This window comes from Tursiops truncatus, chromosome 1, assembly GCF_011762595.2.
Source record: "Tursiops truncatus isolate mTurTru1 chromosome 1, mTurTru1.mat.Y, whole genome shotgun sequence".
NCBI classification, from domain to species: Eukaryota; Metazoa; Chordata; class Mammalia; order Artiodactyla; family Delphinidae; genus Tursiops; species Tursiops truncatus.
In genome coordinates, this window is record NC_047034.1 from 33975546 (window position 1) to 34116543 (window position 140998).

The window sequence follows — 140998 nt, forward strand, 5'->3', positions numbered from 1 at the left end:
TGGGAAAAAGAGATTGCATTCCTTTCCTCTCTTCCATGTCTCAACCTCCTGCCATAAATACCCCTTCTTATTTAAAAGCTGCTTCACAGTTTGCAAAAAACTCTCACATACATTATTGTGTTCAAAAATGAAATACATTCTCATTTCTGAGCATAAAGCTGAGACTCATAAGATAGTTTACTTAAAGTGGGGGGAAGGGAAGGGGCGATGGGGCAGAACACCCGCTTTCTTCTGCTTGCATTCGCAGCTCTGAATGTAGGCATTGGTAGGTGTTTCAGGTCAAGCGTCAGAGGGGATCCGCGTCTTCCTCATTGAAGAGATGTCATAATGTGCAAAGTTAGAGCAAAAAAGCAGCGATGATAAGCATCCCAATTCGTCTCCTCCCCGCCAAATAAAATGAGTGGGTGGGGGGAACCCCGACAGAGTCCTTCCTGGAAGACTCACGCATCTGAGTGAGTTTTAGCAGATCCTCACGCATCTGCTAAAACCGCGTTCCATTGGCCAGCCGCCCCTAGTCTCTACTCCGCAGCCCGCTCTCTGCAATGCTAAAACACAGCAGCCTTGCCCTCCAGACCTCTCCTGGGGGATTGCACGATGCAACCAACCCTAAAAACGTGGCCGCGCGACGCCCCCCTCAGCCCTCCGGGCTTCCCATTGGCCCGTTGCCGTTGTCACTCCCTCCTTGCCTCGCCTTCCCCCTCCCGGGCCGAGGCACTGGGCGGGGTAGGTTGCGCGCTTGCCGCTGGCTCTGGCGGCGGTCGAGGCTTTGCAGCAGGCGGCGCGGAGGGCGGGGAGTGGGTCTAGAGCGCGCGCGCGGGGGAGGGGCGGGGCGCGGCGAGCTGCGGGCTGCGCTGCCGGCCAGTGTGGGGCGGGGGCTCGCGGCAGGGCTGGGGGCCGCAGTCGGCGCCGAGGGCTGCCGACGAGGACCTGCCCGGCCGGCCGCGCCATGCCTGCCGCGCCCAGCAGCCCGGCCCGCCGGGAGGGATGCGCTGTGCCGCCCAGCTCCCCTCCGCCCGGCCCTTGCCCTGAAGCAGAAAGTTTGGGGGCTGGGGGCTATCTCCTCCCGCTCCAATGACTGCCCAAGGACTCCTGCTGCCCAGCCTCGATTGTGATCTGTCTCCGCTCCCCAGGTCGTAATGAACTATTCCAAGCTGTAACCAAGGCTCCCCTCCTCTCCCCTCTCTCACCCTCCTTTAAAAAGGTTTATTTTTTTAATTCAAGAAATTGTGATCCGCCGACTCCCCTCCTCGTTAATCATTTAGACCCCGAGCCTCGTTTCTGAGTGTAAGAGGGGGTGCGGTCTCCCCCAAGAAGGCGCGCTGGAAGGACAGATTCCCCTTGCCGACCCACATACACCATGAAGAGGTGCAAATCGGACGAGCTGCAGCAACAACAGGGTGAGGAGGATGGAGCTGGGCTGGAAGATGCAGCTTGCCACCTGCCGGGCGCGGACCTCCGGCCTGGGGAGGCCACGGGTGCTAACTCCGCTGGCGGGCCAACTTTGGATGCGGGCGCTGCCGCGGCGCCCAACCCGGGTCCCCGAAGCAAGCCTCCCGATTTAAAGGTGAGCGCAGACCCTCCCCTTACGAGTCCAGCCGGCGACTTAGCTTTCCCCGCCCCACGCAGAAGTGCTTTAACAGGATAAAAGTGATGGGGAAGCCAGACAAAGGTCAGAGAGAATGAGCAGATGTTGGGCCAGACCCTGTGCTGGACGTCAGGTACCATTTGTGCCTCTTTCTTTCAGCTTATTTCGGGCCTCTGTGTTTGTTCCTCATTATTCAGCAGACGTTCTAGTGACTTACGCATCCAAGATTGTTTGAATAATGTGTGTGAAGTGCTATTCGCAGACAAAGGGCTGGAGAAATCCAAGATGCTAACTAAAAAGTTGACATCACTTTCCCTCCTGTAAAATGGCAGGGGAAGACAATGACAGCGTGGGAGCCCAAGCAAAAGACCGTTAGTTTCCTTTGCTGAATTAGTTTCCTCCTTTGGGGACCTTCCTGGAGTGAAGCTCAGTTTGTCCATCTGTGAAAGGGGAGTGTGGGTTTCTTGCCGTTAGGTGGAGCCAGAGGTTAAGCTAGTGCTTGGAGATCCCTGCCCGCTTGCTAAACCAACCCCAGCGTGGAGAACTGACAGGTGGCCGCTTAGTGCTTAGGCTGGCTTGGGGCCTCGGTTCAAGTTGCACACACGCAGAGCCGGCATTTAGAACCAGGATCCGAAAGAGGAGATTGCATGCAGCTGGGAGTCCTTTATTTTCCAGCCTGAGGTTGCCGAGACAATTATTGAGCTGTATTGGATGTCTCTATATTAATTAAAACAGCAGCTGTGATAAATAATGCACCTTTGCTGGAGCTGCCACAGGGACTGCAGGCTCAGGCTTCTCAAGCCAGCTCACCACAGTGGTGAGAGAGATGTCAGCCCAAGGAAGGAACTTAGATGCATCGGAGATTGATGCCTGGGGTCATTTTCTCCAGAGAGGGTGCAAGGTCTTAGCTAGGGGAGCAAAAGGACTCCGTCCGTTATGTTAAATAAAGCCTGTATCCTATGGCAGCAGCCACTAAGGAGCTCACCAGAATAAACCAATGACATTCCTCGTTTGGCCTGAGCGGCACAGAGTCAGGAAGTTTAGAGCGCAGGTGAGTGTGCTCTTACCTGTGTGTTACCTGTCTGTGTTTCTTGGGGAGGGGTGAGAACGTAACTGCTACCTCCATGTATGTACTTTAAAAATTTGTGGTAGTTATTGGAATGTGACCTCTGGTTTTGCTGCTGTCCTTTTCAGAGTTTTGGGGCTAGCCTTATGTCTAAGATGAGCTCCACTGGGTAGGCTGTGCGCAGGAAGTCCTTGGTACCTGGCACACCTGCCACTTCTGAGCCCACCCTGTGTGGTCAGGAGGTGTGGTTCCTGTTTTAACTGAGATGGTGAAGGAAAAGAGCTGCTCTTAATGCTGATGTGGGGAGGGGGCCAGCCTTCTGCTGCAGACTTCATCTTCATTCTGTGCCGATGCAGATGGGTCTGGCCAGCAAACCCTGATTCCTTGACCAGGTGGGATTCTCATGCTGAGTCCACGAGCAGCAGCCTTGGAAACTCCCCGACTCTTCAGCTCAGGCAGCACTGGAAACGGCCAGCTCCATTCATTCCCCCAGCTGCCTTCGTGAGGGAAGGTGGACTGGTTGTGGTATGGGGCTGCAGTGTCTTTGTCTCTGTAGATAAAGCTGCTTAAAGAAGCTCGTTCATCTCCACCCTCTTATACTCCCTCTCTTTTTCTCTCTTTTTTTTTTTTTGTGACACTCTCATTCTGGTTGGGGCAGACATAGCAACAACTCTACATTTGATGTTAAATGCTGACTTTCCCCGAACCAAAATTGTGATCAGGTGTGAGAAAAGATGTTGTCCTTCCAAGTTATCCTCCACCCCCACCAGAAAGCGTATCACCGAGGTGACCACTGCCATGTGGACCCAGGCTGGCAGCCCAGAGAAAACCTAGCTGCTGCCTGCTCAGTGGGAGCACAGGGAGACAATCAGGGCCTTTTCCTGTTTATCTCTGTCTGCTTTATCACGTGTTTACAGCGTAGGGACTTCAGAACCAGGCATGAACTTGGGGGCTGTCGCAATTTGATTTGCTCTGTGATCTCAGGCACATCACTCAACTTTTCTGAGCCTTTTTTCTGGGGGAAAGGGACCAGGAATATTGAAGTGTGTCCAAACTCGTTTACCAGTGCTGGCACAGTTTTCCAATGATGGAAAAATTCCATCTTCGGCTCTAGCACTGGGTAGAAGCTAACTTGTTTTAGATTTGATGGTGGTACCAAAACGGGGTAAGTTTGATTTTTAACACCCCCCCTGTCTCATACCTGTGTTTGGCCTGGAGCAACCAGCAGTTCTGGCTTGCTTTTGTTTTCATTTTAAACTTTGGAGATAGGAACTTTTGGTCCCTTAAGTCCCACTTCTGTTTTCTTGTGACAGCTCCAGGCATTGTGATGGATTAGGTGCAATGGAGGAAATCATCTTGAGAAAGGGGGAAAAAAAAAAAGGCTTTGTGTGAAGCACCTCCGAGGAAGTTGTGCAGAGGGAGAGGAGAGAATTTTGGTCTGAATGTGCGCTAGCTAGTGGCAGCCAGAGCTTTCAGGGACTCCCGTGGTCTCCCTCCATGGTCCTTCAGTGTTGTGGAGAACCGCACTGTAGATTTCTCCTATGGTGGCCCGGGATCTGTGATTATGGGGTGGGGAGGACCAGTGAAAAGAAGGAAAAATAATTAAGCAGCAATCTTAAAGGAGCACTCATAAAACTGTAACTGGATGCAGGTACTTTGGGGGCCTTCTCAGCTACTCCACACATTTGATGTGACCTTCAGGGGTGATCTCAGCAGACGCTCCTGCAACAGGAGCCCAACAATTCGGAGTCACATCCCCTGCCCGCTGTGGCTTGGATTCCTGTTGAACCACTTGAGTTCATGTCTTGATTCATTTGTGATCATTATCCAGTCCTTTGCTGCTGCCAGGTTCCTTGCTAGTTGGGAGGAGATGCTAGATTGCTGGTCACAGAGAGTGTCGGCTGACCAAAAGTACACCAAGATTTTCCGGCAAGTAAATGCAGTACCAGTGAGAGTGGGAGTGGGAGGGGCTCAGGGAAAAACTGCAGAAAGGGACACGAAGCACACGTTCCTGTTAAAAATACAGCATGTGGTAGATGTTGCTGAGGCCTGGGATGAGTGGCTCAGCACGAGAGTCAGCTGGCTCTGTCCTGATGCCTCTTAGAATCCCGAGGGCAGGGGAGGAAATCGCAGACCTCTCCATCTCTCCCCAGCCTTTCCTGAAAGGAAGGCTCTGGGTTTGCTGGCTGGAGGCCTTCCCCTAGACTTCCCCTGAGGTTCTCTTTCCCCTCACAAAAGCCCCTGCAAACAATTTCTCCAGGGATTTCTGAACCATACTAATATTTTTTCCTGGAAGAAGGGGGTGCTCTGAGTTGCACCATTCCAATCCTGGTTCGAAGTGCTTTTTATTTTTAATTTTTATGTATTTATTTTTGGCTGTGTCGGGTCTTTTTGCTGCACGCGGGCTTTCTCCAGTTGTGGTGAGCGGGGGCTACTCTTCGTTGCGGTGCGCGGGCTTCTCATTGAGGTGGCTCCTCTTGTTGCAGAGCACGGGCTCTAGTCACGCGGGCTTCAGTAGTTGTGGCACACAGGCTCAGTAGTTGTGGCTCTGGGGCTCTAGAGCGCAGGCTCAGTAGTTGTGGCGCACGGGCTTAGTTGCTCCGCGGCACGTGGGATCTTCCCGGACCAGGGCTCGAACCTGTGTTACCTGCATTGGCAGGCGGATTCTTAACTACTGCACCACCAGGGAAGCCCCTTGAAGTGCTTTTGACTCAGGACTCATTTGGGTTCTTTCATCCACACCATTCACTGGTCTTCCTGTCTGCTCAGAGTGAAGAGCGATTAGAAACCAAAGAGCTGAGGGAAAGTCGCAACTGAATCCTATATGATTCTCCTTGCTGGCTCGCAGCCTGTGCTGCTCACAGATGCGTCACCTGCGCCTGATGCCCCTTGTTTGTTCAGCGGTCCAATAGAGAGCCTGCCGGCAAGGGGTTCATGGGTTAACAGATACTGATGCCTTCAGCGGGGAAGGCATGTTTTAAATTGTAAAACACGACATCCATATAAAAGTGTCTGAAAACATATGTACCCCTTAAATAACAACAGCAAAACAGACACCCCGTCTACCTACCACCCAAATTAAGAGAGAGAACATTGACATTCCCAAGAAGCCTCTGCTTATTTTTATCTTCTTTTATTTATTTATTTTTAAGGCCCAGGGTTTTAGTAAAATTAATGGGCCTCAGCTTCTCCACTTTTTCAATGGAGAAGACAGGCGACTTCATGGGAATGCGGGCGGGATGGAGGGTTGTGTGTGCTCTGGGACCCTGAGGAAGGGTTCTGATGGTAGGGCAGGGCTCTATGTGGTCTTGCTGCATCATGAGGCCCCCAGCTCTCCTTCAGAAGTGATATGTTCAGGTGTGAAGATTCCCACAGCCTCAGGTGGGAGCAGGACCCCTGGGAGAGGTTTCATCAGGGGAGGTAGGATTGCGGTAGACCTAAGCACAAGGAAATGGGAAATCAGTCCTTTGGCAGCAGGCACTGCCTCTGCCTCCAGGCAAACAGGGTAAAGCACTTGCAAGAAAGTCATCCGTTGAAGCACATGTAAGTTTGAGGGTGCTTCGAGCATCACTGATGGAATCAGAAACATATGGGGTTCTTCAGAAGAGGTGCACTTAGAGCAAGTTGTAAAGGGTGGAGACGTTAATTACCAAAGAAGAGGAGAGCACTTTCTAAGTGGGGGAAGTGAAAGGGCACGTGCCAGGTCCCTTGTGAAGTCAGTGCCCTTTTTTGACTGGACAGCAGTTCCCCAGCCCTGTAAATAGTCAGGGACAGTGGAGGGTGGTGAAGAATGCAGAGGGTGCCTGTTTTTGTCCCACCTGGACCTAATGTGAGGCGGGCAGAGGGTCCTAAGGCCTGGGGTTGTCCCTCTCCTACCCCCTCTGCCATCAGGAATTTTCAGAGCAGCGCTGGATATGGGCTTGGGAGGAGGAATTGGTGGCCGACGGGAAAGCATGTGGTGAACGAAGCTGTCTGTTCTCCTGCCACATGTTGGGTTCTAGATGAATTCCCAGCTGCCCTTGTTCCAGTGGGAACTGTCGTGCAGCCTTGGCATTTACAGAATGTGCTGCTTTTCGTGTATTTAATTGTCTTAACTGCCAATCCCATTAACAAGAATCTCTCCGTCAACAGGAATTGAAACATTTGATAGGACCTGAATTTGGGGTTGAAGTTTTAAAAAAGTGTGGGTGTCAGGAGCTGGGGGAAAAATATCTCAGGTGGCTTCTCAGTGGTGGTCTTGGAGGCCAACTCAAAATTCATGCCTATTTTCATCTCTCCTCTAAGAAAGACATCTCGCTTTGAAATGCTCATGGATGAGGAGGGTGCATTCTTAGAATGAGGCCATACTAGACAGGGTCCACCTTTATCAGCCAAACACTTAAGCCTCTCTGCATGTTGAAAAGTTAAAACAAAACTGTTGAGGGATTGCAGTTATGTTTTGTGATTGTGTGAGAAAGACAATATTTGACTTTTCAAACCAAATGGCTAAAAGCTTCCTTATTCCAGCCAAGCTGGCTGAATGATGTCCACCTGGAAAACAAAGCTGGCTGTGAGAACATTAAGCCTTGACCTAAGCCATTTGTGAGGACAGTAAACACATTCAGGCTCCTGGGTCTGTGTTCATCTTTTTTTTTTTTTTTTTTTTTTTTGCGGTACGCGGGCCTCTCACTGTTGTGGCCTCTCCCGTTGCGGAGCACAGGCTCCGGACGCGCAGGCTCAGCGGCCATGGCTCACTGGCCCAGCCGCTCCGCGGCATGTGGGATCTTCCCGGACCGGGGCACGGACCCGTGTGCCCTGCATCGGCAGGCGGACTCTCAACCACTGCGCCACCAGGGAAGCCCTGTGTTCATCTTTTTCCAGGCAATTACTAAGATGATAGACTGAGACGAGGTTTTAACTGCAGCAGGAGGGATCTGGGTTAGACACAAAAAACTGTGTGAATGAGCATTTTAAATCTTTGGAAAAGATAGTTGTCTAAGGATTAAATCGCCTTTTTAAGATGGTCTTGTAGATGCACACAGTTTCCACTCAGAAAATAATTAAGTAGCAATGGCCATGTTTGTGTTAAGGTCTCTCCCCCTACTATTGGGGGCACAAAGATAATAGATGTTATAGCTCCTGCCCTCCATTTGCTCATGGAGGATTCCATCCAGAAGCAGGTGAAAAGTTGGATAACAGTTTGACAGAGCCGTGTCACAAGGCAAAACATGATTAATTGCGAGATGTGTGGTGCAGATGACGAGTTCAGAGCAGGAGTTCAGAGCAGGGTGGTGAGGTCACTTTAGACCAGCATGGCCAGACAGGGCTGTATGGGACGGGGGGCAGTGAACGGGGTGTAGGATAAGAGGCAGAGAGAGGGCACACCGCGAAGATACCTTTAATCAGAATCTTTTAGGACTTCCCTGGCGGTCCAGTGGTTAAGACTTCACCTTCCAGTGAGGTGGGTGTGGGTTCAATTCCTGGTTGGGGAGCTAAGATTCCCACATGCCTCGCGGCCAAAAAACCAAAACATAAAACGGAAGCAAGGGCTTCCCTGGTGGTGCAGTGGTTGAGAGTCCGCCTGCCGATGCAGGGGACACGGGTCCGTGCCCCGGTCCGGGAAGATCCCACATGCCGCGGAGCGGCTGGGCCCGTGAGCCATGGCCGCTGAGCCTGCGCGTCCGGAGCCTGTGCTCTGCAACGGGAGAGCCCACAGCAGTGAGAGGCCCGCGTACCGCAAAAAAAAACAAAAAAAAACGGAAGCAATACTGTAACAAATTCAATAAAGATTTAAAAAATGGTCCACATCAAAAAAAAATCATTAAAAAAAAAATCTTTTATGCTGATAAAAGTTGAGCCGATTCTGCCTTAAGATCTGCTGCATGAGGTCACCTTGCCTGACTTGCACTGGCTCAGGCAGAATTCTCTGAGCCTAAAGGAATGAGGAATTAAAATAAAATTGAGAATGGGGAAATCACTTGCCCCTGAGTTGAGATCTGTTTGTTTCATGTCAGCTGGGATGCTGGGGAAGAAAAAAATGCTTCCAAAAATCTTTCATCACTGTGTTTCTAAGAGAAACAGTTGCAGCCGCTCACTCTTCATCATTGTGGCCATCAGCGCCAAACCTGGGGTGGCAGTTCCTCTCCTGCTCCAACCCCAGGCTCCCCACCCAAGGCCTCCTAAGGGCAATTGAAGACTTCTGCAATCCACTTTGTATCTCCAGAGTAGGACTCTGTGGGTTTTTTTACAGCGATTAGCTCTCTAATGCTGGCCCTGTTTCCATAGAGACCCTATAAATAGAGGAACGTTGGCGACCTAGGCTTGCTAAGGCTCACGGTAACCCAATCACCCCCTGAACCCTCCCAGCCGGACCTGTGGTGGGGCAGAGGGAGTTTCAAACCCAGGCAGGAGGAGGGGATGTGCAGTCAGCGCTGTGGTCAGCTGCCAGGTGGGATAATTAACTCTAGGTTAGTGTCACTTTTAAAGATCCTTTCAGCTCTAATGGGAGTTGTTAAGAATACAGGGACTTGGAGGAATTAGAAGCTGCTTCTGGCTATTTTAAACCAGATGGTGCCAAAGTCACTGCACCCCGAAGCATTTTACTTTTGACCTCATGCAGCTGTGTTTGCAGCTTTTGGAGCAGACTTCCCCTTTGGGGGACCCACACCCAGGGAGGAAAGGGGATGAAGCCTAACTGTTCAGAGACCACAGCCTTCTCAGGAAGGATCTTTCGGAAACCATCTAGCCTACGCTTTCTTCCTGAGACGATGATAGCACTCCAAGGAGATGGCGTCCTTTCTGCCCTTTAAGATAGTTCAGGGAAAGACAGCAAGCTTCTGTCATTTACCTGCCCAGGTACAGGCACCTGGCCTCAGGATGCTCTCCATTCTGCCTTGCTTCTGGCCTCTGGGCAGTTCTGGGACAGCCCTTGCTTGTTCTCATGGATCAGGAGAGCTGTTTGTGTCTCATCTCTAGCTCTGAAACGTCTCAGCTCTCTTTTCCTAATAAATACATGGCTTCATTTGGCCACCAAAATGGTTTCTGGCAGCTGGGGAAAAGCAATAGTCAATGTGGAGAAGCAAGTGACATTTAGTAGCTGGAACCTGTTAGTCAGAGCAGGTGGTGCTTTCTGCCGCGTTGGTGGCTGAGTTCCCTCAAGCTAGTCACCATGGTTTTCCTCATTTCCAAAACTTGTGGCTGGTTATGTGTATGTGCTGGTTTCTTTTTCTTTCTTTCTTTCTTTTTTTTTTTTTTGAACACTTACTCACCGTGTTATGTCAAAACTCCTTAACTCTCTCCTCCCTGACACCCACATGCAGAAACAGCCCAGCCCATGTCTTATAAGTGAGGAAAAACCCCTGCATTTGGTGCCATCTCTCTCCCCCCATTATTCTTTGTCTTCTTTTTTGTTCTTTTCCCTCATCTCTACCATAGACTTTAGCAGACTCCTCAGCGCTGCTGGGGCAAAGGTCCTGGGGTCACCCTGGCTTTCCTTTACCTGCAGAACAGATGGGAAGGTGGGAAAGGAAAACCCACACTGGTTACAGGTCTTGCCCCAGTCCTACAATGTGGCACGGGAAGATTCACCGCTGCAGTTCAGGGGGCGGAACCCCCCATGGCCCAGGCATGTTTGTTTTGTTTTGATCCTGCCTGTGATGCTGTTCTGGGACACATGTAAATACTGTATCTGCTTTAGTCTCGGAATCAGTGTGTGAGCCAGTGAAGGTAGCTTAGACTAGAAGTTGGAGATTCTTCCGTGTGACTGGGATGAGCCCCTTAACTGTGCTGTGCTGCAGTTTCTTCATCTGCAAAATGAAGACACTGATGCTCTGTGACATCCTGCCTCCTGGGCTTAGGCTAGCGTCAGGTTAGAGTGACAGCACACATTGGAAAGCACTTTGAAAAATGCTGTTGTATGATAGTAAAAGTCATTTGACCAAGGATTTTAGGATTCAAAGCAGTATAGCAGACAGTGGTGGCTGCTGTCCCCAGCGCCTGCCCCCTTCTCCTGGGGCTCAGGGAGAGGAAATGCCTTGGGACTCCGGTGCCATCTTTTGAAGGGAACCCTGTATCTGAGTGGATGTGGAAGAGGGGCCTCAGTGTTGGAGAAGCTAGGCTAGGAGTGGTGGGGAGAGGAGAAAGAGGCTTGGAATAGAATATGCTAGAAAGACAATTTGGAATATGTAATGTGACCATTTAGCAGAAGTTGCTGGGCAAATGCCAGAGCCAGCTGGCCCCATCTACAGTGCCTGCAGGATGGTCTGCTATCAGCTTGGGCCCAACGAGGAGGAGGGTGTCCTGGCCTGTCCCTGGTCCAGAGGCGGCAGGATCCGGCCATTTCCGAGTCCGGCGGAGTGCACGCCTCAGTCCGGCCTGCCTTGGACGGGGTGGTTTTACCCTGAGCAGACTCTGCCTCAGGCTGGCCCCGAGGAGATGGTAGCTCCCATCGGGAGACCTGGCACTGTGAAACCTAGCATCTGCGGGGCTGCCCCGGGATTAACTTCTTGAGAAGGAGTAATGGTCACCTTAATTTCCTCACCTAAAAATGGAAATGTTGCTGCTGTTGCCTTTATTAGTTTCTGGGAAAATCAAGTGAGAGAATGCAGGAGAAAGAGCATATTGAAAACTGTAAACCGTTAGTTCACGGTGAGCTGTGATGATATAACTTATCTGGCCTGTAAAATGGGTTGTACAAGGGCCCCACCTACTTTGAGGATTGTGGGGCTACTCAAACGAGGTGAAAACGGAAAATCCTGCACTTTGACGTAATCCGCAATAGTGTGCATTGTTACTGACATCAGATGTAAGTGCAGCTTACATCGTATCAGTAGTGTCTGCACAAACCACGCTGAGGTGTAAAGTTAACAGTGAGAGTGGGGTCAGCTAATTCAGAAGAGCTGAGGATGGTTTTCTCCTTGGCGTCTGCATGGTTCAAGTTTTCTGCTCTGTAAGTTTGTTTCTAGAAAAAAAAGAAAAGCCAGTACTTGTAATTCTTTGCAAGGTTTCGTAGATGACCGAGGCTGCCTCCTGAGGTGATGAGTTGTTCCTTACAGATGAAGACATTGAACCCCATGTGGCTGGGTTCTGAGCTTCCCTCTCAGGAGTTACAGAGTGGGCGTTCTCACCTGGTCCTCAGAGTCCCACCCCTCCTCCTGTTGGCTCTGAGGCTTTCTGCCGAGGGTTCGGCTCCACCACATGAGCCGACCCCCTGACAGAAGCAGCTGTCTGGAGTTATCCCACACGCTGCCTCACCCTGGCCGGGTGGTTGGGCCGCCTCTCACTGAGCAGTGCTGCCTGGGGAGCAGGTGGAACATCTCAGCGGCAGAGCTAAGAGGTAAGGCTGGGGCCAGTGCAGCACTGGGCTCCAGAGCCCCTTTGGTTTGTTCCAGTCTGAGTGGAAAGACACTAAGACTATATTCTGATTGTCTTCTAAAGAAGTGGTCACGTTACCGACCGCACTACAAGGTATGCCCATTGAGGTAGTTTATTTACTTTTTTAACATTTACCAGTTTATTATACAGGATACAGATGAACAGCCAGAGGAAGAGGCACATACGGTGAGGTTTGGAAGGTCTTGAGTACAGGAGTTTCTCGGGCCCTTGGACTGCGATGTGTCACCCTCCTGGCATGTGGAAGTATTCACCAACTCAGAAGCTTCAGTAAAATTTATTTTACGGCTATGTCAGGAATGAGATTGGCTATAAATAAGAGGAAATTATTCTAGAGTTGTACAGATAAAGATAGACTTGTTTATTTCATGAACCAAGAATCCCAGCGTAGTCATTCACAGCTGGGTTGGTGATTCCATAAGGCCTTCAAGTTCCCAGGCCTGTTGTTGGGGACTTTACCATCTGTGTGTAGGTCTTCATCGTCGTGCCAGTTACTTGCAGTTGCAAGACGGCTGCTGCATCTCCAGGCATTGCCTCCACGTTCCAGATGGGAAAAGTAAAAAGGGCTAGTACCTTTATTAGGTAAGCAAAAGTTTCCCCAGAAACGCTCACCTTGCTTTTCATTGGCCCAAACTATGTCACGTGTCTACTCGTAGCTGCAAGGGGGTCTGATGAAGCAAGAATTTTTAGCATGGCACAATAAGGCCATGCAATTTGGTAAGAAAGAAAGGAGAATAGTTATTGGTAGGTCATTAGCAATATCTGCTACAATTGTATAACCTGATTGTATGACCCTGATTTTCCCAGTGAGTGTTGCAATGAGGCGTCTTTGGAAATGGATGCTTGGTGGGCCAAAAGAGCATCTGGAGGAAGGACCTAATTGGAAGGAGAAAGGGACTAGGGGATGGAGGGAGAATCAGTCCAGAGGGATAAGCCTCATGAGCCAAGTGCTGCCCGCATGTGCCACTGAGCCCCAGACTATAGGCACAAGGATATCATGACCAGTAATCCTGAACCGTGTGTGGATTTGGAATGTCCTGTGGGAAGCCATACAGGTACATTTCTTTGTGAATGAGAGGAATTGGTCTGGGTTGCCACCTTTCTGCAAGGTGACCTTTAAGGCATGACAGGACATTCATGGGGATCTTCCAGATTCACATGGCTGTAGGAGCTACACTCATATCCCAGGAAGGGACCCCTCACCTCTGCCCGCAACCGACTAGGCGTTCGAGAGCTTTCCACTCACCAGATTCTTCATCTTTCCTCCTTAAGAAAATCCAGCAGCTCTCAGAGGGCTCCATGTTTGGCCACGGCTTCAAGCACCTGTTCCACGGCCGCCGCCGGTCACGGGAGAGGGAACACCCGACGTCTCAGGATTCCCAGCAGCAGCATCAGCAGGGCATGTCCGACCATGACTCCCCGGATGAGAAGGAGCGCTCCCCGGAGATGCACCGCGTCTCCTATGCCATGTCCCTGCACGACCTGCCCGCCAGGCCCACTGCCTTCAACCGCGTGCTGCAGCAGATCCGCTCCCGGCCCTCCATCAAGCGGGGTGCTAGCCTGCACAGCAGCAGTGGGGGTGGCGGCAGCGGGGGCAGTAGCCGGCGCACCAAGAGCAGCTCCCTGGAGCCTCAGCGTGGCAGCCCCCACCTGCTGCGCAAGGCCCCCCAGGACAGCAGCCTGGCCGCCATCCTGCACCAGCACCAGTGCCGCCCCCGGTCTTCTTCCACCACTGACACGTCCCTGCTGCTGGCTGATGGTGGCAACCTCTTGGCCGAGGAGGCCGAGGGTCTCAGCGACAAGGTGAGGCGGGGCAAGAGGAGGGCCTTCCGGGTCGGGGCTACTCAGAGGCAGGAGCCACCTGCGCAGGGGCCTCTGGCCTTGAGGACCTGAGCTGGGGCCTGGCCTGGTGGGTGTGGACACACTGCCATCTGCAGAGCTGTGTGTCTCATTGAAGGAGCCAGAGATAGGACAAGCCAAAAGCAAGAGATGATCCCCAAAAGGCTGATTTTTGTTTGTTTGGGGATTTGTTTTTGAAAATTATCTTTTGCTCAGGCTGATAGTAATTTTGGTTTGTTTTCCTTAAACATGCTCTCAAGAGGTAATACATGCAGTGGTTGAGAGCACAGTCTAGCATCAACCCTGGCTCTGCCACTTACTGCCTGAGTCACTTAATTTTTTTGTACTTCAGTTTTCCCAGTTGGAGATGGGGATAATAATAGTAGAATTGCTCTAGGATTAAATGGGTTCATATATGTCAAATACTTGGAATGGAGCCTGGCGCAGTATGGTTTTTAATATTGTTACCAACCAAAGAAGTTAGAGGAGGAATCCATGAAGGGCTGTTTGGTAAGAAGAAAGTCTAGTTTGGTACTTTCTGAATCTCTATATTCATTCTTTTATTCATATAATAAGTATTGATATTTCTTGCCTACTTGTTATGTGCTATAAGAACGAATAAGCCGGAGGTACTGTTCTCACTGAATAGAGGGGAGACAGACTGGTGAATGGACAAGATAGGGTGATGAGGCTGTGTTGAGGATACGGGAGCTTGTTGGAAAAGACCTTCTAGAGGAAGCCATCGAGCTGAATCTTGAAGAAGGAGTATAATTTAGCCAGAGAATTGGGAGGGAGGGTGGGGGGAGGAACGGTGTAGTGTGTACAAAGGCAAGCGAGCTGATGCCAGGGACTACCCGGGGTTCATTGTCGTTGGAGCGTCCAGCACTTTTGGGGGCTGACAGGTAGGTAGAGGTTAGGTCACAAAAGGCCTTGCCATGTTGAGTCTGGGGTAGTGTGAAGTTATCAAAGGGTGTTAGGCAGGAAAATGGCAGGAGGAGGTCCCTTTGGGTCTTAGTGTAGACAGTAGGTTAGGAAGGGGGACAGGAATGGAGTCAAATAAACCGTTATTGGAGCTATTGCCGGAGTCTAGGCTTCAGCAGTGAGGATGGAAAGTCAGAGATAAATTCAAAAGACCTTTGGCAGTTCTCATCGATAGTATAGGCGAGAAAGTGGACATGGAAGACGAAGGAAGAGTAGAGGAGGACTCTAGTTTCCTGGCTTAGCAGCTTTAGGAATGGGGCATTCTTTAGTTGAGGAAACACAGAAGGAGCATGTTTTGGGAGCCAAGTGATGCATTCACTTTTGGACACGTTGAGTTGTAGGTGCCTTTGGGAGCTGTCCATCTAAAGAGCACCACCTGGCAGTGCCTTGGGGGAGAGGTCTGGGCTGGGGCGAGCACCCTGGGAGCCAGTACTGAGCTTGAAATCCTGGGTGCGATGAGACGGTCGAAGGACATGTGTCGAGGGGGCTGAGACCAAGGACAGAGACGACGTATAGGGGACAGAGTAGCCAGGTCTGCAGGAGTGAACCTGGAGAGAAATGATGCCGAAGTATAAGGAGAAAGGAGTTTAAAGAGGGAGGAAGTAAGTATTCAACAGAGTGAAATGCAGCAGGAGTGACAGGTCAGATCTGGATTGGGAAATGTACGTAGATAGTATCAAGCAGTGGGGGTCATTGATAACTGTGGCAAGTAACTAGTTTTAGTAGATTGAGGAGATGGCGGAAGTGGAGGGTCAGCTCTTCCGGGGAGGAGAAAGGAGGCCAATATTCGTTGAGGCAGTCTGGTTTTTGTTAGTTTTTAAAAGATGCGCAGGGAGGGCTACAGATCACTAGTAGGCCAGGAAAAGGGCTTTTGACTTTTTTCTCTAGTGAGATGAGAAGTCATTAGGTTTTGTACAGATGAGTGACACCCTTGAAGAAGACCGCTCGGGCTGCTGTTTGGAGACAAGGCTATGAGCCACAGCGTGAGCAGGGAGTCTGGCTAGAAGCTGCTGGAAGCCTCCAGGGGTGAGGTGGCAGTGGTTTGCTGCAGGGTGAGAGTGGAGGAAGTGGCTGGATTCTGGATTTGCTTCAGAGATCAAGCTACAAAGGTTCCTGATGGATGTGGGGCACAACAGAAGGGGAGCGGGCAGCGATGGCTCACAGGTTTTTGGCCTGTCAGCTGGAAAGAAGGAATTGCCGTTAACTGAGTTGGGGAAGACAGCACATGGACCAGATATCTGGAGGGGCTGTGGGGCAGCAATAAGAGCTAGTCTTTGGACACGTTACGTTTGAGTTGGTTGTTGAACATCCACACGGGGAGGCCAAATAAGCAGTCAGATGTTGGAGTCTGGAGTCTTGGGAAGAAACCCAGGCTGGAGGCAGACACTTGGGGGTTGTCAGCATGTAGAGAGTGTTTAAAACGATGGCACTGGACCATCTGCAAGCTTAGTTTTAACTACAGAGAAGTCTGTGCCAAGAGTGAGATCTGGATGTGTCGGCTAAAAGGGAAACGTGGCCTTGTGGAGGGAAGGGAGACCCAGAGGGACCCACAGGGTGAGCCAGTTGTTCAGCCCTTAATGAGCAAGTTTTTTTTTTTTGGCCGCATAGCCTGGCTTGTGGGGTGTTAGTTCCCCGACCAGGGATTGAATCCGGGCCACGGCAGTGAAAGGTGCCGAGCCCTAACCACTGGACTGCAGGGGATTCTCAGTGAGCAAGTATTTTGTTTGCAACAGCTGCCACGCCCACCTCTCACTGCTGAGTCAGCGGATACATTTTTAAAGTCAAATTTGTACAGTCCTGTCAAGCCAGGGTCTCTGGTCCTAGAGCTGTTTAGCGAGGAGGGAGAACGGGAACCTTGTAGTCCTGAGGCTGTGCGAGCGGGTGCGGGGTGGGCACTTTCGGAGGCTGGTGAGGGGTTGTTGATGTTTGCTGACTGGGAATGCAGGGTGGAGGGGGTGGGGAGCCCATCAGCTGGGGAGCTTCTCTGCAGGCTCCCGTTTGGTCTTTACGCCGCCCCCACGGTATCCAGGAGGTGACAGTGGCAGGGTTCTGTTCTTGTTGCTGGTGGAAGACAGGCCAGGAGACTTGGGTGAGCACACTGGGGGAAGGGTCCCTGGGTTCAGGCTGGGAATGGGGAAAATGGTTATTCCTATGACTGTTTTATATCCTTATTGAGAAATTTCATCTTTCCGAAGCTTTGTCATACATATACTCCCTGGTTACTCCTCATAACATCCCTGTGAAGTTGTCAGAGCAGGTACTGTTATCTCCATGTTACACATGAGCAGACTGAGGCCTATAGGAATCAGGAAGCTGCTTGCCTAAGGGCACCCAGCCAGTTCATGGCAGAGAGGAGACGAGACCCCATGTTTCTAGCATGTCCACAAGACCAGACTGAGATCTGAAGTCACTAAAACCGCCAGGGACCATTTTGTGCAATTTCCATCATGAGCGGGTTGCCTCAGCCCAAGGACGGTGGCTTTATCTCTTGGTTGCAATTTCCCCTTCAGTTATACATCCTTTCTGATCTGGCACTGTCCCCCCAGGGATGGCCGTGGCCCTGGGGGATGCTGAGAAGAGGGGGTGCCTCCATGTCCTGAGGAAGGGGGTCTTCCAGCCATCAGTAAACCTGCATGGTCAGCTGACTCCCCCAAACCCAGAGGCCGTTGGCTGGTGTGATAAGCTGGTGGTGGTTCCACCCTGGTCTCTGGGCATGAATAGAAGGGATTCTTCTCTCTCTAGTAAACATAGCCCCACATGCTCTCTGCAAGCTCCCTGGTGATTACTAACATCTATTTTTAATTCATAAGCCTCCCCCACTACCCACACCCCTTGCCATTGTTTAGAGCTTAGCAGCTGACTTTCAGACCAGAGCCGGCCCTATCAGGGGTTGAATTACTGAAACACCCGGGAGGCAGCTAAAGTTCCTTAGCTGTCCTGTGAGGCTCACCCCGGCCCCTCCCTAAGAAAGTAGGGGGCCTGGAGCCCCACGGAGAGCAGGGGTGCGGCAGAGGCACAGAGAAGCGTTCACAGTCCCAGGAAGCAGCTCAGTCTTAGTGATGTTGTTCGCCTGTCATTCGTTCCCTCCAGATCTACTTGGTTGTCTTCAAGGTTGTGTCTTAAATGATTCCCCTTTCAGAACAAAAACATTGTCATCTCAACCTCGCCATTCTGCTTTCTATTATTTGTGTGACACTGAGCAAGGTAACCACTCTCTGTCTTATGTCTATAAAGTGGAAAAATTAAGTCATCATTATTGGTGCCCTGGGGCATCGGCAGGTAAATAGAGAATGCAGGTGACATCTGGGTTCTCCATCTGTGTGTGGCCTTAAGCTCTGGAAATCTGGGCCCTGGAGTTTTCAGCAGGGACCACTGGTTATATGTACAGTGGCAGAGGAATTGGACCTCCTGGTTCCTCAGCAGATGAGTCTCACCCCTCTTCCCGGTCTGTCTTTTACTGAGCAGCAGTTCCTAGAAGACGTAGTGTACACTCAGGAAAATCTAGCAACTCTTCTGTCCTGCCTTGATAACCTGCTCCCAGACTTTCAGAGAGTGGATTAGCCCTTGCAGGGGTCAGAGGCTTGTTTTCCCTTTCTCCCACATTTGGCTTGGTCATTGATGCGCTCTCGGCCTTGTTCAAAAGCTCTCTCCAGCTGTCGCCGCGTTCAGAAGGCTTGTGCAAGGTGTTCCAGCTGGAGGGTCTTGGGAGAGGAAGAGTGCAGGAGTGCTGAGTTCACAGCCAGCTCTACCTGCCCGGCCCCTGACCTCGCCCTGGTCATCCTTCCCCGTCTGTGCAGTGTGGCTGGTCCCCAGAGGATGAGGAGCAGCGTGGGTTGGGGTGTTGGGACCCTGAAGCTCACAGAGGATGTCCAGAGCCTTAGGAGACCAGCACGGAATGCTCAGTGGCAGGAGGACTTTACCGACAGGCCAGCCTGCTGGCCCCTGGCTTCGAGGGTAGGCAGGGCCGGAGAGAGGACCAGGTGCTGAGGGGTGAGGGGGAGAGTGTGGAGATGATGCCACGATGGTCGCTTCCCCGTGGCCTCATGGAGGTGTTATCTCCAGGCCCCAGACGGGGAGACCAGGGATGTTCCGCTCATCACGTAAACCAGAGCAGACTCTGGACAGCCTGTCCTGTACACTCCCCCACTGGATTTCTCCAACAACAAGATTTCTCCTCTGCCCTAATAAATAAGGGGCATAAATAAGCACCCCTGTTTACTCTGAGGAATGGCAGGTGAGGGGCTGCCCTTAGCCCTAGGCTCTTGCCAAGAAGACAGGTCTTGGCAGGTGTCGAGGAGCCTGGTTTTTTTAATGTCTGGAAGCCTGCCGGTTCAGAGGTGGGTGGGGCCAGCTCTGCTGAGAGAGGTTTCCAAACAGGTTCCCTCGGCAGCTGGGGGAGGCTGGACCGTCCATCTGTGAGGCCTCCTGATGTGTCTGAGCTTGTTGCCCAGGTTCCGTGGGAGGCCGACGGGGCCCTGTCCGGCTGGCCCATTGGCCTGTCCACACAAACGCATCCACCTTTAGAGCTGCGTTACACTCTTTCCGTTCAGTCGCTCGTGTACATGCGCCGGTCCGTGCCAGCCTGGACTCACATCCAGTGGCTGGGGAGGACAGCTGCCTTCTCTGTACCCCTCTTCCACCCTCTCTCATCCCCTCTTCCCTTCTCTCTTCCTCTGTGTGGAAAGCCTCCTTAGGCAGAGGGGCAGCCAGCCCAGCGGCCTCAGGAGGGCCTCCTAAGGCAGTGCCCACGCTGCCAGCCGCCCACCAGGCCAAGGCAGGGCAGCTCTGTGCTTCGCCATGAGCTGCTGCTCCCTGTCTCAGTGATTAAAAGCCCCTGTTGCCCAGTATATCTGAGGTACCTGGTGAGTTAAGTTCTTCTTTTAGTCCGATTTGAGTTCCTCATGTTCAGGTGAAGCCCCATTGCTTTTTAGGGGTCCTGTCCAATCAGGAGAGGGGCCGAAGAAATGACTCTGCCCCTTACCTAAAGCTCTGACACCAGAGATCATGAACAGCAGAAGCCTCTTGACTTTAGAGCAGGGTTTTGGACTCAGTTGCCCCAGCAGGCAGCTGGCCTCTGGAACTAGCCTTTATTTGTCTTTTCCCTACTGACATCCATGACTTTCTTTCTAGATAGAAAGTACCCAGTGCTCTCCGGATTAGCTCTGGCTTCTGGGAGTACAAAATTCCCCTAGGTACAGGGGGTGAAGTTAGATACCGTCCAAGTTACCTATCAAGACCTGATGTCATGCCTTCTCTACCCACCTGACTCTAAGCACAACCCCGGGGGTGGGGGGTGTGTGTGAGATGCTACCAGCCCAGACACGGGTGGGAGACACCAGTCAGGCCCCCAGCCTTCCCGCCAGGAGCCTCAGCCCCCTCAGACACGCCCCGGTGGAAGGTGTGCTCAAGGTTTGGGTGATAACAGAGCTGATAAAAGCAGCAAGACGAGCTGTCTGTCATCCGTTCCAGATGACAAGGAGCCAGCGCTGGTGATGTGGGCATGGGTCCTGGCAGCTAGCACAGGTCTCCCCAGCCACCGGGCACATTCCTCCCTGGATTCACCACATCCCTGAGATGTGAAACGTGACCCTGGTCTCTTCTGGTGCCAGATGAGGCAATGGAAATACAGTATCACTTACCTGATCCCTGCTCTGCTTCTTCTTTCTTTTCACAGGCACAGTTTGGGCTTTCTCTATGCACCACAGGGCAGAGGACTCTGAAACAGGAGCAGTGATGAGTGCACACACCCCATTGCATTCCTTCTAGGCTCCTAGGGAACCGAGGGCTCCCCTGAACTGCAGTGAGGGCTGGAGGCAGTGAGCAAAGTTCCTGGGAACAGAAGCCTTCTCTGACCTCCCTTCTCTCTCCAGTGGCAGGCGCTGGGGTGTTGCAGGCAGCTTGTCTGACTGTTCTTTGCCTCCAGCCATCCCGCCGCCCCAGCTCCTGCGCCCACATCCTCCGCATCCTGAGTCTGGTGCCCCTGATTCTTTTGTCCCTTTGACCTTCCTCCAAGTCTGGATTTGGGGAGTGTGCTCACTTCAGGTACCCCACCACCGGGACCCCAGAGCTGGGCCAGTATCCATAGCTAGTGAATAATTCAGCATGATCCGCAGAAGCTAAATCAGATCCTAAGTGATACTGTGACCGGGAGGCCTCCTTTGGGTGGCCGGAAAGGCGAACCCTGCCCTGGAAAGAAAAGTGCTCTGTAATATTAACTTCATTATATAAGGTTTCTTTGCTGCCTGAGAAGGCAGCTTCAGACCCAAATATTATCTGGGTGCCATGCCTGTCTACTGGCTCCTCAAGGGTTCAGGGCATTGTGGACACCCCCAGGCCATGCCAACCATGGCCTTTGACGTGTCCCTTTGAGCCCACTGGCCAGCATGCTGCAGTTTGCAGACCGCTTTGCTTTCACATATATTTCTCATTGAATCACGTCAGCTCATGATGACCTCTGAGCCCTGAGTCAGCAGGACGCCCCAAGAGTTCTATGTTTCAGTCCTCTGCTTTTAGAAGGGAGTCATTCTAAATTATTCTTGGCAAATAGGGTGGGGCGGAGGGCGCTTTGCTTCCTAAAAACTGCCCAAAAAGGAGACACTCCTTCCTCTCTGGGTCACTTTCTCCCAGGCCTGTTCCCAGTGTCGCCTCCCCCAGGGAAATAGAGTGGCTATAGAAGGCATGGAAATTGTCCCTCTTTCCTACCCAGCTGGCACCAGATTTGATTTTCCTAAAAGGGACCTAGGTGTGGTCCTCTCCACTGCCCGGCGTCTGGCTCATGACCATGAACTCTGTAACAGGAGTGTCCATGGCATTAGACAGGGCGAGGACCCATGGGCGAAAGAGATGGCCTCCTCCCTCCCTGGAAGCAGCTGCAAGGTGGTGTGGTGTGTGCACGCCCCGCAGCGCTCTCTACTCTGGCCTTTCCTGTCTGCTTTTCCAGCTCATGTGGCCGAGCCTCTCCACATGCTCCTAGGAAATGCGCCCACCTTAGTTGCTCTAGTTCACCCTGAAGAAGGTGGCCCTTCCTCCTGTGTGTCCCCAGAGGGAAGCCGGGCTCTTTGGTGACATGAGTTTCTAAGAAAATGCACCAACTGGCTGGCTCTAAGAGTGAGTGTTAGGGGAGGGACCTCTGAGTACTGACCAGTTCCCAAACCCCCATTTCCAAGAGGTGAGCGTTGGGGCAGCTGCCAGCCTTTCATGGAGGAATCCTAACCGGGAGATTTTCACAGCACATTTGGAGCCTGAAATGTTTTGAAGACATCACCTTGTATTTGAAGCTACTAAATTTAGCTGCTCTTCAGCATTAGTCTTTGCTCCTGAAGCCTATGACTTCTCAGGTTTCCCACCCTTCAGTGTGTGTGTGTGTGTGTGTGTGTGTGTGTGTGTGTGTGTGTGTGTGTGTGTGTGTGCTTCCCCCCCCCGCCCCGCAGGAGAAAGAAAAATAAGATTTTTTTAAAGAATGTGTGTTGTGGGGGGTGGGTGTGGGGACCTGAAGAGTAATAACAATGGCAAAGGAAGAGACAAGAAAAAACTTAATATTTAAGAGTATTAAAGAAAGAAGGGGCACTGCATGAAAACGAGGGGAAGAGGAAGAAAAAACTAAATTAAGGGGAACCCGGGGAAAGAGAGGGCTGAAACCTGCTGGGCATGCAGAGGAGAGCCTGGCATACAGGACCTGGGCTTCCTTCAGGGTCCAGGCTTCCTTCCAGGGTCCCCTTCCAGGATGACGGGAGCCCGTCTGTCGCCCTGGACTCAGGGTAACTTGTGAGAGCGGAAAGAGTGTGGCTGGAGACGCCTGCCTTGGCTCAGCTGCCTGAGCCTGCGAAGGGCCAGCAACTGCCCTGTCCCCCTGCTCAGATGGAGCCTGTCTCTGCCAGGCCAAAGAGGAGGTGGCAGGGCAGCCAGGACTTGCCAGGAAGCACACTTGGTGGCGGTTACCCAGCAGCACTTCTCTTTGCACAAGGCCAGTTGCTCGGTGGCTAATGTCTTTCCATAGCCTGTCACTTTAGTGCAGCTGCAGCTCTTCCTGTGTCCACTGCCACTCTCAACTTTGCTCCGTATGTAGCTACTTTGTGGCTTTTTCTGTCCCAGGCGGAGTCTTCCAGGCACCTCCTAGAATAACTGTGGGTGTGTGTGTGTGTGTGTGTGTGTGTGTGTGTGTGTGTGTGTGTGTGTGTACATACGCATGTGAAGGAGCCTCAGGACTAGTCATTTCTTTCTCTTTTTAACATCTTTATTGGAGTATAAATGCTCTACAATGGTGTGTTAGTTTCTGCTTTATAACCAAGTGAATCAGCCATACATATACATATGTCCCCATATCTCCTCCCTCTTGCATCTCCCTCCCACCCTCCCTATCCCATCCCTCTAGGTTGTCAGAAAGCACCGAGCTGATCTCCCTGTGCTATGCGGCTGCTTCCCACTAGCTATCTATTTTACATTTGGTAGTGTATATATGGACATGCCACTCTCTCACCTCGTCCCAGCTTACCCTTCCCCCTCCCCGTGTCCTCAAGTCCATTCTCTATGTCTGCGTCTTTATTCCTGTCCTGCCCCTAGGTTCTTCAGAACCTTTTTTTTTTTTTTAGATTCCATATATATGTGTTAGCATACGGTATTTGTTTTTCTCTTTCTGTCTTACTTCACTCTTTATGACAGACTCTAGGTCCATCCACCTCACTACAAATAACTCAATTTCGTTTCTTTTTGTGGCTGAGTAATATTCCACTGTATATATGTACCACATCTTCTTTATCCATTCATCTGTCGATGGACACTTAGGTTGCTTCCATGTCCTGGCTATTGTAAATAGAACTGCAATGAACATAGGGATGCGTGTGTCTTTTTGAATTATGGTTTTCTCAGGGTATATGCCCAGGAGTGGGATTGCTAGGTCTTTAGTCATTTATTTCAATAAAACCTGTGATGTGTCAGGCATTTTTACTCATGTTCCCGTTTGATCCTCCCCTCCCTGCAGCCCTGGGAGATAAGGATCATATGTATGATTTTGCAGCTGAGCTGCAGAGAATCTCCAGGGCTCAGCTCACCCACCCTCTCCTCCAGCTCCGGATGCCACCGGTCTCATCCCTGAGGCCTTTTTCTCCAGACTGCTGCTTTGTGGGTGCTGCCGCCTCCTCTTGCAGTTGTGAAGAGGCGTGTACAGGGCCTGTGGAGGCTGCATTGCTAGCGAGTGGCGGGATGAGGAGTCACAGCAGGCCTTCTGACCCGAGCCCTCTGCCGTGTGCTGAAAGGTGTAACCTGCCCCCAGGGAGCGAGGTGTCTTCCTGCAACACACTCCTCTCCTGCCGGGGCTTTCCAAGCCCCCCCCTCTTCACGCACTCCTCCCAGTGCAGTGGTAGACACTGAGTCACAGAGCCTGTGCTCGCTCGACCAAGCTCCCATAGCAGGTATGGAGCTGAGACCCACACCCTGGTCATCACCTTTTCCACCACGTCATGGCACCTCGGGCTCCTGCTTCCCACCCCCAGGGCAGGAAACTCTGCATCCCTGGCAGATTTGGGAACGTTTCAGACATGTTAAGATGAGAACATACTCTGGAGGCAAAGGGACCTCTCTGCTGCTGGTTTGCCTGGCAGACATCACCCCGGTTCCTGTTCGTCCCTTTTCTCTCAGCAGACTAATGGTTCACCCTGAGCGCCACCCCACTTTTTCCTGCTCTTCGGTTATTGTGCTGATGGGTGAGTTGTCCCTGGAGGTGAGCTGAACCCTCCCATTAGGGAGACGCCAGATGCCACCTCAGGGTCATCTTGGTGGTGCAGTGAGGCCTCGAAGGAACCTCTTCGTGGTGCTTCTGAGCCTTCATGATCCTGGGCAGCTGGGGAGTGAGACCTTGTGAGGTGTCATGAGAGCCCCAGGGCTCGGCTTACTCAGCCGCCTCCTTGCCTCTGGGCTTCTGCTGCTACTGCCTTCTCCTTTTTCTCCTCCCCGCCCCCCGTTTTGCTTGTAAGAAAAGGTTACATATGTTAGCTTGGCGGAGCCTAGAAGGGGGTGGGGGGCAGAGGAAGGATGTCTTGAGTGTGAGAAGACCAGGCTGCCTCCGTGGCTACCCAGGACAGACTGCAGTAGCTGGACTGCCTTCCATCTCAGCTCCGTGGGATAGATCAGGCAGTCATCTACAGACGTCAATACCAGGAAGGGTCAGTCTTACGCTAGACACAGCGAAGGGCCAGGATATAGTTAAGATCTGATCCCTGCCTTCCTGGGATCATTAAGACTTAAGACTTGTTTATGCAAGAGGAACAGTGCACATGCCCAAAGCATGAAGAAAAAACTCAAGTGCCGTAGGCGGGAGGTCATCTACAGGTGTGGGAAGCTGCTGGAAGCGTCCCTGACCCCGCATGGCCCTGACTGCTTATGCTCGAGCCGGCCCCACAACTTGGGACCTCAGTGTTGTGCCCTTGCTAGGCCCCTGTCCTCACAGACCCCAAGTCATTGCCACCACAAATGTTTGTAAGGTTTCCATGAGCCTAGGGTGTGGGGACTTCTGCTCTTGGTGTTCTGGCTGAGGGCCCTGGCATTGGGCCCTAGAGATAGCACTGGGCCCTTATCTCCGTGCACCTTCTTGAATTTGGGCCGCCCCGTCAGCGTGATCCATGCCGATCCTTAATATTTAAGCCCCGAGTCTCTCACCAGGCTCAAGTGGGTGCAGAATCTGCGTCGTCTTTGGTGATTCTGCTGTGGGACGCTGCCCTTAGAGAGGCCCAGCAGATCCCTGAACTCTGCTGGCCACCCCGGCACCCTCCTTACAGCTTGCTCTCCGCAACTGTGGGTCTCTCGCCCCCTCTGCTGGCCGCTCACGGGATTTCTTGCTGGGACTGTCAAGATGAAGTCCAAGGAGGAAGAGACGGCTGTGAGTTTGTCATCCATGTTTTATCTTGGGTGTTTTTGCTGGGGTGGGGTGGAGGGGGGGGGGTGTGACGAATGGGAAGTAGAAGCTAGCGGGGAAGTAGCTGGCAGCGGTGTCCAGAGCAGAAAGTCGATTTCTAGGATCTCAGAGAAGAGGAAATCCCCTGGTGAGGCTGGCTACTGCCTGCTTCCTCCAGGCAATTATTGGAGTAGGGAGGAAGCCTTGGGAGTGATGGTGCCTTCAGCCTGTGGGCAGGGCAGCGGGGAAAGAGGCAGAAGACTGCAGGCTGAGCTGGCTGTGTTAGCATCTGCCAGAGAGTTCCCTCCAGGCTCCAGCCTTTTTGGCTTTGAAGAGCTTGCCTCCATCCTGGAAGCCTGGCTAGGAGGTCCACTTCTGTTCTGAGGCTGAAGAAGGGAGTTGATGGGACTGTGCCTGTTTGTGAGAGGGGCTTCTGACGGTGAGAGGCATTTGTGCGTGCATGAGGGGAGGGGAGAGGAGGAGAGGGGAGAGGAGGGGAGGGGCGGAGCATCCATCCGGTTGGGTGAAAGATGCAGGTGCACGTGTTGCCATGTGCTTCCCCAACCTGCCCCCAGGCAGGAGTTGCTATCTGTCACACCTGGATGTCCTCATGAACACTGGACTCATAGTGGCAACAGCTGGACTTGGGGATGGGCAGGGTGGAGGAGGGCACCCGCTTGGTGATCCTCCCTGTCTCCTCCCAGATGGGAAGGAGCAGCCGTGAGCCCCAGGGAGGGAGAAATCTCCCAGCGCAATCCGCCCCTAATCCCCAGGCTGGGCCTCAGACTGGAGATGGCGGCTGCAGAGCCTGGGAGCTCCGGCACACCTGCTCGCAGACCCCGGCTTTCCTTGGCAAGCCCAGCGCTGCCCAGGGACTGTGATCCCGGGGGCCTGGCACAGCCTGCAGAAAGCTGGGGCCTCAGGGCCCCTGGTACCCCAACACCAGCACGGCTTTGGGAAACGGTACCTACACAGGTGAGGCCCTGGTAGGGATGGGGGTGGGGTTGGGGGATGGAAGAAAGCCATTTCTGGAGTTTGTCAGGTGGGCTGTGCTCCCCTCCAGTCTCTTGGGTTGTGGCCCCCTCTCCTCTTCTCTCTCCATTATAGAGATGGGAGAAGGGAGGAGGGGTGAACACCAGGCCTCCAGGCTTAGGCTGACGGGTGCTGGCAGGGCCCTTGGGGTTGGGTGAGGGAGCCCTGGCACAGAAACCTACAGACGTCACAACGCGTGGGGCCAGAGGAGCTGACATGAAATTAAGCGGAAGGGGTGTTCCCCCTTGTGGCTGCCTCTGTCTACAGAGAAACAGTGACCGGGAGGGAGGAATGTGAAGGGCCAGTGAGCACCATCCCAGTAGGAGGGTCCAGAAGGAGCAAAGTGCTGGGTGCTTGGAGCTTTGGGAGAATTTGGAGGATTGAGAATACAGGAGGCGCCAAGGTGGGAGGGCAGCTCCGGGGTTCCAGCCAGGGTGTGGGTATGAGGAGGCAGAGGGAACAGCACAGCAGGGCATTTGTGTGGACAAAAGGGCATTGTTCTCAGCAGGGCAGGGAATGAGGCAGCTGAGCTGAGGATGTAGTTTTGACCAGAACCAAGGGGTGGACCTATCAGAAAGGACTGGAATCCGAGGGCTAGATGAGAGGAGTGTCGCTCTGCCAGGAAGAGTCACCCTTAGGCTCAGGGCGGGAGGAAGCACTTGCTGGCTGCAGGAGGAGGCTGATTGAAGCCTCCACCCAGTGCCCGGCTGCCTGGAGATCGTAGGTGCTGCATGAAAGGATGCAAGAGTGAGTTTCCTCATCTGTATGGACTCTGCACCCTGCAGTCCCTCGTAGCAGCGTAAAATTCCTTGTAAAGCCGCTGAGGGCACTCATGCAACGAGGAAGGGGCACTGCAGGAAGAGCCAGGTCCCTCACGCACCTGCCCTTGAATCCCTCGTGTGGCAGCTGGGGTCTCACTGCAGGAGTTTTTCACCTTACTCTTACCCAGTGAACAGCCCCAGGTGTATATATGTAATATATCCTCCTCCACGTGTACCCCTTTATCTAAGCATTTGCCTCCCTGCCCTCTGGAGAAAAGCCACGTGGGCTCCCAGGCACCAATGGAACCACTGGATGGGCTGGTGCCTTCCCCTCCCCCACCCCCTGCCCCTCCCCGCCCCTCCCCGCCCCTCCCGCACCTGGCTTGGGTTAGCTGTGATGATGCCTCAGAGCCGGGGTTGAGCGGCTTCATAGCACCTGCATTATCTGGGAGAATGGGAGCAGCCCCTGGCTGAGGACCAAGGGTTGGCGTAACCTTCCCAGTCTGCCCTGGCTGGAGCATCAGGTTGGTGTGGGAGATGTCAGGTTGCCTCCCTCCCAGCTTCATTGTAGGGTCACACTGCCTCTTTGAGCAGGGGGTGGGGTGTTTGCTGGCCATGGCTGTCCCTCTCCATCCTGGCCTGGGTTACCTCCCTTTCCCTAGAGGAAGGAGGGGAATCTGTGTGTTCTCCATCCTGAGAAGGGTGCTCAAATCAGAGTCACAGGGCGAGAAGTCAGCAGATGGAAGCATCTCTGCTGAGTCACCCAGGCTGACAGGCCTGTCACACTCACCTGCGGGGCTCTTAGTCACTGCAGCCCAGGAGCAGCACCCTGCGTGGACCTCAGCCCATCTGGTCAGACCCACAGACAAAGCAGGGTTGACACCCGACTCCATTGCTCTCCACCCTGGGAGGGGGCACACAGGCCACCTGACCCGGGATGACAGGGCCACCCTGCTCTCCTAAAGGGGGGCATAGGAGCCCCAAAGCTCTTTTCTTTGCTCTTTTTTTTTTTCCAAGAGTGACCTTAGTGTTGGCTTTCCAACCCCTGAGCAGGTAGCTAGGACAGGAATCATCTTCTATGCGGCTTGCTCTGGGGACCCTAACAGGAGAGCACTTTGTAAATGTAGGAGGAGGCTGCCTGTCCCTGGGGGAGGGGAGTCACAGGCTGGGGGCCATCTCCGGTCTCCTGGGAACCTGGGAGCGCAGGTGTGGAGCATGCATTCCTTGCAAGTGTAATTGTTGATATGGTCCATCTTGAAGCATGTTTATAATGTGTTTGTACTGTTGCTAGAGAAATAGACCCATGATTCACATCTCACAGTTTACATGGCTAGCGTCCTTCCCCTTTGCACTGAGGAGCTTCATGTAAGCTTGGATGCTTCTGTCCCAACAGTGTCTGCCTCAGGGACCCAGGCTGCCGGGCCAGTGTGTGAGAGGAAGACCCATGGCCCGTGTCTGGCCGGGTTAACATGGAGATGTGAGCTCAGGCCCCGGAGGAGGTGGGAGCCCTGTAACCTGGCAGAGCGCCTAATCCGGCTTCGCTCAGCTCTGCTGGAAGCGGGCAGGGAGAAGAGTCTGAGGGGCTGTGAAGCCTCGTGGAGGGGGTGCTCCCAGGGGTGTGTCTCTCCAGAGCAGGGAGACGAATAGGGAAGGTTGTGCCCCGGACACTTCTGACAGCGTCCCAGCTCTGGCTCTTCCAGAACATTCATCAGCACTTCTCGAACATCACTGTCTGTGTAGAACAGTGTCAGTGACCTCAGCCCTGGCTGGTGGGCACCCTGAGCAGGGAGCGTGACCTGGCCTCTGGGTTGCCTTGTGTGGATAGGGGTCATGGAAGAAGCATGGGCCACTCTCCACGGTTCTCCTCTTCTTAGAACTTGCCCCCCTGTGCACAGGGATTCTTCCTGGGGTCAGGTGCCTGCGGAGTGTCTGGCTCCTCTTAGGCAGGAGAGTGGGGTGAGGAGGCCATGGTGTTGGTGGCTAGGCATGGACAGAGGGCTGGGTGGCCTGGGCCATGTGAGGCTCTGTGACAGTTTCGAGAGAGGAACAGCAGTGCCTGTGTAGGCCACCCACTGCCGTGCTCCAGGCTGGGGCACCCTGGGAGTTCTCACCTGCTAGTGACCGGGAGTTCAGTGATCTGTATTGCTCCTCTTTTTAGTGAGTGAGTTAGAGCTGCTTCTTCCTTTTTTTTTGGGGGGGGTGCTGTGCTGAGCAGCGTGTGGGATCTTAGTTCCCCGATCAGGGATTGAACCTGTGCCCCATGCCTGCAGTGGAAGCACAGAGTCTTAACCACTGGACCGCCAGGGAAGTCTCAGCTAGAGCTTCTGCTGTATTAAAAATGTGCCCATAAGATGAAGGACTCAGATACCCTCCCGCAGACCCACTCTGTAATAGGACATGGGCTGGCCCTGCAACCTAGGCCAGCAGATTGAGGGCCCTGGCCTTCCACACCCAGGTTGTGCAACCATCACCTCTTTCTAGTTCCAGAACATCTTCATTATCCCTAAAGGAAACCTGTACCCATTAAGCAGTCACTCCCCATTGCTCCCTTCCCCAGCCCCTGGCAACCGCTAGTCTGCCTTCTGTCTCTATGAATTTAAGTATCCTGGACATTTCATATAAATGGAATTGTACAGTATGTGGCCTTTAGTATCTGTTTTCTTTTACTTAGTGTAGTGCTCTTGAGATTCATCCACATTGTAGCCTCTATCAGTACTTTATTCATTTTATAATCAAGTAAGATTCCATTGTGTGACTCTACCAATTTTGCTTACCCATTACCCAACGATCAGTGGACATTTGAGTTGTGTCCACCCTTTGGCTATTGTAAATAGTGTTGCTGTGAACATATGTGTACAAGTACTTGTTTAATACCCGCTTTCAATTCCTTGGGGCTGCACCTAGGGGTGAAATTGCTGGGTCATAAAGTAAATCCATGTTTAATTTTTTAAGGACCCTCCAAACTGTTTTCCACAGCAGCTGTGCCATCTTGCATTCCTGCCAGCAAAGGTGTGAAGCTTCTGATTTCCCCACATCCTCGTCAACACTTGTTATTTTCCTTTTTAAATTTTAGCCGTCCTAGTGGACGTGAAGTGTCGGTTGATTGTGATTTGTTTTTGAGCACCTGCCGTGTGCCCTGAGATTGTACTGTGACCGTTGCCTTCATGGTCTCATTTTATCCTCCTGACAATCCGTTGAGGTGGGTAGAAATACCCCCTTTTTCTAGATGAGAAAGCTGAGTCCCAGAAACGTTAATGACATATCTAAGGGCACACAGCTGGTAAGTGACAGAGCCAGGATTCTAAACCGGTGTTTGCTTCCACACTTAGTGCCCTTTCCATTGTCCTGCATGGGCCGTGTATCCTGTCTCATTGCGATTCTTCTTCTTCTCTTATTTTTTGTGAGCAAATCTCATTCTCCTCGTGCTCTGCTAGATTCATCCCTCTTAACAGCTTTCTCATCTTTTTTCTTCTAATGCTCTAATTTTCCTTCCTTTGTTAAAGCATAATCCCTCTTTGTACCTCTGCCTGTCTGTCTGCAGCCTCCTTGGCTCTTTTTTCCTGGTCACCCTGTCTCCCTTTCGTCCTGAAAGGGCGCTGCAGCCTTGGTGGGGGGGGTGAGCTTGGGAAGAGGAGGGAGCGGAGAACTCCCTGGGGGCAGGGACAAAGAGGCATGTTCTGTGACTGGAGCCAGCCAGAGGCTCCAGGCATTGTAGACCCAGTGGAGGGGCAGGAAGGAGCTGAGGTCCTGCCGCAGGAACCCCAGGCTTGAGTCTGGGCCCCAGGGCAGAGAAGAGGGGCGGGCGGTGGGGAAACGGGTGGGACCGCAGCCCACTTCAGCTCACCACCAGGCCCTGCTGATTTTCCTGGAGTGCCTGTTCTCTCATTCATGGGGATTTCACAGCCAGCTTCAGCTCTGCTTTTCTATTTGTAAGCCAGACAGCCACCAAATTGAGGGGTAAAAGGCTCTGAGCTGCCAGACTGGAGCCCGGACGGGCAGGGAATTTGCTCTTTCACACTCCCTTGTAGTCCAAAGCACTTTTGCTTTTCACAGCGAGTCCATGTCTCATTAGGTCCTCCGACACTCCTCCAAGTAGGTGGGACCGATGCTCTCCTCTTTATAAAGATGAGCCCGCGACCTAGCTGAGCATCAGGCAGTGAGGCCGCCAGATCCCAACTCATTTTCTGAATATTCTTTCTCCCACGCAGCGAGTGGAAGAGAGGGAAAGTGTTGAGTCTCTTTGGAAAGCACAGCGGCCTTATAAAGGGGTCAAGTTCTTTCATCTTAAAAGCTGTGTGTTGCATATAGAATTAAATTTTGCCTCATAGTATCAATGTTGAGCAAATTTTTTGGTATAACCTTTTAAATAAACTTCATTTCCTCCGCCACACACACAAAATGTTGTGCTGGCAGATGCAGACGGCACCGATGAGTGCCTCTGCCTGTGCTGTGCCGACGGCTCGCTGCACATCATCTTGTGTTACCCTCACCAAAGGCCTGAGAGGAGGTATGATGGTCCCCATTTTACAGGGGGGAATACTGAGGGTCAGGAAAATCGAGAGATGGGGTGTTTGCCGTCACTGCAGGAACAGCACAGGAAGAAGGGGTTTCACTGCACGATGCAGTTTGAAGTCAGATTGCTGCAACGAGTAGACCTTGGGACGGGTCATTAAGGGAGACTGTGGAATTGGCTCCTCTGATATACAAGGTCCTGAAGGTATCGGCACCCGGCAGAGGGCAAAGGGACATGCGGGGAGCCCCAAAGCACATGTCAGAGGAAAGTCCTGACTTCAGGAGGTATGGGAAGGGATGGGTTTTGTACCCAGCGTCCCCAGTGGAACGGGGACCTGAAAAGGCTGAAGAGGAAGCCCACAGAGGAGACACCCTCCTCTGGCTCCTGAGTTTGGCAGGGCTGTTGTTTTTAACAGCGTTTGCCAATCATTTTGCACCTCTGCAGAGATGGAGCCCAGTGGCTTCTGCCTGCAGTTGGCACGGGCTGCTTCCGGTGCGTGAGCTGCGAGCTGGGGTCACTTTCTTTGTGTTTAACCCCTTCCCCCATGTGCACCTCACCCTGCCCCCACCCCCACATACACAAAAATAGCGAATATCTGACCGGCCCAGGGTGTGCTGTGTGTAAAAATACAGGGGGTTGAGCCATTTCCTGCTGCTTCCGTTGTTGCGTGGAGATAAGACACTGGGACTCGGCTGTGGACAGCGGTCCTCCAACAGGCTGAGGCAGGTCTGGCCCTGGGAGAGTGGGGCTCCAGGCCCGCCTGCTTTCATCCGACCTTGCTTCCCATCTTTCCTATCTTCTGTGACCTTTCCTTCCCCTCTCTCCCTGCCCCCTATCCTCTCTCAGTCTCTCTGCTCCATTCTTTGTGCCACCCTGATGCACTCAGGAAGCCTGCCTGCCTGCGAGGAAAAGGCGCTGTCCTCTCCCTCCTGCACATTCACCTCCTTCCATGCTGGATGGCTGGTACCCCCAGGCCCCCAGCCTGGGCCCCGCTTCCCTGTGGGTTACTTCTGGGACTCGAGCCCTTGGGGACCCAGCCAGCAGGCAGGTGGGGGTGTGCTCCTCTCCCTGGCCTGGGAGACCGGGCAGGGCTGGGCACTCCCGCCATCATGAAGCGGAAGAGGTTGCTGACGACCCCAGGGAGCTGGAAGGTAAGGGCAGGGCTGTGAGAGGTGTCCGCTGAGGCAGGTGGCCCGCTGAGCTGCACTGGGGAAGCCCAGGTGGGGAGGGTGCAGGGAAGTGCTTCCTGTGCCTGCATGGGGCCCAAGTGTAGGCTCTGGTCAGCTCTGAGGGAGAGGCCTGCTCCAGGCAGGAGCCTTATGGAGGGCTGAGTCCAGAGGGACAGCGTGTCTCATCCCCAAGAAATAACCCCGTGACTGCAGTGAAGCCTCAGACCTGCTTGATCCATGTGATGGGGCAAAAAGAGTTCTGGGCTGCCAGTTCTGTCTTCCTGAAGCTGTTTGTCCCTGAGCAACTTGCTTGAACTCTCTGGGCCAAAGGAGGAGCAGGTCTGCCTAGACTGCATTTTAGGGTTGTTGTGGGGATTGGGTAAATAGCAGATGTGCAAGCCCTTCCTAAATGGCAGCTGTGAGGGAATACTGTTGTCATTGCCATTATCCTTTCGGACTCTTTCCTTAAAGTTTCCTGTTCATCCCGCATCTGTTTTCCAGGCAGTGAAAACCAAGTCCAGAGTTGTCCAGGGACACACGAGAGACCCCTGTGGGCCCCCTCCCTTGGTTTCCTGATTGACTTACGCTTCTTCTGCTTGCCTTCTTGCCCAGGTCGACAAGGGGGACCTCGCAGCCCTGAGCCTCCCTGGCGGCCCTGGCCACGGTGACGCCGATGGCCCCATCAGCCTGGATGTGCCGGACGGGGCCCCGGACCCCCAGCGGACCAAGGCCGCCATCGACCACCTGCACCAGAAGATCCTGAAGATCACAGAGCAGATCAAGATCGAGCAGGAGGCGCGGGACGACAACGTGGCAGAGTACCTGAAGCTGGCCAACAACGCTGACAAGCAGCAGGTGTCCCGCATCAAGCAGGTGTTCGAGAAGAAGAACCAGAAGTCGGCCCAGACCATCGCCCAGCTGCACAAGAAGCTGGAGCACTACCGCCGGCGCCTGAAGGAGATCGAGCAGAACGGGCCGTCGCGGCAGCCCAAGGATGTGCTGCGGGACATGCAGCAGGGCCTGAAGGACGTGGGCGCCAACATGCGCGCCGGCATCAGCGGCTTTGGGGGTGGCGTGGTGGAGGGCGTGAAGGGCAGCCTCTCCGGCCTCTCACAGGCCACCCACACCGCCGTGGTGTCCAAGCCCCGGGAGTTCGCCAGCCTCATCCGGAACAAGTTTGGCAGCGCTGACAACATCGCCCACCTGAAGGACCCTCTGGATGACGGGCCCCCCGAGGAGGCGGCCCGGGCGCTGAGCGGCAGTGCCACGCTCGTGTCCAGCCCCAAGTACGGCAGCGACGATGAGTGCTCCAGCGCTAGCGCCAGCTCGGCTGGGGCGGGCAGCAACTCGGGGGCCGGGCCCGCTGCGGCGCTGGGGAGCCCCAAGTCGAACATGCTGTACGGCGCCCCCGGAAACATGGATGCCGTGCTGGAAGAGCTGCGGGAGATCAAGGAGGGCCAGTCCCACCTGGAGGACTCGATGGAGGACCTGAAGGCTCAGCTGCAGAGGGACTACACCTACATGACCCAGTGCCTGCAGGAGGAGCGCTACAGGTGTGTGCCGCCCGGCCCGGCCCTGGGGAGAGGGGCCGAGCACCGGCTTGCAGACTTGGTGGTAGCAGCAGACGGGGGAGCATCTAGAAGGCTCCTGGGCTGCTGGAAGGGGCCAGGAAGAGGCTCCGAGTCCCCTTCCACCAGCTTCCAGGGCAGCTGGAAGTTAGGATTACGGGGCCTGTGGAAGGAAGGCTCTGCCCGTCTCAGGAGCTTTGAGCGTCCCTCCTTGATGATTACATGGTTGTTGTACAAAAGGAGAAACCGAGGCAGGAGCCAGCTACATGGCCTTTTATCTGGAGAGAGTCTGGCTAAGAGCGCTGACTCTGGAGCCAGGTTACCTGGGTTCAGATCCCAGCTCTACTCTTTACCCTTTACCTTGAACAAAGTTCTTAATACTCTTCGTACCCGGTGTCCTCATTTGTGAAGCGGGAATAACGTGAAGCCCTGTTCACAGGGTTTGTGAGGGTTGAGTCCAAACCTGTAAAGTCACCGTATGTAGGTGTCTGGCGTGGTCCATGTGATCGTTCAGCTGGGGCTCCCGAGTCAGCCTGTCCCCTCCTTCCCTTCTGTCGGCTCTGCTTTTGCTCTGCGCCTCTCGTGTGCCATTTGGCACCTGCTCCTTGGGAGTCTTCGGGATCTTTTCTTTAGTTAGCACCTTTTCTTCTTTATATATGGGAAGAAGGTTTGGAAAATTGAGGGGGAAACCTGCCTGAAAGCTAACTCCCCCCCCCCCGCCGCCCGCCATAGTAGTCATCTTCTATATTTTGTGCCTTCAGAGCAGGGATTGTGTCTCTATATCCCTGGGTCCCTGGTACCCAGGAGAGCCTGTTAGCCCAGGGCTTAAGGGTTGAGGTTGTTGAAGTTAGTCAATCCCTGACTCCTCCATTCATGAGCTCTGTGATCTCAGGCAAGTTCCTCAACCTCTCTATGCCTCAGTCTTCTCGTCTGTAAAATGGGGATGACACTAGGACTTATCTTGAAGGTTTGTGGAGGAGGATCCTATGGGATAATGTGGCGAAAGTGCCTAGCCCAGGGCCTGCATATAAGAAGTGCTGTGTACGTAGTAGCTTTCATTGTGGTTGCTGTTAAAATTGGACAGGGCTGGACACCTGGGGTGGGTTGAGTCATTGTTGAGAATGAGTGAAATTGATCCTGGGGAGAGACAAGGGGCTTGGGGAGCTGGGACTGGTGTCATACCTTCTCCCTCCGCCAGGTATGAGCGGCTGGAGGAGCAGCTCAACGACCTGACCGAGCTTCACCAGAATGAGATGACCAACCTGAAGCAGGAGCTGGCCAGCATGGAGGAGAAGGTGGCCTACCAGTCCTACGAAAGGGCCCGGGACATCCAGGTACAGCAGCCTCAAGAGGAATCCGGGAGTGGGCTGGTTCCGCCGCTTCCCCTTAATCAAGACTTCCACTTCCCACTGTCCTCCCCAGATAGTCATCATTAAAGGACTCGGGCCCCTAGCTGCAGCTGATCACTCTCTACCCTGCCTGGCCTTCGGAGGGGGCACCCTGTGCATTGTCACCTCCTCGGAGGGGCAGGTAGGGTTTAGGCTGGGGGTCTGCCCGCCCCGAGCTCCAATGCACCCACCCCTGTGTCCCTGCAGGAGGCTGTGGAGTCTTGCCTGACCCGGGTCACCAAGCTGGAGCTGCAGCAGCAACAGCAGCAGGTGGTGCAGCTGGAGGGCGTGGAGAACGCCAACGCACGGGCGCTGCTGGGCAAGTTCATCAACGTGATCCTGGCGCTCATGGCCGTGCTGCTGGTGTTCGTGTCCACTCTCGCCAACTTCATCACACCACTCATGAAGACCCGCCTGCGCATCACCAGCACTGCCCTCCTGGTCCTCGTCCTCTTCCTCCTCTGGAAGCACTGGGACTCCCTCACCTACCTCCTGCAGCACGTGCTACTGCCCAGCTGAGCGGCCGGCCTGTCCCGACCCCGTGCTCTCCCCAGCCCCCAGCTGGCCATGCTTCTCCGGGGGAACCCTGGGACTCCCGAGTCCTTGGACTTCATCATGTGTCCAGTTTGGCCTCCTGCCCAAACTGTCCATTCCGGCAACTTCTGCCCCCTTCTCTGTCCTTGCTTCTTCTGTCCAGTGCCTCCTCCCTGTTGGCCTGAAGGGAGCCGTCAGTGTAGCCCTGGCTGGAGGCGGTGGGGGCGTCGGTGGCCAAATGGAGCAGAGGACACCCGGATGGACTGTTCTGATTATTTACAGTCACACAAGTGCTCCTCCCAGCTGACGCAGATGCCATGGGTCAGGAAGGCCAATGAGAAGAGGGGCGGGAGAGGGCCATGCCTCGGCTTTCCTGGGGAAGAGCCCATGCTTCAGGCAGCTCCGGCTCCCTCTTTGTGGAGATGGTCAGAATGAAGGCAAGAGTTTCAGGAAGGAAGCTCCCCAGCTCACCCCTCCCTCCTCCAGAGCTGGGTTGAGGCTGGGTTCTGGGTTGGGCCCTTCTGGGATCTGAAGGATGCAGGCTCTGGAGGCCAGTTAGGTGTGGCTTTGGATTTGTGTGTTCCCTGTTATCCTTTCTGCCTGTCCCTGGATCTGCTCTTTTCAGGGAAAGAGGCCCCAGGGGTCCCAAGCTCTTAGGGTTCTGTTTATTTATTTATTTATTGGTTCCTTTGTCCCTTATTCCCCTGAGCTCCAGGGAGAGGTCCCACCCCCGCCCCCCTCTCCGGTCCTCTCTCTGAAGCCAGGGCTGCTGCTTGGCTGTCGGGCACTTCCATGCCATTTAGATCTGGAGCCTCCTGGCTGGGGGAAGTGGGGCAGAGCCGCCCAGCCCCACTCTCCCAAGCGGCGCCTCAGCCTCTTTTATATGTCTGTTTATTCCGTATGTGTGTATCTGTGTGGGGGAGGTTGTCCGTTGCTTTCTTTTTTTTAAGGCTCTGGAGTGTTGTGTATGGTTTCTCTTCACATCCCAGCCTCCCCAAGGGCACTTCCAAGAAGAGAGGGGATTTCTCAGAAAAGGAGAGAGAAATCCCCTGGAACAGGGGAGGGCAGTGCCTGCCAGCTGTTGTGGACCTTCCCGAGAAATAAATATCCTCTAAATTTTCAAACCATCCTGTCTAGCGTTGGTTGATTAGGCTGTTTCCATGGAAACCACCGAGTCTCTCCCAACACTCAAGCATTCTGGGTAACACAGACTGGGCCTCACCTATTGGCCTGTGGCCTTCATCCTCCAGGATCTGACATTGAACAAAGTGTCATCCACCCTTCCCATTTGCTTTCCACAGCCAAAGCTCTGGCCTGGGTGATAGGGAGGTGAGATGATGTCCACCCCATCCAGCCTCCCTGGAGTGCTTTCTAGGAGGAGGGAAATTGGGAGAGATTTCCTTAGTTTGGAGAACATAAGCAGCTGGAGGCCTCGATGACAGCAGTCATGCCCAGGTATGGCCACAGGAGGGCAGCAGAGTCCTTATTCAGCACTTTCTTAGGGTTCAGCTCCAAAGACTAGCATCTGTTGGCGTTAGCTTGGCCTTTCAATTCTGTCCAGCCAGAGCAGAGATCACCTGCCTTGAGCATAGAGGCCCTCAATGTCTGCTCTGTGACTGTATTTCCCACCTCTGACAGTTAAGGGCACCCACAGAAGGCACTGGATTCCCAGCAGGAACCCTGTGGGAGCTCAGTTGGCCCACCTGAGTCTCCCTACTGCGAGGAGATGCCCCCAGTTCGTGAAAGCAGGAGGGCTGTAGGGAAAGCACCTACCCCAGAGCCCTGGCCCATAATTAGCGCACCTGTGGCCAATTCCCATCTTTCTGGGCCTCAGTTTCTACATCTGTAATATGGATGGATGCAGTAGCTGCTAATTTCAAAGGGCTCTGACATTCTGTGGTTCTGTAGGTCTGAGAAGTCAATACACAGATACACAGATGTATCCGTGACCTTGGGCTTTAGGGGACTTAGGCGTCGGGGACTGTGCCCTTAACTGGATCAGAGAGGGTGCTGCGCTGGCGCTGGCAGGAGGGCAGCACTGATGGTTCATCTTCACCCTCTATAACCGGGTAGGAGTTTCACCAGGTGACCTTACAGGGCCTTCCAACAATGTCACTCCTGGGCCCTGCACCCCCCATTTCTTCCAACCACATGCACACCTCCCTTGGGGGCCATGGGCTCTGGGCCAGGAGCCCACATTCCTGGGCCCCAGGTGGAGGTGGCTGCTCCAGGCTGCAGACATTTCCCACATTCCTCCCCAAGGTCAGGTGCCTTCCCTGCATTGGTTCTTAAATGTCACTGCCAGCCACAGTCCACACTGAAAGGGAGGAGGGAAGAGGGAGGCTGGGGCGTGACATTCTCAGCTGATCCTGAGGCTGCAAAGTAAACAGCCCTAGGAGAGGGGAACATCAGCCCCACCTCCACCCCCACCCCCGGCTACAGAGCCATCTTCTGCATAAAAGGACGGAACAGGCAGACCCTATATTTGCCTCTTTGTGACAAGGGGCTTCTCGTTAAGCCCAGGCCCCGACTAGGAGTTGGGTTTCATTCCTCTGACAGTCACTGCCCTTCCTTGTTCATGTCTGAGCCTCTCTCCACTCTGTAAAAATGGGACAAATTGCTCCAATCTGGACCTGCCTGCCTCTCCCGCCAGGGGTCACAGGGTGAGACATTGAGTCAGGGTGGCCTCTGCAGGGGACCACCCTCCTTTAGACTGCAGGACCAACGGGCAGGCTTTCTCCCCGGGGGTCCGTCCTGCAGGTCCCAGCCCCACACCTGGGGTTCACAGGGCCCGGCCAGGCCAGCACCCTCCCGCAGCCTCAGTGGCCCAGGCTGGGGGCAGCTGAGAACTCATCTCTGCTTGGACTTGGTGCGGTAGTGCTCCAGCAGCACTTGGCGGGCAGCTGGCTGGCCTGGAGACGGCATATTTGCTGTGCCATGTTTGCTGTGCCCGTGCAGAGCTGGTGCTCCCTGCCAGCCTTGTGGAAACGGTGGCGCTGCAGCAGGTGCAGCCTGGGCCCACACCAAAGCCTTCTGACGGCACGGGGCAGAGGGCAGTGACCTGACCCCCGCCACTCCAGGTGACTCAAGGTGATTCTGGGGGGAAGGGGAGGGAAAGGAGGAAAGACCTGGGGCCACAGGGTGGGAGAGGAGGGGAGCTTTAGCCGGGACGCCTGGATGGATCCATGTGGCAGGCCCCCCGTCAGTGACGGCGCCCTTAAGTGAGGTCAAGTTTCCAATGTAAGAGCCTGGGCTTTGGAGCCTGCAGCTCTGGGCTCCAGTCCCAGCTCTGTCACCCACTTCAGACAAGGTTCCAGTCTCAGATTAGCCTCCTCCTCTGCCCATAGGAAAGCAAATGGCATCTGGCTCACAGGTTTGGGGTGCAGGAGAGAGCACATTCTGCGTGTCACACCTTAGCCTGGCGCCTAGAACCTAATAAGGGACTAACCAAGGCAAGTTATGACTCCTCCCCCTTCCTGAAGCCAAGGGGATGTTCAAGTGCAGAACTGCTCAGAGACGTCTAAGGCAGACCCTACAGAAACAAGCAAGGCTGAGGGCGACTGAGGAGGTCTTGGCCTCCAACTCCTGACGGCTCAGTAGAGGCCCTCACAGCTCCCCTTCCCTGTGAGCTGAGAGCCTGCTTATTCCAGACACCTTTCCTCTAGGACTTGCAGACAAAGCCGGCCCAGTCCCAGGGAGTCAGGCCCCAGCTTGAGACAGGACTGGATGAGGCCTGCCTGGCCCAGGCTGGCTGCCTCCACCCGGGTCCTGTGAGTATATCAGTGCTTGGGGCCCAGCCTCCTCCAGACCACGGGCCCAGGTGTGTGCTCAGGAATCGGCATCAGGAGGCCTAGGTTTGGGTGGAGGCTCAGCCACTCAGCGCTGGCTGTGGGGTTGCAGGCTCGCGTCTCCTCGTCGAGATAAGGATGCCTGGGCTGCCCAAGTGGCAGGGCATTCGTGAGGCTCAGAGGAGATGTCAGATATGGGTGCCTGCACCCCAGGTTCCCAGATCTCTCTCCCTAAGGGAGACAACTGTCAGGCTGCTGCTGGGCCATCTGGGGTCCCCACAGAGGGCTCTGAGCTGCTCGGGGCCAAGCCTGGGGCAGGGCTTGAGAGAGTGGCTGGCAGTGGCCCCTCAGGCTGAACGGTTGTAGCCAACCCCCCAGTGGAGCTGGAAGGAGGAGGCTCGGCCTCCACCAGACGTGCTGGGACAGAGGTGGAGAGGGAGGGAAGGCTGGGACTTGCCCCAGCACATCCAGACCTGTCAGCAGGACCTGAGTCACCCAGCTAGAAGGACAGTCTAGGCTGGTGACGGCGGTACTGCTTCCCACACTCGGGTCCTCCCAGAAGAGCCCTCCCTCCCCGGTAGCCGATCCAAAGTCTAGCTCAAGATGAGGGGCCCAGGGGTGCTAGATAGACCACCTTGGCCATGCCCCTGCCCCCAGGCAGCCACCCACCAAGTTGGCTCTGCTTCCAAAAGCACCCGGAGGAGATTCCACAAGCTCTGGGTGCCTGGACCCTGCTGCCCGCCCACCTCCCAGCCTAAAGGTCCTTTGGTTGCCTTACTCTGGTTGTTCTTGTAGGGATTTCAGCTCACTGAAGAGAAGACTAAAGTAAACCCTTTAGAAGGATCTGGGTCTCCAGCTGGTTTGGGCGCTCTGATCTCTGGGCTCCTGCAGGAAGGCTGAGTTCTCTCCGTACCACTCTCTTGGGTCCCTTTGTTCTTTTTCTACTTGAGCCCAGCCCCAAGCACCCAGAGTTGAGGTGGAGGTGAGGAGGAGAAGATTTCCCACAAAACTGGGCATTAAATAAACCCATGCAAGAGACAAGTCACCAGCACGGACCTGTTATATGTCTCTGGCTGGTCCCTTCTCCATCTTCTCAGTCAGGCAGGGCCACGCCAGGCCAAGGATGGGAAGACCTGAGCGACAGCAGCGTGGATGCCGAGGAAGAAGGGGCTGACCAGGGGTCCCGTTCCTTCCTCTCCATTTCCTTCTCTGCTGGTCTTGGAGCTCTCATCAAAGGTGGGCAGCCTGTGGTCCAGGTAGCCTGTAGCCCAAACCACTAGGCTTAGGTTCAATGAAATTCAAGAAATGCAGTTTTGAACACCTGCTCTGTGCCAGGCACGTAGACACAAAGAAAAGTAAGACATGGTCCGTGCCCTCATGGAGCTCACAGCCTAGCGGGGACACACACACACACACACACAGCCCTCTAACAGAGGCAGGAAGAGATAAAGTGCTGCAGCAGGGGACGGGGTGGGAAGTCCAGGGAGGAGAGCTCCACTCTGATAGGGACCTTTGGGGAGGCTTCTCAGAGCACTGAAGGACGGGCAACAGGCAAGAACGGAGAGTGTCCCAAGCAGATGGTTTTGGTCAGGTTCTGGGCGTGCAGGTGAGACAGAGGCATCGTTACATGGTTTGAAGGGATATGCGGTGTTTCAGGCATCAGTACTGCCCAGCCTACACCCCAGAGGGCAGGATACCTGGGGAAGGGGCTTCTAAGGCCACTCCAGTGAGAAAGAGAGGGAAGAGGGGAAGGGAACCCCCACTCCAGAACTTATGGGACTTGGGGGTTTCAGAGGGGTTGTTTGTGCTTGAAAGAGAAAGGGAAGGTGAGGGGAGTTTGGGGAGAGAAGGGAAAGGGTGAGCATTCTCCTCAGGAAGACCTGGGACCATCCGGAAGTCTAGGGACTTGGGGGCTAACACTCAACTACGCTGTGTGATACTGAGAAGGTCATGCAACCTCTCTGGGCCTTAGGGTCCCCACCTTCACACAAATGCAGAATTTAAGATGGAGAGATTGACGAGGCTAGTGAGTTTCTGGGAAATCCAGAAAGTATCTCTGTGAAGCGGACTCAAGTGCAGGCTCCCAGTGTGGTGGAGAGGCGGCTTGGTTTGGTGAGGTCTGTGAGCAGGAACGCACGCAGACAGAGGAGTCGGAACCGGTGTTCTAACCGTGGGGAGTCCTCCCTGCTGGATGCCCAGGTTGCAAGGAGGGCATCTGGAGGTGAGTCGGAGAGCAAGGTTGGCTCCAAAGGCTCTCCTGGCCTCCCTCTCACCTTCCCCCAGAAGCAGGGCAAAAGATGAGGGAATGCCAGGGTTCTCTTCTCCACTTGGCAGCGGTGAGATTAAAAGGGTGGTGGCTTCCAGGCACAGCTGTCATCTGCTCAGGTATGATTTTGAGGGTGTGGGGAGACCCCTCCTCCCTGGCCCAAAGTCCTGGCAATATCAATCCCTTTTCCTATCCAAGACCTCACAGCTAACAATGCTTTTTGTGTACATGGATTCATTTTATCTCCACCATAACCCTAGTGGGTGGCTAGAGAGGTGACATAAGACTCCGCTTACAGATAGCAAACCGAGTCTCAGAAAGATGAGGGGAACTTACTCATGGACACAGCCGGTGAATGGCTGCCCCAGGACAAACCCAGGCTTGCTGACAACGCCGCCGCAGCTGTAGCTGAAGCCTGACACCCACAGGTAGGCTAAGTGTTGCTTGTTACATGTACAAATGCAGGTGACCCTACGAGGGGTAAACCTTGAGCCATTCACACCTTAGTATGAATTCGTTTTTCCCATTGAACACTTTCTTTACTCTGCCAGAGAAAGAGAAGGTTACGGTTTGAGAGGTTGAAGAAGAAACATTTTCAAGGAGGCAGAAAGGGAAAAACAATTTTCTACAAATTCCATTGACTTTCTATTTTTTCCCAAGGCTGAGTCCTTTGAGCCACAGAGCTTAATACCAACCCCAGAGGGAAAAGCCTAGGGAGGATCCAAAGGAGCAATTTATTCATCTGTTCATCAAACCTACATGAACATCTGTTTTATGTAAGAGATGGAGGATACTGAGGTGAACTAGACAAACTCTCTCTCTTCGAACATCTCAAAATCTATCCAGGAAGACAGACATAAAAAAATGACAATGGAGCTTGGTAACTGCTAAAACGAAGTTATGATCTAAGAAAGAGAAGCTAGCTGCTGGAGGGGAGCTGGATTAGCAAAGTTCTCTTCCCTCCATGACACATCTTTCATCACACATTTTTCGCCCGTCCCAGCACCTCATAAGCCTGACAGCCAGACAGTCCTTTCTGTCACCTCACTTAAGTACCTCTTGCTCAGCAGTGCCCAGTACCCCTGGCCATGCCCAGTGATCCCAGCCTGTGACCTCAGCAGCTAGGTAAAGGGCCGTGAGGTCTTTATGGAATCTCTGGCCAAGACTCCCATTATACATATGAGGAAACTGAGGCCCAGATAGAGGCGGTGACTTTCTCGAGATTGCTACAGGGAGGCGGTGCTGAGCCTGGGCTCTCACCTGCAGATGTGCACATCACGACAAGCACACCTGGAGGGGTTTGACCGAGGAACCCCTGCGCTCTGTACAGGGTTGGAGAAGGAAGGTAAGGTGGCTGAGGGGGAGGCAGTAGAGGAAGGTAGAGGAAGCTCTGAAGCCGGGGAGGAAAGAGAGGGCAGGGAAGAGGGCACTCATCAGGAAGGGTTCAGATGGTGACAGGGCAGCACACTTTCTTCTAGAGGCCAGCATCAGGAGTTCCCTGGTGGCCTAGTGGTTAGGATTCCAGGCTTTCACTGCCGCAGCCCGGGTTCAGTCAATCCCTAGTCGGGGAACTGAGATCCTGAAAGCCGCGTGGCGCGGCCAAAATAAATAAATAAAGCCCGCACCATCATGCACGGTCTGTCTTATTGAACCCTCAAAGGCCAGGCCTACTTAAAATTAAATGTAAGTTAATTAAAATTCAATAAAATTAAAAATTCATTTCCTCGGCTGCACTAGCTACATTTCAGGAGCTACGTGTGGCTGGTGTCTGCTGTACTGGACGGCACAGACAGAACGCGTTTCCATCATGGCAGAAGTGCTGTTCTAGACACTTTACATGTATAATTTCATTTAAATAATATTTTCTGAGAGTGATTAATACATGTTTGTCGTAGAAAATTTGAGGGAACTTCAGTCACAGATGATACCCTCCACCCACTAGTAGCATTTGACATACATCTTTCTAGCCTTTATTTTTCCTTTACAAGAAAATTCAAATAATGCACAGTCGGTGTAAAAAATGCAAACAATATGGGGGCTGGAGAGTAAAAATGTTGTCCCTCCACAGGGGAAAGCGCTGTCAGCAGCTTGGCACGTGTTCCTCCTGAGTCTGAGTTTCCCTCAGCCCCACGGTCTCAGGAACACTGAGGGGCTTCTTTAACCACAGAATCTCTATTTCGCTGGCTCTGCCCTCATCCACCTTCGAGAAGACTTCCGGTCCCTCCCCTTCCACTAACCCGAAGTGCCACAGGCCCGGGACCCTCGCAGTGGCCTCTACTTTGGACCCAGAAGCCCCTCTCTCCTCTTCCCTCACCCAGCCCTGCTCCCTCATCAGGGCCTGGGGAAGGGGCGCTATATCCTGTTACTTCACCCCCGTCATTTCTCCCAGCCATCCTCCAAGGCCACGGCAGAATGGCAGAGTGGTCCAGAGCACGGGCCCTGGGATCAGACAGTCACAGGTTATGTCCCAGCTCTACCACTCATCAGGATTCCCGAGATCCTGCACGATGTATCTGAGCCTCAGTTTTCTCATCTGAACGTTGGAGATAATATCTGCCTCAAACTGTTTGCTGTGAGAGTTAAATGAGATAATAGATGTAACACAGTCTGCATTTCTAGATAATAATTATTGTCATTTTGCAGATGAGAAAACTGAGGCTCAGCGAGACCTAGGTACTTCTCAAGGTCCTGCTGGCAGGAGGTGGCAGGAACCAGGGTTCTAACCTATGCCTGTCTGGCTCCAAAGCCCACGTTGCTGACCCCACAGGGCCATCCCTTTCCTAACCTCGCTCCTACGCTCCAGAACACCTTCATATGGGTCGAAAAAAGCAAAGAAGCAAGGGAGGCAGCAGGAGAACTGTCAGGTGGCTCTAAACCTCAGACTTTTCCCAAGTCAGAGGCCTGCCGGGGCCAGGAGGGCAGCAGTCGCCTGCCACGCAGTCCCCCAGCTTCCCACTGCAGACTGGGCGTCCTGCTGCTTGTGTCTGCTCTCTGCAGGCCTCAGTTTCCCCATGTATATAACAACCCTGACAGTCTGTCATTTTGCACTTCTGTGACCTCCAACCCCGGAAGTCATCAGGGACCCAGAATTGACTGGAGGCAGGAGGCCAGCCCCGCCCCTCAGACCAGACCAGGCCCTGGTGAGGGGCTGACCCACAGTTACCTCACTCTCCCCAGGCTCCCCTGGGGCCCTGAGATGGGGCGCGGTGCTCGACAGGCCTGCTGGGTGAGGGCAGGTTTGGAAGGAGGTTTAGGAAGGGTGTGGCAGGGAGGGTGCGCCTGGCAGGCTCAGGTGAGGTCACTAGAGAGGGGGCACGCCTGCCAGCCTCCTCAGCTGTGCCAGACAGGGCCGGGCAGCTTCCGCCTCAGACCACGTCTCTGGGCTCCTCTGTGGGACCCCCATCCATCGTGAAGTGTGAGTGGAGGTGGACAAACTCCCCTCAACATCCATCCAAGGCCAGCTCACGGGACCTGCCCTGCTGGGTGGTGGGCCAGGAGGGCCCTGAGAGCTGTGAGGACAGGAGTGGGAAACCTGTGTGCAAGCTGTGTGCAAGACAGCAGGGGCCATGGAGGAAGGGGTTTGACCACAGTTGATCCAGGCAGGCAGAGAAGACTCCTTTGTGAAAGCAGGCAGAGGCCACAGGGGCCCAGATCTGGCTTGCTGTTCCCTGCCCTGCCCCTTTTCCCCTCTACAAGACGACACCCATTCTCCCTGAGTCCCAGGGGAGGAATGGTCATTGCCTCTTCTTCCTCTTCTTCTGGGATAGAGCTTAGAAGCTGCAATTTATTCCCTTCCAAAAGACCAAATATGCGGGGTAGTGGGGAGTTCCAGTCCATCCACTCCATGAAGCTCACTGTTAGAAAGTATTTCCTTTTACTAAGTTACTATCTGCCTCCCTATAGAATCCACTAGAGAGCATGTCAAGAATTTAATGTCCACTCCCAGTCTCCATCTACTCTGTAATTCTTTGCTCTGAGCCAAATACCCTCAGTTCTTTTAGTCATTCCTCCTAAGACTGGTTTCAAGACATTTTGACAGCTTGGCCTGTGTCCCCTGGAAATATTTCCATTTATCTGCATTCTTATAGTAACATGGTATCTAGAATGGGACTTGGCCTTCCAGTCCAAATCAGGCCAACATAGAGAATAGTACAGAGCAATCGCCTCCTAGACTTTGGCATGATATAGATCCCATGAGCTCTATTGTCCTGCTGGCCTGCATAGAACTTGGGCTCAGCAAACACCTCCTTGGCGATTTTGGACTCATGTGGCTGTTTAGACATGTCCTTGTTGGGTGGGTACACATAGGTCACTCAGCCTGCATGACTGTTGCCTCCAACGATTCGGAGCCCCCTCGGCCTTCCTGGGTCGGGGTTCCCTGGCAGATGACCCCCAGGGATGAAGCCCAAGGCTCAGGCAGTGGCTCTCAACAGGTCTTCACTTGTCCACTCTCTTGAGGGTCTGATGAAAAGCTCTGCATCATCTTCCCAGAAAATGTACCTTCTCAAAAAACCTACAAATGCCACCAGGACTCCCTGCAGAACATTGGGACCCCAGGTTAGGAATCCCCATGTGGAAGATGATGCCTGAAAAGTAAACTCTGAGACAGCCTCCCTGTTCTAACCATGGGGGGCTCTGGACTCCCACAAAGTAACAGCCTTTCACACCAGTGCTGTGCTTTACAGCTCACAATGTGTGTTCACACATATTGCCTCGGACAGACCCTAGAGTACAGATTATACTTGAACAACTAGGAGGTCAACGTCCACTGACTTGCCCAAGGTCACACAGCCAATCTGGGCAGAGCCAACACTCTCCTTCTCACATGGGGCCTCAGAGGAGCCAACACAGTCTGTCTGACGGTGGGGAAGGCACAACAGAGAAACGGCTGCACTTGGCTGCAGGGGAAATTGGTCCTGACCGCTCCTGACCGTGCCCAGCGGGCTCCTGCTGCAGCTCCAGAGAGACACACCCAGCCTACCCCCGTGCTGAGCTGTGCTTCTAACAGCCTCCCTCCTGGCACAGCAGTGAGGGGCCAAGCTACCAGGCTGCAGCTTGTGAGAGAGGAGAGACAAGGGCAGAAACCAGGCCTGGATCCTGAACCCCAGGAACCCGGGGGGCAGAGAAAGAGCCCCTGGACCTGCCTGTCCCTACAGAGCAGACACCTTACTTGGCAGGAGCATATCCGAGGATAGAATGGGGCTGGAGAGGGGTGGCGGTTGGGATATGGAGCACAACTGAGCGAATGAGGTTTACATACAGGCACCAGACTTGACTGTCTGAAGTCAGTGTTTAAGTTTTCAAGGAATTCTTGCTCCTTAAAAACCCCTCTACTTGACCCAGAAAACTCAGCCTGCAACACGCAGCTCACTCCCTCCATGAAGCTTTCCCCAGTGTCTTGTGTAATGACGGTGCCCCTAGCAGGCTGGAGCTCTGGACTCGACATCCCACCCTGGTCCCTGGCAATAGGGGCTCAATCCATGTTTGTTCAGTAAGCGCTAGACACCAGAAATGAGACTGTCTTTTGTCTCTACCTGTTCTGTTACTTCGAACCGGGTCCCAAACCTCCATGGTCAACGAAGGCCAGCCTGCCTCATACACACACTCGCCCACTTTAACTGGAAGCCAATAATGGCCTTTAGGAACCCTCTCAAGAAGCATCTAACAGGTTTTCCCAGGCTGGGATGGGCTGAGGGAGAAGGTTCAAGACAGAAAACTGTCATTTTTACGTCTTTCCCCAAACTGGGTTATTTTCCTTTGCTCCAAACAGCTGGCGGAGATGTGTGGGCAGAGAAAGGGTCTGGAACTTGGAGTGTCGCTCTGCAGGCATCTGGGTGGTTCTCCACCCTCAGCTGGTTTGCAGCCTGGGCTGGGGCTGGGGGTTGCTAAAGGGAGGGGCCTGGCTTGCAGTGGGTGGGTTGCTGCTCGGGCCTTTGATCATTAACCCTTATCAAAAAGAATTCATGAATTTGTGTTGGTTTTATGCCTCTGTCTCCTCCACCGGACTCTGGAGGGTGGGAACCACATTTATTCAATTCAGAATCCTCAGGGATGGGTACAATGCCAAGTATAGAGTAATGCTAAATACATGTTGAAGGCAAAAAAATAAAATAATTTTTTAAAAAAGCACCAAAACCTCCCTGCTAGTCTTATTTCTGGGGCACCCCTGCCTCTCTTAAAGGAAAGAGCTTCTTAGAGCTTCCCTGTGCTGATGGGAGGAGGGGCCTGTCACTGGCCTCCATTCTAGCTGGAGGTGTGGGCCCTTCTCCCCTGGGCTGCTCCTAAGACTAATTCTTTGTCTCTGTTATTTCTAGCCCCAAACGTGTGTCTTAGGTTTCCTGCCACCTGGCCTGACGGCCCAACCGCCCCAGCTATATCTCTGCACAGCCCCAACCAGACGTGGAGATTCACTCTGGCTTCCTGATAGCTCTCACCCCTATGGCAACCACAACTATTTTTAGCAGAGCTCAGGGGCAGCCGGATGACCTCACTGCCTCATGTTTTTGACATCCTTCAGAGACCTCAGCCCTCCCAACGTTGGGTTTCACTCTCCACTGCTTTTGCTAATCCTCCAGCTGCCTGGGTTTCTTGGAATGAGTCTTGGGCCCAGCTCAGGGAAGACCCTTTGTCCCCTCCCCACCTCCTGGCTGTAACCCCTAGCCCTAAGCATTTAGGGCCCTCAGAACTATTCGTTTTTCTCAAAGCTGTCAGAAATTCTCCATCCTTTCCTGGGTCAGAATCCCAACATCTGACTCAAGTTCTCAGTCTAACCTAAATCTTTCCCGCTGTCAGGGTTGCCAGATTCAGCAAATAAAAATACAGAATACCCAGTTAAATTTGAATTTCACATAAACAACAAATAATTTTTTAGTTCAGCATGTTTTAGGTAATATTACACTAAAAAATTATTCGTTGTATATGTGAAATTCAAATTTAACTGGGAATCCTGCATTTTATCTGGCAACCCTACCTGCTGTATTCCTTCTCAGTAGAGCAGCAGTTATTAAATGTTTTGGTCTCAGGAGCCCTTTATACTCTAAAAACTTATTGAGGACACTCAAAGAGCATTTATGTGGGTGAACTGGCGTTTATCATATTAGAAATTAAAACATAAATTAAAAAATATTTATTAATTTATTTTAAAATAAGTTTTAAAAAGTGACAGTAATAACTCATTACACATTTACATATATAAAACATTTTTACAAAAACTTGCTATATTTTCCAAAACAAACAAACAAAAAATAGTGAGAAGAGTGGCATTGTTCTACATGTTTTGCAAATGTTTTTAATATTTGGCTTAATGAAAAAGAGACAGATTCTTTTCTTTAAAATTAAAAAATTTAATGGTGGTAACAAAATACATAACATAAAATTTACCATCCGAACTGTTTTAAGTGTGTAGTTTGATTGTATTAAGTATGTTCACATTGCCGTGCAGAGTTGGATTCTTATGTCTCCTTCAGCATCCGGTCTGTTATAATATCACACACCATGAAGCTTCTGGAAAATTCCACTGTGCACTCATGAGAGAATGAAAGTAAAAAGGCAAATGATGTTTTCATATTATGATGAAAACAGTGTTGACCTTGTTTTCGTCTGAAAGGACTTGGGGAACCCCCAGGGGTCCCTGACCACGCTTTGAGAGCTGGTGCTCTAGAGCAACACCAGAGACTTCAGTGCTGACCGGTAGCAGCAGCCTTGCCCCTGACATTGATTTGGGGTGGGTGTATGACACACTGCACACATAATCTAATGTGACTCCAAGCTGGTTCTTATTTCCGAGATAGGTAGTGGGGGTGGGAGGAGGCTGAGGCCGGATCTCGTCTAGTGCCTTAGCAGGGATGGAAAAAATGGGTCTAGAAAGACTCGGACCCAAGGGCCCTAGGGGTGGCACACAAGTTATGAAGTGGACCAAGCTGACTCAGAGAGAGAGTTACAATTCTGCCTCATCTTGAGGCTCTGAGAGGCTCTAAAGAAGGCAAACTCCTCCAGGCAGCGAGAAAAGAATGGATGGGCTGCTGGGGACAGGGTCAAAGAACCAGTGTGCTCGCTGCCCCAACCGGCCCCAGCCATAGCTGGCAAGGAGGGAGCTAACCACCTTACTCCCCCGTCCCTCCCTGGTGTTCATCTGCTCGGTCTGACCCTCTCTCTCATTTCCTGCCACGGCTAGTGGTTGTGAGGAAGGACAGCTGGGCCCTCGCATTTCAACTGAGTGGACGCAAGTGAGACCCTGCCTTGGGGCCTAGACACCTGGAGACTTTAGTTAGTGGGGGGCTTATTCATTTACTGACCAATCTAGTGACAAAAGAGTGGGGACCCAAAACAGCCAGTGGTCCATCTCTCATCCACACAAGTGGTCCCATTACTACCAAGTCCAATAGAACATGAGCAGACTACACATGTTTTGTACCAGACATACGCCCTGAGCACACTCACCTCTGGGCTGTTCACGATCATCCTGTAGATGTTATTTTATAGCTTCAACTTTATTATATACAAATTCCTTGAGGGAGGGAACCATGCCTTTATTGCTTCCGTATTTTCCACAGCACCTAGAACAAAGTAAGGTCTCCATACACATTGATGGGTTTACTAGGGGAGGGCTTTTCACTGATTCAACTATCAGATTCCCATTTCTAAGGCGCTGGGCCAGGAGAGCAGGTGGAGGCCCTTTATTAAACACTTATTGAGTACCTTCTCCCACTCCTTAGTTTCTTCGGGGAGGTGTTGCTTACAAAGCACATTGATGAGTCATCCAGTTTAATCCTTGGGGAAACAGGACTGGTGTGAGTGTACTGTGAAAGGGGCTCTCTAAGTGACTGCCCTGTGTTCTGCCTAAAGGAGGAATGTGCTAAGCCAGGAGCTTGTCTCTGGGGCAACAAATACATGTGTGGGATGTCCTCCAGAGCTGTACGGGGGAAGCGCGTCCTGAGCACGGCCACCTGGTGCGTCCTGGCTGAGAGGCTGGTACTCCACGAAGACCCTTCATGGCCACAGCGTTCCCTGCCCAGCTCCTGTGCTGCCCGAGTAACCGTCCCACTGAGTCTCGGCTTCCCCTCGTGTGAAATGGCCAACAGACGGCGAACGTGCTCATCAGCAAACCCGAGTGTCTGGTGGGTTTCACAGCAGTTCTATTTTTCATTATAAATCAGCAAATTGGCATTCTGGCTGTGTCTGTTCGTCTCCTGGAGGTTTGTGAGTCTGCCCCCTAGTCTCCTGGGCCTGTTGCAAGCAAGGTTTCTGAGGAGCCACGGGAGGCCCAGACCCTGAATTGTGAAAGGATCTCAAGGGAGACCTGGCCACTGTGTGAGGTTCTGAGGAGGAGACAGCCAGCTCTCCCCAGGTGCCACCTGGTCGATGGCTTTTCCATTCACAGAGAACTGAGCACTGGGCTGGGAGGCAGAGCAAGCCAGGGGTCCCTTAATAGAGGGGGGGCTCCATGCCAGCGGCTGGTCTGCTACCAACCAGGGGCCCACCTGCTTGATGGGCACAGCCAAGGATCAGGAAGACACTGCAGGCCAGGCTGGAGGGTGATTCAGAATGCAGCCAGGGAACTTTAAAAGGTCACAGCACCCTTTCCCCGGGGTCTGGGTGAGGCATGTGGTCAGCCCTGCTGGGATAGCTGAGAGCCTGTGCTGTCCAGAGCCCGGGTCAGCACCGCCTGGAGCTGCATTCTCCTAGGAGGGGAAAGCAGTGAGGAGTAGGGAGGGGGTGGTGTTGGCTGGGCCCTCGTTTCCGCCCGGAAATGGGATTTTGGCCTCTTGGGCTGGGAAAATCCTGGCCGGCACTGTCTGTTTATCAGGGAAGCTGAGTCAGTCTCCTATCTCCTAAAAAACTGCTGTTTCTAGAATTTCATTGGTCAGTACCTCTCCCAACGCCTTCCTTTTCTCTGGGGAATTCCTTTGGGGGCGGGGGACAGTGGGGAGAAATTGGCTCTTTCCTAGAGACTGAGACCTGAAATCAGAGTTTTTGCCCATTTATGGACTTAAAGCCCCCCTCCCCAACCCTAGGATGACTCATTCTCCCAACATGACCTAAATGACCCCAGAGGGGAAAAGGTGAAATTGAGAAGGTGGGATTAGCTGGGGGAGAGGACTGGTGCCTGGAGTGAGGAGGGAAGAGCCTGAAAAGCATGGGGAATTCTTCCGAGAAACAATCAGTGATGGGAGCATTTTAGAGCCAAAAGGAGGCAGAATAAGAGTAAGAGAGGGAGAAAGAGAAAGAGGTTTGTATCCCAGAGAGAAGCTGTGTGCCCAGTGGCATAAAATTCCTCTAAAGGCAGCAGCTCTGTAGAGGCAAGTTAAGGCTCTCACCTGGAGTCAGTTCTCAAACTTCGGTGTCATCAGAACCAATCACCAGGCCTGTTAAAAATGCAGATCCCCAGGCCCCCTGTGGGCTGCGCTCAAGCTCCCCAGTGATCTGAAGCAGGAAGCTCTGAAACACAGGAAGAGAACTGGGAATCCGGGAGCCGGCTTCTTCTCTGGGGCCTGGGATGTACAAGGCAACTCCCATCCCCTCTGCCAGTGTCAGAGGCAGAGCCCTGGCCCAAGAGTGACATTTCCCATGTTCTTATAAAACCTGTAAAAGCCTTAGAAGATGCACAGCCGTAAAGTTTCAGAGCGGGAGGGTCTTGAGAAGTCTTTTAGTACAGCCCTCTCGTACAGGAAGACTCAGTTCTACAACGGACCGTTCCTCCCCAACCCGCCCCCCAGCCTTCTCCCAAGGATGGGAGAAGCCCCGTTGTCTTCCTCAGGAGGAGAAAGCCAGTGGCAAACAGGCAGAACTCCCTCCCCAGCTCAGCAACACCCACCTCCCCCGCTGTCAAGGCTGTCAAGCTTTCACCAACAACTGATCAGCTATACAAATAACTGCTTTCCTATTCAATAAAATCCTAGAACCTTTAGAACTCAGGGACTTCAGAGATCAACTAAGGTGATTTTCCACCCAAAGCGGAAATTCTTTCCTAGCAACAACTCCTAAATCTCTATCTCCAACTCACATCTCTTTCCCAAATTCCAGACTCCTTATACCTCTTATCGCCGCTGGAGGTCGAAGTGCTCCCTAGCTTCCCCCACCCCCCTCCACCTGCCACCTTTCCCACTCGAATAGTGGACGCAACATCCCTCCAGTCCTGCAGGCCACCCCCACCCCCTGGCTATTCTCAACAAGCAGCCAGAGGAATTAACAAAAAACATCCTTCGTCCGATTACACCATTCCTTTTGCTCAAAACCTCCCACTGGCTCCCCATTTCACTCAGAAAAAAACCATAACCTGTGTAATGGTTCACAAGGCCCTAGGTGCTCTACTGCTCGACCCCTGCTTCCTATCTTGACCCTCTCTCTGTTACTTTCTCCTTCACTCACTCTGTTCCAGCCTCAATGGCTCTTTTGTTTTAAAGTGCTATACAAAGGCAATTTTAATTTGCTGAAACAAACAAACAAAAAACCAAACAGAACGAACTTTTTCTTACTGCTACATCTACCATCTTAAAAGAGCGATACCCAGAATTTAAATAACCTATTTTCAGGTGTTACTTAAACAAAAGCATTTGTGTAAGTATTCTTGTAAGCAAAACCAGTGGCAAACAAAACCAGAGCCCAGACGCATAATTCTGGCTATGAATTTTAAATTAGGTTTTATTTTTCTGTCCTGAAAATTCTGTGTACTAAAACTTCATAGTATAATAGAAACAGACACATAAATCCATTGAGCCTCTGCATAAACGAACATTTTCAGACTTTACTCCTGATGCATTCTTCAAATTACCCGCAAAAAAACTAACTGCTTATAGAGAATGCTTTAGGCTATGCTGATGATTTAAAAACAAGCACACAACCAACATAAAAACAAAGCATCTTCCTCTTTTTCAGGAGAAACGTCTTATGTGAAGTTATCCTCTCGAAACATGTTTGGTGTCAATTCTGGGTGAACCAGGATGGCCACTTCCGTTCTCTCTCAATGATCCTCTTACCCTGATCTTGCTCGGAGGGTGTCTCCCCCAAGTACAGCACCATGATCTCCATGGTAGGAGCCTTGAAAGGGGCTCCCTCTTGCTTCCCTATCTGTCCTCTGATTTCCTCTGTCTCTTTACACACCTTCTCATAGCAATAGGCACAGAGGACGTGTTTCTGTTTCAGGTGACCGCATTCAGGACAAACGTCTATATTGTTCTTAACTTTAATAAGCTTATGAGGGTTTCTTCTCCTACACCTGTTAACTTCAATGCTGCGTCTGTCTTTGGGAGCTGCCATCCAAAAGATGCTCTCCAAAAAACTGGAAATCTCCTTCCTTCCATTGGTATCATTTGCTGGTTCTGTAAATATAGCTGGACCTTGGACCGCTAATGCTGGTCCCCATTGAGGACTGGGAAAGCCTGGCCAGCTCTGCCGCAGTTTCCGCTGCAGTTGCTCCCAACAGTTCCGGAGGAGTCCCTGGGCTGCGGGGCCACGGCGGAACCATTAGCATAGGCATGGCAGGTGCCGTGTTGCTCGCCCTAAAGCCTCAATGGCTGTTTTAGAACTAGCCTGACCTGCTCCCACTTAAGGCATTTCTATTGTCTGTTCCCTCCACCTGGAACACTGTTCCCTCAAATATCTATGTGGTTAGCACCTCCCTCCTTCAGGTCTTTGCACAAATGCCACCTTCTCGATGAGCCCTTCTCTGATCACCCCAATTTAAAACGTTATTCCCTGTCCCCTTCCCATTCTCCTCATATGCTTATGACCTGTTAATATACTATATAATTCACCTATTTATTATATCTATTGCGTTGTCTATCTTCCTCCACTAGAATGGAAACCCCGTAAGGGTAGAGATTTTTGTCCGTTTTGTATACAAATGTATCCCCCCAACCCCAGTCTCCTCTTAAAAACGCCCAGGCTCCTCAGCTCGCCCTTTGTCCTGGCTTCATCACAGTCCAGACATGCTCTGGCTGTCAGTGAGTCTCTGGATTCTGGCTTGCAGAGCTGAGCAGAAGCTCTAGTGGGATGTGGGCGCTGTGCCATGCAGGGGACTGTTGCATCGCCATTTCCCCTTCCCACCAGCCCATCAGAAGGTCCAAGGCAGCCTGACTGGGATGGGGTCTGGGGAGAAGGGAAGGGCTCCTCCTGACATGCCTGCTGTGGGGGTCTCCCCGCTCCGCGCAGAGGAGCCTCGGTACTACCCAGTGAGGGGGCTTCCACTCAGGGACAGCCTGGATGGACTTGCCCCAGGAAAGGGCTGAGGCTAAGGTGAGAATTCTGACCAAGACTTTCTTGCCTTGGTCTCTGAAGGCCCTTTCCTGTCTCCCCAAGTTGCCCCCGGTGGTTGTCTGGGTTATTCACATTCCAGAAGCACTGATGTGGCACTAAATATTCCTAGGGCTGCAGCCTTCCCCCCTGGGGCCCAGAGTCATCTCTTTGAGCCTGCTTTCTGGAATGCTTTTGGTATGAAACATCCTGGCAAGTGAGGGGAAGCATCCTGGCAAGTGAGGGGAAGGAAACTCCGTGCAAATGGAATCCCCCGAGCCTGGGTCTCTAGGGGCTGGAGTAATAGACATTCTCTTCCCACCCAGAGTCTCTTTCCCCAGCGGGCTTCTGCCACATCCATCCCCTCTCCTGCCCACCCCTCCCAGCCCCTGGCTTGGAAGAGGTTAAGCAAACAGACCTCAAAGAGGACAAAGATCTCAGGACCAAGTACCTTTGTGTCCCCTCCTCTTCCTAGAAATCCGCCCCACCAGCAGTGTTAGTAGGATGGGCTGCAGGGGCTTGGCGTCCCTTCTCTCCTCCTGTCCCGTCTCCCCACTCTAGCTTCTCCGTGTTCTCACTCACCCTCTATTTCCCAGCTCCCTTTTGGGGCTTTGGAGGTAAGGGGAAGGCATCTGGGGCAGAAGGAATTGCCATACTCCTTGTGCCTGGACAAGAGTGTGGCATGTAATAGTGTCTCAATAAGTATTTGTAGTTCCATTCACTGATATTCTCCCAACTCTCCAAACCCAATCTAGTTTAAATGAGCCCCCCCCACGTCGCCCACTCCGCTAAGATTTGGCATCCCTCAGACCTGGATTTGAGTTGAGTTTTCCCACCTGCTAACTAGGCAAGTTACTTTATGTTTTTGAGTCTCAATTTCTTCCTCTGTGACCCGAGAATGATAAAAATTTTGCCGAACTAACAAGGCTTTCCTGGGCATTACATAACATATCAAGTGTTTGATACATAAGCACTTAAAAAATGGTAGCCCTGTTACCTCCTAAGTTGCAATTCTTCTCTCTCATCATCCCAACTCCCCTTCTACATTCTCTGAACTAAAAATTTTTCTGTTGAATTTTACTTATTTTTATGCATGCTGGCTTGCTGTTCAGTGTGCAACCTCTCTGAGGTTAGGATCTTATGCGTTGCACCAGAAACAGAGCAATTACCTGTATCTTCCACGGAGCTAGCTTAGCACACAATAGGGCTTGATTCCTGAGTCAATGAATAAATGAAAACAGTTAACTCCACATCTGAACTCTATGCTTCTTGGGTAAAGACCCTCCCTTATATTTCTCCTGTGTCTACCCACAGTCTAGCCCAGAGCTCCAGCACTCAGTTGGACCTGCCTTGTTTTCAAGTGGTGGAGCCTCGGGGCTGGAAGAGCTTTGAAAAGTCTCCATGAAAAGGCTGGAGGTGGGAACCCCATCACCAGGAGACGTGGAGCCTTTTCAAAATTATCAGACTGAAATACCCCATCTGTAGCCTAAACGGTTTCTTGTTTACTCTCCCATCCTGATCCCATAGTTGCCTGGCCTCCCCACTTCTTCCCCAGACTCAGCAACTTTGCCAGCTCCCCAGATGCAGGGAGGGGGAGGGCAGTGCAGATGCTCCAAAGCGGCAGGCACCGAAGGCCGGCAGGAGGGCAGGTGTACGGGGAGCAGACTGTTTGGGGGCCTGCGAACACCAGAGCCGGGGGAGGTATGGGGGAGGGAGCCTGCTTGAAGCTGGAGCCAGCCGGCTGCCTGCCTGCACTTTGTCCTTATCCTCCCTTTCATCCTAGCCCTCAGAGCCTGGGAGTTTCTCAATGGAGCGGGAGTCCGGGGAATGCTCTGCAGGGGGTGGAGAGGGACGGCCAACGAGGGGGGCATTCCAAGCATTCTTTACTTCCTCTAAGAGTCAGGCGGTTGGGGGGTGGAGTGGGGAGCAGCTGCCTGCACTGGAGGGAAAGGGATTTCTTTGGAGGGAGAGAATAAAGGCGGTGGAGGTGCCTACAAGCAGCAGGGGACGGAGCTAGATGGGAGAGGGATGGGAGAGGAGGGGGAAGGGTGGGGGCAGGGCTGTATAATCTGCCAAACCCAGTTCTTTAGTGCTAAATGCAGGAGGAGCGAATTGGGACCCTTAGCCCAGGGCACCCTCCCCGCTGGGTGTTTACAAGGGCAGAACCGCTGATGGAGGTGTGACAGGGAGTCCTTTGGAGCTAAGAGCTCGGTTTTTGGTGTTTTGTTTTTATGAAGCAGGTTCTCTTTTTTCCATCTGTGAGAGTCCAAGGGAGTGTGTGTTAAGAGAAAACTCGAAGACCTGTGCCCCCACTTCCCCAAAGAGAACCACAGAAGCTATTTTCCAATCATCGTTCTGGTTTTTAATGGGGTGGCTCTTTCTAGCCACCACAGAAGGGAAGAGGGACCATCAGGTAGATAGAATCAGGGCGTGGAGTGAGGGAGCCAGAGACCCCTTCCAGACAGAGCGATGGGACATGTAGATTTATAAAAGGCCCCCGGCTTCCCCTTGATCAGTAGGGAATCATTGCAAAAATATCTCCCTGTACACAAAACTTAGATATCATAGTGCATTTCCCCAGAACATAGTATTCACATTATTGAAAACAGTAAGATTCACTATTTTAAAAATGCAGAGCTGAAAACATAAAAATAAATAAGAACATTCTAGGCCCTGAAAGCCCAGAGAAACAGACACATCCATTCTCAGTAGCAGGAGCAGCTTGGAGGCTAGAGAAGTTCAGAGTCTTTGAGGTCCAAGGTGGGGTCCAGGGGAAGCCGGGCCCCTTGAGATGATGTCCAGTAGCAGCCCGAGCCTTTTCAAGTCTTTTAGATTCATAGCAGCGACTCCAGGAGGCTTGGGCCAGGTTTGGAGGATGCGAAAGGGGAGAGAACCTTTGAGGAAACAGAGGCTGTGTTCCCTTACTGCTCAGATAAATAAGGAAGGGCACACTCTAGAAGACCACTCCCAGGACACCCCAGGCACATTAGGGGGGTGCCACACTCCAGTTTGAGTGGTTGGTGGAGATGGGAATGTGTATGTGAACTTCAAGAGTTTCCATCCCCACCTTGGCAGGAGGGCACCATGCACAAAACTTACTCTTTATAGGAGCTGGGCGCTGGGAGCACTCTTTCCAGCTCTCTGCGGCCCTACTATGTGTACAAGAAACAGGCAACCTGGACTCAGCCTTGGGCCTTCCTCTCTACTTCTCTACTCATTTCCCTTCTACTACCTTCTTGGTTCCATGCGGCTGAAGACATTGAACCCTCAGTACACTTCACTTGCCCACTTCCCACATCCAGCCCTCCCCAGGGCTCAATTGCAAACCATCCCAGCCTTCTGGGCTGGGATGCTGGTCCTGGGAGGCAGGGAAGAAGGCAGTTTCCCCTCAGGGTGCAGCCAGCTGCGTCTTAGAGCCAGCCGGGATGGGGCAACGCCCCCCACCTTCAGCTGAGCTTTGAGCAGACCCCCAGTGACTGTTGGTAGGCCTCTGTCACCTCCTGGCAGTCCATCAGGGAAAAGCAGCTGTCCCCCAGGGGGTCCTGCCGCCAGCACCTCAGGGACCTGCTTCCAGGGCCCTCTGAGGGGGGCTCCTCAAGCCCCACGAGGTTGTCCACAGACACACAGCCCCGCAGTGGGGGCTCAGGGAGCCGTTCGGGCAAGTCCAGCTGGTCAAAGGACTCAGAGGACAGGATGCTGTCCTCACTCACTGCCCCCGTGGGGCGGCTGGCCCGGGCTGGAGGGTGAGGTGGGGCCAGTTCATCCAAAGAACCAAAAGCGGTGTGGGCTGTGAGCTCCAGGGCTGCGTGGGAGAACTTGCTGTTGTGTTTGAGGATGCCCTTGCGATGGAGCAGCAGCCCTGAGGTTTGGGGGGGCGTGTGCCCCATGGCATCCCCACTTACAAACACGTCCCCTGCATCCAAGAGCTCCCCAGACTCACTGGGTTCAGGAGAGGAGTAGTAGCCGGATTCCCGCTGGCGAGACTTCTTGAGGATGCCCTTCTTGGGGAGCGGGGGGGCAGCCTGTCCTGGGCTCACAGGGACGGGGCCAAGCTCAGGGCCCTCCCTTGCCCCTTCCGAGGAGGTCGATGCCTTCTTCTTGAGAATGCTTTTCGGCAGCTTGAGGTTGCCCTTGCCAGGGCGAGGGGAGGCGTCAGCAGCTGGGTCCCCCTGGAGAGTCTGGGCCATGTCATTCTCTCTGCGGGACTTCTTGAGCGAATGCTGGCGCTCCAGGCCAGGGGCGAGACTCCCGCCTCCAGGCGCGTGCTGCTTGAAGAAGCTGCAGACCTTGGCCCCGTTCTCCAGGAGGGGGCGGGAGGACCGCCGGAGCCAGTCAGCCACGGAGGCCCGGCCAGAGTCGCCGCCGGTGCGCCTTCCCTCGTGCACAGCTTCCTGCTCCCCGACACGGGTGGCATAACCCCAGTTTACCCACCAATGACTGGCCACATCCTCCAGGGTGGCCCGGCGGGTAGGGTTCACCATTAATAGCCACCGGATCAGACCACAGGCATCTAAAAGAAGAAGGAGAAGGGTTTCAGATCCATAGGCATGAGCATGGGCACCCACAGTCCCCCTCACTGGCTTACCCCCATTTGTGCTAAGACACTGCTCACTCCTGTGTCAGATATGCCACTCCCATCTAGGGCTCCATACACGCTGCAGCCCGGGCCGGCCCCCCAGTCTCCAGCTTCCCTGGATTGACTGTCGGGTTTCCTCCTGCATCCCACCACCCCTCAGGACCACAGCCATGTTTATGTGTTAGTGTGTATCCTCCTTTGCTCCACTGACATGCAACCCTCTGAGGGTAGGGACTGTTCAAGAGTAAACCAAGGTCCTCACACCTTTCTTCTTGCCTTACACATCGTACGTGAAAGGACAAAAAGATTTCTAAGGACAAGGACAAAAGCAGTAGGAAATGAGACAATTGTAGCAAAGAGGATCTAAGCTAGACCTTAGGAAGCACTTTCCAAATATGATAAAGCTTGCCCATAAAGGAAGGAAGGAGCTATCCCTTCCTTCCTCAGAGGTCACAGACATAGGAGGCAAAGAGATGACAGCAGGAGTTGAGGTGGAAGGTACACTCCATCTACAGTGGGCTGCCCTCTTCACTTTACTGTCACTGTTTAATTGCTGCCTCAGGAATGAGCAAAGGACACCCAACACCTAGATGAGAACACCTACACCTCTCACTCACCAGAGGGTTTAGGCGGCTGCCGGTAGGCCCCATTGCTGATCTGTTTCACCAGCGTCTTATGGTCCTGCCCATCAAAGGGCATGGAGCCATGCACCAGGATGTACAGAAGAACACCAAGGGACCAGCTGTCCACCTGAGGGAGAGAGAGGATCAAGGACCTCCTCATGCCACAGGCTAGAGGGCTTCCAGCCTCACCTTCATTCAGTACCATGGGGAAAAGGGAGCCCATGTTGGAGAACCCAGAGCCCAGTGTATCTGAGGACCACCTCCTTCTAGTACCCAGGGGCAGAGAGGGTGACGCTGCAGAAGGGACTGAGGTTCATGGAGAGCTGCTGTCATCTGCCTCCCCTTGGGAGGAGCAGCCACAAACATAAGATCAGTGATGAGGTCATCCCTTCTGGGCCAGGAGTGCTGGCTGTGACAGACACCATCCCTCCAGGGAGGCTGGCTGGGGGCTGGGAAAGGAAATGGGAATGTGGAAGGTGAGGGGCACAGAACCAGACTGGGGGGCAGAAGACTCTTGTTCCAGTTTTGCCACTCCCGCTAGAGACCCGGCCATACACTACTTTGGTGGGGAAGTGAGTTTTGTGAGCTGAGAAAGGGAATAACTAGAAAAGTAGCACATCCCTCTCTCAGGATCTAAGCTGAGGCAGGCTGGCGGAGGAGTCCAGACACTTACCTCTGGGCCCGTGTAGGGCTTCCCGTTGACGATTTCGGGCGAGGCATAGAGGGGGCTCCCACAGAATGTCTGCAGGAACTTGCCTTGGTGGTAGAGGTTGGAGAGGCCAAAGTCAGCGATCTGCAGAATTGGGTCAAACACAGGCAGGGGTCACACCAAGGCCTGTGTTGTTCTATAGCTCCTGGTCTGCCCCCCGCCAGACCCCGGGGAAACCCAGGCCCTAGCGGCAGGAAAGGGTGCCCATGACCCCTACCCCATACCGGGCACCACCAACACAGCTCAGGCCCTAGAAGAAAGAGCCCTTTGGAGGTTGTGTCAATGAGGAAAGCGTAGGCAGAGGTGTCGGGGAGCTCCAGGGTCCTCACTGTTCCCCAGGCCCCTTTGCTCACGCTGTACTCTACTCCAGGGATGCTCTCTCTGCCTACACACATCCTCCTGACCCAGCAAGCACACCTCCTCCTGGAAGCCTTCCATTGCCCTGAGATCTCCTCCTCCCATGAAGCCCTACAATTTGCAGTGGCTCACGGTAGCCCCTGCTTGTCAGTTCCGTCTCCTCATACTGCCACATCAATATGCTTCCCATGCTGACCTCCTGCCCCCACCCCTCCTGCAACTCCTAGCACAGCTGTGACCCATGGGTGGGACTAATGGCCACTTACTGACTAAAGGAAGGGTCTACCAGTTGGAGGGGGACAGACAATGTCTTATGCCAATGCCATGAACCTCAGAAGCAAGCTACCCCATGACCTGGGCTTGGGCTGCCCTTCCCAGCAAAGAATGCATCTCTCTGCCCACACCCGGGCAGGAACGTGGTGGCGGGACTGGGGTCAGCCCAGTATAGCTGAGAATCAGTACTGAAGGAAGAACAAAGATTACGGTCATGGCTATAGCCCAGTAGAAGGGATCTTCTTACAGGACTTCCTGAGCCCTCTGACATTGAGGGTTTGAGGGGCCCCAAGCCCATCTTCTCATTCCTCAGAAAGGCCCTTCCGCCAGCTATCCTCAGACAAAGGCTGAGGCCAATGCCATTTTGCTCCCAACCTCTTCATCCCCAGCAGATGGTCACGTGTGCCCAGGGTGGGGAGAAGTTGTTTATGAACTCTGGCTCCTTCATTTATGGGTTTTATCGGCCTCCTATCAGGCAGTTACCAGTTGAAGCCTATAATGAGGCAGATGATTGGTGCAGATGGGAAAGTTCGTGCCTGCCTGGGTTGTGTGGATTTATTGGCTCTGGCTTCCCCCTTCCTGGTCAGCATCAAAGAGAGCCCCACCTACTCCGGGAACTGGTAAGGAAAATGAACTCAGTGCAACTGGTAAGGAAAATGAACTCAGTGCCAGGGCGCCTCAGGGCACAGGTCAGGGGCCACTGGGGAAAGGACTATGATCTGGGTTCGGGAAGATTCTGAGGAGGGTCCGACTGCAGAGTCAGAGCCCTTCCAGGTATCTGCAGGGGCCAGCCCTTGCCGTCTCCCCTTCCAGCCCCAAGACCCGAGTTTATCACATCGACCTGAACTTCTCAGGCCTAAATTTAACTACTTAGACACGGGAATTCAGCAGCTGCAGAAAGCAGGAAGCTGGCTCTGGAGTGCTTGCTGTGGTGAAAGGTGCTAAAGGGCTACCTAATTGCGGCAGATTAAAGTGCGCATGCGTGCGTGCATGTGCATGCGTGCAGGTGGGGAGAACTCAGGCCATGGCCTCTCCGTGCCAGTTCCAAGGCTGTGAGCAGAAGCCAACCTTAGATCTAGACTCCTTCAGCCTTGTGACGTCAAGAGCACTGGTCAGGGAGTCAGAAGACTCTGGTTCTAGCTGAGGCTCAGCCACTTGCTAGCCATGGGACCTCATGCAAATCACTGCTTATCATAAGGCCTCAGCTTTCAATCCATAGAATGAGGTACTGAAACGGATGATGGCTAAGGTCCTTATCAGCACCCACATAAGAGTCTGAGCTTTGCTCAGCTCCTTCTGGAACCCCCTAAGGGCTTAGAGGTGCTTGGCAAGGGACAGTGCAGACAGGCTGGGGAGGGGTAGGGAAGCAGCTTTAGACAAGAAGTGAGGCTCACCTTGATATTTTCATTGGCATCTAAGAGGATGTTCTCCAGCTTGAGATCCCGGTGGACAACCCTGTTCTGAAAGAGGGAGGGAGGAGGGTCAGGGGAAGGCCACCAGGGAGGGAAGGACATGAGGACCTGGTCTGGACAGTGAGGGAAACACAAAGGGGGCCGCGTGGGGGTGAGCACAGGTAGGCTGGGAGGCCCATCTTTACTGGTACGTACTACAACAAATCATGGTCCTTCCAACCCCAGCCAAGAGACTTGAAGCCAGAGACACCAACATTCCCCAGGCTGAGTCCAGAATTGAGTCTTGCCTCTTTCGATCTCCCTGTGTGATCCTGGACCAGTCATGGAATCTCTCTGGTGAAACCAGCCCCCGAGCACCAGGGACCACCCCCTCAGCACAGGGCTGAGGCAGGTGCCGCTCACCTGGTGGCAGTAGTGCACGGCGGAGACAATCTGCCGGAAGAAATGCCGGGCTTCGCGCTCGCTGAGCCGCTGCCGTTCACTGACGTAGTCATATAGGTCGCCCCGGCTGGCGTACTCCATGACGATCACGATCTTGCTGCTGTTCTCAAACACTGGGGCAGAGCAAGGCAGGAATGTCAGGCCCCTCCAGAGTGCACTGCTCCCCACTAGGGAACACGGATCACTCCCAGGCCCCCAAACCAGACAGGACCTCCCACCAGAGACATCTGCTAATGAGGCAGGACAGTGCCCTTTGATGCTCCCAACACCTTCCAGTAGCAACGAATTAAGGCCAAGGGAACTGGCTCACCCTCCCTTTCCTTGGAAGTTCAGGCTTCGGAGGATTCTTAACACTACCCTGCAAATTCTGAGACATCACTGGATGAGAATGAAAAACCAGGCTCTCTGGTTCAGTACTTTTTTGCCTCGTGACCCTGGGCAAATCTCTTCTAGATACATCAGTAAGAATGTAGGTTTGGGATTTGAATCCTGCCCCCATCATTTACTAGCTGGGTGACCACGGCAAGTTATTCAATCAGTGTGCCTCAGTTTCCTCATTTGAAGAGGGATAATGATAGCAACGTCACAGAGCTGGGGCGAGGAATAGATAAAAGTTAGTCACAGCTCTCAGGCTGGCGGAGCAAGCTGGTGTGGGCTCTGACATACAAGCAAGCACTCAACAGACTGTACCTACTGTTATATTTATTATCAGCATCCTCACGCATAAACTTGAAAAATAATGCCCATAATAATGCCTGACTTGAGGATCAGAAGAGGAATAAAGTATGAAAGTGCTTTGTAGACTGTAAAGTACCATGGAGAGCTGAGATATTGATCACCCTTAACATCTTTGACTTCCCGTCCAGAATATCCAGGCTGGGGCTTTGTACATAGAAATGATCAATAAATATTTGGTAATTAATTGACTGGCTGGGCTCCTGGCAGCCAGCCTACTCCAGCTGGCTCATCTCCATGTGAGGAAGGGGCCCTATTGCCACCTCAGGCCTTGTCTTGCCTCCTGGAAAAGTAGGGAATGGCTGGTTCACCAAACTGGCCCTTCAGCAGGGTGTGTGTCAAAACATGTGTCTGTGATATTGCATCTTTGTGTCAAACGAGTCCTATGAGTTTGGCTTGCTCAGCCAGCCCCAGAGAGATTACTGTCTAGCCTGTGAGAAGGAGCTAAGAGAGGAGGCTTCTCCCAAGAAGAGTCCCAGCTCCCAGGCAGTTGGATATATGGTCAGGAGGACTGTGCTTTTTCCTAGGGGAGCACAGTGGTCCAGAATGCTGGGGGGTGCCTAGCTGAGGCTCCACCCCTGTGGTTCTCCACATCTCTGCAGGATGTGTGCAAACTTTGTGCCGTAAAATTGGGGGTCAGGAGCCAGCCAGGGCACATTCTGGAGAGCAGCTATGTTAGAAGTCAGTTCCCAGGACTGCAGCCTTCCCCCCAGTCCATATCTCTTGAAGTCTGTGGATGGGGATGGATCTGGGGGAGGTCTACCAGATACACAGTAACTATGACACCCCAACATTTGCTGAATCTGAAGGTGCAGTATGTAGCAGCTACATCCTAAGCTTCAGAGCTCAGTTCCCAGACCTAGCTATAGATAATGGGTGTGGGGAAGAATTCTCACACACACACACACACACACAGCCCAATCACCAAGCTTAGCCTGGCTTAACCCACTCCTCCCTGGGGGAAATAAACAGAGAAACAATTAGCCTTCCAGCCACCTGCTAGGGCTCATGGGAAAGGCTCAGGCCACAGGGCCATGTCAGTGGCTCTGCCCTAAGTCTTCCTCTAAACAGAACTTAAGAGAGGAGACCTCTCTTTCTTCCTATCAGGAATATTCAGACTGAGGGCAAAGCCACAGGCTCCCTTTCCTCCTTCCTGCTGTTCCTGCCATTCCTCGCTTCCTGTCTAACTGATATTAGGTAAAGGCTGGAAGCAGACAGGTGTGTGTGGGATGCTGCTCCCCCTCTTTCCCTCATCACCCTCTCTTGCTCACTTTGTTGTCTGGGTCACAGGGAACAGGGCAGCTGGAGTGGAAAGCCAGCACCGATGTCAGAGCAAGAGGAGGCTTCAAGAGACGAGGAGAAGTAGAAGCCAGCCCCATGGCAGGAATGATTCAGAGGACAGGAGGTCTGGCTCCTGTATATGAAGAAAAACAGCACCCACACACCTGAGACGCGTGCAGGTCCCCGTATGTTTCAGCCTCCCCCAGATTGCTAAGGATCTCATTGGTCTGGGGAGACAGTGTTCCAGTACGGAAAACCTAAGAACAAAAATGCCTACAATCTGTGGAGTTCCTCCCATGAGAGGAGCACTTGGTGACATTTAATTTGAATTTTTTTTTTCGGCAGTGCCACAGGGCATGCGGGATCTTAGTTCCCTGACCAGGGATCAAACCCGTGCCCTCTGAGGTGGAAGCACAGAGTCCTAACCACTGGACCACCAGGGAATTCCCTGGTGACATTTAATTTGATCTTTGCAACAACCCTGTGATGTAGGTGGGATTATCCCATTTTACAAATGAGGAACTGAGGCCCAGAGACAAAATTAAATTAGTTGCCCAAAGTCATATAGCTGGGTTTCAAATCCAGCCTGTGTCTTTTTTACCTCTGTGTCATCTGTTCCAACTGGACACACACACACACGTACACACACACACACACACACACACACACACACAGCTTCAAATGCTCCACCTCTGTACCTTCGTGGATGGCAATGACGTGGGGGTGGTTGAGTGATGACATGATCTCAATCTCTCGCCGAATGTGCATCAGATCTTGCTCGTCTTTGATTTTGTCTTTCTGGATCAACTTGATGGCCACCTGGGAGCAGAGAATGCAGGAGAGTGAGGAGAAAGGTCTGGCAGGTAAAGGCATCCCTGAGGACACTCTGGGAGCCCTGACCCTGGTGATCTGCCTACAGCCGCTGCAAAGGCCACAGCGCGCACCCAGAGAAGCCTCTCCACCCTTCACTGGGGCGGGCGGCAGAGAGGCTGGAGGGAACCTTTTATGTTACGTATGCTTTACCACACACACAAAAATCACCCAAAAAAGTTATGAAAAAAATGCTAGTCTCTTCGGTCTAGGTAAGTAATGTCTCTCCCCCAGCAACAAACAAACAACTAGACAGTTAAACAGAGTCCTCTGGGCTTTGCTATCTTGTCCGTAAAGGTGAAAATGCCATTTAAGGATTAAACTCTCTGGCTGGTACATGTGGTGGGTTCAGGAAGGGTGGAAGGAGGCAAGAGGAAGTGGAGAATGAACCGCCAAGAAGCAGCTTAAGCAAAGCTCTTAGAGACTGAGGCATCTCGCCCCCTTCTCTGTTCCACCGCACTGAGCAGCGATGGTGACAGAGTACCAACAGCGCATGCAGTGTGTGGGGAAGACACCGCGTGGTGAGTCAGGGGACCTGGGCCCTCCAGGCTCTGTTGCTGTGCTCATGGGCAAGGCCCATGCCCTCTCCCAGCCTCGTTTTCTGTGAAATAAACAGGCTGGACTAAGATGTCTGGGGTGCTTTCCTGCTTTGACTCTGTGAAGTGACCATATAAATGCCCCGGGGCCCTCGGAGGCTACAACTCTGGCATCAGGCGCTGGGCGGGTATGGGGTGGGGTGTCACAGGGCTGGTCAGTTCCTGACAAGTCCTGTCCAAGGACACAAATGGTAAATATAAGACTTCCCCTTCACAGGAGCGGGGCAAGTTATGAGAAATCCCGAGGCACAGGCTGAGGAAAACAGCTCCTCGTTCATTTCCCAGGAGGGTTCGCCTCCCCTCAAGGTTCAAAAGGAGTTGGAAAAAAGGGAACCCAGAGCCCAAGGGGCGGGGCCTCTAATCCCCCTTTCACAGGGCTCTGGAGGCAGACAAAGGCTTCCGGCTCCGCTGCGGACCGCGGGCTCGGGCCTATGTCCCCCTCAGACAAGAATGCGGAACAGCCGTAATCCTGTAAGAGGAGCAGCTCACAATGCCCTGGGCCTGGTCACCCCGGCAACAGGCCAGGGATGGCGTGCCCTCCGCCCCGCTCCTCCCCTGGAGCTGCATCCATGAAAGAGGGGAGGCCCGGCTCTCTCGCCCTCCCAGAGCAGGGCAGGGAGGACAATGGCAGCAGGAGGGACGGTCACCATGGAGTCTCCTGCCCAAGCCCCTGGAGGGGCCCAGGCTGCAGCTGCAGGGGCCGGGCTGCACCTCAGGCGCTCTCTTCACGCCCCCCACCCCTTCTGCTCCAAACCACCCCAATGAGCTAAGCAGAAAAATCCCCGGCTTAGAATTGCCCAGGGGGTGGGGATGGGGGGAAGGGGCTTAAATCCTCCTCCAACCGGCCTGGAGCTTGGTTCCTGAACACCTCTCCAGACCCTTTTTCTCTCCCTGAAGGGGAGATTTTATGGACTAGTTCTTTTCTCTCTGAATTCTCTGTTTTAAAAATCAGACAATACAGTGAAGCTTCAAGACAACTCTTGTTGCTCCTAATTCCAACCCACTAGAGCCATTAAAGTCTCTCCTACATAGAAACTCCAGAGCTGCAACCGTCTTGATATATCAGATAATGTTCTAATAATTTTTCAGTTATGAATTATCACTGCAGAAAAGAATTATGGTCTTATAACTGCAAAAAATGAACTCTAGGTACAAATGAAAGAGTTGTCACTTGTACATGAGGACACACCAATCCAGTGGCAACTAAACATGTTTGCCGAGACTTTAAAGGTTATGGTGATTATAAATATGAACACAAATGCCTGCACTGAAACGTAATTGCATTACTTGGTGGTGGGGCTCAGGGCAGGCTACCCCAGACTGTCACTTTGGCATGTGGATGATTTTGAGCTGAAGACGATGAAGGCTCAGCTGACTCAAGAAGAGCTTTCTATCCCTCCCTTAACTGCATTAAAGAATTTAGATAGGAGGTTTGTACCAGAGAGAGCGCTATTAGCAGAGATAACTTTTTTCATCAGGAAGACTTATCTGCATGGCCCAGCAAACATTTATCTACCAAGCATTCGCTCTTCCCATCTTTCTGTGAATTGCCTTCCTCCCCTTTCCAATGGCAGACCCCTGCCCCCTTCTCCTTAGCTCGGGATGGCAGGTAAGCCTCAATTGCCTGACTGTTGGGGAGCCACATAATTGGGGGGGTTCCTGTACATGTGAAATTAAATTTGTTTTTCTCCTGTTAAAAAGAAAAAAATCAGACAATAGATAAAATGCCATGAGCTCTTCAGATAAAGGCCCATAAAACTGAATTAATAGAGAGCAAAAAAGAAAAAATCACATACCTAGATAATGAAACAAATATCTGAGAGCTTAAGGTACACACATATGCAAAAACTAGGCATATCTTGGATGTACAATTGTACACACACAAACATGTACAATGAGATAAATCATCGTGGGCTAGGAGGCAGAGCTCTAAAGAAGACAAGGCCTAAAAGAAATGAGGTTTCAAAAAAATAAAGGGCTCTGAGGGGTGCTAGAAGGAGTCCCTGCGTGGGTAGAGGGTGTACAGGTTGAATCCTGAGATCTATTTCTTTCAAATCTGGAAGTCTACTGTTTAAAATCAGAATTGTTGATCCTTAGTGGACAGTTCCGTCCTCCTGCAAGCTCATGCTCTGGCCTCGGGGGGTGAGGTCAAGACACCCCCCCCCCCCGCCCCCGCATTGTCTATGTTAGGTCTTAGGAGACCACAGCTTGGCTGGTACTTCCCAGGAAAGAAACAACTTAGGTCCTCATGCCTCCACCAGTCCCCAAGCAGGTGACAGACAAGAAGAGCCATGTATCACTGCCCTGGTGGGGCTGGGCCACTGTTCCCCCATCTATCCTAGTCCCACTGGACAGACCTCAACTGTTTCCTGGTGAACACAAATCACAAATAAATATTTATTGGTTAAGTCATTGGGCTGATCCCTGACTGATGGCACCAGTGCCCAGATAAGACTTTCTGCCCTTTTTCCAAGGCATGGGTGGAGAGTCAGCCATGTTTGTGAGAACTCATTTTGAGGGACCTTTGTTCTCATCTGCAATATAGTTGAGCAACCATTCAAATATAGTGACTAGAGGAAAGGAAGAGAAAAACAGTCGCTGAATGGATCACCCAGAGGTAGGAAGGCCACCTCCCTGGGGACAATCCTGGGTCATCCCGTATAATTATTAACAGTGCCCCTTTTACTCCGCAAAGTATTCGGGTTGAGATGTTATATTATACGGCCACCCTACTCAGAGGGGGCAGGAAACAGAGGCACAACAATGACAATATAAATGTGAACACCAGATCGGTGGAGGGGTGTCAAGAGCCCAGGTATCTAGTCTTTATTTGCCCCTTTGGAGCTACATAACTAGAGAGAAGTCACTTAAATGATCCTGTTAACTGGCCTGGCTAGTTTTAATGTCCTCATCTGAAAAATAAAAGGACATTTATCCTCCAAACATTTGCTGAATGCCTACTACGTGCCTGGCGCTATGGTAGGTGCCTGGAGCTATGGTAGGTGTTGGAGATTCAGACAAAAATTGCATAGCCCCTGCGCCAAGGCCCTTGGTCCAGTCTAGTGCGATGAACATGACGGTTGAGATCCCTGGCTGCCCAGGGGCTCCAGGAGCACTGGAGAGCTTCCTTCGCCTGGAGGAGCAGGGCAAATCACCCCTGGGGGAAAACTCTGTTTTAGATCTTGAAGGAAGAGTGGGGTTTGCCAAGCCGAGGTGGGCAGGCCTTTGAGGGGGGCAGTGCAACAAGGGTATTCCAGGCAGAGAGAAAGGTTTGAGCACAGGCCAGAAAGAAAGGAAAGGAACTATACACGAATTTGCACATTAGGATCTCTAAGCTCCCTTCCAAACTCTAGCATTCTCCGCTGAGCTTCTTCAAAAATGGGTCACGTGCTACTACGCCAGGAAGGTGCTAACCAAGGATTGTTATAATAGGTTTATTCAGAGGCCCCACGCTATATCTATGTTTACCTGCCTGAGCAAAATTCCTACTGATACCAGCCCAGTGATTTTCTTGCCGCTGTGGCCCTGCATGCTGGAAAGGCAGCAGAGCTAACTCCTTATCCCATTTTGTAAATGGCAAACACAAAAGTCCAGAAAGGTGACTCTTCCGAGGTTCCTCAACATATCAAGGCTGTCAGGACCCAAGATGGAGGGGTGTTGCCTGGAGAAACCACCACTTCAGAAGACAAAAGTTCCTTGCAGATGCTCTGCCCTGCCTCCAGCTCCCTGCCTCCTACCCCTGTAGAAGGGAATGCCCCACACCCTACCATGGGCCAGGCTGTGCAGTACCACCAGCCACCCTCATCCCACTTACAGATATACAAAGACGTTGGAGAGATGGGCGCTGGGGCTCAATTGGTTAAACACTGCCTTCTCTCCTCCCTGTCCCCACAGGAACTCAGATCAAGAATAATCTGGAGCTTCCCTGGTGGCGCAGTGGTTGAGAGTCCACCTGCCAATGCAGGGGACACGGGTTCGTGCCCCGGTCCAGGAAGATCTCACATGCCGCGGAGCGGCTGGGCCCGTGAGCCATGGCCACTGAGCCTGCGCATCCAGAGCCTGTGCTCCGCAACGGGAGAGGCCACAACAGTGAGAGGCCCGCATACGGCAAAAAAAAAAAAAAAAAGAATAATCTGGATTCAGGAGAGGATGGCAGAAAGGTCTTAGAAAAAGAAGATCTAGAGGTGCTGGTTTCAGGTGCCGGGAGAGAGGGTACAAGCTGGGCATCTCTGGTCATAGCTATCACCCAGAGTTGGAGCCAAGATCCTTGACTCCTTTTTGGCCTTTCACGGAGCAGCTGCCTCTGGGAGGTGGGGCAAGGAGCTGGAGGATGACCCATTTAGATAATGCAGGAGAGGTTGGGCTGGGCTGGCCAGGGCTGGCAGAGTGGGGATGGCTCACCATCCCACCCAGCCTGCCAGAGAACCAGGCTGGGAGCAGGCATGGGCTCTGAGGGGAGGCTGAGCTGCTTCCCCTAAACCCCATGCTGTGCCCACCCTTTCTTTGCCCACTCTGCCAGGCTGCCAGGCAAGGTGCTTCCCTGCCCAGCCCTCTTGTGTGGTTTGGCCAGAGTCCAAGGACAAGAGTCACCTGCAGCTGGAGTCTCCCTCCCTGCTGCTGAGCAGGCAGATGCAGGAGGAGCTGGGAGGGCAGCACCGCACAGAAGAGGCCTCTGGCAGCTGGCCAGGCGGGAGCCCTTCTCTGGATCAGGGGCTAAAGGAGAGGCTGGGACTTTGAACGACGTAGAGACCAAAGGGCTTAGGGAAGCTGAGCACGAGCCATTCTCTTGCTCAGGGCAGGACAGACCCAGGGTGGGGTGGACTCTCCCTCCCCCAAGAGAGGGAGGGTAGGACCTCAACAAAGCCAGCCTTGCTGGGATAGTAACACTGTGTGTGTCAGCTACTGTGCTGAGCACTTCACATATATTATCTTATTTAATCCTATGAGGACCCCACGAGGTAGGAATTATTATAATCCCCACTTTACAGATGAGGAAACTGAGATACACAGAGGTCACACAGCCGGTAAGCAGTAGAGCCAGGATTCTGAATGCTTGCACTCTGATGCTGAGCTGAGCAGTCTTCCTGACAAAGTAAAATGTAGTGGAGCTCACCTACTCGGGATCTCTCGACACTGTCAGTATGTATGGGGGTGGGGGTTGTTCCCAGTGACTCCTCCCACCCTCAGCGCGCCTGGAGCTCTGGGAAAGGCAGTCGGAGCTAGCTGTTGGAATGACAAAGCACACTGAGGCAAGCCTGGGCTCAGCCCAAAGCCAACTCCCAGTGCAAGACTCAGTATTGGTCATCTAGCACCTGGGGTGGTCAAGTCAGGAGCCTATGTTGCAGGCATGCCACTAACCAGCCACAGGACATGTCCCCTTCCCTCTCTGGGCCTCAGTGTCCCCATCTGTCAGTGAAGGAATCAGACCATCTCAGTCATTTTCAAACATTTTGAAATCCCATGCAACAATCCAATATATGAGACAGAAGCACCCCTGCCCCAGATCACTGTCCCCTTGGACTCCCCTGTGCTCCTCATGGAGTAAAAATTCCATGCAGATCAACCTAAAGGCTTTGGGGGACGCCACCGTTCCAGGGACCCTAGCAGGTGTTTTTGTTTTTAGGGGAGGGGTGGTCAGGAGAGCTGTGAGAGTCAAAGGAGGAAATGCCAAGTGGCTACCAGGAGTGTAGTCAGAGCTAGGAGATCCAGAGCAAATATTGGTTTTTCCTTTAATGCCCTCCTGGAGGAGCCATTAGTCCTGCTCACCCGCCCCTCCCTCTGGACAATCCCATCTGGCCCCTGAGAATCCTATCCAGGCAGGGTGGGAATGCGAAATGTGGAGAGAAATTGAGATGGAAGTCACCCAGCGGGCTTTCCTCTGAACCCTCAGTTCACTTTGAGGGGAGGTTGTGGGCTGCTCCCACACTCCTCTCCCCCACTGAAGATCCTGAGGCACCAGGTTGGTCTCTCTTCAGGGAGAAGAGTGAAGAGACAGGAATGGGGGTGCCGTGCGGGGAGGATTCCTCTCCAGAATTTTGAGAAACAATTAGCAGCGCGTAGAGCTGCTCTCCAAGGAGGAGGGAGACCCTGAGCAAGAAGTACAGGGTGGTCTATGGATCAGGGAGCTTTAGGGCAGGTCCCACTCCTCCTGATGTGGGCTCCCTGTATACAAGAGACATGAAGCCAGGGAGCACCTTCTGAATTCTCTCTGTTCTGATGTAATAAGAGCTGGAATCCCTGCCTACAGCCACTGAGGTTTGAAAACTGAAAGTTGGTTTATCTCATTCCAGAATCAATGATCTCTCCTTTTCTCTCTTTCACACACACACAGAGACACACATGCGGTGACCCAGGTCAAGAGCTTAATGGGATTTCTGAACTTCAATCTCAGTTTCCAGGCCACCCCAGTGCCCCCAATCCAGTCTGCCCCCCAAAAGAGGCACGAGCCACAAGCAGCTATTTTCCAGCTGAGCCCCTGACAAAGCCTGGGCCCAGCTGTCTCCAGCCTGGAGCCTCACCCGGCCCTCACACTTTATAGAAAGAGAAAGAAAAGGAAAGCCAGGAAGTACATGATTGCCCAATAGCTGTAACCTGGCAGCAGGCAACTGGGGACTGTGCCAGGTGTTAGCAGGAAAAACATACTCGGTCCTATTGATGAGGCCATAATCCATTCCCTTTCCCCAGCATCCACTCTCCTTCACCAATGAAATGACTTCTTGAATTTGAAACCATCTACTGGCTGCAAAAGCAAACAGTCTGGGGAGGTAACTCCTGCCACAGCTGATAGGGCAGACCATGGCCACCCATGCAGGCACACACACATACATGCACATCTCATAACCAGCACCCAACTGGATTTGGCAAAACAATCCCTAAACCACCTGCCCTAAAAGGCCTGTCAAAATACAGAGTACTTAGGGCCTTCCCTGGCGGTCCAGTGATTAAGGTTCTGCGATTCCACTGCAGGGGGCACAGGTTTGATCTGCGTCCTGATCCCACATGCCAAGCCTGCAGGGCGCAGCCGTCCCCCCAAATACAGGTTATTTGGCCCCATCCTACACCTTCAGAATAAAATCCTCTGGGTGATGAACTAGAGAAGGAATGAAGAAGTATTTTAAACAAGCACCCAGGTGATTCCTATGCACATTAAACTCAAGTTTGGGGACCATTGTTAACTTTTGGCAAAACTGCTATCCCTTCGGGGCCAGCCTTTTCAAATATAAATACCAGTTCTCATGGCGGGTTCTATTGTCAGTAACAATTTAAATTCATATTTGTATCTCATTCAATCCTCATAGCAGCTGTGAGGGAGGCTCTGTTTTCTTCATTTTTGCAGAAGGGGAAACAGAGTACAGAGATAAAGTAAATTACACAAGGTCCCACAGATTACTACTACTATACACACACACACATCCCAAATTAACAGGACACATACCTGAAAAGGCCCCAAACCCAAAGGTATCTTGGGGCACAGTGGATCTTTCACGAGAGCCTAGTTTCACATTTACCAGAATTAAAAACCCATCACAATGAAACTCTGACTCAATCTTAGACCTGGAAAGGACCTAAATGTCAAACCCACCCGCGCCCCCCGGGAGGGGGTGATATCTCCACAGTATGCTGGGCTGCCAGACTATTAGAACTGAATTGAGGAACTGGACACTTCATTCACTTTTTCATTCAACTACACACATTTACTAACCCCTTGCTAAGATCAGGTGCCTTCTACTTCCTCTCCCCATCCCACTCTATTGGATAGTCTGTTACAAGCAAAATTCCACTTAAGTCTCATCGTCTTTAGGAAGCCTTCTCATCTCTGGACACCTTTCGTCCTCTATGCACCCCGCCTCACTTATTTGGCAATCATCACTTGCTGACCGGAGTTGGTGGGGTTCTCAGGTCCACTACCATTGTCCCTACAGCCATGGCCAATTTCTACAGTGAACACTACCAGCACCCAATACACATACGCAACCTCAGCGCGGTAAAGACTGAATGCGGGCAAGTCCACCAAGCAAGGCACTAGCTCCCGGCCCACCCTCCATCACCCGCCGCCTGCGGCTAACTCCCGAGCCTGGCCGGCTGGCGCCGCGAGAGGGAGCCGCACTCACCAGGCGCCCAGAGCTCTCCCGCGCCTTCTTCACCTTCCCGTAGGTCCCCTTGCCCAGGGTCTCCAGGAACTCGTAGCGGTGTCGCAGGTTGTGCTTGTGGTGGTGCCGCTTCACTGCCTGCTTCTTCATTAGGGGCTTGGGCGACTTGAGGAGCCCGTCGGCCAAAGGCCGAACGAGCTCCGCGGCCAGGGCAGCGGTGGCCGAGGGAGCCGGGCCGAGGCGCCGGGGGAAAGCCAAGGACTCCATGGCGAGCAGGTGAGCGAGGGCAGAGGAGGAATCGGCTGGGCAGAGAGACCTAGAGCCCAGGTCGCCTGCCCACTCGCGGCGCGAGAATCCACAGCCGTACCAAGGCGCGCGACCAGGCGCCGAATTCCAAGTTGTTATAAACGCCCTGAACTAGAGGCTCTGGCCACACCCCCCGGCACCCATTGGCCTGATCGCCGGCTGCGCGTGACCAGGACCGCCAGCATTGGCTTGCCGGGTCCCTGGCTCCGCCTCCTCCCAGAGAGGCTGGGAAAGGTGTCAATGGAGCCCCGCCCACCTGGGCCCCCGAGGGTCAGGCAAGGGGAATACCTTACGCCGGGGTCGGCTACGCGGGGCGGGGCGGAGATGTTGTGGGGGTGTTGAGGGGTGTTGGGTGGGTGGCGGCGGGGGTTGATACCACTGGGGTCCAGAAATTTTCAGGGGCTCTGGAACAGCGCTTACCCCTGAGAGGCTCTTGGTCCTGGTTAGAGGCACCTGTTGTCTTTCCATTGTGCTGTTCTCATTTAGCAAGGGGCAACCTGACAGTACTAGAGGTCCCCAAAGTATTTCCCCATCCTGAGTAATTTGCTTCTCTCAAATCAAAATCTGTAAAGGCACTTGACCACTTCTTTAAGACCGTAAGGAGGAAGGAGGGATGGAATGGGATGGAGGCAGACTCTCAAGTTGGAGGGCTAGGGGAGAGCTGTTTCAGGGTTCTGAATTCAACTGTCTTCAGTTGGATCAACCTTAATTGTATCCCAGAAATGCAGTTCTGGAAAGTTCTTACTTCTTCAGCAAATAAGGCTTCTAAATTTGAGTGGGTCCCTCAAGATGTGGTGGAATTTACAAAGCATTGGGAGGAGGTGGAGAGAAACAAAGGGAAACATTCATTCATTAAAAAATGTATTACACTCCTGCTATATAACTTGTGTCCCTAAACCTGTAAATAGCTGCCCACTCAAGTTTTCCTTTCTGTGATTTTGGAGCCAGGTAGGTCATGACATATGGCTTCACTTTTAAGGCCTGGAGCAGAATCCCCAGGTCCAGAATCCCCATACTGAGTGTCATTTAGAGTGAAATGAGAATATCCACAGGCTCTCCTGCTTCATCTAGATGTGGAGTGTAATGGGGAGAAAGGAACATTTCCCCTTGAGTCTTCATGGTAGCTCAATCCTGTGCCCAAGGCCACACAACTGGTGAGAAACTGGCAGAGCTGGGATTCAGAGGCCTCAGGAGGATGGTGCCGCCAGCTGTGTATTCAGGACATGCTGAAGATCAAGAAGGACGTGATCCCCAGTGACTGAAATTTATATTTAGTGTCTGCCCACTTTCCCACTTCCACTGATCCTTTCTATTGTGAGTTAGGGGTGGAGAATGGGGCCGCTGGCTTCCTTTGTAGCTGGAGAGGATCCACTTATGCAGGAAACCAACACTGCTTCCCCAAATCTGGAGGATCACAGGAGGTGGTAGCCAGTTTGGCATTCTTCTCTCTGCCGGCCTCCCCTGGGTTATCTGTGAAAATAGAATGAGGCCCAGGTGAAAGTTCCCCCCCCCACTTCCTTTCCCCAATGAGATCTGCATCCATTCCTGGGGCCAGGTAGCTGGGGCCATCTAGATAGATTAGGGCTCTCAAGAGGAAGCATGGGTAATATAAGATCAAGCACAGGGCTGAGTGTTAGGAGCCCTGAGTTCTAGTTCTGACTGACACCAACCATGTCTGTGGCCTTTTACCCCATCACTTAGTCATTCTACAAATACTGGTGCCCACTAGGTGCTGGCCTATGGATATGATGGTGCCAGGGTGGACATGGTCTCTGAGAGTTCTCAGTCCAGTGAGAAATAAGCAAATCCTAGACAGAGGAAGATGTGTACACAATGGGGGAAGAACAGAATGCCCTTGGGGTATATAACAGGAGGGAGCCCCTAGCGCAGAGAGGAGGAGGTTGGTCTGGGGCAGTTTCCTAAAGACAGAGCCTTTTAAGCTGAGACCTGAAGGATCTGAGACAGTTAGCCAGATGAATCAATATTTTATCATAAGTAAGATGAAAGAATCATACAGATGAGCCTAAAATTCCCTTTCAAGCTTAATCAAGACTTCTATGAAATCTAGATTAGTCTAGACCTAATCTAGATTCCAGGTATCCCTAACACTTAGCCCACTGCTAGGCACAAAAAAGGCACTCAATAGATGCTTATGAACTAAAGGAATGCGTGTGCAGTGGAATTCAAAGGCTAAAGTGATTTCCCTCTGTTCCCAGCTAAACTGACTATTGCAGGGGTGGGGGGGTGGGGAGTTGGGGTAGATCTCCCGTACCTCTTGGACCTTCCCCGCCCTCACTTCAGATTCCTTTGATCAGAATGTGAATCCCCATTTAGGGGGCAAGTCATGATAGCCAAAGTCTGCAGAGAAAAGAGATCTCGGTTCCAGTCAAGACGCAGCCTGCTGGCCTCTAAGGAACTACAAGAGAGGGCTTTAGTGATGAATGGACCTGGCCGCTGTCTGCCTACAGCAGACAGGCCAGGGAGGCAGACAAACAGACACAGAGCCGGAACAGCATACAACTCGGAAATGATCTTAACTGCTAAAACTCAATGCTCAGATTCCTTCAAGGGAGACCTGGTCTGTCTCAGAGTGAGAATGCCTGACAGGGAATCTGATTACGTCAGGGGACTTGGCTGCCGGCAGGTATTGGGGAATTCCTGGGTCATGTGCTCGGATGTGCCCAGGAATCTGGGCTGAGCTGAGCCATCTCAATCCTGCCTGCCCCACCAGCCAGTTGCGGGGTGTTGGGGGGAAGCCTACTGTTGGTGATCACTGTGTGAGGGGCTCTGGGATTAACCATTTATTGAGCCTACTAGGTGCCTCGCTGGGGAGACAGTTAGGAACAAATATCTGTGCCAGTCCTTGCACACTTCACAATCTGTGTGTGTCTGTGTGTGTCCAGACCAGCAGAAGAGGATGTTAATGTGGCTCAGAGTAAGGACTGTTGTGATGTGTGAAGTGCAGGGTGCTCGTGGGAGGGCAGGTGAGGGATACCAAGGCCACACTTTGGGGTATTTCTACTGAAAAAGAAATACATCTAAGATGACTCTTGAGGGGCAACTAAGAATTAGCTCCCTGCTCTCAGGAAGTTTACAGTTTAGTAAGGGAAATAAGATAAATAAAGTACCATGTAATCCAAAGCAGGAAGTGGGAAGGCTGGGGCTTCCCTGGTGGCTCAGTGGTTGGGGGTCCGCCTGCCGACGCAGGGGACACGGGTTCGTACCCCGGTCTGGGGGAATCCCACGTGCCGCGGAGCGGCGGGGCCCGTGAGCCATGGCCGCTGGGCCTGCGCGTCTGGAGCCTGTGCTCCGCAACGGGGGAGGCCGCGACGGGGAGAGGCCCGCGTACACAACACTGTAAGTCAACTATACTCCAATAAAAATTTTAAAAAAGTAAAATAAAAGCTAAGAAGAAGGTTACATAGGTGGTTTGGTCAGTAGCACAAATTTAGGGCACAAGAGACGCACTTAAATTCTTGAAGGAACTTCCCTGGTGGCGCAGTGGTTAAGAATCCTCCTGCCAGTGTAAAGGACACAGGTTTGAGCCCTGGTCCGGGAAGATCCCACATGCCGCGGAGCAACTAAGCCCGTGAGCCACAACTACTGAGCCTGCACTCTAGAGCCCGTGAGCCACAACTACTGAATCCCGCACAATGAGAAGCCCGCACACCGCAACGAAGAGTAGCTCCCCCCAACCCCCAGCTCGCCCCAGCTAGAGAAAGTCTGTGCACAGCAACGAAGACCCAATACAGCCAAAATTAAATAAATAAATAAATTTATTTTTTAAAATGCTTGAAGAAAATATGAAGGAAAAAATTTTATGAGTGTTAACCAAAAAATAAGCAGCTTCTTGCAACTACCCTATGTCTGGTCTCATACCATAAATTTCACATCCCCATATCTACACTGTTAATCCAGTCATTCCCTTGGAGAGGTGAAAACAAACTATAATAAATTTAAACTATGTATGTATTAAAAAAAAAAAAGACAGGTACAAAATGCCACGTGGGGCTGAAAGGATGGGTCTTATTCTGGCTCAGGGGTTTGAGGGAGGGCCTCACAGGAGGCCAGTTGGACCTTGAAGGGAGGGTAAACTGTGACGAAAGACCTTCTGGGATGGGGTGGGGGTGGGGTAGGAGTGAGGGGAGATGCTGAAAGAGTAGTGGGGGCAGGAAAGTAGAGGGCCAGCTAAGCACTTTCTGGATCTGATGATCTGCAGGGGAGCTCCCAGGCCCTAGAGCATCTCCTGCCTTGGGATTTATCTCAGTATAGATGCCTGGGCCCCTCTTTCCTTTTCTCTGGAAAAAGGGCTGCTGCAGGCTAAAGGGCTCAGCTTACCACCTCTTTGCCTGAGACCTCAACCATTATATTTCCCTTTCTCAGAGCTCTGAGCTACAGCCCTCAGTAACTGACACTCTCGGGTGGTGGACAATATGGCCTTGAAGGTGCTGACCTTTCTTTCTCAGGGGCTGGTGGAACTGCTTGGTTAGGAACCTACACGTTAGAAGTGGCCCTCCAAGGTTGGGAGCTGGGCATCCGAAAACAGGATTGTGAATTCTGCAAGTCTCTGGCAAATTGAAATGCTCGACTCAATGCTGCCCTCTGCTGACCGAGCTAAGCCTAGCAAGTTTTATGGGATGCCCGATGCTGTGACCACAAGTGGAGGTCTGCTTAGGCAATTTGTTCATTTAATGAGCAATTTGTTCATTTCATTCATTCATTAATTCATTCATTCAACAAATATATGCTGAGAAACTACAATAATGGGTATAATGTTATCCGACATTTATTGAGCCAGTCCTGGTTCTAAGCATCTTAGATATAGTGTCATGTCCAAGACCACTCAGTCCTAGCTACAAGTAACACAGCTGGGAGGCAAACCCTGTCAGTCTTACATCACAACTCAAGTCCTTAAGAATCACATTGTCTTGTGGTGCCCACATGGGCTTCGGAAACACAAGATGGAACTGGTGAGCCGCTTACAATATAAATTTAGTAAGCCTTACCAGGAGTTTGGGGAATTTTGTGCTGCAGACGCTGAAAACAGTCCCCAAGCTCTCAGTTACAATGGGAAATTGAATGTTATTCACAGGCCAGGCCTGAGAGGGATGTGACCAAGGAGAAGCTAGCTCTTCTCCCCAAGCCAGAGAGTTTGCACTGTCTCCCACCTGGAGCAGCAGGGAAATTACACACAGACGGACAGGAGTCACGAGTCCTGGGTTCCAGGGAATTCCCTGGTGGTCCAATGGTTAAGAGTCCTTGCTTTCACTGCCGAGGGCCCGGGTTCAGTCCCTGGTCGGGGAACCCCGCAAGTTGTATGGTACAGCCAAAAAAAAAAGAGTCCTGGGTTCCACCTCCTCTTTCACCACTACCCACATTGTTGGTCATGGCCAAGGACTTTCTCTTTGGGGTGCAGTTTCCTCGTCTATAGAAAGGGATTTGGATAAATCAACTCTGAGTTGCATTTCAACTCTGCTGTGACTTCTCTGCAATGTTTAAGTAGGGACAAATTAGAAATCTCAGTCATGCCTGTTCTTTTGCCCACCTGACAACCGATTCCCTCACTACAGGACACTCAGGAGCCCCATTCCTGCTCCCACCCCTGGCATGATGTTTTGGCTCAGGAGTTTGACACCCTGGGCTCCAGGCTCTGCTCTGCCACTAACTGACTATGACTATCCCTGATCTCTCGGCAACTCTCTGGATAAGAATTATTCTCTTTTGCACAGCTAACACACTGTGTGCTAGTCACTGTATGAATGAATTCAGTCCTCACCACAATTCTATGAAATAGGTTCTAACATATGATTATCCCCATTGCACAGATGAGGAAACTGGGACACAGAGAAATTAAATACCTGCCCATGTGGGGTTACAGAGCTGGCAAGTGGTGGAGCCAGATTGGAGCCTAGGCAATCTGGCTCCAGAAATAGCATTCTCAACCATCATACTGTGGCTTGGAGACGATCCTTGATTTACCCAAGTCTCAAGTAGACTAAGCTCTCTAAGTCATAGTTCACTCAACCTGAAGCGTGCCTCAGGACCCCTCCTGGGCTTGCTGTGGGACGAAACAAGATGTGAAGCTGTCAGACTGATGGTTTCTTCTCAGTCTGCTTGGGGTTTTGCTGGGCTCTGGTCCTCCCAAGCCTGCTCCCCCCAACCCCCATTCTGGCTGAGACTGAAGTGTGTGTTTGTGTGGATGGGAGCTATGACAGCAAGGGGCTGTCCCCCTGAGCTACAGCTGATCTGATCTGGGACAAAGGACTGTTAAGATAAGTTCAGTGCTAGGAAGTGGTCATTGAAACCGCCCAAGGCTGGAGCTCTGTGCTGGGGGAGGGAGGGAGCAGCCTCACTTGGGGGAGAAAAGGAAGGGCCTTTGAATTACTCTCACTGCTTGTTTTTTAATGCCAGACGAGGGTTCTTGCTGAGAGTTGGGAGGTGGGGTGGGTGGATATTTGTGTAGCTTTAAAGTCTAGGGCTTCTAGTCAGTACTTTGGAAAGGGGTCTCCTTACCCCACCGTTAACGGCAAAACAAAAAGAGCTCCTTTCTGCCCCTCACTTGTATGTTCATTCTCAATCTCTGAGGTTGTGTAACTCCCATTGCTGTGGGGTGGGGATGTAGAGGGGGGGCCCCTATGCTTATGACTGGGACAAAAGCTTTCATGGGATTCCTCCACTGGGTACCCAGTCACCGAGTACTGTCCACCAGCTAACCCTGGTGTGTTGTTGCCATTGGTCATCTGAGATCCTTGATGGACTGAGATGCAGAAGATGTAAATAAAAATAAACCCCTATCATTACAGTGGTCAATACCTTCATACCCACTGATCCTTCACTGACCCTGTGAGGTCAGGGCCTTGGGTTAGATTCTGGGGTACAAAGGCTGTTGCTATAGATGAAGAAGGGGGTACATGAACCTCAGAATGGCAGTCAGATAATGGGTTTCCATACCGAGCTCTGCCCCTTGCTGGCCACATGACCTGGGGTGGGTGACTCAGTCCCTTCAGGCCTCAGTTCCTATTGGCCAAAGGAGATCCTGAATGTGGAGCCTCTTTGTAAACTGGAAAAGGCTCTCCAGCAGCTGGGGACTTATGGCTGTGGGTACTGTGGCTTAGAACTCAGTACTTTATACTCCATTTAAATGCTGCTCCCTTGAGGGGGCTGAGGTCTTCCTCCTCCTGGTCCACAGCCGCCACCCTGCACTCAGGGAGGTCCAAAGAGGTCCAGGCAGGACCAGAAAGGGCAGGGCATGGGAGGTATGCCCAGGAGGGACGAGGGAGGAAGGTCTGCCCAGTGCCGCCTCCCTGCCCATGCTTGGCTCCCACTGGCAACCTAAGCCCTTTGCCTCCCAAACTGATCCTGGAATGTAAACCCCTAGCCAAGCACATTCTTTAGCCAGGTCACCAGCTCCTGGCCTTTGGGAAGGGAAGCCAGCATTTCTCTTGACGCTGAATGACGCTAGCGCAGTCTTGTGCTGGGGCTGCTACCACCAGCCTGGATTAATAGGCTGGCTGTCACCCAAAGTTTATGAAAAGCCCAATTCTGACCTTATATCACTCCTGTCAGAGCCCGGGGAGAAGGGGAGAGAGAACCCACCCCATAAGCAGGGGGATTTGAAATACTGCCGATTTCCTGGCTCTGGTTCCTCATACCAGCCAGATGCGCTCAGAGGAAGGGGGGCTTTGTAAAGGTTCCTCTCGAAGCTGGTGCCCTCTGGGCCCTTGGTTGCCTGACTTTCCTTCCGTTTGGTTGTTGGCTACGTATTTGTTCCATTCAGCCACTTATTCCACATTTAGGCTCTGGTGCCCAGCGCAGTGATGCTCTGGGCATGAAGGTTGACGATCTCACCGTGTCCTGAGGAGCCCTGTGTGTAGGGGGGTGAGGTGGGGGTACACAAGGAGGGGGTATTCTGAGTTCTGCAAGGAGGGATGGGCTGGGGCGTGGGGGGGGAGCAGCAGGGACAGGTTAGGGAACTGCCTGCTCCAGTGGTCTCCCACAAGCCACACTTGGCAGAGGTAAGGAGGGGAGGCTGGAAGGGCAGGACTTTCGTGAAGGGTCTTAGAAGTCAAGACGGAGGCTGGGAATCACCTGGAGGAACGGGGGAGCTGAGGGAGGGTGTTTCAGCTCTGTGAGGGTGTAGGCAGGTTTGCAGATGAGAACGGTTTCTGAAAGGGCAGAGGAATCCAGCCGCCATGTGGAGGGGGCCGGAGGTGTGGGACGAGGCGGTCGTTTTCCACCCACGGTTGAGCTGCCTTCCCCGAGGTGCTGGGACTTGAGTCTGAGGCAGAGTAAGACCAGTTTGGAAGGGCAGCTCCAATCCAGTCCCTTCTCCTACAGATGGGGTTGCTGTATCTGGAGTGGGGAGCCTGGGAAAGGGATTTGTAAATTATTATTGCCTTATAAATGTTTGTTTTTAAGAATGTGAATTGCTAAACTGAGATTAGGACCAAGGCCCATTGTCTGTTGAATGGGAGGCCAGTCGCCCCAAAGTCCTCCTTCTGGTCCTCCAGATAAGGCAGGCAAGGTGGGCCACCTTCTAGAGACAGTGAATGGGGCCTCAGGGGTCCCTCACCTCCTGGCACATCCACACCCCCCCTTCCGAGGCTGACCGAGGCTGGAGCCTGGACAGCCCGGTTAGTGCCCAAGAGGGTCAGAAGGCCACCAACCGCAAGCCCGGAGTTCCTCGCCCGCCCGGTCTCCACACTGCAGCAACGTGGAGGGTGCGGGGAGGGGGAGGCGGACCCCACGAGCCTGGGGGAGACAGAGTTCTCCCTGAACCACCTACAAAAGCCACCACTTCTAAAGTGTCACCTCAGGCATCAAGTCTTCAGACACTTCCGGGCCTCCAGCCCCTCCCCCCATTGACCTTCTGAGTCATCTGCCAGATATTTCCTCTTCAGAGGAGGCAGGCGGCTGGGAGGTTTTGCATGAAAAAAAGAAAAGAAAAGTCTCAAGAGCCAGGAGAATTCAGTCTGGCTAAATTAGGAATGGGACTGGGGCACCAGGATCTTTTCCCCTGTCCTTTCCCTTCACCCATTCACTTCTCAGTCCAGGTTTACCAAGTGCTGGCTGCGGGCAGGGCATGGACCAGGTGCTGAGCGCGTGAAGGTAAGCAGGGAAGCCGCAAACGGTTCCCCCTGCTCGCCCCGCCCCGTTTACGGAACTCGTGACAGCTTGGGGAAGCCACAGGACTCCTTTGGGTCTCAGTGTCCTCCCCTGTAAAATAGATGGATCCCAGTCTTTCCTAGGGTCCTAGGGAAGTGAGGGTGCAAAGGTCCCCCTGGCTGTTACAGCAAACTGTGCACGAGGTTCTGGAGGGGCCGGCAGTGTGGGTGTCAAAGCAGTGGAGGCTCCTGAGCTGGCAACTCACCGTCCACACTGAAGGGGTTCTGAGCCCGGGCACCTGCTCCCAGTGTGTGTACCAGAGTGTAAGTGTGAGGGGTATATGTGTGAGTGCGAGGCGTGCGCAAGAGTGTAAACATGTGCGTGAATGGGTGTGCACATGCGTGTGAAGTGCGTGCCAATGTGTAAAAGTGTGGGGTGTATTTGAAGTGTGTGGGTATAAGAGTTTAAGGCACGTGTGAGTGTGAGCTATATTGTAAGGGTGTGAGGCAAGTGTGAAGCATAAGAGTGAGGTGTGTGAGTTGTGTATGTGAACATGAGTGATTATGTGAGTGTAAATCTGCGCGTGTACATGTAAGGTCTGTGTAAGAGTGAGGGGTATGTGGGTGCGTGAGGTGAGGTGTGTGTGTGAGCATGAAAGAGAGAGGAGAGGGGAAAGGGAGAGAGGTGAGTGTGTGTGTGTGAGCGTGTGTATGTTTGTGAGTGTGCTCATGTGCAGGGGTCAGGCTGGCCCAGAGCATGCTGGGTGGAGTCGCAGGAAGTTTGTCTGCTATGAAATACCAACTGCACATAACCTGTAAAGGGGTCCATCACTCTTGGAAAGAAGGACACTTTGGCCTCTGGGCTGCGGACGGTGGTTTCTTGGTGCTCTGCTTCACACCGTCAGGAACACGTGGGCTCTGGGGGTTCTTTGAACCAGGCACACACCTGCCTGGGGAGCTCAAATGAACTGGATATTTGGGAAAACACCCCAAAGTTTAAATTATTAAAGGGTCACATCCTGAGGGAGAATGCAGACTCTACAAGAACGTAACACAGGGTGCTCTAGAGACATTGCACTTGCAGCCAGCTGGCTCACCACCCTTTCCCAGAGATGGGCTCCTCCCCCCTACTCTCCACCCCCTCCCCCATCACTCCTGGCACCGCCAATGGAGAGGGGTGTGCTTGGAGAGGCGGCCACAACCATCATATCACACTGATGCTGACCTTCCTCAAACCCTTCTTCTCGAGGCATCGACCCACTATTCAGGGTCGGCACAGGCTCCAACTTGCCTTCTAATCATTTTTCACATCACTCCCCACTCCTGTGTGCATTTTGGCACCCAAATCTCCCTTCCCTTGAGGCCCAGTTATAACAGCAGTCTCCTCCAGGAAGCCTTCCCAGATCAGCTCAGTCCTCAGACCCAGGAAGAGGCAAGGAAGGTTCCCCCTCCCTCTTGATTTCAGACTTCTAGAATTGTGAGGCAATACATTTCTGTTGTTTTTGAAGCCACCAGTCTGCAGTATTTTGTTATGGCAGCCCTAGGAAACTAATAAAATGGAAGCTTATCTGCCCAACCTGTCTGGGTCATTTTATGTGCCCGTCTCTTCAGCTCTTGCCTGTGCTCTGCCTCATGCCTTCACTTCTGCAGTTGTCTAATGCCAACAAGAAGCGCCTGCCCACGCAACTCTTTGATCTCACCAAGCCTGGCCTGAGGCTTTGGTCCTGTTCTGCCGCCACCTAGGGGCGGGCATGCCATCTCTTACTGCAGAGCTCAGAATGGTGGGCAGTGGGGGTGTGCACTACTCTCCACCCCAGCAGCTGGATTAGAGTCTCCGTTCCATCACTTGTTAGCTGTGCCGCTTGGGTTAGTCATAGGGTTCCCGGTTCTGTTTCTTCTTCTACAAGATGGGGGTTGGAAAAGGCTGATGGTACCCCACCTCCTGTTCAGTGTATCTGTGGGCCAGAAAGCTCAACGCAAATGCAAGAGATCATTAGAAATTCTGGAGGAAAAGAAGCCATGGAAGGGAGGGACTTGTCCACTTTCTGTGGTTCTAAACCCTCCTGGCACTTTAATCGCCCAGCAGATGGACCTTCCTCCAGAGGAGGCCTGACAAGCTTGGCCCACGTGTTTTTCTGAGGATTCCAAACCCAACTGGGGTTTTTCTTTAAAAAAAAAAAACGTTTACTTATTTATTTATTGGCTGTGTTGGGTCTTCATCGTTGCACGTGGGCTTTCTCTAGTTGCCATGAGCGGGGGCTACCCTTTGCTGCGGCACGTGGGCTTCTCACTGCGGTGGCTTCCCTTGTTGCGGAGCGCAGGCTCTAGGCGCACGGGCTTCAGTAGTTGTGGCGCACGGGTTTAATTGCTCCGCTGCATGTGGGATCTTCTTGGACCCGGGTCCCCTGCATTGGCAGGCGGGTTCTTAACCACTATGCCACCAGGGAAGTCCCTGGGGTTCTTTCTCATCTTAGATGGTGCCTTGGTGATTTTACTTCGTTTTCCTCAGAAGAGGAACTTGGCTGATCCTATGTTCCAATGGCACAAATCTGGTCACGATGCTTCTCCACTTAAAATCCTTAACTTGCTCCCAGTTTCCCATACGGATAAAGTCCAGACTCCTCAGCAAGGCACGTGAGGCCTCTTGATCTGCCCTGCCTGTACTTCCAGCCCATCTCCCTAGATTCTCTGCAATGTGCATGTTGTCCCTCAGTGGACTTGAGAACACCTCTGTCTCTCCCTCAACAACAAAAAATAATAGTGCAGCTACTCACCCTATATATGCAAATCATTTTGTGTATAGTAGATAGCTCTTAACCTCAGTGAGGTGTTATTTTGTTCATTTTACAAATAAGGAAACTGAGATTCAGGGGTTAACAACGTACCCAGGTTCAATCCGCACATGACAATTATGATTTGAACTCACATTTCTTGCTTCAAAGCCTGGGGTCATCCTCCTCTGCCTGGCTGTTCTCCCTCTTCTTTCAAAGTGCAGTTTGAGATTTGTTTTCTGGAAACCTCTCTGATCCCCTCAGTTCCTCTCAGTTCTCTGTAGCCAGTAAGGATGGGGCACCTCTGGGTTACACTAGCAAAGGCTGACACTCGTCTCATCAAATACTAACTGCAGATTTAGTCCCCGGCTCCCTTCCAAGGCTGCAGCTACTGGAGGGCAGGAATCCCAAGTCCAGGACCACGCCAGACACATAACTGGAGTTCAGTGTCAAACAATGCTTTGCAGTAGCTGACACAGTCAAAGAGCCAGAAGGGAACTTTCCTGGGATGTAAATTTAGGAATATTCTATGCTCATTGCACGTTAGGGAGCCCTTCCCAATCTTTCCTTGCTAATTCTCATACTCATTCCTTGGGAAACAAAAGGAATGTTTGGAGCCCTCCATCTTTCCAGGTTTGACATTCTGAACCCCTACACAGTACAGAGCAGCTGATTTTCTCCCCTTTCCTATGTGCTGTTCCATTTGAGGCAAGGCAGTACTGTGGTCACAGGTTTTAGAATCAGATTTGGTTCAGTCACTTACTAGCTTGTGCCCTTGGACAAGTTATATAACCTCTTGGAGGCTTAGTTGTTTCATGTGCAAAATACGAGGATACTGCCTTCTCCACAGAGTTGATCTGAGGATTGAAGCAGGTGCTTTGCCAACTTGTGAGATGGCATTGTCATTGCTTTTGTTTTACAGATTGGGAAATGAAGACAAGAGAGGGGAGGGGCCTTCCGGAGACGGACGGGGATGAGAAGGCCTATGGCAGGCAGGGAGGGGGTTGAGGCCCGGAGCCAGGCCATCGGACCCCAGATCCTGAGCGACCTCTGCAGCACCATGAGGTACAGCCATGAGGTGTGCTGCTGACACCCCCTATTTCCCTCGCTCCTCTGTGAGCCACACCCAAAGTCTTCCCAGCATGGACCTCCAAGAGGTGAGTCCTCAGCAGATACCAGCTTGAGCCCTGAGCGGCCCTCACGGGTTGCAGCAGTCAGTCCCCCATTCTTATAATGGGAAGAACCTTTAGGGCTGGCTACAGCCCTAAGGTACCCCAACTATTTAAAATGCCTCAGTCCCATCCACACGTCTGGTGCCATTTTGTGTGCTTGGAGAGCCTCCTACACACAAAGCTAGGCTTCCTGTTAGAAGGGGTGGAGGCAGCCCATTCGTAAATGCCTTTCTTGGGGAGGGGTTGGGGAGCGTGGGAGCAGGCAGTGCAGAGACAGAAGTGGAATGGAGGGCTGGGCTTCGCGATGCTTCCCCTAACATGCTGCCCCAGCCTCTCTTTCTAACAGTCACTTCAGGGGGCTCAACGGAAATGGGCTGGGGGTGGGGGTCTGGAAGCAGTAGGGAAGGCCTCTCTGCAGTCTGCTCCGTAGGGGGCACCCGTGGTCACAGGATGCCAAGGTGGGAGGGAAAGGCTGGGTCAGCAGGTGGCAGTGTCCTTCCAGTGCCCAGGTAAAGAAAAAGATCAGGTACGAGAGAAAGGGAGGCAAAATGACTGTCCCGTAAAGACCCTGGTTCCACTTGTCTGTGAAGGTCCAGTGGAGGTGTTACCTCCTCCAGGAGGCTCCGTGTGACCCCTCAGACGGGTGTTCCTGCTTCAGGAGAAATAATCATACCAGCACGTGGTACGTGCTCCCTGACCTCCCCCACCGCCCCTCCAGGGCATGTATTTTTTTCATCTTTGTATCCCCCGTGTTAGCACAGCTTTTAAAAATAACTTGGAATCAGAAAGCAGTGCTATACCAGCTAAAAGGAGGCACGTCCTTCACGTTTTTACATTAGTGAGCAATTCCCTTTCTACTGTGGGCAAGACAGAAATGAGCTTGAGCTGAATGAACTGAGGCCAGTCACAAGACGTAACCCAACGAAGAAGTCAGTTAACGAGTGCAGCCTTTTCCCAACACGCCTGTGGGGCGTCAACGCGCAGGAGACAGAAAGTGGACTATTTTCCTAGGAGTGAGGTGACTGGTCAGGGCAGGGTGGTTTGAAGGTGGAACCTCCTCAGAAGGAACAGCCAAGAACAAGTGGTCCCTTGGGGCCCCGTTTAGCCTGAGAATGTCAGAGGGACTGTTTCATGCGGTCCCCTCCGCATATCAAGACACCGTCCACCCCACCCCTGCATCAGGGTGCCAGAGAAGATAGGAATATAGATTTTAATCATTGTGCTGCTGCTGTTAACCAGAGTGCAAGTAATCCACCCTTTGTGGATTTTGATGCCACAGTGTAAATAAGAAGGTTTCACACAGAAACACTCTGGGGCTGTCGGTGACAAAGGGGAGGAGTGCCTCTGTTGGGGAGGGGTGACCGAAGCAGAAATGAAGTGAGGAGAAGAGTGGGGAGCAGACCCTGGGCTGGAAGTCTGCTCCATTCCCATCATTACATTCCCATCAGGACCCCGAGAGGCATGGGTCCTTCCTGGCCAGGGCTTCTGACCTGGACCAGTGCACGTGAACCCGACTCCCCTTCCGAATCAGCCGCCTCCAGCTTCAGGGCCAATTCTTGCTGAGTAGATGAGGTCCAGGGCAGGCCCACAGTTGGCCACCAAAGGGGGAAGAGATGTAGACCAATGGAGAGAAGAGGGGTTGGGACCCCGCAACCCTTCTCCATCTTCCATCCCAAGAGACCTTCAGACTAGCGCAGATCCAGGGAAAGGATACCTACAAGTAGCTATCCTCTGGGTCAGAACTGCCCTGCGTACCCCCTATCCTGGAGATGGGAGAGGTAAACCCACAGGAAGGGAGGTAGCATATACTCCTGCTACCTACCTTGCTCTGCCTGAGCAGTAAGTGAGAACTCTCCCCAGAAGTCACCTGAGCCCCAACAGGGGAAGGGGGATGGCAGAGTCATCGAGACTTCTTACAGTTTTCTCGGATTGGTAGGGTTTGGAGGTGGAGAGGTCACCTAGAGCCCTATGGCCTAACCCCACTGGCTGCTGACAGGAGCTGGCGTCCGGGGAAGCAGCCCAAACTACTTTGATGAGATCATTCCTCTTGTCCAGAGTGGGGTGATCCGGTCCAGGACACGGTGGCTGGGCCCAGAGCCAGCTAGGAGTCAGAGACACACAGGGCTTCCACCGCATCGCTCAGACCCTGGTTGACGCCCCCCACGGCCAGGAGGCAGTTCTTGACAACGATGCTGGAGCAGGCACAGCGGGGTGTGGGCATGGCGGGGAGGACCTCCCACTTGTTCTTCCCCGGGTGGAACGCCTCTGCCGTCTCCAGGACAGTGGGTTGGTTCCCTGAAAGTGCCAAGGGAACCGGACCTTACAAAGGAGTCCAGTCACCAATCTGCCCCGGGAAAGTCCCCCCATCTTGCTCCCCGCCCCCCTCTGGAACCACAAGCAGAAGCCAATCAACCTCAACTTCCTTGGCTACAGAATTGCTCCTTCCCCACCCTTTTGTCAAACAGCTGCTTTGTCCTTCCTGCCTTCTCTGTCTTTTCATCTCAAGAGTAACTTTCTTTCCCCACCACTGCTTTCACCAGAAGTTTCTAGACACTACTGCCTCTCTTCTGCCCTTTACTGAGAAAGCTGCTCACATGGTCTAGCTTACATCAAGCTGCTTTCCTGTGTGGGTAAACACGGTGTCTGTCCACGCTGAGTAAACTCTGGGTTCCTGGAAGCTCTGCTGCCCATCTGTCTCTCCCCTGTTGATGTTGGGGTCCCGCCTTCAAAATACCCTAATCTCTGGGAGGTCTTATACAGCAAATCCTGAATTCATTAGAATAACTGATTTGATCAGACTGCTTTTCTACTCCATGACAGAGCTGGGTATCCAGCGAGAAGAGAAAGAGGACCAAGGCCAATCCCTGCCACACTTTCACCTCCAGTCATTCCTGGACAGGGGCCCAGGGACCTGTGCTTGGCAAGCCTGTGTCACATGGTTATCAGTATGTCCCTTATGCTCTCTGGGCCTCAGTTTCTCCTCTGTAAGAGGACAGATAGACCACAACTGAGGCCCGTCCATGGAGACACGACATCTAGGCTGGGAGGAGGGGAGTGCTTTGAAATTCTTTGGGCTAAAGCAGTAGGCAGGTGGTGTGCAAGGAGCCAGCACCCTCTCCTGCTCATGCAGAGTGCCTAGAATCCACCAAGCACCAGACCACAGTGCCAGCCCGGAAGATCTATCCTTACCAAGTCCTCCAGCCACTATGACCCGTCCACTCAGAGAGCCGGCCACAAAGTCTGCCCGCCGCTTCTTAAGGAAGAATGAGCGCTCCATCTTCAGCCATCCCCCTACAGGCCATGGGTGATGGCAGGAGATACACAGAGAGAATTAGATGCTGACCACCCGCCCCTCCAAATACACATGAGTCCCGAACTGCTCTCACCCTAGGCAGCATCTCCACTCCATCTACCCTGTGTGCTCAGCGCATATACAATGTCTCCTGCTGTTTGAAATGATACTCTACCCTCTCCCATGCTTGCTGTAATCCAAGGAACCATAAACTCTTATGACAAATCACCTTGTTCCACCTCTGTTCTCAGGGGCTTTAAGCTGGAAAGGAGGCTGACTAGAGGCAGAGAGCGTCAGAGTCAGGATCCTTCTGTTTCTCCACGAGTAAAAAACAGGAAAAAGCCCTTCCTCACCTGGCCCTGGCTGGACGTTGTAAGAATGGACAATAGGTGGAAAAGGCTTTGATAAAAACAACTAACCAATCAAAGGGAACCCTGTACAGATGAAAGAACTTGATCCCAAGAGTAGCCCTGAATGGAGAAGGGTGTTCAGACTCTGAAAGGCTCACCCAGCTGGGTAAGTGAGCCTGGGTGGATGGTGGGGGATTCAGCCAGAAGGGAGGTGCGCAGCCGGGGACTGGCGCCCAGCTTACCCTGTTCCATGTCGAACACGTCCATCGTCCGGAGGAACTTGGGCTGCTGGTAGAGCCGACCCTGCCGCAGGCCACCCAGGCTGTACAAGCGGTCGTCTAGGGTCACAAAGCTGGAGAAGGCCCGCTTGCAGGGAATGTTGGGGAACTTGGTCCAGGAGCGAGTCTCGATGTCAAAGACCTCGAAGGCGTTGACCGCGTACTTGGACTGTCGTCCCCCTGGAGGCCAGAGTAGGGCGAAGGTTGGGCAGAAGAGTAAGTCTCTGAGGACTGGGGCTGGGTTTCCCCTTCTGACTGTTATCAGATCATATAGGAAGCTCCCTGAGGGGTGGGGCAGCGTGATTAACCCCCAGTGCCCCGGAGATGCTCAGCACACAGGCACTGCTTCCAATAGGAACTGACCCAGGGGAGGGAAGAAGGGCCAGACATGGGCCAACAACCATGGGTCCTTACCCAGCACATAGATCTTGGAACCTCGGAGGAATGAGGTGGCAGCATATCTCGGGGTGGGCATGGGTGCTAGAGACACCCACACGTCCTTGAGCATGTCATAGTGTTGGAGGTGGTTGTGTGGACGGAGGTCCAGGCCCATCCCGCCTGCCGCGTACACTCGGTAATCTAGGGAGAAAGGCCATACAGCAGACACTATGAGACAGGCCCATCGCACTCAGCTCCTACCATGGCCAGGCTCTGTTAACCCCTGGAATACAAGCACTGAAGCCCGGCTAGGTCCCAACCACCGCTCTGCCCGAGAATGGGCTGGTGGCACCATTAAAAGTTCCTGCCACAGTCGAGCCTGGGTCTTCTTGAAGCCGTGTCAGGCCTACATGCCTTAGCCTTCCTTGGTGGCTGGCCCTCGGTTAAACCCGAAATACTAAGACTTTCACAGAGGTATACTGCAGTGGAGTCTAGGCCTGGACACCCCTTTGCAGGTCTTATCCCCTCCATTCTCCTCCTTCCTGGGCAGCCAGAGGGATGCCAAAGAGAAGGGGTATTCCTCTGATACCCTCCAATAGTGGCCTCTTCCTCAGGAACTCCCAGATCAGAACTCTCTAGACCTAGCAGGAGCCTTTGGAAATGAGGTCAGCCCTGCTGTCATTGGCCTCGTGGGACACTGGCTTGCTGCCATCTCTTTCTTGTCCGGATAGGGGAAGGCTATCCTCCTTCACGCACAGGAAAGCTCTGGGCTCCAGGAGGCACCCTGCACTGAATGCGCTAGGGGTGAATGAGGGAGAGGCTTTGGAGGAGAGAAAACTGGCCCCTATAAGAAGCCCTGCCCAGAGAAGTGAGTCCCCCCCACTCTCTACTGCTTTTGGCTGCAGGTGACAAAGTGCAGCAGAGAGGATGGGCAACGCCTCCATGTCTCCCTGGGCCTCACCCCAGTACCTCACGCAGCCTGTTAAGGACACAGCACTACCCCCAGGGCCCTCTTTTTCCCAGGGACTCACCCCTGCCCGGGATTCTGTCTCCTAGTAGCCAGTCCTCACTGCTTCTGGCTCTATGAGACTTTCATTCTTCAAGGGGATTGCAGGGATGAGTACTACTTCTTTCTACTTTTCAATTTTACTAAAAAGAGGGAAAACAAATCCCAACCCTAGCCTGTGGCTGGGAGATGGGGCCTGCTAGTGAGAAATTTACCTTACACAAACTCCACCTCTTCTATTCCTGTTTTCACCCACACACCTCCAGCTGAGAACCCTCACATCCAGTCCACACTACCATTCCTGCACCCAATTCTTACTTATCCTTTCAGAGTCACCTGGGTGTCCCTGGACTGCAAGGCTGGGCTGAGAGCGGCGGCTCAGGACCTCCTGTGGCACCTGCATCACCCTACTTGCCACACGTTACTGAACTAACCTTTGTATGCTTCTTTCAATAGATTGTTAGGTTCTTGAGATTTGTTCATCTGTGGCCCCAGCATCTGCTAGAAAGCGTGGCACACAGGCGTGTAAATTCTTAGTAAACTAACTGTTGAACCCATTCAATGCCATAGTTAAGAGCACAGATTCGACCATCACCTGCTGGCTGCGTAACCTTGGGCAAGTTACTTAACCTCTCTGGGCCTCACATTGCTTCTCTCTAAAATGAAGATAGTAATAGCACTTAACTCATCAGACAGGTTGTGAGGGTCAAAGGGGTTCATACCTATAAGGCACCTATGGTAAGGACTCAATAAATGTTGGTTCTTAATCTTTCAGCCCCACTTATTGAGATCTGCGGATAAAGGACTACCCTTTCTCTCTCTATTTCCCCATGGGCCTCCACGCCTTCCATCTTTCTTACTGGGAGTTCAGGAGGCCCCATTGGCTACTCTGCCCTCAGGGATTTTGAGTTAGAGTTTCTCTCTCTGACCTTCATTGGTAAGACCTGGGCTCCTAAAGGCAGGGATCAGATCTTCTGCCTCTTTCCCTCCTCCCTGGGACCTAGAACTGTGCCAGGGACAGAGCAGGTACTCAAGAAACACTGGTTTCTGATCTACAGTAGACCTGACAGGCAGCTGAAATGGTTTTGCAAGAGAAGGAGAGAAGGTTGCATCCCACTAAGCCAGTATGATCTGAACTTGGGGTCTCCTAACTCCTGCTGGGCCATTTTCCATAAAACCCTGTGTGTTTTAGCAAAAGAGCTTTCAGAGCCCCCTCTGTGCTCTGGGCTGTACCAGGCCTGAAAAGAAAGAAATGATGGGCTTGGAAAAAGCGAAATGAGAATCAAAGCTACGTGATCAGCACACGCATGCCCTGAGAACCTAGTGAACCTGGGCAAGATGCCCCAGAAGCACGACCCTCAGGAACATTATGGTGTCCACTCATCAGTGTCTCTGAGATTAGGAAGCAGATGGTGGTGAGAAGGTCCTGGAATCAGGTCCCAAAGCCCTCCCAGTGGGGCCTAGTGATGGTACGAGGATGGTATGAACATCCCCAGGGCCCCAAATATGTGTCTGGAGGTCGTGGCACTTGCAAGGAAGATTTCAGGGGATTTGGTGCTGTGGGTGGAAGGCCCAATCACTCCGCTGAATGAAGGGATGTACAGGGACATTGCACTAGCCCCCTTTGGCTCTCCCCTCTGGCCCGGCCTGCCCAGTTTGCTGGGAGGAACCTGGTGGGGTGGAGTGGAGCTCTGGCATCGTATTGATTTACTAGACACTTCACTTGCTGAGCCTCAATTTTCCCATCTGTGAAATAAGGCCAGCGGGTCTCTAGTTTCAGTGTCCATTGTAAAGATCAACTGGGGATCAGGAATGTGACAGTGGCCTCCAACTCAGGGTTGGCTTCCATCCCTTTCCCCGTGGCGCCCCACTCCCTTCTCTCTGCCCGCCCTCAGCCTTGGCCCCACTCGCCTTTGGCCGTGACAGAAATGCCCATGGCGGCCTCACGCAGCATGCTCCTCTTCTTCCACTTGCCTTCATCGATGTTGTACATCTCCACGACCTTCAGAGGCAGCTGACTGGTGCCCACACCCCCGATCACCATGATCCGCTTCCCCAGGGCGGTGACAGCCACCCCGGCCCGGGCTGTGGGCAGGGGCCGCAGGTCGGTCCACTGGTCAGCCTCGGGGGAGTAGACCTCAAAGCAGTCCACGGGGACGCCGTTGTCGTCACATCCCCCGATGGCATAGACCTGCCCCCCGGTTTCCAGCAGGGAGCAGTAGACCCGGCGGCTGGGCAGTGGCGCCAGGCGCTTCCATTGGAAGTCCTTGACGTTGGGCACCTCCATGGCAGCCCCGGGGACCCCGCCCGCCGCGCCCCCGCGGAGCGCCGTGGGAAGTGCGAGCCCGGGGGTCCGCCGGCTACTCCGCGCCCCCTCTCGCCGCCTCCATCTCGCTCCGGTTCGCCTGCTCCCGCCCGACCCCCAGCAAGGGCCCCGACGCCGGCCAGCGCTTCACCGTCCCTCGAGACTCAGCTGTCCGGAGGCGTCCGAGCCCGGCCCTGCGAGAGGAATGGGGCGAATCAAGGGCAGCCGGGCCCGGCGCCCTGGCCTCCTGGCGTGGGCGGGCGAGCGGGCTCCCAGCCCCCCGCCAACTTTCAAGGGAAGACGCGGCGGCGAGGGCGCCACCCCGCGGCGGCATCAAACCCGCACCGCTTTGTCCCCCGCCGCTCCCAGCCAGCTGGTCGGAAACCCGCGGAACGCGTAGGGGGCCGGGGGCGTTCCGGGGTTCATTGTGCCAGGCTGCCTCCCGGCGAAGCAAGGAGTTAACACCTTTCGGCGCCGCCGCCTGCCTCCCCCGGCTCTCCCTCCCCGCCAACTCCCGTCCCTGCCCCCGCGCCACTTACACAGTGCGGCGGCGAGGCGCAGGCAGCGCATTACCCGAGAGCGGCGCGGGGAGCAGGGGAGAGGGCGCTCTGTCCTTCCTCGGTCCGCACACCGCTGTCACACACCCAGAAGAGGAGAATAAATGAGCAGCAGGAAGGAGAAGCGGAGCCGCCGCCGGAGGGAGGGGTTGGGGGGAGGCCGGCGAGCCGGCTCCACGCACATCCCCACCATCAGCCGCCACACCTGTGCAGGAACCCGCGTGCGCCCCGCGGCGAAGCGAGCCCTGACCTCTTTACAGAAGCCCTGGCTGCGCCCGGCCTGCGGGGGAGGGAAAGGGCCCTGCGGGAGACGCTCACCTTGCCCACTGTTCAGGGAAAGCGGGGCACTAGAGCCAAGTACCCAGATGACGGGGACTAGACTCCCTCCAGTGTGGGGGTGGGCGGTTTGTGAGTGTTTGTTTTGGATGAGGAGGCAGAGAGTCCAATTACCCAGTTTATCTACAGTACACAGACCCAGTTCGCGACAGCCTGGCTCAATAGTCGACTTTGCTTTGGGGGAGATATTATCAAATGGTTTAACCTAATAGAAACAAGTTATGTGGGTGTGACACACGCAGACCTGACACGGGTGCATCCAATGTACACACCGACCTGCGCACATGTGCATAATTTACACATCACCTCACCCTCCGCCCGGAAATGCTCATATCTACGGAGAAACTGACAGAAAATGCACAGTTATGCGGACACACAGCCACAGACAAAAGTGGAAAGGCAAACACGTGAATGGTCCCTCCCACATCACACCTTAGGAAGGGAAAACCTGGTTATCAAATCTTGGCCCTCAGCACCAACCCACAGGTCTTGCCAGATAATTCTTTCAAGCCATTCTGTCATGGCCTTATCAGGACAGTAGTCCCCAGTAACAAAAGTGCCCATGACACCAGTGAGCCACCTGGTGTGATGAACTGTAGGCTTGTGGGGTCCTTCCACATGGTTCCCTTGAATAGAGCCAAGTGTTGAAACGCTCAGGCTTGGGAGTCTGACAGAGCTGGGTTTGAATTCTGGCTCTGAAATTATTTAACTACTCCGAGGCTCAGTTTCTTTATTTTATTTAGATTAAACTTTGTATTTTGAGATAAATTGTGGATTCACATGCAGTTGTAAGAAATAACACCTTTTACCCAATTTCTCTCAATGGTAACATCTTGCAAAACATGTAGTACAATAATATCATAGCCAGGATATGGAAATTGATCAGTCAAGATTTAGAATATTTCCGTCACCACAAGAACCCTTCATGTTGCCTTTTTTTTAAATTGAAGTATAGTTGATTTACAACACTGTGTTAGTTTCAGGTGTACATATTGCCTTTTTACACCCATACCTTCTTCCCTCTCACCCCTCTCTCTCCAACTCCTGGCAACCACCAATCTGTTCTCCATTTCCATAATTTTGTCATTTCAAGAATGTTATATAAATAGAAACTTACAGTATGTAATCTTCGGGTATTGGCTTTCTTTGCTCCCAGCATGATCCTGTGGAGATTCATCCAAGTTGTTGCATGTATCACTAGTTTATTCCTTTGTATTTCTGAGTAGCATTCCATGGTATAGATATATCCTTGTAGATTTTTGTGAAGATTAAATGAGATGATATTTTTGGGACTTCCCTGGTGGTGCAGTAGTTAAGAATCTGCCTGCCAATGCAGGTGACACCAGTTCGAGCCCTGGTCCGGGAAGATCCCACATGCCACGGAGCAACTAAGCATGTGCGCCACAACTACTGAGCCTGAGCTCTAGAGCCCGTGAGCCACAACTACTGAAGCCCGCATGCCCAGAGCCCGTGCTCTGCAACAAAGGAAGCCACCGCAGTGAGAGGCCCGAGCACCACAACGAAGAGTAGCCCCTGCTCGCCGCAACGAGAGAAAGCCCTCGTGCAGCAACGAAGACCCAACGCAGCCAAAAATAAATAAATTTATTTTTTAAAAAAATGAGATGATATTTGTAAAGTGTTCAGTTCAGCTTCTGACACACAGCAAGGGGCTGGTAAATCACTATGAAGACCATTGCTACTACAACTACTATCAACAAAACCAAGAAAAAGAAAAACTGAGAACAAGCACAAACATTTTGCCCCTCACTTAGAAATGACTTCCTGTGAGAAACAGAGGTCACAGTACCTCTTAACAGCTCATAGGCCCACCTTAACATCTTGAGTTCTTGGCTTAGAAATTCCACTGCTTTTTAGTTTGAATTCTCTGTACTTACATAGTAAGTACCTCTAAGAACCTTCACAGAGGACAGTTGTGTTGGGGCTCAGAGCAGGCCACCCCAAGGTATACCACAATGGCATATTGATTATTTTAAGTTAAAGTTACTTGAGAAACAGCCGTTGGGAAAAAACATTTGATATTAAAAAAACACTCTGTACCCCTTCTTTCCCCCGAAAGTGGGAAATAAATCTCCCATGTGAAAGTATCCTCCCCATATCAGGAGAGAGAAAGCATCCTTACTTATCACCACAGTTAGGGAATTCAAGGCTAAGAAAACTGTATAAACAGATTTTGTTACTTCATTAGTCTGTACCTGAAGCGCAAGCCCCTTTGGTAAGTCTTCACAAATAATTGTTTGTCTAAAAATGACCTATAGGGCTTCCCTGGTGGTGCAGTGGTTGAGAGTCCGCCTGCCGATGCAGGGGACACGGGTTCGTGCCCTGGTCCGGGAAGATCCCACATGATGCACAGCGTCTGGGCCCGTGAGCCATGGCCGCTGAGCCTGCGCGTCTGGAGCATGTGCTCCGCAAAGAGAGAGGCCACAACGGTGAGAGGCCCGCGTACCGCAAAAAATAAAAAATAAATTAAAATGACACATAAACAGCCTGCTATGGCACTGCGGGGGTCCCATTTCTATGGGACCTCTGTGCATGTGAATGAAATTGGTTTGTTTTCCCCTCCTGATAATCTTGTCAATTTAACTATTAGACCAGCCAAAAGAACTCAAGAGTTACGAGTAAGGGAGGAAATTTCCCCCTCCCTGAAATTTGTGTTCTGTTTATTCAATAAGAACACAAATTCCAAAAAATGTGGTCTGAAGTAATGAAGTTTCACAGGAAACATCAAACATTTCTCTTCTTCCTGGAGATCACAGTCTGCCCAGAGGAATAGGGAACAAACCCTCAACCATCAATTTAAACTGTCTTCACAAAACCACGGCAGGGTGATCAGGAGGATTAAAAGCCATACGCATTCCTCAGAGGGGCTTGTTGAGGGTCCACCTTCAGCCTCTCTTGCCCATGGAGCCTTCTCCCAAAGCAGTGAGGCAAGGCTTCTTGTGCCTCCACCCACCCCAGCTGGGACAGCTCAGTGAGCAGGTATATAAAGTTCATACTACTTTATGTTTGCGTAACTCGAGCTAAACTAAGCCCTCGCACATCCGCTTTCTCGTAATCTTAAAAACCCTAGGAAAGGTTGTCAGGCAGGTATTAGCACTCTTTTTTATGGATGAGGACTCTGAGACTTAGTGACATGAAGTAACTGACTTATGACCGTGTGAGCCGTTCAGGGTGGGTCTAGTTTGTGAATTCCAAATCCAGTGCTCTTTCGCTTTATCATAATTAAATCACAAATGAAAGAATTGTGCATTATTAAGGACATCAGACTTCACTACTCTCACCTGGCTTTCTGTCCAATTACAGTGAAGGAAGGGGCCCAGACCTCAAAGGTTTCAGTGACTGTCCTCTCCCCGTTGCCATACTGTCTGTGCCAGGCAGCATAGCTGGGAAAAGACTAGAATCCAGGCCCAGAATAGGCCCCATTCTAACCTAATGTTCATGTCCTGCAAGCAACACCCTCTGTGAGGACTATGGGACTCAGACCCTTGGAAAAGTACTAAGAACAGGATGCCTTCCAGGCCATGGCCTAATTCCTTGTTTTGGAAGTCCTGGCTTTTCTCCATTTCCCCCACTCCTTCCCCCATAGCTCTTCCTCCCAGCCAGGTGACATCCTTTAGTCTTTACACTGAATGCACGTTGAGGAAGCTTGTAACCTAGCAACCACCACTTAAGATTCCCTGAGTCACCTGCGGTTTCCATGCCTGGGCTGAGTGCACCAAGCTGGGGACTTGTGGAGTGCCAAGCAGAGGTGGGGAGTCCAGTGACCCCCTTTAATTCTTCACCAGCTCGTTCCTGTGGGTAACCACTTTCCCCATCAGGAAGTTCTTCCTCATGTCAAGCCTAAATCCTTCTGCGTTAAAACCTTGTGTTGCATCGGGTCTGGGTTTCTCTGCTCTCTAAGAAAGTGTTTGAGTTTTTGCCTTGGTTACAAGGTGGTACTGGGAAGGTAGGAAAGTGGGGAGAGGAAAGTTCATGAAAGCCTCTAAAGATGAAGCCTTTGGTACTTTGGAGTCTTAATTATTGTGATATTAATGCATCAGTCAAATCGGTTGAGGGGTGCTCAGCCCCAGAAATACTTATTATTATTATTATTTTTTTTGCGGTACGCGGGCCTCTCACTGTTGTGGCCTCTCCCGTTGCGGAGCACAGGCTCCGGACGCGCAGGCTCAGCGGCCATGGCTCACGGGCCCAGCCGCTCCGCGGCATGTGGGATCTTCCCGGACCGGGGCACAAACCCATGTGCCCCGCATCGGCAGGCGGACTGTCAACCACTGTGCCACCAGGGAAGCCCCTATTATTATTATTTTTTAAGTCTCAATTTGGGTTTATTAAGGCCTAATTTACATACATGAAAATGCACAGTCTGACTCAGCATCGATTGAGTTTATTAGCTATTCAGGGGCCGGCCTTCCTGAACTCTGTGGTAGGTTTTGGGGAAGCTGAGGGTGTAGTGAGGTGACAGTCTCTTCCCAGTAAACTAGGCAGATTCCCAGTGTGGCAGACTATGGATGTAGTATCTGTGTGTAGGGCCTCAAGGGACTGGTGGGATTCCAAATGTAGAGCACACAGGGGTGGGGGTGGGGAAAGAGGGGCTGTTTAGCTCTTAAATTCTACAGTAGCTCCTTTCTCCCTCCTCAGAAATACAGTTTACCCTTCTGTCAGTGGATACCATGGAACTCCCTCTGTGGGTACCACTCTGGGGGAGGGGCGCACCTGGAGCCCCCTGAGGCTGGGTCACCTCCCCTGTGTAGTTCTCTCTGCAGTGCCCCACAGTCACAGGGCAGTGGGAAGGTGTGTGGAATCTGGAATCAGACAGATGCTTGAATCCTGGCTCAGCCGTCCCCTGGCTGTGTGACTATGAATAAATCACTTACATCCTGAATCTCAGTTCCTCATCTGTGAAAAAGGGAAGAAGAAAATCTACTTTCTAGCATTATGGGGGCAACGAGATGCCAGGCATGGCTCCTGGGCAGGCAGTAGGTCCTCTGTAGAGTACAGCTCTCCTCCCTTTGTGGCGGCAGGTTTCCATACCTCTGACTCTCTGTGCACTCCAGGCAGTGTGTCCAACAGCACGTGCCAATCTCACGCGGTAGCACCTCACCAGGGCCCACACCCTCCTGTATCCAACCATTTCTGGGCCTATGTCTTGGACAGGATATTTCCTCCTAGCTAACTGGAATTCCTTCCACTGCAGCCTAAACAGCACTGTGATCTGGAGAACAGCTGGTGCCCCTCCTTTAGATAAGCACATTCTTATTCCTCACCAGAAGCTTGGGCTTCTGGTATTCAGGGGCTGGGGAGGGAAGGTGACTCATCCAATTAGGACTGAGGCTGCCAGCAGACCAAGGGAAGGGTAGATTCCTCCCCCAACATTGAAAAGCCTCATTAGAGCCCGCCCTGCCCAGTCCTGACATCAGCCCAGAGGAAGGATTTAGGGCTCAAGAGGACTTGATTGGAGCTGGTGCAACACAGGTGCCAGCAGTCACAACCATAATCTGCATCTGTTCATATGGCACTGCACCCTTAGGGTGTCAGTCTGAGGTCCCACGGCATGGCCTCAGACAACAGGGCTTCCCCTCCTGACCATGCAGCCTTGATTAGAGAGCTGAGTTAGCCACACTCCTTCCAGTACCCACCTTGCTCCCTCCTCCTACTCCAAAGTGTAGCACAGAGCACAGAGCACAGAGCACAGAGCACAGAGCACACAGCACACAGCACAGAGCACACAGCACAGAGCATACAGCATAGAGCCTAGAGGGACTTACTGGGTATCAGTGTTAAATGCATCTGTCCACCCACGAGCAACTTCTGCCTATTTAGGTAAAATCGGGACATTTTACCTAAGTGTAAAATGGATCACAGGTAAGGGATTGGCAGGGCGGGGTGGGGGGAGGTCATCTTGATTTTCAGACTCACAAAATGCACGATTTAGAAGAAAGAATTGGGAAGCGCGTACTCTTCCGTTTAATGCATAAGATGACAATGACAGCAGGAAGAGAAACCTTCTTTGAAAGACCTTGACGACTTCCCTGTGTTTATTGAGGAAATTGTAAGAGGAAATGGGGCTTATAATAAAGCCTGAGGATCTGGGTTATAAAAAAGGAAGAATTTCCTGCCCGGGAGCATCAGAAAATTAAAGCACCAGCAGGAGGTGAGGTGAGAGACCATGGTGTCACATCCCCTGGGAGGTACTGGAAACAGGAAAGACACAGGACTGAGAGTCGGGAAACCTTTGTTCCAGCCCATTGTCTTATCGTAACCGGGCTGTGCACCTCTGGGCGAGTCATATCCATTCTGGGGTCTGTAAAATTAGAAAGCAGAGGAAGCAGACGGCAGCCTGAGGTGTCTCCCAGCCGGAGTGTTCTTCCACAGCGGGCGTGCAGGGTGGCAAGCCCTAGAGAAATAATCGTTTAACCATAGTGACAAAGCAGCAGTTTCCAGAATGGACATCCTCACATTCTTCCAAGACGTGCAAACACACAGAGGTCTGGCTTCACCGACTCTCGTAGGCACTGCCCACTACCCAAGGTTCTGTCACTGGAAGGGACTTTACTGGGGGCCTTCCCCTGGCGCTGTTGTTGCCACCACCTGCATTTTCCCCCAGCTCAGCTGGGGACACAGGGACCTGTGATAGCTGTAGCTATGGCTAATGGGCTGCCTTTTTGTAGACCTTGGGCACCCACCTGGAAGCCTAATCATGCTTCCTGCTGGGTCCTGACATTTCTGGGGTGCCTGTTGCCCTCCCACAAGCTGCAAGAACAGGAGGCAGAGGACTCAGGGCTCAAGTCATCCCAGTTCTGGCCCTTCCTCTAAAAGCAAAAAATGGGCCCGTTTGTCCCAGGTCACAAGGCCAGGGCCTGACTGGGCACTGCGGGGGGCTTATCCCCTACCCCTTCTAATGTAGAGGATAGCAGAGCCTTGATGGGGGTCTGGGTGGCTCTGCAGAGGAGCAAGAGGCTGTAGGCTAGGGAAGGCAGGAGCAGGGCTCTCAAACACAGCTCTTTAAATGCCCATTAGTAAGTTAATAGCACCATCTCCAGAGCCAACATCACCCTCCATTCTTCTTAATTAAAAAGAGCTCCATGTCCTGGCAGAGCTGAGAGAGGGCCCTGAATGATTTACACACCAGCCCCACTGCTCCAGCTGGGAAATCGGCAAGGAAGATTGATTGGCAGATGGGCCAGCCCGCCTGTCATGGATGGTGCCTGCGTGTGTGCACTTAGGGGGCAAGGTCTGGGGGGGCTGGCTCTCCTGCTGACAGGCTCTGAGGGAGCAGGGTGGTGGACACACAGCCCAGTCCACAGAGCTCTGAGGCCCAGGAATAAGGCCTTCCTCAGACAAAAGCCTCACCTGCTCACCTCCTGCACGGGCCCCCACTTCCCGGCAAAGCTGTCTCATCCGGAGGACAAAAGCTCAGGCTGCAAGGCTGCCGTCTCATCCTCGTCCTGGCAACTCCCTGGAGAGCCCCCTTGTTTCCAGGTGGGTACTGCTCACCCGGTACATCACACTTGCTGGGTTCCTATTGATCATCACTGCTTACATTAGGAGGAGGGCTTCTCAGGGCCTGCCTCTCCTTCCCTGCCTCCCTGTTAGCAGCAGATACTGGCTGAACCTGATGTGCCGTGGGATGCAAGGCTCCAGGCCCTTTTACGGGGCTGGGAGGAGCAGGAGGGGGACCCGCAAGTTGGACTGGCGTGAGATGACACTCAGCCCGGGGCCTCTAGAGAGCCAGGAGCTGAGAGCAGTTACCCTCAGGGGTCCCAGCCCTCTGCCTCTGTCTTCCTGCCAGGCCTCGGGCAGCTTCTAACAGAGCAGCCTCATTCTCCAGCCTGTGGCTCTGCTCACCTCCACCTCCGGGAGCCCACGATCCTCCATGGGTGCCAGAGAAGCAGGTCTGGCTCATCCTCCAGCTGGAAAGAGGTGTCTGTCCACCCTGGTTGGGACCTTTATAGACGTACAGGGTGGTTCTCCCTCTGGCACTGTCTCTCCTCACCTCTCCCCCTTGTCCTCTGGTGCGTCACATCTCACACACACTCACACACACACACACACGCACCCTCCTCCCCAGAGGTTCTGGAGAAGGGACCAGGCAGAGGCACATTATTAAAGAGAAAGGGGTGGGGACTGCGGAGCTGGCGTCATCCATTCCCCTGCTTTAACCCTTCCTCCCACGGGAGACCGGCAGTCTGTCTCAGCAGCAAAGTTGCCATCTGGTGTAGTGACCTGTGTTCTCTCTGTGCTAGAGACAGAGAAGGGGGAGAGGCATGACAGGCTGGCTGCAAGTGGGCTCTGTGTGTGTGTGTGTGTGTGTGTGTGTGTGTGTGTGTGTGTGTTTAACAATAGATGTAAGAGAGCCCAGGAAAGGGGAGAAACAGGCTGAGCCTTGGGTGAATCAGAGGTCCGGCCTGTCCTCAGCAGGTGTGCCCCTGGGAGGTCTGGGGAGCCCAAGGAGCTTGCACTGCTTTCCCAGTTGAGGGTACAGCCCTTGAGCACCCACCCCTAGCCTGTCACCAGGAGATGGCTGCCTGCTCAGTGCCCACGAGCCCTCAGTCCTTCCTGGACATCACTAGGCAAGAAGTAGAATGACCCTTCTATTCACGCCTTGACACAACGGCTGCCACCCCAGCAGAGACCGTCACCAGGGATCCTTGGAAGTCCTGGCCCAAAGGGCTATTTTCTTCCTTGGGTGACATCCCTCCCCTGTGGTCCCAGCCTCAGGAGTTATGTTCTGAGAGGTTCCTTGGTGCAGAGTCTCCCAAATCTTAGGTGAAGGCCTCTTGTAATACTTTAGGGCAGGGGTGAGCAAACATGACTCGTGGGCCAAATCCAGCCCTCCACCTGTTTTTGTATGGCATGTGATCTAAGAACGGTTTGTACATTTTTAAATCGTTGGAAAAAAATCCAAAGAAAAATATTTTGTGATATGTGAACATTATGTGGAATTCACATTTCATCATCTATAAATAAGGTTATATTGGAACACAGCCATGCTCATTCACTCAGTCATTTATGTGTTGTCTGTGGCTGCCTTCCCACTACAATGGTGGAGTGGAATAGTTGCAACAGAGAGAGTATGTCCCGAAAAGTGTGAAATATTTCCTACCTGGCCCTTTATAGAAAAAGTTTGTGTCCGCCCCCGCCCCCTGCCCACTTACGTTACTTTAAAGGGAAATAGAGGTATACCACCTTTTCCTTGACAGCCTGCTTCTCGCTTACCTTGACGTGTTAAGTTTGCATAGCAATATCTTATGACAATGGAAGGAAACTAACATTTGCTGGGCACCTACTGTATACCTGACACATTTTCTCTGTTTCTCACATAATCTTGACAGCAATCTTGAGAGGAACAAGCACTAACGGCTGCTTACATTATGAAAGCATGGAGGTCAGAGGAATTCAGACACTCGCCCAAGCTCTTATGGCTAATCGGAAGAGGATTCTGGATTCAAACCCAGTTCTGTCTGAAAATATCTTCTTCCAAAGCCAATATCTTCTCCAGGCCACCATGATGCTAAGATGACTTCCAGCAGCCCAGTGAGGACCCGCCCAAATGGCTGCTGATTTGGGCATCCCCACAAACAGTAGACTTGAGACTCAGGCTCCAGCAACCCAAACCCCAGCTCAGGCTCCCTTAGCCTCGGGGCCTGGTCTATGGGTGTGGGCATTGTGGGCCGCAGGCAGCAGGTCAACAACACAACGTCAGCACCACCTCCCTCCTCCTGCTGCCTCATCTCTTGCTATCTACTTTCATCACGTATTAGCTTTCCTTCAGGAAGATTCAATTTGCATTTAAATAGAAAACCTCCGGAATGGCTCAGATATAACAGTTAAGGTGCTAATTACAAATTCATTCCTCTTTAAATATTAAAGCATTTCAGTTCATCTCAGGGGTGATGGAAGGCAGCAGGGAATGCACGGTATTTATAAGCAATGAACATTGAGCTGTTTATTGCGAAGCCCTTACAACTCCCCACCAGCAGAGGGCAGAGAGGAGGTGTTCTCAAGACCCATGGAGGGGTGTGTGTCTTAGGAACCTAAAATCAATGAAAAAGAAACATCAGTGGGCTTCCCTTGTGGCGCAGTGGTTGAGAATCTGCCTGCCAATGCAGGATAAGACACGCGTTCGAGCCCTCGTCCAGAAAGATCTCACATACTGCGGAACAACTAAGTCTGTGTGCCACAACTACTGAGCCTGTGTAACACAACTACTGAAGCTTGCGTGCCCTAGAACCCATGCTCTGCAACAAAAAAAGCCACTGCAATGCGAAGCCTGCGCACCACAGTGAAGGGTAGGCTCTGCTCACCGCAAAAAGAGAAACCCCCCCCGCAGCAACAAAGATCCAAGGCAGCCAAAAATAAATAAATTAATTTTTTTTAAAAAAGAACACTGATTTAAAAATAAATAAAATAAATGTCCAATAGCAATAATCCTTGAAAGAAACTAGAAGATGGCCAGCAGGATGGAAGCTGCTAGTATGGGGCAGAGGGACGTCCTCAGGTTGCCAGTTCCCTGAATTGCTTATAAGGGTCTCAGGGCAGGGTCTATGCCTCTCTTATATACCACTCTCTCCTATCACCAAGCCTAAAGCCTGACATGCAGTGGCGACTCCAGGAATACTTGTTGAATTAATGAATGAATAAGTTAACCAATCAGTCAGTTATGGGAGAGATCATTTATTCAACTACTGTTATGAGTCAGGTGTTATGCTAGATGATTTTCATGTCTCCTTGTTAAATGATTTATTCCTCTGCATTTCCCCCAGAGCTGTGCAGATGATATACTATTTGTTCTTTATCTTGAAGAATAGTACTTTGCATTTTACATATTGATTTATACTTTCACATTCATATGACATGGTTAATAATTATAACAAAATTGAGAGGTGTACCAAGTTTTATTATTCCCATTTCACAGGTGAGAAAACAAACCCAGAGGGGGAGAAGACATGAGCCTCAGAGCACCCAGCTCAACTGGGAGCTCAGCCAGGACCTGAACCTTTGTCTTGGGGTTCCCAGCCTGGATGTCTTTCAAGTGTCACACTCTCCCTCCTCCCAGGGCTGGGCTAGTTACTCCGGTATTCACAGTGTCACACCCCAAACTTGGCCCTTGTCCTCAAGATGCTGGGGCCCAAAGTCCAGCTCAGCCTCTCGGCCAGGCTCAGTGCCTGGTCTCCAGCCAAAGTGCTCTAGAGCTGACACCCAATAGAACTCTCATTTCTTAGTGCCGCACCGTGGCTTGGTGCTCTCTGCTACATTTATGCATCCCTGCTTGTTGAAATCCTATTCCCTCTTCAGTGCTCAAACTCAATGCCACCTCCTCCAGGAGCCTTGCATGATCCTGGCAGGCAAGAGCGATCTTCTCATGTTTCCTAGAACTTTATCTGTAACTGTGTGAGCACGTACAACTGCCTCCCATGATAATAACCACCACTGATATTCAGAGAACTATTCCAAATTCTTTACATATTTTATATAATTTAAATTTCATATGAGTTTAATAATTATAGTTAACAAAGATGTGGTGATTATTAATGTCATGAACGGATCTAAGTTTTATATATATATGTGTGTATAATTTAGCCTATAAGGTAGGCACTACTATCCCCGTTTTGCAGATGAGGAAACTGAGACTTAGAGAGGTTAAGTGACCTGCTCAAGGTCACAGAGCCAGAATAGGGTGTGAAATCAAGATTGTGTGACCCCGGAGTCCACATACCATTTGTGTAGAGGTTCTACTTGTCTTACCAGGTGGTAAGCATTTTGAAGGTGGGAACTGCTGTAGTGTGTCATTCTTGCAATTCCTTTGAAGCCAAGCACAGCAATTTGTACATAGTTCATATTCAATACGTTGAGCTTAATTCAGACCAGAACTAGAAGTTCTGGATGTTGGCTGTATGTTGGTCAGTCTGTGCCCAACACAGTGATCTTGGAAGATAATGAGGTTAGAACCAGCTGGGAAGGAAACTTTAACTGCAAAGCCAGAGTGGCCAAGCTGAGGAACAAAGGCACTTAGAGACCCTCACCCTTCCCAATCCCATGCCAGTCTGTCTCTAACAAACACTGCTACCTGTCTCCCCAGCAGCAGGCACTGGGGAATGCCAAGGTGACACTCTGCACACATGGATTGAAATAAAACTTACCTGACCAGGGGAAAAGGACATCAAGTGATCATCTGCCAGAGACAAAGGAGGAGAGGGGGCTGGAGAGGACCCGGTAGGGGTCGGCTCGAGGTTCCTCCTCGGAGCAGGCTGGGGGCAGGGACTACAGTGTCCCCAGGATCCCAAGGGCTTTCTCCAGGATTACGAGTCCCCTGCTGCTGCCTCTGGCTGATGAACTGGGATGCAGCCAGGCCCTACGCAGGGGGCCCCATCCTGAATGCACGGAAGCTTGGGGGTCTCTGAGCTCAGGAGGCGTGATCCCCCCACCAAGAGGAGCTCACCCTGCTTGCAGAGCCCTGGCGGCTTTGCCTGCCTCTCTCTCTACCGAGCCTCAGCTGTGAGGGCCTGCTCTGTAGGGAGAAAGGGTGAGGGGGTGGACATGTTCACACACACAGACAATAACTGTCATGGAAACTAACCAACAAAAAGATTTAGGGAGCCAGACTCCTCTGCCAGATGGGAGAGAAAGGAGGGAAGAGAGAAAGGGGCCGTCCTTAGCCTCACTGCCAGGGCTTTTATGCAGAGAACAAATGTCTACCTCAGCCCTTAGCCAAACATTGCCGGTTTCCCTGTTCTGGAGTGCTGGGACTGTGAGTAAAAGGCAGAGGCGTGGGTGGACCTTTTGGTATTAGAGTCCCAGATAGCCACCCCACACCTTTGTCCTTCTGTGCATAGAGTGGGCATCAGCGTTCAGAGAGGGAGAGCAGCTCCCTCGAAAAGGTCAGCACTGCTAGCAAAGCTAGACACATTCTACCAGTTCACGCCCAACATTTTAGGGCAATTTGGATCACTTTGCTTGAGGAGATGGCTCACAGAAATTTCTTAGATGAAAAGCGCAGGGTTTCAAGGGGTAACCGAACAAGGCTGCATTTTAAGACCCATCTCCTCTGTCCATGAGGTTAGAGCAGACTGTCGGGAGCTTAAAGAAAGCCAATGGGGGGAATGGCAGAGATGTGGTACATGTGGCTTCTCCATTCTATGACTCTGAGTTCTGTTTTGGGGGGATTGTCTCTCTGGAGTAAAATAAAATCTAACTAGGGGAACATTTTTTTATTCTCTGAGGTAAGAACGTCAACTGAGCACCAGAAATCCCACTCCAATTATTCAGCTGTGAGACTTTGGACAAGTTTCTTCATCTGTAACATGGGACTAATAGGATTGTGGAGAGGATTAAGTGAGGTAATATGTGTGTAAAGTACATAGAACAGTGCCCAGCCCTTGGTGTTTACCATTCTTATTGCTACTGTTATTAATCTTTCTGGTCCTCTGTTTCTGCAGCTATAAAAGTGAGCCAAGGGGCTTCCCTGGTGGCGCAGTGGTTGAGAGTCCGCCTGCCGATGCAGGGAACACGGGTTCGTGCCCTGGTCTGGGAAGATCCCACATGCCGCGGAGCGGCTGGGCCCGTGAGCCATGGCCGCTGAGCCTGCGCGTCCGGAGCCTGTGCTCCGCAACGCGAGAGGCCGCAACGCGAGAGGCCGCAGCAGTGAGAGGCCCGCGTACCGCCAAAAAAAAAAAAAAAAAGTGAGCCAATAACACCAATCTATCTCATGGGGATTAAATGTGAGGGTTATGAGATTATACTTAATGGTGTGGTGGTTATCAGGGTATATGCATTTGTCAAAACCCATCAAACTGTGGATTTTATTGTATGTAAATGACACTGATTTTTATATGTTTATATAAACAAGTATATCAGTAATAAGTGTCTAGAACATAGGAGATATTCTTATTCCCTGACCTCTCCCCACAAAGACAGGAAAGAGAGAGTGAAAGCTAGAAGTAAAAGAGGGGGATTGCACAGGGAGGAGGTGTTCGTACACAGGCCACATTGATTTTGCAGGTAGCGGGTCACCTGTGAAGATTCAGCTATTCTCGATATTTCCTGAGGCTTGAACGTCAATCTCTCCGTTACAGTGGCAACACCTGGGTAACCGAGTTTCCTTTATTAACCCAGCTCCTAATTTCATAACCTGATGTAAGAAAGTGAACTGCACTCCAGTTTGCTTTCTACATCTGCTCCAGGGGCCATCCCACCACCACTGCCTCTGCCCTTTGTCTCCCAAACTCCCTCCTGAGCTGCACCTGAGCCCCCGAGCAGAGTGGCATGGTGACTATTGGCTGCAGGCTGTCACACCTAATGAAGCATTGGCCCGGGGAGACAGCTGTCCATTAGGGTAGCCCAAGAATGAACGGTCTGCCGCATTAGAAGCGCCTGAGAGGGATTGCTGCAGCCCAATTAAAGAGGAATCGTGTGTGTATATGTATGTGTGAGCACACGGGCACATGTAGAAAGGGACTGGAGGGGGTGGAAAGTAGAATATAATTAAGAATCAAGTAAAACTGGTCCCTGGGGACAGATGATAGACCGCGAGCAAAGAGCCTGCCTGAACGATAGCTGCTCGGGGGATGCTGGAGATGGAAGCCCTGCTGCCAAACGGCCCCAGACCAAAGGGGAGCTTCCTTGTTTGTTTGTCCTATGGAGTGATGCCTATAAATAAATACATCCCATAACCCATAATCTGAGAATAATTTTCAACTCAATCTGTGGCTCTCCATTCTGAGCAAATGTTCGGGGATACTGGCTCTTCTTCCTTCCCTGTATTGTTTGGGGATACAAGACTGAGTGAGAGACAAATGCAAAGATGATGATACGGTGAAGATGTTTCAAATGTGAAATCCTTTCAGGATTACTTCCCTCATCTCTCCAAAGCTGCTCACATCTAGGGACAGGGAAGAGAAGGGGATGAGTTGGGACTGTGACAACTAAGATAGCCATTAAGAAGATCATAGCTCTAAACTGCAGTTCTGAATGTGAAATCCTAGTGACGAGAGGGTCTAATGTTCACCCCGGAACCTTTCCAATGATGAAAATGAGCAACGGCTCTTTTGGCAGTGGTCTGATGTTAGGTGATGAACTAAAGAAAGAGTGTTCCAGTTGAAATTAACAGGCTGGGGTCCAGGTTAAAGAGCAAATGAAGGAAGGTAGCCCATGGGACAGCTGGGGTTCTGGGATACAGATAAGTCACAAAGCTGAGTTTATCTGCAGGTGTCAGGATTGATCAGCCCAGGGTCTATTTCCCAGGCTCTTCTCAACTTAGCCACCCTCCTCTTCCCCAAAAAGGAGGCCCAAACTGGAGTCTAAAAAGGTGCTGGATCTGAAATCCTGCCTGATTTAAGCTCTGCTCACAAAGGAGGCCAGAGAGGACAGGGAGGGGTGGAAATCAAGTAAGTAAATGTCAGCTCTGCAGCTGGGAAGAAGCCATTAGCCAGGCAGAACCTCCAATAAGAAGCCATTGAATTAGAGCAGTAAAAGAGGGGGCCTGACATCAGAGGGCACTGCAGGGAAGGACAGTCTAAGTGGGCAGGAAGGAGCGCCAGGCGGCTGTATACAGAGGATTACTTAAGATTTGCAAATGGCAAGAGCAGATGCCTTCCCAATGACAGGCCCCCAATCCAGACACCCTTCACAAAATACCCACACGATTCCTTTGTCCTTCCCCAAATCCTGTCTCAGGGAGCCCAGCCATCTCATGGGCTATTTTGAAAAATATTTCTCCCTTCTGCCTGAACCCAGAGACAAAATGGGCAGCTCTCAGCCACTCTGGGATTAGTCAGAACAGACAAAGAAGGGGAGCAAATCCCTTGGCAAACAGTGCCCCGGGGATTTCATTTTTCCTCTTTTCAGTGCAAACCTACTCAGACAGATGCTGGAATACATCTGTCTGCCTGTGTACGCAAGAAAAGAGAACTTTTTCACATGGAGACGTTTTCCTTTAACGCTGTAATTATTTTATTTTGTAACCAGCGGTTTGCCAATTCTGTCTTTTTGTTTTTTTTCTTTTTCATGAACTCTCATTTCCTTGTCCAGAGAAGAAAAAGATTAACATTCCTCCCCTTTATCCTAAATTGGAAGATTTCAGTAAAGTCTCTTAAAAGCCCCATGTGCCAGTGATACCCAGATTCCAGGATTTAAAAGGGGAAATCTACTCTGAAAATGAAGATAGAAAGTAGCTCTGATTTAGGACAATCGAGTCTCATTTTTTTCATTTAACAAATAGCTATGGGGCACCTTTGAGTGTAAAGCATGAGATGGCATACCAGGTCTGGTTTGTGGGCTCAGGCAACTTCCAGGCTCCAGGGGGAATAAGGCACAGGACATACATGTCCAGAGTAGGAGGAAGCGTGTAAGGGACACATGATCAGTGTGCTCTTTGCACTTTGGGAGTGGAGAGGAAGAAGAAAGCATAGTTCTCTAAGGGTGCCAGAGAAGACTTCTGGAACGAGGAGGTGTTGGAGCCAGTCCTGCAAATGGGTGGCAGATTTTGGCAAAGTAGAGAGGAGGGCATTCAAGCAGAGACACAGTAGATCCGCGTTTGCAGACTGGGGTGTGGTTGAAAAACCACACATCGGGGGTGGATGGATAAGATACAGAAAGCCCAGTTAAATTGGAATATTTAGGATTACTTATTCTAGAAAATTTTGGTCATTTATCTGAAATTCTGATTTAACTGGGTATCCTGTATTTTTATTTGCTAAATCTGGTAATCTTATGACAGAAGCAAATGACCACTCTCATATGTTAAGTCCCTGCAATATTCCAGATGCTTAAATGTATTATTTGTAACCCACTGCAACTACCTCCGTAAAGTGAGTGTCAGCACTCCCCCTTCAAAGGTGAGAAAACTAAGGCTTCTAGGGTTTAAGCAACTTGTGGCTCTAGTCAAGCAGTTAACACGTGGCAGTGACAGGATTTCACTCTAGGTCTGACTAGCTCCAAAGATGCCTTGGAGTACTGAAAGGTCAGGTGAAGGGAAGACTGGTAGAGCCAGAGACAGACCTTGCTTGAATGCCAGGCTAAGGAGCTAGGCTTCTCAGAAGGCAATGGAGAGTCCTTGAAGGTTTTTGAGCCAGGGGTGAAATGATCAGAGCAGTGTTTAGAATATTAACTTGGCAGCAGACTGTAAAACTGGTTTGGTCCAGCTGAAGTGTTTAGAGATGAGGAACCCATGTAGCCTTCCTTTCCACAGGGATGTGTGGAGCCCATAACAGGTGCCAGGCACTATGCTAGGCACCGAGGGCACGACGGTGAAAAGGAAAGACACAGTCCCTGTCTTATAGCCTAACAAATTAACATGCAACTGATTTCAATAAAGGGTAATGGGTTTTATAGGAGAGGAACTTGCTCTACGTAGAAGATTATCAACACAGTCTTGGGAGGGATGAGGACTTAGGGTCATGGAAATAGGAATGTTTAGTGCTTTTTGTAAACAAGATTTAAAAATATACTGAGGACATGACCAAGTGATTTAATTCTTAATTATAAGCATAGTTGGCGTGGGACAAATGCAGATCATTAAAATCCAGAGATAACTTTACCTTCCAATTACTCAGTTGCCTCATTCTTTCTACCCCCTCCTCCATGGGTTGTAGACACATTTTTGTCTATTCACACACAAAACAGTGAAGTGTAGTGGCTAAGAGTAAAAGCTTTGGACCTAAATATAAGAACTAAAACTATTCAATAAAAAACAAGTTTAATAAAAGAAAAGAAACTCTTAGAAGAAAGCACAGGCACAAATCTTCTTGGCTACGGTTTCTTTCTTTTTTTTTCAACTTTGTTGAGATATAGTTGATATATAACATACGTAAGTTTAAGGTGTACAGGTGATTTAATACATGTATAAATTGCAAAATGATTACCGGAATAAGGTTAATTAAGACTTCCATCACGTCACGTTATCTTTCCTTTTGTGTGTGTGTGTGTGTGTGGATAATATTTAAAATCTACTCTTTTACCAACTATCGAGGGATTGTTAACTATGGTCAGACAATGGTTTCTTAGATATGAGACCAAAAGCAGAATCAAAAAAAAAATCTTTTATATCAGAACTTCATTTCTTTTTTTTCCCCTAATAACATTCTGTTGTATGGCTATGACACACATTTTTTAAAAAATTAAATTAATTAATTAATGTATTTATTTTTGGCTGCATTGGGTCTTCGTGGCTGTGCACGGGCTTTCTCTAGTTGTGGCGAGCGGGGGCTACTCTTAGTTGCAGTGCGCGGGCTTCTCATTGCGGTGGCTTCTCTCGTTGCGGAGCACAGGCTCTAGGCGCGTGAGCTCAGTAGTTGTGGCTCACAGGCTCTAGAGCGCAGGCTCGGTAGTTGTGGTGCACTGGAGTTGCTCCGCGGCATGTGGGATCTCCCCAGGCCAGGGATCGAACTGTGTCCCCTGCACTGGCAGGCGGATTCTTAACCACTGCGCCACCAGGGAAGCCCCTGACACACATTTTTTATCCATTCATTAATTGATAGAGTTTCTTTTTGGATTGATGAGAATGTTCTAAAACTGATTGTTGTGAGGATTACACACTCTGGTAAAAGCCATTGAACTGTATGCTTTAAGTGGTTGGATTGTATGGTATGTTAATCATATCTCAATAAAGCTTTTTTTTTTTTAAAGTGAAGTCTTTAGCATCAGATGGATATGGGTTTGTATCCCAGTTCTCCACTTGATCTTGAATAAATCAACTTTCTGGGTCGCAATGTCTTTAGCTATAAAATCAGTACTGTTATAATAATATATATATAGTTATAATAATATAATATATATTTATTATTATATTATTATTTCATAGGGTTGCTGAAAGAATTAAATGAGATAATGCATGTAAAATACTTAGCACAGTTCCAGGCATATAATAAGATTTTAGTTAATGTTACTTATGCCACTAAGTTTAGATGAGTACCAAATTTTGTGTGTGACCACAGACCATGCTTAATTCTAGCATCTTAATTTATACAAAAGTGTCCTCTGAAAGCTTCATGGGACTGTGTATACATCTGAGGAAGTTACAACTGTGCAATTCCATATAGCGTTTCAAAATTAGGAAATATACCTCTCAATTGTTGAAACACAATCCTCAGAATTAAAAACAACAAACCCAGAAGACACCCTGAGTTAAACTAATTTTGGTTAAAGGTTTCACAGCAAACTTAGCAGGCGATATTTATATTAACTTCACATCCTTTGAGTGGAACGCTATGAAGGTATGTTTGGTGGGTATGTGATTGACTAAAAGAGGGTATAACCAGGACCAGAAAAGCAAGGAAAAGTCCAACCACAATTTCTGTAGCCTCCACATAGGTTTATTTTTCTGTCATTTAAATGAACTGTGAAAATTAATTACCTGTCATGCCATGAAAGAATAACTGCCTATGAACATATGAAAAGATGTTGTTAACTAGTTCGATTGGAAAATAATGTAAAAAAGTATATAGCAAAAAAGAAGTCATCTAGAATAGCAATTTTAACAATTTAAATTTCTTCTAATCTTCCTTCCCAACTTAAATGGGAAAAGGCTTGCAAGTGGAGAAAAGACAACAAAGAAAAGGGTTCTCATCTGGCTAAGGAAGCACTGCCTGTGTTAATAATAACTACTACTTTTTAAAAAATATATATCCTCTTATTGTCTCCTTTTATTTTCTTAATTCAATTTTTATTTTATATTGGAGTATAGTTGATTTACAATGTTGTGTTAGTTTCAAATGTACAGCAAAGTGATTCACATATATATACACACATATATATCCATTCCTTTTCAGATTCTTTTCCCATATAGGTTATTACAGAATATTGAGTAGAGTTCCCTATGCTATACAATAAGTCCTTGTTGATTATCTATTTTATATATAGTAGTATGTATATGTTAATCCCAAACTTCTAATTTATGGTCCCCCCACCGTCTTTCCCCTTTGGTAACCATAAGTTTGTTTTCTAAGTCTGTGAGTCTAGTAACTGCTACTTTTTGAATACCTGTTATGTACAGGTATTTTCTGTGTATTATCTACCGCACAAAACCCATTTTATAGGTGAGAAAATGGAAGCCCAGAGTTAGTTTCCCAAGATCTAGAGGTAGTAGGTGGCAGCACCAGAGCCCAAGCCCCGTGAGTTGATACCATGTAGAAGTTTCTTCTACTACATCACTGGGGCCTTCACGAATCTTAAGGTCACACTCTTTCCTCTTCTCTGAGCTCAATCATTTGAAATCTTTTAACCTTCTCTGCAGTGGTCTTCACCCAAGGCAGTTCATTTCCAACCTTGGCTGTACTGGTGCCTGTGTCCCTCCCCCAGAGATTCGGAGGTTACTGGTCTGGGGGACAGCCTGGGCACCAGACGGCACTTAAAAGGTCCCCGGATGATTCTGATGGGCTGCCAGGTTGAGGACCACTGGATTTGGGGAATCTGTGTGGTAATGATTCTGAGAGGAGATGCTCCAATTTCCACTGAGCTATGGCCAGGTGAGTTTTGCACAGAAGCTGCTGGGCCTTTAAGATAAGGAAGAAATATACCTCCTTACTAGGCCTAAAGGCAGCCCAGAAGGACTCTTGCTTTGTAGGCTCCTGTTAGACAGATAAGAAGACCAAACCCGGGCCCCCAGCCAGCAATCCCAGGGTCAGGCAGTGTTTAACCAGTTTAATTGTTGTGTGAACAAAATGTACCACTGCAGCACTTTGTAGAATTTGATCTCAGAGGAGCCGTCTCTCCTCCCATCCCTGCCTGATGGCCTGAGCAGTAAAGAGAGCTGATTAAGCATCCTAGCTCTCTCTCATCTGGCTCCCGTCCGACTCTCCAAGAGCAAGAAACAACTCTGCCCAGAAACAGGCCGGGAGTATCTGTGTCATTTAGGCAAACAGACAAGGAAGACATCAAAGGAGAATGACAGGAGGATGATTAGGAGCTACAGGGGACAAACACCATGTGGCTTTTCCCTTGAGTTTCACTATTGTTTGCAAAACCCATAGTATTAAGACACTGTGCCCATCATGGGGATTGTGGAAAAGAAAAGCAGAATTTTAACATTCAGAATTTTAGTCCTCCTATTAACATTAATTGGAAGATAAAATTCACCCTCTCCTTTCCCCTTACATTGTCCACTTATGTAATAAAACCTTTTTCAATCTCAAAATCTTTTACCTAGAAATCTCAGCTATCCAGAACAAAAATGTATGGCCTTGACTTTGTAGCAGAGGTTTAGGCCCTCACTTTGAGCCTCTTTACTTACATTTTATTTTCAATCCTTATTAAGAGTGTATTCCCACTTGAATTTATTAGATCCCATTTATTGGTTCTGCTGGCACTAGACTAGGTGTTAGAGACTGATGATTAAGACATCGTCCTCGAGCTCTAAGAGGCCACAGTCTAGTTGAAAGCTGCCCATCTACAACTTACCATGAGACGAGTAGACAGGCCAAGAAATTTAATAAAATAATAATAATAATAATAACCCAGTCAATTCTAATAAGTCTGGTTAGAGGTTTTCTCCAATCTATAGCAGATTAGTCAGAAAATTCAAATGCAGGAAAGAATTGTTCAAGATAGTTGACAGCCTGGGGCAGAGGAAAAACAGACAAAGCCAACGACTCAGAGAGCACAGCAGTCTGGGACCATGTAGTGTGGGGCAAGCTGTCTTATAGGCCTATTAAGTGTCCCTATTTTACTAGAGAAGTAAAATATTAGTAGTAATAACAGTATGATTTACTGCTAGGTGCTGCACCATGTGCTTCAGCATAGATTATTTCATTAGTCCTCACAACAATGCTGAGATAGATATCACTTCCCATTCAGCAGATGAAGGAAGGCTCAGCAAGGCCAAGCAGCTTGCAAGCACCCTCAGCTGTTAGGTGTGGGGTCAGAATTTGAACCCAGGTCTCTCTCTTTCCACTTCATCCCCAAAGTGATGCTTGTGGTTACAAAGTCAAAGACACATAAGATTTCGCAGAGAGAGCATCTCATTCAATGTCCTCATTTTACTGAGGAAACATAAGGGGAAGTCATTCCAAAATATGCAAAATTATACTTATATATATTTTACCGAGGCATAATTTAACCTATATTAATTTCAGGTGTACAGCATAATGATCAATATTTGTGTATATTGTGAAATGACCACCACAGTAAGTCTGTTCCTATATAGTTATAAAAAAATGTTTTTTCCTGTGATAAGTGCTTTTAAAAACTACTCTCTTAACAACTTTCAAATATGCGATATAGTATTATTAACTAGAGTCACCATGCCCATGACATTTATTTTATAACTGGAAGTTGTACCTTTTGACCCTCTTCACCCATTTTGCCCACCATGCACCCCCCTACACACACACAACTCTGGTAATGACCAATCGGTTCTCCATATTTATGAACTTGGTTTTTTGTTTTGTTTTTAAAATTCTACATAAAAGTGAGATAATACTGTATTTGTCTTTCTCTGTCTGACTTATTTCACTTAGCATAATGCCTTCTAGGTCCATCCATGTTGTTGCAGATGGCAAGATGTCATTCTTTATTACGGGTGAACAGTACTCCATTGTATATATATACCACATTTTCTTTATCCAGTCATCTACCAATGGAGATGTAGGCTGTTTCCATACCTTGGCTATTGTAAATAATGCTGCAATGAACATAGGGGTGCATGTATCTTTCCAAATTAGTGTTTTTGTTTCTTCAGATAAATACTTAGAGGTGGTTTCCTGGATCATATGGTAGCTCTATTTTTAATATTTTGAGGAATCTCCACACTGTTTTCCGTAGTCACTGCACTTATTTACATTCCCACCAATAGTGCACAAGGATTCCCTTTTCTCCACATACTTGTCAACACTTGTTATTGCTTGTCTTTTTGATAATAACCATTTTAACAGGTGTGAAGTTATATTTTGGTGTGGTTTTGGTTTGCATTTCCCTGATGGTTAGTGATGTTGAGCATCTTTTCATGTTCTTCTTGGCCATCTGTGTGTCTTCTTTGGAAAAATATCTATTCAGACGCTCTGCCTATTTTTTAGTCATATTGATTTTGTTTTTTTGCTGTTGGGTTCTATTAGCTCTTTATATATTTTAGATATTAACCCCTTATCAGATATGTGATTCACAAATATTTTCTCCTGAAAAATTGTGTACTCAGATTCTTTGCTTCAAAAGCAAAGAAAGGTATAACATTTCATGAAGATTCCTATAAAATATCGTCTTCATAACCCTGTCACAGGTTGGGTTTCCTAGAAGCAGAGTCTGAGGCCTGTAACTTATTGCAGAAGTGCTCTTCAGAAAACCTGTAAGGGTCTGAATAAGGGGAAAGAGCCACGTGGAACTTAAGCTCTTGTGGTCTCAGGTACCATCAAGCCCTGGCCTGATCCAAGGTGGATGGGTGGGAAGTGGAGCGCTCTGGAACACAATTAACATCACAGAGGTGTCTTCTCCCCACCTTGATGCCACAGGGCTGGCCTTTTGTTTTTCCCAATCAGTTAGTCTTTGGCTGTGGGCTACCCTGGGTGGGTCTGACTGGTCAGGAGAAGCAGCCCCCATCAGCTGAGGACAATGCTTAGGAGGAGAGTGGTACCCATGAGCCTTTGGCAGCCAACACACACAGCAGGCGTGGGTACACTGGGCAAGGGAAGGGGACCCGGGCAGAGCACCAAAGCAGCATCCATTCACACAGACTCCGGACAAGTTATAATCCTCTGTTTATGACTCTGCTTCTCCCACTAGATCGTCCTTATAGCCCAGCTCCTAGTACAGGGCCTGGGACATAGTAAACCCTTCATAAATGTCAACAAAAAGACACACCATTAGGAAGGAAATTGCCACCGCTCTCAAAGAGGCAAACTGAAGTTATCTGGAAAAAGTTGCAGCTGAATGAGGAATCACTGGGCATAAGGCCATGCTGGACCACAGGAGTAGACAGGCAGAAAAACTCACTGAGTACAAAGCCCCAACCTTCCCATCACCAGCAGGATTTGCTGAGAATGCAGATCTGTTCATCTAAGCAATACTTCTGCTTCCCCACTTTGGGAGAGCACATCACATCAAAAAGAACCTTCTGATGGCTTTTCACAAGCGGGAGACATCTGTGCTGTCACTGAGAATTAATTGTAGAAAACCTTGCCTAAGGAAATGCCCAGACTTCTCCTTTTTTTTGCTACCAGTTTTGGTATAAGCGAGAAATAGACTGGCAGGTGATTAGCGATGTATTCCCTACACCTCTCCAAATGGCCTACTTTTGCAAGCAATGTCCCACCTTTAAATAAAGCTGCTAGCAAATGCGGAAAACTGCCTATGTTCTTCTGCCAAGTTGCAATATCGGGCTTATAAGTGAAATACAGTACAGGAAACCTCTAGCATCTACATGGCTGTTACTACTCTGATAACATAAAATCCCTTTACCCTGAGGTCTCACGTACTGGGATGTATCGATATTTTCCACAGTCGTCAAAAATCAAGAAATATGCATGATATCATCTGACTTCTGAATATGCTAAGGAGAACGGACACCAGATATAGCGAGGAAGTTGATCAGTTTCAAAACAGAAATGAAGAGTTGGAAGGCATCAAGTGTGATGGGAGAGTCAGGGACTATTTCACTATGTCTCCATTAAGGAAAGTAAACAAAAAAAGGATAGAGTTAGTGGCGTTTGGAGCTAGAATATGTACATAAGTGCCCCCCACATCTCTGATGGACCCTGTTAGGACCACCACAATGTTGACGCCGGCATACACGCCTGTTACAGGTGGAGTATATCCTGCCTGTTCTGGCATATTCTGGTTGGGTTTCCATGGGCACACAGTGGAAAGTCAAGGGACTTATCCAGACACAGCTTGTCTTGGCCACAATGTGTTATTGAGGGAGAAGCGGGGAATGGGATGCAAAGAAGAAAGGAAACCAGATGATACAGATGGGCTACCCACATGGAGGGAGAACATTAGAGGCCTGCAAGCAGAAGAGAATTTGTCTGGCCCACAGTTTCGTGGGTTTAAAAACTTTTTTTAGATTAGTTGCCAATTTGAAGAATTCAGAGATTTCACCTAAGTATCCAGAATTTTCACTCTTCTTGAAAAATCTACCCACATTCCTACACGGCCAGTCTCGGCTGGGCTGGGGAGCTGCTGCCGCCTCCAGCGTGATGTGCATCCTGCAAGTCACAGGGCTCGCTCACTCATTTACACAATTTGCCTGGGCCTGTGGATGTCTGAGTTTGAGAACCCCTGATATTGTGCACTAATGCTGCGAAAAATCGCCTCGTTTCTTTCTTATTCTTTTAAATTGTGGCAAAATATACATAACACAAAATGCACCACTTGAACCATGTCCAGCTGTGTGGCTCAGTGAACCTGAACACCCATACTGCTGTGCAACCGCCACCACCATCCAGCTCCGGAACTTCTTTTATCCTCCCAGACTGAAACTCTGTACGCATCCAACAGCAACTCTCCAGTCCGCCCCCCTCCAGACACTGGCAACCATCATTCTGCTTTCGGTCTCTATGAACCTGATTAGTCTAGGTAACTCATAGAAGTGGAATCGTACAGCATTCGCCCTTTTGTGACTGGATTATTTTACTTAGCACACTGTCTTTCAGGTTCATCCATGTAGTTTCTAACTTAGAATTCTCGTGCTCATTTTACAGGGGAGGAAACTGAGGTCCCAGGAAAGCCCTACGTGTCCACAGGTAGCTGGGGGCAGAGGTGGGATTGGAACTCGGATCCCCTGAGTTCCTGGTCAGTCACCTTCCCCTGTGCTGTCCTCCTTAGACTATGTTTCAACTCTCCAGCACCATCAGTTAGAAAGACGTGCTCTTCGTGGCAGCCGAGCCATCCTTACCCGGGCAGGTTGCAAACTTGCCCTTCTTTTTCGCTTGACATCAGTCTTATGAAAAGCAAAAGAGCTGCCCTCTAATCAGGACAGTAGTGGACATTAGTAACCCATTTTCCACAAGAGGCCAAAAAACCCTAGTCGAAACAACAAGAACCAAAAGGCAAACTCATCCTGTCCCCTCAACATATTTTTAGCTAATCCCTCAACTCCAAAGAGGATTTTAACAGTGGCTCTCTAGGAACTGGAGTCGTCACAGCATTCTCCCGTTGCCAGGAAATGAGGAGACGCGTCCTCACCCACATCGGCAGTATACCTAGAATAGCCCCCTTCTGGCTCTCCAGAGAGTGATTCATTAGGCAGGGTTGTGTTTAGGTTACACCCCCACACGAGAACATTCACGGGAGTCATCATTCTTCAGTGAACATGGTCCTGTAACGCCGGAGGGCCCGTGAAAGCAATGCTGCTTGGTGCGTAGCTACAACACCTCTGCATGTTTTTTCCTGCTCTCCACTCACCTGCTTTGCCAGCAGGAAATGGACAGGAAGCTGTCTGTGTGCACCAGGCAGGAAGAAGCCTGGATGGCAGTTGTGCTTACTTTTGTGTACTTTCTTAATGGGTGCATTTCTTCTGGAGCGAAGCTAGTTCAAAGCTAGCATGGCTTCACACAAGCTAATTGGCTTCCCTTTCATTTTCTGCCATCCAAGTTTCTTGGGGGAATCTTCCTCAGAATCAAATGCTAAGTTGCTTTGCCACTTTCTTATTTTAGTCTTGAGATTATTTCTTGATTCGGGAAAGAGTAAAGTTTAATTTTACTTCAAAGATCAGCCTCTTCACTTTAATCAACAAGACTTTTCTTGGCTGGGGGGTACGGGTGGGGTTTGAGGACAGAAGGAAAAAAAAGCAAAAAAAGACAACCTCCCAAACATCAGTAATCCTTTTTCTTGCATGTAAGAATCATTATCAATATTCTAGATGTGAATAATGTGGTCTAGCACTTCTTTATTTATGACTGTGGCAATGAATATAACTTGGTGCTTAACCAATTATTTTTAAGAGGTGGTAGCACACTGTTTCTTTGAATGTTGAAAACCAGAAATAGAGACTTTAAGAATTTCTTCCATCTGCCAGCCTGAATTTTGGCTGGGTAGAGATTTCAACAGCACACGTGATAGAATAGGCCTCGTTGCCCCATATGCAGAACACATGCCCACAAAATCCAATGCCCCGCGGGACGTGCAATTAGCTGAATCCTGTTTCGCCAGCCAGCACTTCCCTTAACTGCTTGGCAATCAGAGGGAGAACATCCTCTCTGGGTGGCAGGTCTTAACCCGAGGTAAATAGTGACATTTACCCGCATGAACACTACCCATGCCCAGGAAGGACAGACTGTTAAGGGATAAACACGCATAATGAGGTTGACGGGGACGCCTTTCAGCAGCAGTTTGCTCATTTTAGGAACTTCTCCTCATAGGAATAAGTAGGAGGTGATATCTAGGTTATTGGTTTTGTGGTTTCAAATGTCTATTTGGGTTGGAAATGGCTTGAAAAGGAAGTGGGCTCATTCTGGATGGAGTTAAGACTTTGAGAAGAGATTCAGAGATGATTAAGATACAGTCCCCAACCCAAGGAGCTCCAGAATTTGTAGGGAAGGCAGACAAGTAGTTAGAACTGGAAAAATAAACACCCTGATGGCTGGGAGTTTGCCCTTGACGAGAGAATAAATCACTATACCAATTCCCTTCCTATTGCTGAGACTAGTGGGGGAGGGAGCCCTGCCTGGGAATTTGATTTGGCCCAAAGTCAAGAAAATCTCAGGGCTTCCCTGATGGCGCAGTGGTTAATAATCCACGTGCCAATGCAGGGCACACGGGTTTGAGCCCTAGTCCGGGAAGATCCCACATGCCGCGGAGCAACTAAGCCTGTGCACCACAACTACTGAGCCTGCGCTCCAGAGCCTGTGCTCTAGAGCCTGTGAGCCACAAATACTGAGGCCCTCTGCCACAACTACTGAAGCCCGTGTGCCTAGAGTCCGTGCTCCACAACAAGAGAGGCCACTGCAATGAGAAGGCTGTGCACTGCAATGAAGACTAGCCCCCGCTCACCACAACTAGAGAAAACCTGCCTGCAGCAATGAAGACCCAACGCAGCCAAAAATAAAATAACTTAATTAATTTTTTTTAAAAAAAGAAAATCTCAGTGTCATGGCTTCTGCTTCATCAGTGGGTAGCTGAAGGTGGAGTGGGGGTGGGTAGATGACTATGTGTTGGGAAAGGCACCAAAGTAGGCCCAGTTCTTTCCTCCCCACATTTCAGTTTCCTCATTATGTCTAAAATTTCAGAAAAGCCTGTTACACACCCAGCTTCCCTGCACCAACCCTCTGCTGAGGTCAGCTTGGTAGCAGCAGCTTCTGAGAGATGGAGGACAGTGGTCCTGGGAGGACAGTAGCCCCACTCCCCATACACACTTTCCCCAGATTACCAGGGAAAAGTGAGCCTTGAAGAAAGGGTCAAGAAATACTTGCATCACATCATGAATATTCACAAGACATGGCAGTGCAGTTTTAGAGTTCTCTATGCAGAGGGGTTTCAACAGCTCGCCTTCACTCCCCCCCACAACCCTATTTGCACGGGGCAGTTGCAGCTACTCCTTCCTTCCCTCTCCGGGAGTCCCATAAATGTGCTTCATGTCTGCTCACCAACACCGGGGAGCATGTCCCGACTTCCCCTCTGCTGCCTTTGCTCCTGTAGCATTGCTACATTTGCTGCCCTTGTCAAGGGCACACATGTTGAAGAGCATGTCAGAGTGTGCTCCCTCCCTCCCACGGATGCTGAGCTACCCACTCCTGTTGCTGCCAGGGCCCAACACAGAGAACCGCCCTGCGCGCCCAAGGTCCCTCAGGGGGCTGGGCCACCAGCTCCTTAGGTTTGGTACCTCTTCAGAAGCCCTCTCTCCCCAGCTCTCGGGGGAAGCTGTGAAAACTGATGCGGAAGACAATCAGTGAGGCAGGGACGGTTAGTTCTTAGGAGAGTTCCTCTTCTGCATTAGCCTCGGAATTAAAGTTAGGACTCTTTAATATGGCCCCCAAGACCTGCCATGATTTGAACCCTGCCTTCATTTCCAGCCCTATCCCTCACCACCACCTTCATTTTCCCTAGTGGTTCCAAACTCGCCTGTTCTCTTTCACATACCAACCTCTGTAAACACTGTGCCCTTGGCCTGGAGACAGTCCCTTCACCTTTAGCCTCACCCACCTTCCTCCCCCTTCTGTTGACTGAACGCTACTCATTCTGCTGGATTCAGCTATGATACCACTTGCTCTAGGAAGCCACCCATGTCCACTCCCAACATCTGAGAAAGTTGCCCTCTTTTGCTCCCAGGGCCCCCTGTCCTACCATCGAGGAGATCACTTAACACTGCAATGTCTGTTGGCATCTCCATCTACCCTACCAGTTCTTTAAGAGCAGGGATTGTATCTTATGTTGATTTTATTTGCCATTCTATTGAGGGTATACAGGAGACAAATTATTGGATGGATGAATAGTGAAACATTTACTGTTTACAAACAAACTTGTATGCCTGAGTGTCTTCCTTTAAGACACACTTTTCTCAAAGAGGGAAGCAGTCCCCAGTGTGCATAGACCCCTGATTGACCTACCCTACTGGTCCTCTGGCCTGACACTCCTAAGTGGACTCCAGGTCCTCAGGCTGGCTTAGGCTTGAGCTAGGATTCCTCCTACATAAGCATCTGATGGGCAGGGACCACAGCAGTGCTTCTCAAGCTTTTATACATATAGGGATCCTGGGATCCTGTTAAAATGTAGACTCCAGCTTGGTAGGTTGGGGTAGGGCCCGAAATGTTAATACTACCGGTTGGGGGACCCACACATTGAGTGGTAAGGCACTAACTAGAAGTCTTGTGCAGTCTCTTTAAACTGATTCCAGGATTCTGATTTAAAAGAACTAATTGGCAAAAATTCAAAGTACTGAAGAAACCTGTCTAAGAGGTTTATTTATTTTTTATAATGCTTGATCTTATTAACAACTGAACATGTGGCTGTCACTATAGGTTGCTTTCTCCTATTCTTATGCCCAGTCCTCTTCTCCCTTGTCTGAAACAGATGCTGCAAAAGCTCAAGTGCCCACTCTTCCAGCCTCTCTTACTGTTCTGGATGAAATACGTAACACAGAGCTGGTGATGGGATGTGGTGAGCCCTTAAGTTCTGCCTTAAATGCTAATGCAATGGCCTGAGTTGCAGAACTAATTTCAGGAGTTCAAAGATAGCAGGCCAGGGAATCCCCTGGTGGCCCAGTGGTTGAGATTCCGTGCTTTCATTGCCGAGCGCCTAGGTTCAATCCCTGGTCAGGGAACTAGGATCCCACAAGCCTCGCGGCATGGCCAAAAACAAAAAACAGAACAAAGATAGCAGGCCAATGTCTTTGTGATTCTCTTTGCCTTCCTCTTATGCTTTTTAACTCATGGTCACAGAATAGCTGCTGATGCTCAATGAGATCCAACATCTCTAAATATCACCAAATATCTAGTCAGTTTCAAATTTTCTTGAACATAATTTTTCTACAGTTCGTTTATTTGAATCAGGCTCATATTACATTTAGTTATTTTTAACAATATTATATGCTTAAACCTCAAATTTCTTTTTATGAGATAAAAATAAATCTCTGTCTGTTTAAGCCAGTTTTCCCTGCAGCCAAACTGTAATACGGTATACAATTTGTTAAAACTAAAATTTCCTCACATTAGCAAATTAACACACCCTGCTTATAGAAATCTTTAAAAACATGGAAACGTAGAAATAAGGAAAAGAAAATCAGAGTCCCATCATTGAAGTATTGTTAACATCTTGACATATTTTCTTCCAGTGTTGTTTGTATAGTTGCGATAATACAGTAGTAACAAATTTCTGTCCTTTTTTGCTTACCATTAAAAAAAAGCGTTTTAGGTGTGATGAAAATATTCTAAAATTGATTGTGGTGGTGGTTGTACAACCCTACGAATATTCTAAAAATCATTGAATTGTACACTTTAGATGAATTGTATGTAAATTGTATGTAAATATGAGATGTAAATTACATCTCAATAAAGTTGCTATAAAATTTTTATATAAGCATTTTCTGTCATGATAAACTAATATTTTTAATTCTTGCATAGTCATCTATCAAGAGGCTATACTTCAACTTATTAAAGCATTCCCCTATCGTTGGATATTTGGGTTGGTTCTACATTTTGGCTGCCATGAAAATTGCTACAGTCAACTTCCTGGTACCTAAGACTTCTCTGTATCTAGAATTAGCTCCTCCCAGAAGCCAAAATATTATGCCAAAGTGTAACATTGCTTAAGCATTTATTGAGCATTTATTGAGGGTTTACTACCAGTCAGGTGTGGACCAAACTAAGTACTTTATATGCATATCATTTCTTCTAATTCTTCATCACCCTAAGAGGTCTATTTTATCCCTATTTTCAGAAGTTGAACTGAAGCTCAGAGAAGAAACTAATTCACCCAAGGTCACAAAGCCAATAAACAGAGGAGCTCAGGTGCCTACTCAGCTCTACCTGCCCCCAGGGGCCATGATCATTACACTCCCTCACCAGGCCTCAATTTTTTCAAACCTTGCTGAGTTTCAACGGCAAATATTTGATCTGGTTCTAAGTGGTTTTCCTTTCATTACTGGTGATGTTGGCTAGTTCTTTGTGTTTGCCAAACCAGACAATTCCTTTTTTGTTAATTACCTGTTGTGGCCTTTCCCATAATTGACTACACAATTTGATGAGTGAATAAAATGTGATCCACGGCTTATTGCCATGGTTAAAGAGAAAAACTCCAGGCACAGTGTCCTTTCTAGAGGTCTGCACAAACACGAAAGTACCTTTAATGGTAGCCAACCTGACTCGGGGAATTTCCTACTATCAAGCCCTTTGACACAAGTGCCTTGTTCTCTCCCTCATTGCTTCTACCTGTCTGAGCCTGGCTACAGATCCTTGAGAGCAACACAGTGCAAGGGAAGACTACCTGGCTATGGGGCTGGGCCCACCCCGTTAAGAGTAGCCTCTCTTCTTTCCTGAAGCAAGAGGGCTTGGAGCAGTTCTCAGGCACGCGCTCATCACTCTGCTTCTAAAGCACTTAACCAAAGAGTGGCTTCCCTTCCACAGTTATGTAGACAAATATCACAGTGATGAAGATGCCAAACACAGCAAGTTTCAAGCCTGCTGGAAACGTTTCTATATTCCTGCTCCCAGCGCTCCTGTTCACTATGCAGCAGGCGTTCTCTCTGATGTTATTCCATGCTTTGAATCTGACGTTTGATGCTCTCGCAGCACACCTGTGAAAACAGTAGTGGCTCTTAGGATTGTGTACAACTGCTACTTGAGCACCCCTTAAAATCTGTGGGCCTTTGGGCCTAAGGGAGTAACCACGGTGGGGCTTTAGGGAAGAGTGCCACTCATTTAAACCCTGCGCTAATTTCAATGAGTAATGTTAACAGGGTATCACCAGGATGTGAGATCTCTAAAATCCCACAGAGCGTTTATTTATCACCTGCTGTGTAACGTCTTTCAATGCTGGTGCAAGGCCAGCTTAGGGACTTACAGATCCCCTGGTCCCCAGTGGGGATGGGTACAAGCTGATGGGGGGCATCAGTTCACTGGCCCTCTTCCTTCTCTCTCCACAGGTATAAGCACTGCCTTTCAGGGTGGAGATGGGAACTATTTTTGAAATCTGTTTATTTTGCATTTAAAAGGGCAAGGGGGTACTTTCTGATCTGCTAGTCAAATCCTGGAAATTGGCCCAAGTTTATTCAGAAGTAAGGGAACTTTCCAGAAGGCTTTACTCTCTGACCCATAAAATGTCCTGTCTTGAGCATTTATTTCAACTACTTGCTCTTTTGTTTTCTCTTCTCTTTTCCCTTTACCACAAATAGGAATAAATGTCTCTAAATGACTACAAATCAAGAAACTTGGGATGGTCTCAGCTCACCGTGATTTATGGCATCCTCCTCAGCCTCTCTGGCCTGTTTGCTTATCTCTAAACATGGGTGGTGAACTGGACAGTAAGTAAGGCCCCTTCGGCTTCGAAATTGTGAGATATCACCAATCTTTCTTCTTTCTCAACACGTTCTTTACAGACTCAAACCCTTCACAGAAATCTGAATAATGAATTTTTTCCCCGGAGTTACATAAGACAATAATATCTCCTCATATGTTAAGAAAAGTATTACCTTCTTCCCTCAGAACGCTTAGAATCCAGGCAGAAGCCTTCTAGGGATTTTGGTTTACTGGTGGGAGCCTTGGGTCTCTAATGAATCAAAAAAAAATATATATATATATCAAGAAGAATTTATTGTTTCCAATGTCTTGTACAAAGAATCTTTTTTTTTTTCTAGAAAAAGTCATATACTCTGAGAACTGATAAGTTTTTGGTATATCAGGTTGTTTAGTACTTCATAGCACAGACTTTCACTTTGCCTTCTTTTATTCAGTAATTAGTAAAAACATCCAAGTTCCGCAGAGTAATATTTTACCTCAGTGATTCACACACAATAGACATGCCAGTGACGAAGGTCACATGATGCCAGCAGCATTCTGTTCTTAAATAACTCTTTCTTTTGCTCTCTTATTTGTACTTTTTTATTGCTTGGAACTTATTTTTTGAGCCTGCGCCATTCTTATATAAAGAATAAAGTTATTTTAAAAAACAAGTTGGCCAAAAAAAACAAAAAACAAGTTGGCAATGAACAAGGACTAGAAAATAATTTAGGAAAGTGAAAATGTTCTGTACAAGGGGTAGAAAGAGAGACAATCGTGGCTTTTTTCTTTTTTCCTTTTCCCCCAAATTTCTTTCATGATGGTATTTTTTTCAGTAAAGTGAAAAGGTATAGCTCTTTAAGCCTTTGTTTCCTCCCTGTGAAATACAGTTGCAAAGATTAAATGATTTAATATATGCAAAGTGATGAAAACATCTCCTGGCACATAGTAAGCATTCAATAAACATTAGTCATAATGATTGTAATAATGATAATTGTTATTAATTTCATGTTGCTGTTTCTCCTCATATGTCTAGTTTTCCTTGACGGTCCATTCATATTTAAGATTCAGACCTTATCATCCTCAAATGTCTGCAGTGTCCAGGGTGACCCCTAAGAATGTAAAGATGTGGTATCAGATGATGTTGCTGACCGCTGTTTATCAGGTTCCAGGTCCCATTTCCCATGAATTCACTGAGCCTCCTAGACCACCCTGCCCCCAACTGGTAGGCACTCTCATTGCTCCATTTTGAAGATGATGTTTGAGGCACAGAAAGGTTAAGTAACTTGTCTAAGGTCATACAGTATTATCAATGGAACTCTACACTAGACTCCTCTCTACCCTTCAGTTTCTAAAAATAATTTCCCTCCTACAAGAAGTCTTCTTTATTACTCTATCCACTCAGATCACTCATCTGGTCTATATTTCTTTGGCACTCATATACATGTTCTGTACCTGACTTTATTGACCTGAAGTTTTATTTATTCATTCAACAAACATTTGTACCGTGCTGCTGAGTACCAGTCCCCACGCTGGCAGTGAGGATTTCTGAAGGGACCACCACACCATCCCTGTCCTAAACAGCTGACCATTGAGATTTTGTTAAGTATTCTGCACTGACTTCCTTCTCCCCAATCAGACCATCTGTTGGATCTCACAGAGCTGTTTTCTATTTCTCTTTTTCCCCCTGTTTTATTGAAGTAATTGACACACGTCACTGTATAAATTTAAAGTGTACAACATGATGGTTTGATTTTCCATTTCTCTTTAATCAACCCATAATATCTACCACTGTGTGCAGATATTTGCGCCCCTCCCAGGGGCTCAGGACCCCTAAACACAACAGGAGCCTCTGACACCTGCCGTGCTGCCAGAGGCCTCATGATAATGCCGGAGGCTGAGGGCAAAGGCGACAGGCACCAAGAACTCTCTGATATACAGGAGCAGGATGGGACTTGCCTCAGACAGGGAAAGGACGGACCGACACCAGCACAGAACAAGAACCAGAAGGAAAATCAAAAGCAGACATTCTTTTTTTTTTTTTAATGTAATTTAAAAATATATTTTTATTTATTTATTTTTGGCTGCGTTGGATCTTAGTTGCAGCACGTGGGATCTTTCGTTGCAGTGCAAGGGGTTCTCTCTAGTTGTGGTGTGTGGGCTCCAGAGGGCCTGGGCTCAGTAGTTGCAGCACACGGGCTTAGTTGCCCATCAGCATGTGGGATCTTAGTTCCCTGACCAGGGATTGAACCCACATCCCCTGCGTTGTAAGGCGGATTCTTAACCACTGGACCACCAGGGAAGTCCCAAAAGGAGATGTTCTGACAGCAATATTGAGAAAGACTGACTAGGGTGTGATGGAGGGTAAGACAGGACGGGGGGCACCTGGGCATTCACGTGAGTCACAGAGTTACCAGGAGAAAGGAGAGCCCTGGTCTTAGCAAGTGTGTCGTCAGGACACCCCAAAAGAGCATGTAACTCTAATGAGTCTGGACAATCACCTCCAGGGTGTGTTGTATCAGCAGGTGTGATGGTCTCAGCCCAAGGTGGGGTAGAGAGGGCATGGCCTGCTCTACAACCATTTACTACCGGTCACCCCTTCCCAGCCTAGGCCAGCAATGATGAGTCAGCTACTGCCTCCACCCCTTCCCCTCTACTCTCTGCCCCACCCTCTTAAAGATGTTCTCAACGGTGGTTTAGTGATACCCGGGCAGGGTCTCTGCAGATGGTGGGAGCTGTGCCAGGCACAAGAGTGCCACATCTGAGGGAGCACTGTTCCCAGCATGGACATCTCTGCACATACACTATATCAATCTCCTGGAAGAAGGAAGCAAAGACTCTTGAGGTAGAGAGACTTTGAAAATTCCCACGTGTGTGGGCTGTGGGGATCTGCTCACCAAGAGACACCTCAAATGATTTCCAAGAGTGTCGGAAAAATCCTTTATAAGCACATTCTTTTCTTTAAACCTTGTTAATTACAGAAAGTGTCAAACATATACAAAAGTAGACAGTAGTAAAATGAACCTCCACGTACCTGTCACATGCAGCTTCTTTTTAATTCTCTTAAATTTAAAAATAGATATGTTAAGTAAGGCATTAGGGTAGAAATCTGTTGCAAAATCAAATTATAGGATTTCACAGCTCTTAGGCAATCAGATACTCCCTCTCTTTCCTCCTGCCATAAGGAGGTATAGATCTTTGATTTCCTTTTCTTCTATAATTTATTGCCCTTACTAACATTCCTAGAGTTCTCCTACAGTATGTAAAAGGTAGACATTTTGATTTTCAAAAAAAGAGTAATTATGGCCTATCAACACGACTCTGCAGCCATCAATAATAATAATAATTATAGGGGCTTCCCTGGTGGCGCAGTGGTTAAGAATCCGCCTGCCAATGCAGGGGACACGGGTTCGAGCCCTGGTCTGGGAAGATCCCACATGCCGCGGAGCAACTAAGCCCGTGTGCCACAACTACTGAGCCTGGGCTCTAGAGCCCGCGAGCCACAACTACTGAAGCCCGTGTGCCACAACTACTGAAGCCCATGCGCCTAGAGCCTGTGCTCTGCAACAAAAGAAACCATCACAATGAGAAGGCTGCGCCCCGCAACAAAGAGTAGCCCCTGCTCACTGCAACTAGAGAAAGCCCGCGTGCAGCAGCGAAGACCCAATGCAGCCAAAAATTAAATAAATGAATAAACAAATAAATTTATATAAAAAATAATAATTATAATGACTATTTAACAGGGAAAAGGTTATCGATTAATGTTAAACACAGTAAACAGTATAAAATTGTACGTACACAGTGATGGCAACTGTGTAAACACATACTGCATATGCACATAAACAAAACCTAGAGAGAAAAAAATTAAATCAGAAAAAATTAAATCAGTTTTTGCGTCAGGTGGCATATTTGTAGCTGATTTATTTTTCATCTTTAAACAATTCCTTTAATGTTGTTGTAATATGATTTTCACTATAAACACCATTTACAATGGCACTAAAAAATATTGGCGTTCATTAAAGCAATGGCTTAGTGAGAGTAAATGGCACCCATGGGGAAATGGAATACTTCTGCTCCTTTCTCCCCATGCTGAGAGCTAGATTCTGCAAACATAGCTGGGGTTTTTTTGTTGTTTTTGGTTTTTTGTGGTACGCGGGCCTCTCACTGTTGTGGCCTCTCCCATTGCGGAGCACAGGCTCCGGACGCGCAGGCCCAGCGGCTATGGCTCATGGGCCCAACTGCTCCGCGGCACGTGGGATCCTCCCGGACCGGGGCACGAACCCATGTCCCCTGCATCGGCAGGCGGACTCTCAACCACTGCGCCACCAGGGAAGCCCTCCAATCTGAATTTTTTATGGAACTTGATAAACATTCTAAAATTTATATGGAAGAACAAAGGGACAAGTAAAATAAAGACACCATTTAAAAACAACGACAAGGTGGGGGAAGGGGTGCTATGGGAATTAAGACATTCTGCTCTCAGCACAGGCTAGATGAATTAATCAGAGACCCCATTGTATTAATCATAGTTTTTATTTTCTGTATTTTATGCTTTGACATCTTGGGGCCTTGCTAATCCTTGAGAGACTGCCTCTCAAAGGGCTAGCTAGGGCCTCCCTGGTGGCGCAGTGGTTGAGAGTCCGCCTGCCGATGCAGGGGACGCGGGTTCGTGCCCCAGTCTGGGAGGATCCCACATGCCGCGGAGCGGCTGGGCCCGTGAGCCATGGCTGCTGAGCCATGGCTGCTGAGCCTGCGCGTCCGGAGCCTGTGCTCCCCAACGGGAGAGGCCACAACAGTGAGAGGCCCGCATACTGCAAAAAAAAAAAAAGGGCTAGCTAATTCCTAGAGATAGTAAAGCAAGCCTTTCATATGCAAACCAAACAATCCAAAACGCATACCCCAAACACCTTCCTACCTGACTCTCACACACCAAGCCATTATTTCTCCTAGTTGGCCAGATATTGGACAACTAGGGACCACACTTATAGCCCAGAGCCCACTAAAATTATTCAAACTAGCTAATCCTAAAATGTTTGCCTTGCTTGACCCACTCCTTCCTGCAAACATCACACTAAAGGCGTGAGCCCATGCTTTCTTTCACTCCTACCTCCTGCCTGACCCTGATACTTCCCCATGTGGCCCTGCGTGGCATGATGTGCGGGTTCCTCTTGGGAGCTGTAGGTAATAAACTCTTCTTTCAAAGGCAGTTGTCTCCATGTCTATCACCTTACCATACTTGATTTAAACAAATCCTAGGTACGTATTAAAACACCCATGTATGTATAGAAATTTGATATATGACAAGAGTTAACACTGCAGACAAGAAGAGAAAGGACAGACTGCTCAGAAATGGTTTTGGGAACAAGACGGCTTAGATGTGCTTCTCCCAGTTTCTTTTGCTAAGTACAGCCAAAAACCTGGATGTTATATACAAAGCAAACATAAAAAGACTCTGAAAGATGGAGAGAAGCAGATGGGCTAGGGACCTTGGGACCCGAGGGATGACATGTGGTGAGTGCTCTGAGCTTTCTTTTTACCTCACAAATCCTGGACTGGGTGCTGGAGAAGCCGTAACCTGGAAACATCAATGGGTTCAGACAAAAAAGCCCCCCAAAAAGCCAAAGGACAAAGAAAGGGAAAAGGAGCAGCCTAGCAAGACAGAAAACTTTTTGACAGTAACTGCTCGACTTCAGCCAAATGGCACACTCCACCCCCAACATAAAGGCACATGGGAAGCTTGGATTTCCACTTCCATGTGTCAGAAGCCCCCTCCCCAGCTGGGTGGTGTCAGTGGAGGCCACGTGGGAGCCCCTGCAGCAGCCCAGCAATAATAAGGCACACATACACACACCAGGGCATCAGTGGAGGCCCAGTGGGGGAACTGGACTTCTACCCCCACGTGAGAGCAAAGAGTTGGCACCCCTCTTCCCCACCAGTGTGGAGTATGAGGAGGTCAGCTAAAGCAAAAGATTTAAGTAAGATCTAGAGTCTCATAACTCAAGTGAGAAAAAACAATAACAGATGCCAACACCACGATGACAAAAATATTAAAATCATCTGACCAGGATTTTAGAGCAACCACCATAAAATGTTTCAAGGAACAATATGAGACATGTTTGAAACAAACGAAAAATATTAATTCTCTGCAGATAGTACAATATATACAGAAAAACCAGATGTAAATGTTAGAATTGAAAAAAATTCAACAACCAAAACAAAAAATTTATTTAGATGGGTTTGACAGTAGAATGTAGAAAACAGAGGAAAGAATCAATGTCCTTGGAGATAGACGTATATAAATCATCCAAACCAAACAAGAGAGAGAAAATAGACTAAAAACAAAACAAAAACAGAGTCTCAGAGTCTTAAGGGATTAGAAGATCTAACGTATGTAATCAGAGTCCCTAAAGCAGACGAAGATGGTCAGGCTAAAAAAGGTATTTGGAGGGCTTCCCTGGTGGCGCAGTGGTTGAGAGTCCGCCTGCCGATGCAGGGGACGCGGGTTCGTGCCCCAGTCCAGGAAGATCCCACATGCTGCGGAGCGGCTGCGCCCTTGAGCCATGGCCGCTGAGCCTGCGTGTCCGGAGCCTGGGATCCGCAACGGGAGAGGCCACAACAGTGAGAGGCCCGTGTACCGCAAAAAAAAAAAACCCAAACAAACAACAACAACAAAAAAAGGTATTTGGAGAAATAATGGCTGACAACGTTCCAAATTTGGCAAAAAGCAGTAATCTACAGATTCAAGAAGCTGAATGAATTCCAAACAGGATAAACCTAAAGAAATCTATGCCAAGACTTGTCATAGACAAACTTCTGAAAACTTTTCTGATCTCAAAGGACATCATGAAGAAAGGCAACATACAGAATGGGAAAAAAATATTGGTAAATCATATAGCTGATAACAGTCTAGTATTCAGAATATATAAAGAACTCTTACAAGTCAACAACAAAAAGACAAGCTAACTTGTTAAAATATAGGCATATGGCTTGAATAAACGTTTCTGCAAAGAAGATACACAAAAGGGGAATAAGCACATGAAAAGATGTTCAATATCATTAATCATTAAGGAAATGCAAAGCAAAACCACAATGAGATACTACTTTACACCCACCAGGCTGACTTTTAAAAAAAAGTTGGAGTGGAATAAGAAGTGTTGGCAAGGATATGAGAAATTAGAATCCTCATATATAGGTAGTAGGAATGTAAAATGCTGTAGCCACTGTGGAAAACAACTAGCCATTACTAAAAAAGTTAAACATAGAATTACCATAAGACCTAGCAATTCCACTCCTAAGTATATATCCAAAAGAACTGAAAACACGTACTCAAATATTTGTATGTGAATGTTCAAGGTAGCACTATTCCCAATATCCAAGAGGTGGAAAGAATCCACATGTCCATCAATGAATGAATGAATAGCAAATTGTGGTATATCCATACAATGAACTGTTAGTCATAAAAAGATACAGATACATGATGCAACATGGATGAACCTTGAAAACCTTAAGCTAAGTGAAAGAAGTCAGTCATAAAACATCACATACTGAATGATTCCATTCAAATGAAAAATCCAAAAGTAAATTGACTGAAATAGAAAGTAGATTAATAGTTGCCAGAAGGGAATTGGGGAATAACTGCTTAATGGGTACTGAGTTTTATTTTGGGGTGATGAAAATGTTTTGAAACTAGATAGAGGTAGTAGTTTCACAGCATTATGAATGTCCTAAATGCCGCTAAAGTGTTCGTTTTAAAATAGTAAATTTTATGTTATGTGAATTTAATCTCAATTAAATTTTTTTCTGATTCCTGTCATTGTACTGTGAAGGTCCTTATGTCTTTAGTCTAAGGAAATACATAATAAAGTTTTGGGGAGGGAGTAAAAGGTCATGATGTCTACAATTTAGTTTGAGAAAAAAATAATAGATAAAATTACAAAAAAAATGTGGTAAAAAGTTAAGACTTGGTAAACCTAGGTTAAGGCCACACAGGAACATTTTGTTGGAATCTTTCTGTAAGTTTGAAATCATTTTTTTAAATTACATTAAAAAAAAAAAAAAAGACACCAAGGGGGAGTTCCCTGGTTGCCTAGTGGTTAGGATTCTGGGCTCTCAATGCAAAAAAAAAAAAAGTCACCAAGAAAAGAGTGAAAAGATAAGCCCACTGGTGAGGGTTGTTAGTAATGGGAGAGACTCTGCATGTGTGGGGGGCAGGGGTTATATGGGAAATCTCTGTACCTTCCTCTCCATTTTGCTATGAACCTAAGACTACTGCAAAAAAATCTTTTTCTCAAAAAAAAAAAAAAAATCCCAAGCTACTAGAAGATATGTTCTATACTTAATGACTAACAAAGGATTAGTATCCAAAATATATAGAGCTCTTATAAATTAACAAGAAAAGGGTAAACAATAGAAAAATGGGCAAGAGAAATGAACAGGCATTTCACAGATGAGAAAACACAAATGACCAGCAAACATGTGAAAAGATGCTCAACTTATTAATAATAAGAAAAATACAAATTATAATCATAATGAACTACCGTCCTCCAACCACTACATTGACAAAAATGAAATCTGGCAATACTAAATTTTGAAGAAGATTTAGAACAATGGAGCTCTTAATGTATTGCTGGTAGGAACATAAAATGCTGCAGCTTCTTTTCAGAGCAATTTAGCATGCTATGTTAAGTTGAAGAGAGATATATCCTTTGATTCTACTACTAGTGGAGCAGTTCCACTCCTAGATCATTCATTCAATCAGAAGAAGATTTCTTGTACATTTACACAATGGATCATTTGTCACAATGTTTGTAGCAGCATTGCTTGTATTAGAAAAACTTGGAAATGATCCAGATGTCCAATAAATAAAGAATGGATAGATATATTTTCATAATAAGTATATAGCAATAAAAATGAATGAACTAGAGCTACAAATATGGGATGAAGCTCACAACATAATACTGAATGATAAAGGAAAGTTACAGAAGAATACTTACATTACATTATAATTTAAATAAAGTCCCAAATCATGAGAAACTAATGTCTGTGGATACTGTAAAGAAAAGGAAAAGAATGAAAACTAGAAAATTGAGATCAGTGGTTACCTTGGGGGAAAGGAAGGAAGGGAATATGATCAGGGAGGGATACATTGGGATCTTCAACTGAATTAGCAATGATTTTTTTTTAAATCTCTGGAGTGGGACTCTACTCATTCTGTGATTCTTTATAAATTTTTGGATGCGTAAGATATGTTATAATAAAATGTCAAAAAAAGTTTTTCAGGTTTGAGATTTTTTTTTGTCCACTTGGGAGAATTCCAGGTACCCATATGCATATGTGTCAGCCCATTTTAACTCTCATTATTTCTGTAGCATGGTTTAATGTGTGAATGGAAGAGTCACCAACGAGTGCCTCGCAAGGACTTTCTTTGCAAAGCAATCATCAGAAAGAAAGTCTTTGCTTCCATGGGTGAACAGATGTTCTGGAGTCCTTCTGCGATATAAAAAAAAGGGACACTGGGGGGAGCTGTTTCACTACTCAGGTGCCTGGTTGTTTTTCCGCCCCTCTGGCAGCTTGATATACTGGAAAGGGCAATAGAATGGAAACTGGGAGACTGGAATTCGATTCCAATTTTTCTTCTAACTCTCTGTGCTTTGGGCAAGTCATATGCCCTCTCTGCTTGTTTCCTCATCTATAAGATGAACCATATAGCCTCCTCCAAGAAGGCTTTCAGATAGTAAATTCCATAATCAATAATTATCTATAGTAAATCATGCCTGGACCCATGAATTGCGACGAATAGTGCCTGGTGCTCACAAAGCCCTAACAAGTCCCAAGAGATTAAAATAACTCAGGGGTCCTCATGTGAGAGGTACAACAGGAAATTCCTCTCCCTAAAATGGATACATGTGTCTATACTCATAATGCAAATTATAAATTAGCTAAAGTCAGTAATGGTTATATTAGATGAAAGGGAAAGGAAAGCTGTGTTTCCTAAACAAATTAATATTTTTCCTACAGAAAAAGACCACCACTGCTCATAATTCAGTTTTATGAAAATAAATAAGTTTACCTTTATTATCATCTTAGAATCATTGTAATCAGAATTTGGTTTCACTATCTCTTCCTGCTGCTCTTGTATTTCAAAGCTGGGTTCTACTACACAGAAAGAATCAGCATGTAATCAATAAGATAAAGGTATATTGATCATTAGGCATATTTAAGCATATCTACCAGGAGGTCAGTATTTTTACAAGAAGAATGTTAAATTACATTCCTTGTAAGGATGGCATTTAGCTCCCATTAGCACATGTCATAGGTAAGAACAAAGGGCTTATTAAGTAGT

The 140998-nt window shown here is 50.3% G+C and overlaps 3 protein-coding genes, 1 long non-coding RNA gene and 1 pseudogene across 11 annotated transcripts; 2 read left to right on the forward strand and 3 right to left on the reverse strand.

The window, feature by feature from the left end:
* Window positions 1-841: 841 nt before the first annotated feature.
* TMCC2 (transmembrane and coiled-coil domain family 2) lies at window positions 842-37817 on the forward strand. Of its 6 annotated transcripts, XM_033852472.2 has the most exons (6): window positions 1428-1564; window positions 12141-12602; window positions 13293-13823; window positions 33813-34753; window positions 35967-36102; window positions 36364-37817. In XM_033852472.2, exons 3-6 carry the CDS (start codon window positions 13320-13322, stop codon window positions 36673-36675), a joined length of 1893 nt encoding a protein of 630 aa, XP_033708363.1. In that variant the 5' UTR covers window positions 1428-1564; window positions 12141-12602; window positions 13293-13319; the 3' UTR covers window positions 36676-37817. The 6 variants fall into 6 exon arrangements, with proteins under 6 accessions (XP_033708361.1, XP_033708366.1, XP_033708363.1 ...); XM_033852470.2 differs by lacking the exon at window positions 12141-12602 and having other exon boundaries at window positions 842-1564; XM_033852475.2 differs by lacking the exons at window positions 12141-12602; window positions 13293-13823 and having other exon boundaries at window positions 844-1564.
* A 16033-nt stretch (window positions 37818-53850) lies between these two features.
* On the reverse strand, window positions 53851-58201 carry LOC101323093 (large ribosomal subunit protein bL32m pseudogene; annotated as a pseudogene).
* A 112-nt stretch (window positions 58202-58313) lies between these two features.
* NUAK2 (NUAK family kinase 2) lies at window positions 58314-76323 on the reverse strand. The gene is made up of 7 exons (XM_019918304.3): window positions 75959-76323; window positions 67080-67200; window positions 64327-64478; window positions 63907-63972; window positions 61847-61966; window positions 61168-61300; window positions 58314-60484 (listed from the first exon to the last, which is right to left on the reverse strand). Exons 1-7 carry the CDS (start codon window positions 76202-76204, stop codon window positions 59421-59423), a joined length of 1902 nt encoding a protein of 633 aa, XP_019773863.1. The 5' UTR covers window positions 76205-76323; the 3' UTR covers window positions 58314-59420.
* An 8836-nt stretch (window positions 76324-85159) lies between these two features.
* LOC117311173 (uncharacterized) lies at window positions 85160-99456 on the forward strand. Of its 2 annotated transcripts, none has more exons than XR_012330731.1 (3): window positions 85160-85351; window positions 89041-89275; window positions 99129-99456. It is a non-coding gene; the product is annotated as an uncharacterized lncRNA (long non-coding RNA). The 2 variants fall into 2 exon arrangements; XR_004525427.2 differs by lacking the exon at window positions 99129-99456 and adding an exon at window positions 92834-93199.
* On the reverse strand, window positions 90463-96883 carry KLHDC8A (kelch domain containing 8A). Of its 2 annotated transcripts, XM_033852503.2 has the most exons (5): window positions 96506-96883; window positions 93625-93789; window positions 93175-93390; window positions 92480-92581; window positions 90463-91585 (listed from the first exon to the last, which is right to left on the reverse strand). In XM_033852503.2, exons 1-5 carry the CDS (start codon window positions 96879-96881, stop codon window positions 91392-91394), a joined length of 1053 nt encoding a protein of 350 aa, XP_033708394.1. In that variant the 5' UTR covers window positions 96882-96883; the 3' UTR covers window positions 90463-91391. The 2 variants fall into 2 exon arrangements, with proteins under 2 accessions (XP_033708394.1, XP_033708403.1); XM_033852512.2 differs by lacking the exon at window positions 92480-92581.
* Window positions 99457-140998: the final 41542 nt, after the last annotated feature.

What these genes read in the sequence shown, in the direction of transcription:
- TMCC2 (XM_033852470.2), top strand. Translation starts at nt 1,358, where the DNA reads ATGAAGAGGTGCAAATCGGACGAGCTGCAGCAACAACAGGGTGAGGAG. An exon ending in GCAAGCCTCCCGATTTAAAG is followed by an intron (nt 1,565 to 13,292) that starts GTGAGCGCAGAC and finishes TTCCTCCTTAAG; the next exon opens with AAAATCCAGCAGCTCTCAGA. An exon ending in CCGAGGGTCTCAGCGACAAG is followed by an intron (nt 13,824 to 33,812) that starts GTGAGGCGGGGC and finishes CTTCTTGCCCAG; the next exon opens with GTCGACAAGGGGGACCTCGC.
- NUAK2 (XM_019918304.3), bottom strand. Translation starts at nt 76,204, where the DNA reads ATGGAGTCCTTGGCTTTCCCCCGGCGCCTCGGCCCGGCTCCCTCGGCC. An exon ending in CGTCATTGCCATCCACGAAG is followed by an intron (nt 64,479 to 67,079) that starts GTACAGAGGTGG and finishes GCTCTGCCCCAG; the next exon opens with TGTTTGAGAACAGCAGCAAG. An exon ending in CCGTGCACTACTGCCACCAG is followed by an intron (nt 63,973 to 64,326) that starts GTGAGCGGCACC and finishes TCCCTCTTTCAG; the next exon opens with AACAGGGTTGTCCACCGGGA.
- KLHDC8A (XM_033852503.2), bottom strand. Translation starts at nt 96,881, where the DNA reads ATGGAGGTGCCCAACGTCAAGGACTTCCAATGGAAGCGCCTGGCGCCA. An exon ending in TTCCAAGATCTATGTGCTGG is followed by an intron (nt 93,391 to 93,624) that starts GTAAGGACCCAT and finishes TCTGGCCTCCAG; the next exon opens with GGGGACGACAGTCCAAGTAC. An exon ending in CATAGTGGCTGGAGGACTTG is followed by an intron (nt 91,586 to 92,479) that starts GTAAGGATAGAT and finishes TGGCACTTTCAG; the next exon opens with GGAACCAACCCACTGTCCTG.